The sequence below is a fragment of the Maylandia zebra genome, linkage group LG11 (genome assembly GCF_041146795.1).
Source record: "Maylandia zebra isolate NMK-2024a linkage group LG11, Mzebra_GT3a, whole genome shotgun sequence".
Taxonomy (NCBI): Eukaryota; Metazoa; Chordata; class Actinopteri; order Cichliformes; family Cichlidae; genus Maylandia; species Maylandia zebra.
Genome location: NC_135177.1, coordinates 32,568,921 through 32,713,099, shown reverse-complemented (window position 1 = coordinate 32,713,099; position 144,179 = coordinate 32,568,921). Strand labels below are relative to the sequence as shown.

The 144,179-nt window shown below is 38.9% G+C and overlaps 2 protein-coding genes across 6 annotated transcripts; both read right to left on the bottom strand.

Annotated features, from left to right (window-relative positions):
- Window positions 1–15,178: 15,178 nt before the first annotated feature.
- etv1 (ETS variant transcription factor 1) lies at window positions 15,179–37,764 on the bottom strand. 5 transcript variants are annotated; one of them, XM_076890216.1, is made up of 14 exons: window positions 37,284–37,764; window positions 36,915–37,024; window positions 36,650–36,697; window positions 36,307–36,394; window positions 35,950–35,997; window positions 31,550–31,603; window positions 25,967–26,096; window positions 24,984–25,172; window positions 23,827–24,074; window positions 21,078–21,149; window positions 20,909–20,977; window positions 20,646–20,815; window positions 19,073–19,174; window positions 15,179–16,952 (listed from the first exon to the last, which is right to left on the bottom strand). In XM_076890216.1, exons 2-14 carry the CDS (start codon window positions 36,957–36,959, stop codon window positions 16,731–16,733), a joined length of 1,485 nt encoding a protein of 494 aa, XP_076746331.1. In that variant the 5' UTR covers window positions 36,960–37,024; window positions 37,284–37,764; the 3' UTR covers window positions 15,179–16,730. The 5 variants fall into 5 exon arrangements, with proteins under 5 accessions (XP_076746331.1, XP_076746332.1, XP_004560244.3 ...); XM_076890217.1 differs by having other exon boundaries at window positions 21,078–21,146; XM_004560187.5 differs by lacking the exon at window positions 36,650–36,697 and having other exon boundaries at window positions 37,284–37,762.
- Window positions 37,765–42,233: 4,469 nt separating this feature from the next.
- On the bottom strand, window positions 42,234–122,860 carry dgkb (diacylglycerol kinase, beta). The gene is made up of 25 exons (XM_004560186.4): window positions 122,483–122,860; window positions 119,959–120,098; window positions 111,394–111,470; window positions 110,981–111,001; window positions 110,338–110,485; window positions 105,767–105,904; window positions 96,771–96,820; window positions 94,726–94,800; window positions 94,475–94,594; window positions 92,766–92,883; window positions 92,241–92,329; window positions 91,752–91,868; window positions 91,372–91,470; window positions 89,463–89,564; window positions 86,842–86,915; window positions 86,148–86,222; window positions 83,855–83,940; window positions 83,079–83,168; window positions 79,872–80,032; window positions 72,640–72,704; window positions 57,121–57,211; window positions 55,635–55,830; window positions 49,336–49,456; window positions 49,059–49,119; window positions 42,234–45,267 (listed from the first exon to the last, which is right to left on the bottom strand). Exons 2-25 carry the CDS (start codon window positions 120,026–120,028, stop codon window positions 45,160–45,162), a joined length of 2,352 nt encoding a protein of 783 aa, XP_004560243.1. The 5' UTR covers window positions 120,029–120,098; window positions 122,483–122,860; the 3' UTR covers window positions 42,234–45,159.
- Window positions 122,861–144,179: the final 21,319 nt, after the last annotated feature.

Below are 144,179 nucleotides of genomic sequence, written 5' to 3'. Positions count from 1 at the left end.
TGTGTCTGAGCCAATCTGATATTCAAGAAATTAATTTCTAATCCCTGATTGATGTCTTGATGCTTAACAGGAAAGAAGCAGGGCGAATGTTTTCTAGCATTGGCATCCTCGGAGTAAATGTTCTTGTTAAATTATGAGATTATTTCCATATATTTTTCATAGGCAATTTTTATTCTCAACAACAGCATCTGACTCACCTAAAGGCACACTTAGCTGCTGCTTTTGATCATATAACGACTGGAGGTTAATCTGGGAATTGACAGGAGGAGGCTTCACTTGCATAGAAATAAGTTACACAAATCAGTTTTCTTTCTTTGGAACCGGCTATTATCAGCTGACCTGTGCTGCTACTGTATGATTTGTTGTTCTTCGTGGTCCTGGCCAAGTGAATTATCTGAGATTCATGTTGTTATAGCTGATTTTCTACCACTACAAAGCTAGTTTTTAAGGTGGAACTTGGCAAGTCTTACATACATTAAAATATATGACTCCAAAGTCCTCCTGTAAGCAAGTCAAGATACTCTAAAACCACATCTGGCACTTGTTTGGACTGTTATTCTGAAGCCACATCTACAGGGTATTGTAGATAGGACAATATATAGGATAAACGTTTTTCTATGTACACAAAAGCAAAAATGACTCCTGTGCTGCTGTCATTGCTCTCACGTTTTTCTCTCATATTATACTTCTGCTGCTAGACAGGACCTAAAGTAGCAGTAAGCATGGATATTACAGTCTACCCTACCACTAATGTAACATAACTGTATACTTATATCATGTTAACTCAGCTTAGTCTCCAATTAATGTCAGTATGACCTTTGAATAACATGAAATTAGTTTTCAGTTTAATTTGTTGTTTCTCTATATGAAATATACGGATAACCTCAGAAACACATCATGTACAGGTCCACTGTCTGATTTAAAAAATACAACACAAATTATTATTAAATGTAACTTTTAAATGTTCTCTTTATCAAATGTCACTTGCTGGACAGCCCTTGCCTTAAAATATAGCAACTGCTTTGCTGGCAAAAAAAACTTGCATGGAAATGATTTGTTGACCTGCCTTTGAAATTACCTGCCATTTTTAAAAAAACAAACACCAAGTTACACCATCTATGGTTGCACTTCATCAGCAGAAGTAGGTAGCTTCTGGAAGGCAAAAAACAAAGAACGTCTAGAGCAGCGGTCCCCAACCTTTTTTGCGCCACTGACCGGTTTATGTCGAACAATACTTTCTCGGACCGGGCTTTACGGTGTCACAGATAAATACAATTAAAAAAAAAACTAATACCAGTACCAAAAAAAGATTATTTATAACACACAGGAAAAGACCCAGGGAAAAATAACGATAAAAAGCTATAAAAACACAGAAAACCATCGATTTCACACCCGAGGCCCTGGTACCAAACGACTCATGGACCAGTACCCGGGGGTTGGGGATCACTGGTCTAGAGTGTGTAGGTGGGAACTGGGGCACCAGCTGCCTTCACAAAAAAAAATCAATCAATCAATAGTTTTTTGACAATATTATATTGATGATAAGATTTTGTATTTATCTAGTCTATTAGGATTTGACTGAATGTGCTGGAATGCCAAAAAGAGGAAAACTACATAGATGATTCATAGATTTAGTGAAGGAGGACATGCAGAGGGTTTATATTTTGGATTCTTTAAGATAGCCACTGTTTGCTTTGATTACTTTGCTTTGCGCACTCTTGGTATTCTCATGAGGCAGTCACTTGAAATAGTTTTCCAACAGTCTTGAAGGAGTTCCCAGACATCACGAGCACTTGTTGGCCTGCAGGGATTTTTGGGGTCATTGCCCTGTTGAAAAATAAATGAAGGTCCAAGTAAATGAAAACTAGATGGGATGGCATATTGCTGCAGGATGCTGTGGTACCCATGCTGGTTCAGTATGCCTTCAATTTTGAATAAATCCCCACCAGTGTCACCAGCAAAGCACCCCCACACCATCACATCACCATGTCCAAGTTTCATGGTGGGAACCATGAATGTAGAGACCATCCGTTCAAGTTTTCTGCGTCACACAAAGACAAGGCGAGTAGAACCAAAGATCTCAAATTTGGACTCGTCAGACCAAAGCACCAAGTTCACTGGTCTAATGTCCATAACATGGGTTTCTTGGCCCAAACAAATCTCTTCTCCTTGTTGCTTTTCCTTAGTAGCAGTTTCTTAGCAGCTATTTGACCAAAAAGGCCTGATTCACTCAGTCTCCTTTGAACAGTTGATGAAGAGATGTGTCTGGTTCTGGAACTCTGTCTTGCATTTATATGGGCTCTAAGCTGAGGTGCTGTTAACTTGTGATTTCTGAGGCTGGTGACTCGGATGAATTTATCCTCAGCAGCAGAGGTGAGTCTTCGTCTTCCTTTCCTGGGGCGGTCCACACGTGAACCAGTTTCGCCGTAGTGCTTGATGATTTTTGTGACTGCACTTGCAGACAAATTCAAATTTTTAGCAATTTTCCGGACTAACTGACCTCCAGCTCTTAAAGTAATGATAGACTGTTGTTTCTCTTTACTTAGCTGATTGGTTCTTGCCGTAAAATGGATTCTAATAGTTCTCAAATAGGGCTGTCAGCTGTGTACCAACCTGACTTCTGCACAACACAACGAATTGCCCCTAACCCCATTAAGAAGGCAAGAAATTCCACAAATGAACCCTGAAAAGGCACACCTGTGACCTGAAAACATTTCAGGTGACTACATCATGAAGCTCACTGAGAGAAGGCCAGGGGTTTGCAACCCTGTCCACAAAGCCAAGGGCGGCTATTTTGAGGGATCTAAAATATAAAACATATTGAGATTTACGTACCCATTTTTTCTTTGCTACATAATTCCATATATCTTCCTTCCTATATTTGATGTCTTCTGTATCTACAATGTAGAAAGTAGTAAAAAAAGTGAGTGGTAGTGTATATCCGATTTTCAGGGGAACAGTTACAGTTCTAATTTAATTATTTTACTATAGTAGAGTAGCTTTGCATGATTCACAGTTCATAATAATAATGCCTATATGAGGCCCTTGGTGCAGACCCTCAGTTCATCTACTGATAGCAACAAGCTGGTCCTTTTGGGTCCCTGTCCCTTTTAGCCTTCTGATTGGTTGCACCTCACAAACAGAAGGTTTAAAGAGCAAGTGGATGGGATTGCTGTGCTCACAACCAGAGCTATGTGTCTGATATTATAAAGGGCACAGAGGGGAAAAACAGTGTTGAAAGCAGTCTGAAATCTCAGATTTTGGCTCACATGGATTACTCCGACATATGTTGACTTCATTATTTGAAACTTTGGCCATGTTTAATATGGGAATCCATATATCCATATATATATGACAAACAACGTATGACAGAAAATAAAGAAAACATAGTAAGTGTACTCTAAGAACTTCTCATATACATATTGTTTTTCTAGTAACATGTTTTACTTTTGGGATGAGTTCAAAAACGATATGTTAAATGTTTTGATTAAAAATCCTGTGTCTGAAGAAAATCTCTTGTTAAGTGAAGACTCAAACGATGGAAGCTTGATGCTGAAGATCATTTCTTGGAAGACTCTTTGGATCCTCTGTTGGAATCTCAATTACAGCACATTAAACTTTGAAAGGCCTCCAAGGACCGGGAGTGAAGGCACTTTTTGGATGGACTTCTAGAGTCTCTAAAAAAAGGGATAAAATTCACTGCTTTGAGGTACAAACCTGTATTCAAATCACTCTTCCCTCAAGGTTTTTTGTTTTTGAGGTGGAGACAGTCACTGCATACAGCTCCCAGCTAAGAATAGCTGCAGGAGAGGAGGGGAAAGCAGCAAAGTGAGAAAGTGAGGCAACACGAAAGGTAGAGAGAAAGAGAGGGAAAATGAAGGGGAAGAAAAAAAGGAAGTGGGTGACAGTGGGGGAAAAAAAAATAACCCAGGAGGGAGTGTGAATGAGACAATGGCTCTGTCAAGGAGTCAAACGATGTAAACATTATCAGTGTAACCCGGCAGTGACTTGGACTGGCTCAGGACTAAACACGACACTGGGACAATCAGTCTAAATCAGTCAAGAGTCTAAGGGCGTGGTGTGTGTGTGTGTGTGTGAGAGAGTGCATGCGTGCGTGTGCGTGCGTGTATGTGTGTGAATAGTGCTGGATGGTATCAGTGTGGTGATGGCAGTACCCTGCTCCGAGGTCACTGCTCTGGTCACACATGTATATACTGTATTTACCCGTGCAAGTGTGTGAATAAGTCAATTGAAGCATAGCATGCTGCAAAGTTAATAAAAGATCATTGTGTGTGTGTAGGTGTGTGTGCGTGTAGGAGGGGGATAAAACAGTCAATGAATCTATTGAGATACTGCAGTCTGTATACAGTTAATAGGAGCGTCTGGATGGAAGAAACTGAGTAAAGGAAGCCAACATGTTAAGTTCACTGCTTCATTGTTGGAGATGCCACGTAGTGTACTCTATGTGCATCCATGTTGGTAAGAGTTACATGATGCACAACTCGGTTGTTGTCCAACATCAGTGTTTAGTTTACCTCTTTTCCTTTCTTACATTTCCTTTTGCAGAAGTTAAAATAAAAATATGAACAGCTGTCATGACACTATCAGTTTTTCACCGTGAACTTCACTACAGTCAGCACAGTCAGCTTTAAATTTCTTGCTACTTGATCTTCTCTCTCTCTTACCTTTTTCTCCATATCTTTGTTAAGTCCTCTCTCTTCCTGGGAAATATGTCAGCTGTACCTTTAGCTAACAGACACACTGGGTGACAAACTGAAACAGTTTGTATGTTTGCTGATATTTGTTGAGCTGTTAGACACACTGCACATGAAATTACCTGCCATTTACAAATATAAGTTCCTTTATGCTCGCTACTCTTCTGTAATGCTGGCTAGGTGCAGAAGTACCGTGACTACAACTTCTAGACACCTGCACCAAAAAAACCCCATTTTTCCAGATCATTTCAGCTCACTCTAACCACTGAGTATAGCACTATTAATGATAAATAAACTATATATTTAGCTTATTTCACATGAACAATAAGGAGCGGTGAGTATTTGTACTTTGTTATTTCTCAAATCTTGCAGTGGCCTTGGAGAGGAGATAAGATGGCTTTGTCTGCCAAGCTGACAGCTAAGGATCTTTTCATTCAGTAGTGATTTGGGTATTTGTCAAGTATAGAAGAAAGTTGTCATAACAAGTATAAAGTTGTGTGCTCTGAAGAAGGGCGTGTAAAATCTTTGTTTATTTTTATTCTAAAAGTAACCCTTAATAACCCTTACAAAGAATTTTGTGGAATTATAACTCATATGCCTTTAGGAGATGGTTTATGCTTCCACCACACCTGCAACCTACCAATGTGGATTATTTCTTTCTTTAAGCATAACAGAATTATGGGGTCAAAGGCTTACTGTGCATCCTGTCGTTCACTGATTACAAATACAGATAAAGTCAAGGAATGTGCTAATACAAACATAAACTGTTTTCAGTATTGAGCTGATGGTTTTTCCATTTTATAATTCTTTATGGTCCTCGTAGGATCTGATCTGGAATCAATATGATTAATCCCAATCTCCTAAAATGGGCTAGATTTTATAAATCCTGGAAGTAAAGCTCAGCAGAGCTGCAGGGCTCCCTCTCAGATTACTGAAATTACAATATACCAAATGGTTATTGTAAAATATTCATCCATGACAAATACATGTTGCCTACCCTGGTTTTAAGTATTTTAAAGGAGGCATCTCATCAAGCCTCACTGTGACTTCTCTGGAGGTTGATGGTAAGTCAAGTGTCTCTAAATGTTAATTAAACTTACAAATTGATAATTGGCTCACTGGTTAAAATCTTCTATTCATACATCTTTATTTACAAAAAAGCACCAAACTGTTATGTAATTTGCCTATTAAAGTAATTATTCTCATGGTTATTTTTTTCCTGTATTTTTGTGTTTATTTTTTCTCATTTCAAACTAAATCTTATTCTAGCTTTGACTTACTTATCATAACTCTAACAACAGGTATTATTCCAAAATATGGAAAACTGCACATCAAGAAAGGGTGATGGCCTCTTTTCATCACAGTCAGGTATATTAAATGCGTTGTACCTCATGCATATATGCACTTCCAGAGCAGTTCTGCTATCTGCCTACCTGTCTTTTTTTTTAATCCCTTTCTTTGTATCAGCACATAAGCTCAACCCTGCTGTTCAAGAGGACGCCTAAAATAGAGCACTGGCAAAAATAACAATGTCGTTTCTCATGCTCTAATGCCAGTTGATCAATAGTAATTACCTACCTGTGGACCTGGCTAGTGGAGCTCCTTAGGCCCCTGGGGGTTTCACTATAGACAGCTCACAATCCAGTCCTAGGTAACTCTATAGGACAGACCTTTTAATTGCTTTGTTCACTGTGAGTAATTGAGGGTTGCAGCGTGTATGCCACGAGGAGTGTGACTTCACTTGGCCTCCGTCTAATTAATCCCATCACACAAGCCTTCTGCCTTTAATTTTCACTTTGCGCGTGGCATCGTGAGGTGCGAATACAACTGGAAGTATAGGTTGGTAACTGTATATGGCATGCTGAGCCAGATGCACTACAAATGCAACCATATGGGTAGACACACAAGTGTTTCCATGTGTGTATTTTGCTCTGGAGCATATTGTCAGATATTGGAGCCATCATTTCAGCACAACAACTGTCCCACTGCTCTGATTTGATCTCATTCCATGCTAGGCCCCAAATCAGATACATGGAACTGTATCAATATTGTTTCATTAGCATACTGATTAATCAACTAGTTAATTAGACACATTTCCTATAGACTGATTACACCTCCTGGACCTCTTAGTGTGAAGACATATAGAGTAATTTAATTATTGTAACTCTCAGATGATGCATCATAAGTTTTTTGTTTTTTGTATTGTTGACACAAAATATTTTAGAGTTCTTGAGATAATGCATAAATGCAACATGTAGCAGAGACCAGAGGAGCATTACAACATATTCTGAGGTTAGTGTGCTTATATGCCCGCATAATAGTGAAAGTCAGTTGGAAAAACATGCATACAAATGCCATGTTGTTTGTGGCTGAATAAGATATTTTTGAAGCCTTGAATTCAGATTTTGAGCCTTTTACTTTCATCTGGAATGACCACATTTGGATCACAGGGTAGAACTGAGGAGCTTTCATCTGGCATTTTCGTAATTCACTCTAATACTAAGTAATGCAATAACTTTTAAGTAGTTAAAAGCAGGCTGTGAAGAAACTTAACTAACTCCATCAAGTGTCTTTTATTACAACAGTCAACATGAAAAATTACCAAGTTATTACTCAAATAAGCCACACTCCTAAAAAGAAAAAATACAGTTTTAAAAAACATATCCATTCAGTTTTCATAAAGCTGTAAATGAGCTGAAGAAACCAAAACCGTCTGTATTGCTAGGCTGTGAATGTCTGTATGTCTGCCATAAAATCAGGTATTTTAACATGGAAGTCTATGAGCATCGACTCAGTTGTGAAGAAAGCCTCAAGTGGACATTGGAGGAATTGCACTTTTCTGCACTTAAATGTTGGTGCCTGCAGCTCAGTCCTCACCTAAAGCACCGCCATTAAAAAGATATTTTCTGTAATATGCAAATTCCAAAGGCCACTGCACAGCTGTTGTTGTTTTTAACCTTTTAAATTGTTTTAACAGTTAAAGTTAAGACAAAAGTTAAATTAGCAAGTTAAAATGGTTAATATTGCATTTAGTCTTTTTATTCTAGGAGTATATTTTCAGTATTTTCTACAAATATTTTCCAAGGTGAGCACAAAGAAACCTTTTTCATGTATAAATCATACGCATGACAGGGAAAGTCAAACATCCAACTTTTCAACGTCAAATGGCAACATTAATCCTACAGTTTGGGAAATATCAAGAAAATGCTTAATAAAAAGGACCAAATGTGATGTAATGCATGCCCATCATCCACCCCAACCTCCACCACCCTTTCTTTCTTCCTTGATAAGTCTCACCATTTCTTGCACTGTACAGAGTGGTGTCGATTAATCCAGTAACCATTGAATTTCTGTGAATACTTTGGGGATTTGATCTTACTTCTTTCTCCAAGAAGCAATGATAGAAGTAGTACGATGCTCTCATGACACTGTAAAAGCTTTTTTGAGAGACATTTGAGATGACGCTATTGATGACATTGAAACGTAATATTCCTGTATAGCAAAACAGTTTAAAAAAACACTACCACTAAACATGCTAAAAAGGAATTGTCTGGAGCTGACAGTCAACACAGGAAATTATTAATGCACCTATATTGTCCTGATCCCTACATGATTTGCTTGAGATGCAAATATTGCGGGTTATTTGAAACACAAGTGGAGATGGGCTGGACAGAAACGAATACTAAATGAATTCCATACAAACAAACTCTCCTCCTTTACAACTTGAACTCTTTCCCTGAGCTTTTGGCCTCGTTTTGTCCTGTAACCCACACTTGCAGCAGTGAGATGGAGAGGGTGCCGCATAGAGGTGTGATGGGTGCCTCCGCTGGCACTGCCAGGCTTGGGTGGCCGTGCAACAGTATCTGCAGGCTGCCATCCTTCTGTTCGCAGAGCATCTGAAGAAAGCAAACTGCACTGTTGCTCACACTCCCCGATCCCGTTGTTGTCATTGGCCGGCAGCCACCAATAGTGAGCCAACTGAGTTAACAGACACTTCCGCTCAGCACATAAGGAACCATCTGTTTTAAAAGCCAGAAAGAAATAAATAAAGTCCCCCCTCTCTCCCTCTCTTTTCCTCCTCTCTCCCCCATTTACTCTTTCTAACACAAGTCTACAATATGCAGGGCTATGTTATTATCCTGCACCTCACTGTTCATCATTTGCAATCTACAGCTAGTTACCAAAATTACTGCTGCGACTAGACTGAATCTCGACTGCCCTTTATTGGCTTTTTAAAATTGTTTCTGAATGAAGGAGTAGCCTGTCAGAAAACTATTTTATTCCATCTGTTTTCCTGGTAAATAACAAAATTGTCTATTTGTTTTTTTTGCCTTCACTGCCATCCCATAATTCAGCACCAAATGTGGCATTGCAGCAGTTATCACACATGACTCATTTGTAATTTATTGGACATTAGCAAGGTCAGAATCATACTGAAGCCTGATGTTTGTAACATCTTGAAAATCACGGTTGCACGCCCGTCTTGGCTGCCACGGGCTCCTCAGACATGCCAGCTTGTAGCTAAATAAATATTGGCTGAGGGGCATTTGAAAAAACATATTGTCCTGGCTCAGCACTTGGTCCCCCTGCCCTCTGTTGCCAAAACAGGACAACGGGGGTCCAGAGCAGAATCTCTTTTCACATGAGCGGTTTGGTCAGCTTGCTGCCTCGGCCTGCTCCTGCAGCCTTTGTGTCTGTGCCTACAGGTCCTCGAGTGTAATGTATTTACTCTGCTCTTCATCGTGTGGCTTGCGGAGGGGATCCTGGAAGCGTGCCATTTGTACTATCACACTATGCCTATGTTTCTCATGTGGCTTATGAGGACAATGGTGCGCTTGTCCCATGTGTGTTTTGCAGTTTTTATGATAGCCAGAGATATCTTTGTCACTCCTATTTATGACATGTGTTTTGAGACTGAGCCTCAAATATGAGTTAACCACAGCGGGGTTTATTTTCCTGTTATTTTTAGAGTCTGCTGTGTGCTTATAATTGTTCGCTTATTTTCACTTGGAATACATTTTACTATGTTTTCATTTAACACCAAGGCCGTGGTGCTTTTTTAGTCTTATCTGATATTTAATGACAAGTGCAAAAAGAGTTAACATAGTGTATTTATAATCATGTTTAACACCTTTGCTTGTCTGCTTGATGACTCCCAAAATCTACTCCCAAACCTCCCTTTTTGCTGCACTTGCTATTTACTGTCCAACATTTCTCAAAGCACACAGTTTTCCTCAGCTTTCCTCGCATTAGTCTCCACACTTAACCCTGAGCAGGAATCCAGAATAATATTAAGAAAAAATATTACTCTCTGTATTCAATTTAACTGGCGAATACCTCATGAATTCCTCTCTATCCAAGAAATTAAGGTGTATCGTAACAAGTGCATTATTTAGTAGATTTGACATGGCTGCCACATATTCGCCAAGAAAGAATTAACACGCCCGTGGAAAGGAAAGCAAGAAGAAGAAGAAGGAATCTAGTGAAAATAATTAATTAACACAGCCTATTTCTAGTCCTCCTCTTAAGCCTATTTAAAGGGCATTAGGTATTATGAATGTGAGGTGGTCTAAATTTACCCCGTATTATCTATCTTCATCTGACTACATTAGTATACTTTTCCAGGCTCCTTGCTTGCTATTTAAATCTCATTGCATGACTCTGAAATCCAACCTCTCTTTTGCTTGTGTATTTCACACTCAGATTATTTTTCCCACCAAGATTAATCTCTCTTTATAGCAGCTGTGATCAGATTTACGCACCTGAAAACTGTTAAACTAAAAAAGATAAACCCGACATGAGTATTTGCTAAATGGGTGAAAGACGCCCGTAAGTGACTTCAAGAAATGAATTATGTATATGCTAAAGAGAACTCATTTGGGAATTAAGGAGGATGAGTAGCAGTCCATTTTGTGCCTGTTAGGGCCTACACTGGCTGCATTAGGGAGAGCTAATGGGCCCTGGGAGGGGGTGTGGGGTGCATGGGAGGGGGTTGGACCCTTTGCAGCCCAAGGTCTCCAGGCCCCTGTGACAGATGGCTGGCCACCTCGCTGGGTGGCTGTGGCTACAAGGTCTGTCGTGAGGTTGATCTGTGGCGTTGACAGCGTCGCGGAGATCAAACGACATTGTGGAAGGTGAAGAGACGGGTGGCGTGCCAGGCCAGAGAGGCAGAGACGGTGTTAGGGCTCAATTCGAGGGTTTTGGAGGAAGCTGCTAGTGCTGATATTTTTAGAACTAACTCACAGATAGCTGATATTTTACATGTTTGCATACTACCTGAAAAAAAAAGTCTTGAGGGATGTCTTTCTGTGAGGCTTAAAACCACAATACCCTAATGAGATAGTACTAGCCTCTCTAACAGGCTGTCATGAAATACACTAAATATGCTTAACTTTTTAATGACAAAATAAGTTTCCAGGAATAAAACTCGAGTTTTTCTCAGTTACAAAGCATTTGATACACCACATGTGCACATGTCATGTGCATTGAATATATGTATATATATGTGTATATATATATATATATATATATATATATGTATGTATTCTTGCACAGAGTACTGTGAAAGGTGCATGCACATATGCTATCCTGAAAGTGATAGAAACAAATATGATTTGAAGATATGAACAAATATGAACATTTTGTCAGGTTAGTCAGAAAAACAACTCTTTATTACATCGACAGTGAAAAACAGGAGTGTCCAATATCCAGTTTTTCATTGAGATGAAGTAGCCACACGCTGTGTTCTCATGTTTATTAAGACACCAACATTACAGCAAACAGCTTTCATTAGGTTTCATCAGACTCTGATCAAAGCTGTTTGCGCAAACGCTGGTGTCTTCATAGAGTCTCCGAAATGAGAACATAACATGTGGCTACTTCACTTGGATGGAATGATTTTTTTTTGCACAAACACATTGACTGTAGAGCAGTATGTTCTATTCAATGGGTACTGATAATGGTCTACTGTGAGTTTTTGCTAACTTTTACAACTGACAGAATGGTATTTAGTTTAGGTTTAAGGATCTGTTTCGTTATACCAAAGTAGTTTCACTTATTTTGTTTACAGCATTATCATTTCTTGAATGGAATTTATGAGGAGCTTTTTAAATGGAAGAAAAGCTTTTCATGGACTCAAGAAAATGACTAAGTAAAAAAAAAAAATCCTTTTTTGGAGTGTTTTCGCTACTGTAAAACATGAACAGAATGTACTCCGTTGCACAGTAACAGTTAATTACTCCTGAAATATGCCAACATTCTGGCAAACAAAAGATTTAAAAGTGTTTCTATGATTCTCAGTGAAACTAAAGAGTTGATAAATCCCATTTTAAAAAGAGAAAGGCATCAATTCCCCACCACCAATGCCCCGTGGGCACAAGAGGCCCGGCCTGTTAGGCGATTAGCCCGTCTTACATTCCGGGTGATCGGATTAGACGATTCCCACAGTCTAGTCTGAAACTACTCCCGAACCGCAGCTCCGGAGAGCATCTCAATATCCAATTTCACAGCTTTCTAAACCTGGATCACACAGGCTATTTATTACTGTCACAGTCTTTGTGTTGGGGGGTGGAAGGGGTGGGGAGTTAGCTTTTGTGTTTCATCTGTTTCGAAGCAGGAAGACGATCAACAAGAGAGAAAAAAGCGTAATGAGTGAGGGACCTGTGGTGTTGCCTGAAACCTCCCAAAAACACAGGATCCTTGTTAAATTAGACAACAACCACGCTTGTTTCAGCAGTCAGCAGCTTCTCCAAGACCTTTGATCCGCACGCCGGCCCCGGTGACTGAAAGAAATTATGACCCAGGTTTGTGTGTGTGTGTGTGTTTGTGTCCTGCAGCACACTGCAGAGTGCTCTCTAATTGATTTAAAAAAAAGAAATGCAAGAGTAAAGAGTTGACTGTACTTTGAATTTAGGAATCACGACCTCTGAAGAAAATGAAGGTGTTTCAAAAACTTTTTGATTACTGCTCAGAATTATACTCAGAAATGGTGATTCTGAACAGATGTAGCCAAAATAGAGCCTCCTAGATAATAAAATCATTTATAAGGCCGTCTTAAACTGGACCAGCAGCTGTAATAGGGGCCTCCATTATAGAGGCTTTATAATTTCCCTGCTTTTTCCTCTTAGAGCCTCTGTTGTTCCTCTGAATTACCTCTGAATGATTTATGCTCACTGGTCTGGCCACTGATAGACCCTGGCAACACAGATAGAAACACACTTAGGGCTTTTTGGTGTGTAAACACGCTGTATTAAAAGCCAACTTGTTTCAAACAGCCAAACACATTTGCTGCGACGGGGGCCACTCGGTGTCATTTCACTTGTCAAACACTGCAGTGTCACAGCCAATCAGGAGACTCCAGGGGCAGCACAAGCCATTTAACCTGAGCAAACACAGTGCGCTGTGAAGCCTGAGGATGACTTAAGAGCCTGAGCAAACACTGGCGAGAGCCATCGGGCACGAATCAAGGCAGCCTGGCTGAGGACAAGTCACTCTGGTAATGGGTTTGTGATGACTCAAGATCGAGCGGCCATCTGTTTGTTACAGTGGGGGAGGACCACAATTCACAGTTCAGATACACAGAATATTAGCCGGTAGTGCAGCAGAGGAGGGGAGGATTTGGCTGGTGGCACAGGATGTAAAGCATATGTCCATAAATGGTAAATATGTTGATAGCTGAGGCCCTGATTCCCTGAGTTGGGGCCAGATAACAGGATTTGCATGGCGATTTTCAGCCTCGGCGACAGAATGCCTTTAAAAGGTGTAAGACAACTAATCCTGCAAGTGACCTTCACACTATTCACGACATACAGGTGGAAAATGCTGCAGTGCTGTTGTCCCACCAGCAGCTCACCGCTCACATGGAAAATTCACCACATATTTAAAGCACCAAAGTGTTTGCATTGGATTTCAATGATGGGACTTTGAATAAACCACAGTCATTTGTGTTCGGTCTGTAACCGTGAAGTTCATTTGAACAGTCAAACCACATACAGCCTCTGACGCAAAAACTGGTTCTCCTTGCACAGAGCTGCTCAGGGATAGTCCGCCTATGTAGTCCGGCACTTTACAGAAGGAATCTTACCTCTTGGAAATCCTTTAAGTGAAAGAATGTCAAGATACTTTAAACCCATCTTTGAATTAGTGAAATGCACTCAGTTAAAGTCCTGCTGTTAAAGTAGCAGGCCTGCACATAAACTGCTGGGTTTTATATGTTACTGTAAACCACTGTATAGCATATAGTGTTTTACATCTATAAGGCATAAACAACTTGGAATCTGTTATCTTTAAATATAGATAGGACTGTAAATACATGTAGAAGGTAAAGAGCTAAAAAAAAAAGTACAAATACAAAGTACAAAGAATTATACTTGAATAAATGCACTTAATTTCTTTCCTCCACCACCAATGATAATGTCTACATGTTCCAATAATCTGCTTAAATTAAATGTTGGATTATATTTTCTTATGTGCATTTTCTTCTTAAGAACAGAAGTGTGGTGCTGAAATATTTTTGATAAAAATATTTACATTTGATTATAGTGCTCAGACAGTAAATACACAGGATATAACTAATTATCTAAAAAGGTAGCCCCGTCTTCACCTCATTGACCTACTTTTTCAATACTGAACAAGCACTCTTTACTCCAGTTTAGTGCCATTTTAAGAGGAAAACCCAAAATAGAAGCGTCATTCATCATATTAAAAGCTGCACTGCTGTTTTTACTTTTGTATATGTCGGATTAGATGTTGTTAAATATCCTCGGGGAAGCAATCAGGTGTTTAAAGTTAAGGGCAATTCCCTTCCCTACAGACAATCAATAAAAAAGAAAAACCTAAGCGTGGGGACTGTAATAGGCTCGGCTTGTAACCTGCTCTGACAAATTAAGGCAAGTGGTGTTTTTTCATTACTTACACATCCGTTTTCATTTTTCAAATCAGTGGAACCAATTAAACAATGCTTCCTTAAATTAGTCATTGATTTTTAGCAATAGTGACACCTTACAAAAGGAAATGATAACTTTAAGGGAGTGTTGCTGCTTTTTTTGTTGCTGTTTTTTTTTTTCCATTACTGCCAGCACCAGACACAAAAGGACAGAAACAATTCACCTACATGAAAAAGCGAGGTCTTAAATTAGCCATTGATTTTTCCTCAGGTGTCACTTTGGTTAAATGCTTTGTGATTGGGAGTTTTCTTTCCAACTTGGAAATTGACAAGAGTCTATAATCTGCTAGTCTACACACACATACACACACACACCTGCTATGGTGTTTTCTTTTCCCACTTCCACTTTGTAAATTTATGACCTTGTCGGGACAGACATGATAAATATTCAGCTTGATTGAAAAAAAAAAGATTTATCATATGTAAGGAATACATAAAACTGCCAAGAGAAGAAACACTGAAGCTCTTAAACTTTTCTTTATATTATGATCAATTAAAACATTTGAGAAGTGCTCATCACTTTGTTTTTCAGAACTATTTTATTACAGAATTTTTCCTATTGCCAATCCCATCCCACACACGTGAATCTTGAGAACAAAATTCAGAGTAATTTTTTTAATGCTGAAATTGACGGAAAAAAAAGAGACAAAAAATAAAGAGAAATCCAGAATAGCAGGCCATAGCTGCTGCACTGTTTTTTTTTTCTTTTTTCCCCCCTGTTGTCATTTTCTCGAGACTAGAAAATACACTTACAATTTGAAGCAGCAACAAAATGTGCATTTACCTGATTATACAATGGAACAATTTAATATACCATGATTTTTATTCATCACATTATAAAACTCTAAATATTTCTTTTACGTTGTTTTTTTTTTTTTTAACCAAAAAGCAACCTATTAATGGCAAAGCAACAGTTTTTAAGCAAAATATACACCTCTCGTTCACCTGGAACAAAACCGAAAACAATTCAAGGGAGAAATTCGATTTTATATCTTTTTTTTTCCTTTTTATTGTCTGTGCCAATGAAATCAGATGTTTTTTGTTTTTTAGCTGGGGATGCAAACATTATCCTGAATATGAACTGACTGGCTGCTGTAACCACTTCGACTGTACATACACTTTTCACCTGTTATCCATTGAAAAACTGAACACCTGAAGGACGAATGAGTGACTCCTGCTCTGACGCATTACACTGCTGTTTACAGTGAATGACTTATTTTACAGCAGCCTGTAGCTTTGTCTTCGATCCTAAACACAGGCCATTCACGTGTGACGCAGAGAAAGTATTTTTTTTGTCATCCAGACATTTTTTTTTCCCGGAGTGCGTCCTTGTAAGTGAAAGTCTCATCTTTACTGACCCACAAGGTTGTTGAGCTGCTGAGGATCCAGTGGAGTTTATGTCATTACAACACCTACATGATGAAATCTACAGTCTGATTGGACGACGGGCCTTGACGGACAGAGGTGCGGTGTTCAGACCGGTGGCGAGGCAGTTCTCACTGATAGCTAAATGTCTCTTTTATAATCACATTACTTTTTCAAGTCTATAATCATGTCACTTCACCATAAAAGTATCGTTAACACGTTTCCAGTACAGGATGAAGACAAAAAGAAAGACAGTCAAACAAATGGCCATCTTTTGTGAGTGTAGATGAGACGGTTTCTTTAGCAGGAGATCAAAGTGACCGTAAATTAGTCCAGTCTCGTTAGGGCGGCACATGCTCAAAATCATAAGGACTTCAAAAAACAACCAAACAAACGGAATGATTCCCACATTAATGTACAAACATAAATGAGTAAAAAGCCAATCACATAGCTAGCCCCCGGCAGGCTAACATCGTGCCATTCCGGTCCATAAAGTGCACTCTCCATCTTGCTGTGCGGTCAGAAAGACAAGAGCAAAAGGACGTGTACGTGTTTGAGACAGAGGGGAAGGGAAGCGCCGCTGCATGTGTGTGTTCAGTCTAATTCCCCGAGCGGCTGCGAGTTAGAGGACACGACAGTCTCATGTGTACGGATGGAGGCAGCTGGGAGGAGGGTAGGGTGGAGGTGTGGGTTTTGTGGGGCTGACGTTAATAAACGTAGCCCTCGCTGTAGGGGTGCGGCTGGCAGTAGGGTCCCTCCTGTACGTATGCCATGTTTTCGTCAAAGTGCGACAGCGGCACCGTGTCCTCCTCGTTGATCTGCCGCTCCATGTCAGTTTTCAGCACCGGCCGCTGATTGTCAGGAAACGCCATGGAGAACAAGGCCTCGGGGTCACACACGAACTTGTAGACATATCTCTCGCCGGCCACCTGAAGAAAGACGGAGAGGTCTTGTTTTTAAACCATTTTTCCACAGCATATTCTACAGTGACTGAGTGTAATCTTTCACTTTAATCCACCAGATGGAAAAAAAAGATTAAATATCTTTAAAAAAAACAAAACAAAACATTTTTTAAACTTTTAAAGCTGATCTCCAAATGTCATCAACAATTCTGCTTTGGCCTCCACACTGCACTAAAGAAGAGGTGCTTTGAGCTTTAAGTGTTTTCAAACAAGATACAGGATTAGTTAATAGCATTTGTATCCATATCATTTGATGTTTGTTTACAAAAAGCTTCATTAAAATCTGCAGTATTTGCATCTCTGCTCTCTCATTATACTCTCTGACTCATGGAGCCCCGCCCCCACTCACAATAAAAATAAAAAATGGCCGTTCTAATGCCGTGTGACTTTTGCGTTTTCACACATCGAATCTGATCTAAATTAAGCCATTAAAACACTAGCATCACACATTAACACATACCAACCAACCAAACGAGACAACAATAGTCCAGTAACTCGTAAATAGTATCTGCTGGCTTTGATGTGGATACAATGACTTGACAATTCTCCAATCGTTAAATAGTCAAATATTTTAAAAAGTGCACAAAAACTACTTTTAGGTGACTAAAATGCTTCGTGCTCCTGATCTAGAGCACAGCAGCACGTGGCTTTAGCTTCTGTGCTGGTACCCTTTGTTGCTTTGGGGCATCCTAACCACCATGTATTGTTTTTTTTTGTTTGTTTTTTTTGTGGATCAGTGTTTTATACAAACCCACTTCAAACAAATGAACTATCCCCAACCTAAGCGAAAACAGCTTATCCATTAAAAGAGTTATTTTAAAACACCAGAATAAATTATATAGAGTGGTTTTACTAAGTTTTCTAAAATTATCTTTGAGACACTGATTGCTTTTTTAAACGTCTTATGTCACACGTGGATTTGGTAGAAAATAAAGGAGCTATAAACTGTTCATCGCTTCTCAGAGGTAAAAGTGATCTCAGGAGCAGATTTATGTTTTCTTTGCTGTTTCTTCCTTATTTTATTTAAACTTGGCCAGCAGTTCTTGACCTCCAACCAGCAAAGTATAATTCCACCTAAAAGTGCTCAACCTCTTCTGACCGGCCTATTAATGAATGCTTTCTGGAGATGCTTCTAACTGTCAAACTAATACCTCAGGAAACAAAAAACCTGACAGAAAAGTGTGTTTATCCAGTATTCTGTTAAAAAAAAAAATCATTACTCTTGATCTGAAGTATTTTTGCATAAATAATCTTATGACAATGATCACAGCATATGCAGTGTAGGTCCTAACTCTAAACGCACTAATTGATCTGAAAGAAACTTAGTCCAGTACCAAGTTAATCAACATCTATACAGCTTATGGAAATTATTTGTATAACACTCAAATCCTTACAAATTATACATGCGTGGTAGCTGATCTCAAAAAGAATGGTCATTATTTGCACATCTATTGTTTTTGTAAATATTTTGCTGAACAATTGTTTTACTGCAGGGACACTTTGACGTAGCTGGTTCATCAAACAGTGATGTTTGATGGTGATGATGTAACTGATTACTTTCCCTTATATAATGAATATGTAGCTTGCAAAGAAGAAGAAATATATGTATTTATTACTCATTTGTTTGCTGTTTATAAACATCTGTTTTTGGCATTACTACATATACTACATAAATACTACATGCACTATAATGAAGATTAATTCAAAGAATAACTTGATAAATTAACATACATATCTGGGTTTCACTTTAGTAAAGCGGACACGAGCCGCAAGCCTGGCAAAAACTGATTTTTGCACACAATACAGAAAAAAGCTTTACAATTACAATTTCTCAGCTATAAAGTGTAAATGAACTTTTTTAGCTGTTTCACCATTTTTGAGACACTCTTTTCCTTATATAAGGCACCTGGGGGAATGGGAGCACCTTTAACACAGGCCAGGTATAGCAGCCAAATGAGTAGTTTTCATACTATGTTTACATCAAAAAAATCTTTTAGAAAAAAGGTGAACAGTTTTGGATCCCTTTCAGTGTAACAGATGAACTATAATTGGTTGATACAATTTTTGTATTTTTTTTTTTTTTTTACCTTCTGCATGATTCCCTTCTCGTAGTAGTAGCGCAATGATCTGCTGAGTTTGTCGTAATTCATCGCTGGCCGGTTCTTCTGTATCCCCCACCGACGTGCCACCTTTATCACACACACGAACATGAAGACAATAAAGACAGTCAGTAAACAGAGCATTATCAGAAAGCAAACTTATCTAACACAAACGAGCACGGTTGCCCTGATTTCCAGACAGGAACGCTGCAGCAGCTAAAATGTTAAACAAACTTAGCGATCCATATTTTCCTAATAACAGTAATTAGAGCGCGTCCAGCTTGTGCAGACCTGACCAGGGATGTGTTCATTAGGAGCTTGTCACACACCCAGCGGAGGAGGCAGCAGATGTTACAGCACCTGTCTACCAGACCACCCGCCACCCGGCCTCACGGTCCAAACCCACAGCCCCACGGCATTCTCTTAGCTGCTTGCTTTTTTTAAACTCTGCTTTTTACTTTCATTTTTGTTTGTTTCTCACAGTTTATCTCCTATAATACCTTCCCCGATCAATGCAACTGTGTTTTTTCTGCTTTTTCTTTTTCACATTTTTTCTTGTCCCCACAACCGCTGACATGCTGCAAATGCAGAAACCGCTACCTAACGTTTGTCTGCGGCGCCTCAAAGCAAATGCGTTTGGTCACCTGATGGCATGAATGGGGCCCCCTGTTAGGTGCAGCTGGCTCGTGCTTCTAGACACCATCGGGCTGCGTGGACCACTGCCCGGTACTCATCTATCTCCTCCATTCTACACTTTCACCCCCTGCCTGCACCCTGCATCCTCCTTCATCCTCCAGCAGTGACTGAGCCCCACTGTGTGTGATGTGGCCATACACAAACCCTGCCTCTGTTTCCATTTCAAAAGGCCCAACCGCCAACATGGGTTATATTTTTAGGAATATGTCCTGTGAAATATTTAACAGGAGCAGGTCATCAGGGTCACTTGGTTGGCTTTAGTGTGGACTGTAGAATATATAACCCTCTGAGGTCCAAGTCATCGTCTGTGATGATCCCAATCCTAACTCCAAACCCTTACCCCAACCTGTGTGTTAAAGAAAAGCAATAATATATATATTTTTAAATGTAAGACGTTTTTGCTCCCTGTCAGTTAGAATGATTCCTCTCTTTGTCTTCTGATCGGTAAGAACTATTTTTTAAAGAAGTCTACTGCATTTTGAGAGCAGAAAATATTACTGATTCACACGTTGACCTCTGACCTCATTTGGTTTTGCAGTGATTTACCTTACCTTCTTACCTTCTTTCACTGCTTAATCACTTCATTTTTTTAACCAAAAGTCTACGAACCAAATATATTTAAGTTGTAATTACATAAAACGGTCCAAAGCAGCAAATATTTACTTCTGAGTAGCTGAAAGTAGGTAAACCTCTTAAAGATTTTATTGAACAATATATGTAGTGAAATACAATGCAACATTTACCTAAGACTGTCCAAAAAGCTTAAGTATAAAAGCCATGAAAAATAAAAACTGATTTTTTAAAGGAGGATTACAATATAGAAAAATACGATTTTTTGTGACAGTGCCTTTTGTTTGTCTCTTACCTCTTCTGGCTCAATGAGTTTAAACTCCATGCCACGGCCGGTCCAGGCAATGAAGTGGGAGTTGGACGGGTCATCCAGTAAAGCCACCAGGAACTGCCAGAGCTGCAGCGAGCCTCTGCGCTGGTACGACGGGCCCTCACGGTACAAGCCCGACTCCTGTTTGATGTCGCCTACAGAAAACGGGGCAAAATGGTTATTGTATGATGGGCAGAATCGTTGGTACGTGGCATACTTTTCATTTTAAGAGTCACTGCAGGACTCACCTTCCACCTTTTCAGGCACCACGCAGGTATCGTCGTAGAAGTGCCTCGCCACTTTGTCAAACATACAACCTGGAAAACAAGATCGGAAAAAAAAAGATAGTTTGATATCACATGAAGCAAAAACCTATACGTGCACCACCACAACATCCACACGTAACATCGTTGGTACCTTCAGTCCTGTTAGTGTGAGCCAGATAGCCGTCTTGCCGTAAGTAGACAGAATGGCAGCTAGGCACTTCTGCTGAAACCCAGGCAAGAATGAGAGTGGGTGTTAAAGGGCCCGAAGGCAGCATTAAGAACACTATCTCAGTTATCTGAGAGCAGTCAAAGCCTGTTCACTCAATGCACCACTGGCTCTGATTAAAGAAAATGCCCTTCAGCATCAGCGCTGCGATGGCTTCCAGCCACGGGCGAGCTCACTATATCACACTGCCGATACGAGCCCCGAGCATCTCCACTCAGAGGAAGATTTACAACTGAATAAAACACAGCGCTCGTGTGAAAACAGGAGCTGACACGATGTAAGTTTTTTCATAATACGAGGGCTCATGATGATTATTTTACACACGTTCTGAGATCAAAACTAAACGGACCTGCAGGTGTTAGTTTCTTTGACGTTTTCGCTGTGCAGCTGCAGCACGTTTAGCTAAAACGGTTGACGTGTATCTTCTCAATCAGCTTCTTATTATGACTGACTGCATCCAGTGTGAGTATACAGTTTTCTGCCAAAGCTGTTTGCTTTGTTTCACATTTTATTTTTCTTCACGAGTTCTTCACTTGTTTGAAATGAACACATGCTTTTGTAAAACAGTCAAGATATACTACCAATACATTCAAAACGTGAACAAACACTTTTTGATGTTGTTTATGATGCTTTTCGCTGTTCATCAGGCCACGCCCACACTGGCCTGAGGAGACAGATCAGCTCAGTTCTTCAGTGGTGATAAATACTCGCTGATTCTATACTTTATACATATTTAACATTGAGTCCTGATGTTTGAGCAACATTTCAGCTGGTGTTAAAATAAACTGCGCAAAATGCAGACGGTCACTTTTCTGGGGTCAAAAAGGAACAATTCACCCCCCCAACACACTTCCTCTGGTTCTGTTTTTTTCCAAGTTTAGATCGTTTTAATGCAAATTTGCCAGGTTTAAAGATATCAGCTCTAGAAATATCTGCCTTTTCCTAAATCGCACCCACCTTGTTGATTTCAAAGCACCTCTTTTCCTTATAAGATCTACCAACCAACTAAAATAGATTTTTGAGTGAACTGCACCTTTAAAAGTTCTCACTCGTGGTTTATCAATATCATGGCTATAACAAGAGATCAAATAAAGACTTGTGGTTTGAATAATTCTTAAACCAAAAATGTAATTTTATATAGACATAAGCAGTTTTTTAAACCGTAGGTTTAAATGGTTAAGATAGAAATGCCCCACTACATAATTCTCTTCCTTCATTTACCGGTTGGATTTACTACATTGTCCAATCGACTCTTCCATTTACTGTATATGTCCAAACCTCCCACAACACAGATGAGATGCTGCGATCAAAAAAACAGCCAAATGGGCTGCAAAGTGAATGTTCAATAAACAGACTGAAGCCCTTCATTTAGACCCATAAACATTTCTCTGAGCTTCATCAAAGTAATGGACTTGTAGAGGAAATTGCTGCTAATGAAATTACCAGATCCCCTCCCATCCTTCTCAACAGTCCAGCTCCAGTCAACATGCCCCACTGTGGCTGCTAATAAATTCACTCTGATGCTCCTTCTTGGACATCTTGGTCCAAGTAGTGGACACAACACAAGGAAGACCTTTTGGTATTTTAACAGTTGATTGAATATATTTCACCACTTTTGCTTTGTGAGTGCACACAGTTCTTTGTAGACAGTTTACTTGTATCAATAACAATTCTTCTAATTGTTAAAGCCATTTCATTTATCTATGAAAAAACACTGAAATGTGAAATGTAAGAATTGACTGTTATTACTAAAGAGAAAATCAAGCTGCCAGTGTCATTTTGGGCTCTGTAATTTTTGCCTGTATTTGGCCAAATTTGCGAACAAAAAACCGGAATAAAACAAGAGAATAATGGTTGATGCAAATAACATTGCTGCAAATAGGCCAGAAGAAACCCAAGAAACTGTGAAAAAACAGGGTTATTTTGGACCGAACCTTGTTTTTCTTTTCTTTTCTATTTTTTTTTTCTCTTTTTGATACATTTTTCAGTTGTGCTAATTGGCATTTAGAAGCCACATAGTTGTGAAACTCGGTAAACACATCTATTGCAAAGTAACGTTGCCACTGGAAAAGCGAGAAAACACCAAAAATCACAGCTGCCTGACTCCTCAATGACAAAAACTGCAGAGCTGCTGTTAGGAAAACCAGGTGTAACTTAAAGAGATGTGAATGAGGCACCACATGTTTTGGTGTTTGGAGGTTGCTTTTTCCCCCTGACTGGTCACACACACTCTCCTCCAGCTCTTCCTCTCCTGGGTCCACTCTGTCGCCTTCTGAATGAACCCGGCAGTCCGGCGAATGTTCATTCATGTCCTGAGGTAGCCTCAGGCTCCACAGAGGCTCCACAGAGCCTCTGGCTGATGATTAGGTCCCTTTACTCTCTAACCGAAGGGAGCGGACAAGCGTGGGAGGGCAGATTCTGGATTGTGACCAGGCTCAGCCCCCTCCTTTTTTTCTATTAGAGCACCACAGGAAATGGCGAACAGCACAGACACCCAGCCCAACCAGATCCCCTGCCCTAATAATGGGCAAACTCAATAAAACCGCCCCCTCCCGCCATGTCTTCTCTCATTCCTGAAATGATAATGCTCTGGCAGCTATCACTTCTCTGCTCTTTCACTTACCAGAGGAGTTTGAAGGAGCACAAACAACAGAAATCTTTTCAAATCGCTCACCTGAGTCATAGGTGAAGTCCCTCGGCTCCTGCTTGATCATCATGCCGGCTGGGTATGTGTGGGGAATAGGGGCCCCCATCATGGCCGGGTGTTCGAAGAGGGGGTCGGGGTACTCCTGTTTGAAGCCTTGAGGAGGGAAAGGGATGTTGGGCTCCGACATCTGCCTGTGGTAGATGGGCCGGCCGTCCCGAGCCATTGTCGGCGGGGAGGGAAACGAGTGGCAAGGCTCTGAGAGCTGACGTCGAAATCTGAGACAGACGACAAATTCAGTGGATTCATGACACTGACTCCTGATTGTGAACGACTTGATGAGACAAAAAGGAGATAAATCAAGAACATGTACATTTTGTTTTACTAATCAATGAATCAATAATAGAAGTGAAAATTCTGAAATCCGTAATGATGTTTTCAAGTGCTTGCCTTTTTGTTTCCCCTATGTTTATGCCTACAGGTGACCAAAAAAAGCAAAAAATAAAGGAAAGGTTTGGAATATTTGTCTGAAAATTGAATTAAAGAATCTCAAACCAAAATCAAATATACATGTTTATCCTATGGCACTTGGCTTGTGGTGCTCATGGGAGTAACTCAGAAGTAAAATGCCTCTTGTGTCCTGATTACTCTAAAAATCCACAAAACTTGTTTTGAAAAGTTTCATGTATAAAGTATTTTCTATATACAGTGCACATCCGCCAACTGTGTTACTGTGCAGAGGGATGTTAATGTTAGCTAACTCTATTCTCCTTTAAGAATTTGAGAATCACAAGGGAAGTGTCATTTAAATCCATTATATTACATTATAAGAGAAATCTGACATTTTTACTCCTAAACTGGAAAATTCACACCTAAAAAGATCTTTTGCTTGAAATAATTAACTTAGTAGGTCTGTTTGTTGTTTTGTTTTTTCCATTCTGCTATTGATTTATTGAATGAGCTCTATTTCAAAGCACTAAAGTCAAGTGATGACCACATGGCATTCGATGGTTGGGAAAGTTGTCGTTTGCAGGCCCCGCCCACTGAGGATTCACTCAATGAAAAACAGAAACTCAGATGTGCATCTGCTGCTGTGACCTTATTGTAATCTATCCTTGGTACAACTGCCAGCTAAGATCACCAGATGTAAATGTGATGTAAATGTAAGAGGCTGCAGGCTGCAGTACCTGTGGTCCATAGTGTAGGCGTTATCAGGGAGAGGCTGCGAGGGCGGTATGTGGGTGTAGGTCCTGTCTGGTTTGGGCGTTGGGGCCGTCGTGGGTGAGCCATGATGAAGTGGGGACACAGGGGTGCTACAGGGGGGTGTCACTGGGCTGGAGGGCTTCATTCCTGTGGGCTGCTTCTGCTCATAGGCACTGGGGTAATAGCAAGAGTCAAAGATGCCTGTGTTACTGCCAGTGTACGTTACACGATTTAAACTCTTTTTAATTAAGGATTATTTAACTGATAGCTTCGTCTTAAGATGTCTGTATTTAGGGTAGTTTGGAACAAATGCCCTACCCACTCAACTATCCTTTCACTGTTTTCTAAACCGATTTGATTTACTGTATAAATTATGAAGCCTTGTGAGCAGATGTCACAAAGTGAAGAAATGCATCACAAACTACCTCAGGGCATTTATGTCAGACTGCAGTTAGAATCAATGGCATTTTAAACCACTCCATAATCAGCGGTTCCAGAAACCCTCTGATTCAGTTCAGTTATAACAGACAATTAAAACTAACATGACTGCCATAATCTCACATAAATACCTCTGATTGGAAATATCTCGTTAATGTCTTCAGAGTCACCACCCAAAGCTGTACATATCTCGATGTCCTTTGATTTGCAGTTTGGAATGATTAGCAAGTCATTTCCAGTTAAATAAAAATTACAATGCAGAATGAAAAAGCCAAAAAAGTGTCAAATGTATAGAAAGCATAAAGATTCTTCACCAAGAGTAAACTGACGATAAGCTAAAGTGAGTATTTAGTCATCACTGTCCTACAATAAACCTTCACACCTGCATTTATTCCTCTGTTAAAGTGAGGAATGTGGAACCAAATGTTATTTTCTGTGTTTTCTTTACAAATCTGAAAAAGGTATCATGTACAAAAGCATTTAAATAATTTGTAAAAGATGTTTTAAGTGTCAGTGGGGGGGAGCCCACCTGATGCTGTACGGGCACTTCTCTCCATACTGGAGTTTGAAGGGCCGCTCCTGGCTACAGTTGGAGCTCAGCTCTGAACACGGGCTGTGCAGCTCCCTCTTGATCTTCAGCTGCAGTCCGTGGAACGCCACTACGATGGGAAGGAGGAAGAACAATTAACATTTACACTCTGTCAAACTGTAACATTTTTTAACATTGTGACTATTTTTTTGTTCATTTAGCAGCAGACTGTTTCTGGATTGGCTTGTAAGTACCTGAGACAGAATTCGTACAATCACAGGACGGAAAAAATAAATGAATGAAAACTAAAACCGCTGTCTTCATTTACATCTGACAGATCATTCACAAAAATTAAATGAGATGATCACAGTCTGGAAAAAAAATACTGCTTGTTTTATTTAAGTACAGCAGATTCAATTTCAAAACTTAAAATACAATTAAATTTCAGAACTGCACACAGCAGCTTTACCCACAATGGAAAAAGTCATGTTACAGTGCAGATACAAGCAGGCATGAATGTGCCAAGCCATCACTAATTAAGAGAACTCGTGATGGATATATTAAAAACACTTGCTTTTCTAAGCATCCATCTGCCAAAGGATATGACATCTGAGGCCATCACTTACACAAACAACTCACTTCAAATCCCATTTATTCAGCCTTTCCTGACGGGGACTCTGGTAGTGAAATATGACAATCATGAAACAGGGTGTGCGGTGAGCTCCGATAAATGCTTTATCTGCTTTCAGCTGGCTGTCAATAAGTTCCAGACGACAACAACAAGTCTCATTGATCTGAATGGGGGCCTGCGATCTCTACCTATGGCCCCACAGTGAGCCCGGTGCATCTGAGAGGCTGTTAAGTGCCTGATCAGTCCTGATTAACATCCCATCATCTAGAGTCATGATCAACGCTAATCCAATTGACTGTGCTTCTGAAGAAAAAGCCAGTCAGTCAGAATGAAGTCAGGCTCAGGTTGCCTCGCCAATCGCGTCTCACCGCGACGGCTCACAGAGCAACAGCGAAGCCATCCCACAGCGCTCTATCAAACACAACAGAGGACCAGCCGCGGTTGAAGACGATTATTTTTGATTGATGTTTTAGACTGAGAGATGGCCCTCTCCTTTTATAACCAGGAATTATGAATGGAGAAAGTCCATCAACTCTTGGTCCAACTCAAGTGCAAACATTTAGATATTTGAGTACTAGAGAAACTTAAATATGTGGCTAAGGACTGTTTTTCTTTTAAATACAAGAAGGTCTCTGAGGCTACAAGGAGTTGAGAGAGAAGGATGTTTTGAGGAGTTTTCTCACGGCTGACAGACAGCTGCTGTATGAGCAGGGGTCGATCTGCCAACACCCCATCTGACGCACAGTCGAGCCCCCTGGGTGATGGGCCACACGGGCCCGGCATGACAAAGCTCAGGGGTTGTTTGCAGCCCTCGCTGGGGGCCTGACCTTTTCTGGGTCATCGATCGGAGGTCAAAGAGACATTTCCTGAGGGGAGACCTTTGTTGACGCTGGCATCGCAAAGCCTTGTTAAGAGATTATGGACTCAAAACAATACCTCAGCTTTGGCTGTCAAGATCACAATAAGTGTCAGGCTAATTACAGTTTACATTAAACACACATGAATTTGTTTAGTTTAAGAGCCGACTCCACCGGCTTCTTGTTTACAGCTCACCTGAAGCTGAACCATAATTTCTTTCTTTATTTAACAATAAATGACATTAAAACAACGTCTATAAAAATGCTGCCGTTAAACGTAAGCGCCACATCAGCTCTAAACAATGGCTTCATGTGTGCTGCAGCACAGGGCATTAAATTAGAAATGGAAATGTCACAATAGATTTTGTCAGCGGGGTGCCAAGGTACACAAATCAATAGCGAGGGCATTGCCTCTGACTAAAACAGAGACTTCCCTTTTAGTCCAGAATGTCATGCCCATCACTGCTTGATTGCTCTCATTATCTACATATTGATTAACTAAGATGGTAGGCAGTTTTAAAGAAGAGGCAGTTAGAACAATTACTGGGTCTATTTTGAATGCAAATGTTCTTTTCTTCGTTGTACCACTGACTTAAACATTGGGCAATTTGCTTTAGCCTTTGCAGTACAGATTAAACAGAAATCTTTCCTTTAAACATCGTGGCACATGCAAATAAAAAAAACCTTTTTTTGCATTTTCCAACAACACTTAATTCGAATATTTTTATTTTAGCAGCCGTTTGTTTGCCAGTCCTTTCAGTACACTATCAGATAACTGTTGGCTCCGGCTGTTGTCAACTTTGAAGGTACAAATTGTGCGTTTTGGCAGAACGGGAGCCTACGTTTGGCAGATATTTCTCTAGTCCATTCATAAAAAAATACAGGTCTTTTGGCAACAGCGAAAAACCTTCCATTCCATTTTCACCTACTGTAGGTGCTCGCCTTTGCTGTTAAATGATGGAGGCTCAGATCTGCTGGTAACGTGTGGCCTCATTTTACACCTCCTCTACTCCTCCATTCCCTGCTAAGTTATGCTAATGGTAAGCATCTGTGTTGGAGTTTGAGACAAAGAAATTTCTCCTCTCCTCCTTCAGCCTGAGGACACTTTCGCTTCGAGGCCGCTCACATGCTGGTTCTGTGTCGCATAGACGCAGAGTGCAAAGTTGACATTGAGAGAAGCTGCAACAGCTTCTCATGAGGAAAGATGAGTCTGGCCATGAAAATACAGAACACACCAGCTTATGTGCTGCAATATTTAAGCCTTCAAAATAAATGTCTTTCCTATTCTTTTCAGATTTTTTATTATTATTCTGTTAGGAATATAAAATCACAGCTATTTCACTATTGTTGCCAATTTTATTTCAGTAGTACAGGAACAAAAATTTAGGGGTAACATTTATTTTCTTTGAAAACATTCATCTCAATAAAATAAGATGTTTCTTGTTAATTGTAGCAGTTAGCTTACATCGATAGCAAACTAAATAGGACATCTTGGCTAATGCTAACTGTGCTAACTGTTAGCTTGTTTTACGTTTGATTTAAATCAAATTTGATAAGTTCATTAATAATTCACAACTGTCATATTAATATCTGTTGTGAATTATTTTAATGTAAAATTCAATTTTTAGTTTTTTAAATCTGAGTAAATAATGTATTGTTTTTCTATTTTCACCACGCTATTGAGGATAGGATGAAAATTATTTAAAGGGCTAAGCACTGTAACCTTTACAAATTTGGCTCAAACACTTTTTCAGACTCAGTCTTTTTCAGATTAATACACATATACAACACATACATGGGCAGTACTGAGTATTTTTGGAGCAAGGAGGTAGTATGTGGGATTTACACAAAACAGAGAGTGCCCACGTTGATCGTAACAAAGGGAGATGTTACCCAGTGCAACAGTGTGAGTCACTTCAGTGTTTTTGGAGCAACAATGGAGCTCACAGACGAAAAAGCTGCTGTAACTGATTTGTGTGGAATCAGTTGTCTGTTAGCTTTGGATTTCTCACTAGATTTGGTGACATTAAAAGTATTTAATATTGCCATTTTCATAACGGCCCCTATCTTCTCACTGCCTTTTCTTTAGGGTTAACTTCCAGCTTTATCTCTCCTCACCTTCACCTTTCTTTCTCCCTGTCTCACCGTTTGCCTCTCCATCTCTCGGCTTGGTGAAAACCCATACGGGAGAGCTGCCGGCTGGGATGCCTGCTCATGCGCCCAACCACGGTGCCCTCACCCTCCTGCCATCTGTTAGTGCCTCTCCAGCCTGCTGCAGGTTTGCCAACAGGACAATTCAGATGGTCAGCAGTCTCCTGCCACTATGGCCACCCACCCTGGCTACCTCTGAAGGGCATCAGGACAGTCTTGGTGACCTCTGGTTATCTACTGTACACCACACTAGTCCATGTTGGGTTTTAGGCAAGGCTAAGTCACACCCATAGTTTAAATGTTTTGCCTTTAACACAGCAGTTGTCTTTAGTGTTGTAGCGTTCTGAACAATTATAAAAAGTAAAATTAATGAAACGAATCAAATAAAGTGCAGACATTTAATGGATTTTTTAGACTATTATAACTAGTTTAATGCAGTTTTATGTGTTTAGATTTAAGGCGCATTTATTCACTTTTGGAGCAACTTAAATCATAAGTTAAATTAAAAGCCAAATCAGATTAGGACATCTAAAGTCAAGTGCCTGTAGCCAGGCAAATCCCCTCAGATTTGTCATTTCCAGAGAGCAGGAGTACTCGTGGCAAAATAAAGTGAGAAGAAAGAAAAACCATTCTCGGGTTTCTAATCTAGCCCACCAACGGGAACCTTCTCGATAATCTCAGGCTGTGATCTGAGTCACATGGAGTTAAAAGGCCTGTGATCTCGCTTGATGCCAAATCTCTTACAGCTTCATTTTACCAAACTGTTATCTGTGACCACTAAATCTTGAAATGCAATTAAAGTTGCCAAACTAAATGTCAGATGTGACCTTCTCTCTTTGTTCTTGTTCAAAACTCTAACTTCTGCCTTTTGTTCAACTTTCATTTGCAGGTTAAAGGGTGTTGAGGACACCGGGAGGTTTTGTATTTTTTCTCACAGTTTAATGTGCATTTTGGCTCAAATGAAAGACATGTGCTCTATCTGGGTCCCACTGAGTTCCACTCACTCAATTTCTGTCCCCACCTTGGCACTACTTCCTCCAGAAATGGGCCGTGCCAAGTAACCAGTCACCGTGTGCAACCACCGTATACAGCCAGGTGAAGTACGACCAACTAGCTTATCCTCATCACTGTGAGTGAAAAATGAACTCTTGTCAGACATTGGAAAATGTTTTAAAACTTTTAGGAAGTATTCTTAGAAACAGAATTTGTCCTTTTGTTGGATAAAATATGTAGAGCAAGGAGGAAAAAAGCACAAAAAAACAGATCATACTTGCTTTCATGCTTTAAAATCTCCAGTGAAGGATAGGGAGTGTAAAAGAAGGCCAGCCAACCTCCAAGTAAATGCAGGAGTACTTAATATTACACCGCCTGATTTAGAAAATATAACCACACTCCATGGTTTGCACAAAAAAGGAGTTTGGGGAAAGGTCAAGGAGGAGCATATTTTTAAGATTTTATTAAAAAAGAAAATTCAAAACAGACATCAACTGACAGCAGTTTGGACTACCTGGAGTTAAAAATACCACTTCAACTACCTAAAAAAAAGTTAGCCACAATATTTTGATGTTTTCTTATGCAAATAAGTCACAGTGCAATAATATCTTAGTAGCGGTCCCAAGAACAACAAGGGAAAACAGAGACACACACACACACACACACACACACACACACACACACACAGATAACCCCCCAACCCAAACCATGCACCTGTAGACCTGCACGATTGCTGCAGCTCTCCTGAGAGCACTTGTGCAAGCAAAGGTGAGGGCACTGAGAGACATGGAAAAACACACACAGTCACTTGCTTTTTACGCCAGTACAAACACACCAGTGAAGATGAGTGAAAAAAAAAGAAAAACGCCACAGATGTTCACACACACACATAAACATAACACATGCACAGACAAAGAGACACAGAGAAAAGCGACATGGTTTCTTACTCACAGTTTTCAGTCTGGAAATCTGGAACGAACTGCTCATCATTGTCGGGAACTTGAGCTAAAGACACGAGCAGAGAAGAAGAAAGGGATTGATTGTTTCTGATGTTGATGGACACCGCAGCACTGATCACAGCTTTGTCCTCTGGCAAACAGTCCTCTGGGATGTTAGTTTGGCCAATCCCAGCACTGCCTGCTTCTGTTGTCAGTTAAAAAAAAAAAGAAAAGAAGCCTAAAAAAGTGTTTTTAATGTGTTTATCATTTTAAATGTGCAGAAGATTTCAATATGCTGTAAATCTTCAGAGTCATAGAAATAATCATGCAAATTAAAATCAATTAATGAATTTAAAAAAACACATCTTAATAAAGATTTTTTTATCCATTCTTAAACTTTCAGTCGTTTTACGCATTTGTTATCCAAATATAGCCCAGTTGTTCAAATGTCCATTTTCTATGCACTTCTTTTCAATTTTATATCTATATCATTCCCTTAAAAAAGAGAGAGAGAAAACAAAACAGCAAAAACACTTTTGATTTGTTGTAGAAAAAGAGCTTAATTTAATTTTTTTTTCTTTCTGAAAATAAAATCTGACTTTCACGGCTTGAAAAGGGACAAAAAGTCCCCAAGACGACAATTCTGATGCAATCAAAAGACTAAATAACCTTGAACTGCTGTGACTAACACATTCCCTGATATTTACTAAAGCAGTTGAGTCATATTTTCCAACAAACTCATACCTGACAGATAATATTTTGACCGTCTACTTTCACTTCCTGAGGTCGACTTGTCCATTGACTGCTCTGCAGCCTCGGCTCTCGCTCCTTGCCAGCAGCCAAACACCCATTGTTAACAGTATCTAATTGGCTTCTTCCCTACTGGTGAATCCACCTGTACCTACCGAGTTAGGTCTGTTCCAAACCCTCCAAAGCTTCACCTGCGCTTCAAACACCCCTGCACTCAGGCTAATGCTAAAATAATGAAGCCCTGCTCCACTCGGGCTCCAATTAGGCATGTACATATTTATATAACACATATTTACACTCAGTGACAGTTCTTCATGTCCCTTAAGTTTCAGTCTCTCTGGTGATAGGCAAAAAGAGATTTAAATGTGTCATTAGCACATCTATTTATAAACAAAATGAGCTGGATCCTCATTATCACAGTATGTGCAGCATGCCTTGACATGTCTGGAGATCCTATTTTTTTTTTTAAATGACTGATATTCCTTTTTTGTCACTCTTGATGTGGTCAAGCGTGGGTTTATTTCTCTTCCCAGAAGTGAGAATTGAGGAGGGTAAACAATTAACAGATGAAGAGGAGATATTGCTCCTTATTTTCTAAAAATGTCAAGCGGGTGCAGACGCCAGAAAATAAATATGCACAAGCAACTTCACTCCATATGTTTGTGTAGTAGAGCTACCAGCTCTCTATTTTGGCCTTTTGGAATTAAGTTGGTGGGAAACAATTAAGACATAACAGGAGATTTTACACAGGGCTACTTTTGTAATAAATTAAAGAAAATGTAATAATATGTAACAGATACAGTGTTAGGAAAACACTTACTCAAACCTTATAAAGAAATCAAATTTTTCCTAATAAAAAACCAAGTTCTTAATCAGCTGAAGCACCACAACATCTCTCGAAACTTCAGCGGACACAGAGGAGAAACAATAAAAATAAATTAATAAATTAAACACAAAGAAGGTGGCAGTCTCTCTGTGACCAAAAGGAAGTACAGGATGGATGAGTCACTGGCCTCAGTCTGTGAATGAGCCAGCTGATCTCTGCAACAAACTCCTGGGGAGAACGGCAGAGTTGGAAATCTGCCGCCATTCACAAAACCAAAAAAAGGAGGGAGAGGGACAGAAGGAAAACAGGAGCGAAGGTAAAGAAGAGGAAGGTTGTAAACACGAGGCCTGAGACTATTTGAATGGTTGTCTAAACCTGCAACAGCAGTAAGCAGGGCTGAGTTTTAAACAAATTTATCATTCTGCCTGTGACGATTTCCAAGACAAATGACGCTATCAGCACAAAAATTTTGCAGAGACACCAGTGCGTGAACAAAGGAAAAAGGAAAAACAATCTTAAAGCAAAAAATCTGAGAAGTACAATACATTTTTTGTTGTTGTTTTGACAAAAAAAATAAATAAAATGAGTTTAAAATACTGTATGGAAGAAAGAAGGTAGATGTAGTTTTGGGGGGGAGGTCACAGATTCGCATGTCAACGATCAACCTTCAACATCTTGGGTCTCGGGAGTCGGAAATTCAGTCTGTCGCTCATAATTTCTCCTCTCGTTCCAATTACCTGAACTAATAAATCTCAGAAATGGGAAGGTATTCCTTTTCATCTTAATGGACAGGAAGTCATTCATTAAATCTACAATCTTGAGGCGCACATCATCACATTGATCCATGACAGGCAGAACTGTAATCTTTAACAGTAATACCTCTTATCAGCCGCTGTCTCTTTTCCCACTTTGGATACTGAAATATTAAAATCGTGTCTTATTCTTTTACACACCCTGCGGTGCGAGCCGCGACGCCTCATCTCACCTCGCTGCCGCTCCGAGTCGGCTCAACTCTTCCAATATCTGTTTTAAAGAATACTTCTCATTTTTTAAAAGCTTTGGATTGCACTGCGAGCGTTTTTACATGTGTTAAAGAATAGATGGAGCGAATAAATGATTGAGTCTTCTTTGGCTGCGTAAAGGGAGCAAGCGAAAAATTCATCTCGACACTCTTCCAGTAAATGTTTTACGACTCTATCCTATGGTTAAAAAAAGTATTAAAGTTTATTTAATTATATTGCACACGTTATTCTACGACAACTAGAATTATTGCTTTACGACGTGTGAACTGTTAGAAAAAAAGAAGGCAGCCTTTTATTGCTGCAAACGGGTAACAGAACACAAAAATTCTAAATTCACAAACTGCAGATGACTTGATTGACTTAAATGAAACAAGACAGTACAGTAAAACTAACATCAGCGTCTCATTAGACTAAATGCTTTTTGGTGTTAATGTATTTAAATGAACCAAATTATGAAGCAGAACATTTTAGCATTACAATATAATAACTCCAACTCCAGTTTTATACACTTCTACGAAATTTTCAATTTTAATATTTCATTATCAAACCTTAATTTAAAACTATATGAAAAATGCACATAAATCAGTGAGTTTCTAACACATATAGCACTTTATACATTAGCCAACGAGCTATAGTAAAGCAAAGTCTAGAATTAGTCTAGTATAATAATAGTCTAGTACAATAATAGGGGCAATTGTAATCAAGTGACTTACAAACTTCATTTTAACCCTGTGCTTTGGACATTTTGCAGACAAAACACTAGAATTTGTTTTAATTGTTCTGGTTTATATATATTTGCAAAAATTACTTCAAAATCCAACTTTATAAAACAGTTGTGTTCTCTCACACTGTACAACTTTACACCATCTGTTTGCAAGCAAAGCAAACACTTCACATATATCTCAAATTATACTTCTTACTGTAAAAATATTTTTTTACTTGGATATAAACTTTGAGATTACATGCAATATTAAGGTACGTTACATCTTTCTGAGATGTCGACAAAAAAGTCCAACATGCATGCACAAAGAAATACAGCAAAAGTGAACAATATTCACCACTAACCAAAACTTCGGTGCTGCAGACACGGAGGAAAGAGGACGCTCGCACTTAAATCCTGAAGCATCACGTCTCAGTTAGACCACAATGAGCAAGTCTTGCCATTAGAGAAAAAAAATTTAAAAAGCAAGAAAATTGTAATATTAAAAAAAAAAATAAATCAATTGTCGCTTTGAGAGCTCGCTGCTGTTTTGGAAGTTTGCGGAGAAAAAAAATTTCTCATAGATCCATTCTCTCTTTTTTTGCCACCAAGAAATGAAATTGAAGAAGACAAGGTGAAGGTACAGCTGTACAAGATAGAGAGGTGTGCTGAGAGGAAGCAAAGAGAGAGAGGGAAAGAGAGAGAGAGAGAAAGGGGAGAGAGAGGAGATGACAGAGTGAGTGAGAGTAAGAGAGCTGGTAGGCTACAGCAGAGCTCTGGTGGAGGTGGAGGTAGTGGCGGCTGGCGTGCAGCGCGTTAGCTCCTGCCAAAAGCAGAAGAGACAGTGAGCGTCGGAGAGCCTTCTCCTGGTAATTTGTGATGACACTCTCTGGGTAGAGCCTCCTCGGTCTCCCTCAAGACCCCTCGCTCACAGTCTCTAATGTATGCATGACACACAAGGTGCCTCTTCCACACAGGCTTTTAATTGGACTGCGACACTAGGCATGTAACTCCAGGCAGCAGCCTCCCCCCCCCCCCCCCCCCCCCAACACTCACAACCTATTCATTTTTACCCATCTCTCCTCCTTTTTTTGCTCAAGATTTAAAACACTCACCTTCTGCTAGCCAAGTCTCCTGCAGCTGACTGAGGTCCTGGAAGAGCTCTGAAAGGGAAACCGAGGCAGAGATCAAGGTTTGAAGGCAGTTGAAAAACAGTCAAAGCTCAAGAGAAGTATCAGAAACAAGTGCATTCACTATTACTGGCTGATATGCCATTGGAGCTCACTGGGCATGTGTGCAGCTAATAACAAGTCAATTTGTGTTTCTGACCACTGAAAAGAGGCTTGTGAGAATCATCACAGGCCGCTGTGCTGTAATTGAGATTCTGTAGTTAGCAGCACAGGTGGCCACAAACCAATTGAATTTTGCTAAATGTTTAGAAGCCGTGAAATTAACTTCTCCCTCTGTCCTACCTTCAGTGTCCAGAGCCAGGTCGGACTTAATGAATTTTCTCTTTCTGTCATTTGCTGGCCTCTCGCAGCTCGTTGTCTTTTCTTGCAGCTTTTGGGAAAGAAAGAAAACACACACACACTCATCAATTTTTCTTCTTCTTGCTGGAGCAGTAATTCTGTTGTTGGCTGCATCACATGTGCAACTGAAATAGCAAATGAAAGAGCCTCAATGAGCCTCTGATTAATGCCTCACACACTTCTAAAGCTTGACCCATGCAAAGGGGTCTGTGCTTCACTTATCAGGCATAATTAACAAGTTGTTACATGGTGCATAACCAATAACACAGGGTAAAGTAATGGGCACCTTGTTTGGCTGTTTATCTTTGATGATTAGATGAAACTTAAATGGTCCCTGAGGGAGAAATGAGTGTTGGCAGCAGCAGAGAGAAAGACAGAGGTGAGATCAGAACAAATAGAATGCATTAGAGAGAACAGCCATCCACAGTACAAAAGGCAGAAAAAATCAAGATGAAGTATTTTCCTTAATGGGGTGGGAGCTGGAAGAAGAGAAGGATGAGTGAAACTGATTTCATTTCAACTTTTCTTCTTTTGAGGCAGTGATCACTCACTCTGGAGTTATAGTAAGGCACTTGCTGATCGTGAAATCCATCCATTCTGCACTGTTGTGGCTTTAACGGGCGAGCAATCTGCAAAGTCTCCAGTCTCCTGTCCGGCCACCCTTCAAACAGGCAGATAAATAGGAAGCAGGAATAAGGAGGAGAAGAACTTCGGGTTTAAATCTCTGTTTTATTCAGTGTATGAACCCTCTGATATTATTCTGAGCCCGGAATGACCGACGGCACCTCCGGCGATCATGCGGTACAGTTAAGTTGGTGCGTAAACGAGCAGCGCGCTGAGCTAGAGGGCGCACCAAAATGTTTTTCGCTCTGTAATAAACTTAGAAATGAGAGGAAGTGTGTAAAACTGCAGGTACTTACCTACCAACTTCGCGCCGCTTTCATTTGCTGAGAGCTACAGAGCGGCTGCAGGATCTCCACAGTCCCGGCTGCTGCCTGCGCCTCTCCCCGCTCACTGTGTTGCTTTCTAGCGGCTTGGCATCGCCTCCCGGGGCCTCCCATGGAAACAAGCCGCACTCCGTTTCCTATTGGTTGTCAATGTCTTTCACTGGATCAGATTGCTGGCAGTCAATCACGCACGGCTGCAGGCGGTAAGCGCGGGCGAAGTCAATGACAACATTGTCGTGCGCTCATCTCGCTTTGTTTAAGTTTGGAGTTTTGCGTTTTTAAGCCGAAACTAGCCACCAAACTTCATGACAACTTGGTGTCACTATTTTGTATTTACACTGAAACACATGCAAACTGCACCTGCACACCCCCGCCCTCTCGCGCACGTCTTCACCCCCTCTCCTTCTCGTTTTTTTCGCAATCGCATACAGTGTGAGACACACAAACACACCACTCACTCTTCTCCCGGTCAAGTTTGTGTCCATGGTAACGGTGTTTTGAAGAGCCTCCAGGGGGACTTGCTGAAGCGCCAGCTCTTCCCTCTCCTGTAAAGGGATACTTTGTTGAGACCTGCAGAAGGCACTGACCTGGAAGTAAAGTCCAGGAGCAGCGGGCAGGAAAAAAAATCCTACAAAAAAAAAAAAAAGAAATCCCACTGAACCCCTCAAACCATTTTAAATTAAGAGGGAAGTCCAGATCCAGAACCTGAATGTCATGGAAAGTTTTAATCGTGCAGTTTTACAGCTAAAGCATAACATTTGCTTTACATTTAATATTATGTAATACCAGTACCAAGGTTCGCCAGTACAGTTACTAGCAGTTAACACCGATATTAAAACATTAAAAGTTGCAAATGCACTTTATTCTTTCAATAGAAAAAAATATGGCATGACTTCAAAAAGCCACTGTGATAATGTATACTAATAACAGGTTACGTCTGATCTGTACATTTCTTTTCTTCAGTTTAAACAATACATAGAAAATGTTAGTTATGTGAAATAACCAAACACCAGCATTTCGGAGAATATCGATGTGCTTATGTTTCTCTTTTTAGGCCTTAAACTGATGACACTGGTGTCAATACTCAAAACAAGATTTTGTATTGGACATATGGGTACTTATTTGTTATTCGCATGAACACGCTTTCGCAATTTACCATGAATTCTTCTCAGAGCCCGAATAAACTCTAAAAATATTAAGTATGTGACATCCAGCAAGTGTTATTTATCATAACAAAATCTTAATTTAACTATTATTTTCAATGCCAAAGTAGTTAAGGGCAGGGATGTCAAACATACAGCCCCGAGGACCAAAACTGCCAATAAATACAACAATACAGTGACAGAAAAATCTTTTTGTTTTTTGGAATTATTCTAGCCTGGAGTGAAAGTATTAGGAAAGTTACATGGTTTTATATGTTTTTTAACAGAATCTTTGAATCATAACATTGAGATATAGTTTTGGAATTTCTAATTTTTCCTCATGCATCTCAGGCTGTTTTTCATCTGTTCTATAAATGGATCACTCATTACATGACAACAAAATTTATAAAAAATAATGCCTTCTGTTGTCTGGCACATTTTTAAGGGATTTGGATGGCGAATGTCTTTCTTAGGTTTATGGTTTCAGCTTTTTAAAAATCTTGGCTACAGCTCTGATGAACAATTTCAGAATGTACTTCTTTATTCTTAGAATTTTTTTCTAAGTGTGTATGAAATGATTTTACTGGTCTTAAGATGAAAATTTGTCTGTATGTGGTCTATGAACTAAAGAAGTTTGACACCGTGGCTTTGAGTTAAATAGAACAGCATGTACATCACAACAATAAATAAACTTGAACGTGTTGTACATGTCAAGAAATATTCTGCGAGATTTAAAGAATCAGACTTTTTAGAATAAAATACTACTTTGTTTTGTGAATCTGATAAGTTTCTCCCCTTAGATCTCTTTTTCTGTTTGGTCTGACTGTTGTAGGATGTCTGCAGTTTCCTGGTTGCACACCTATATTTAAAGCTTATAGGCGTTATTTTTGAAAGAAGGTCATGGGCAAAAAAAAAATCATTACCACTGTCAGGAATGCTTTTTTGTCGCTGTTGCAGCTAAGTTGTAATTTGTAAAAATGTGTGTTGGGTGCATAACAATCAACATAGATTTGCTTGCCAGGATACAGAACAGATCTAGGATAAAACCCTGAAAGAGAACTTTACCAGTGCATCAAACACTTGACTGAAAGACGGGCATATCGGAAGTCAGTGGTGGTCACGCTGGTGCCATCTTGGATCCAGGCAGGGTTCCATTACCAGGCAGGTGAAGTGGATGTGAAGTGAAGTACTGTGTCACTCCTGCTGAACACCCTGAGGATGGAGAAACGCAGGTCAAGTGCAGGAGTCTACCCATCTGACACTGAGACAGCCAATACCCTAAACCAAGTGCCACTCCAAAAGAATATAATTGGGGTTTTCCCCATCTGTTTTATTTTCAAAAATAAAACTCATGACACTGAAGTTACTCCAGATTACTACACTGTGTTTCACTTGTACTTATTTAGCCAAAATTGAGGTGACTAAAAATAGGGGACAAGAATAATCATTATAAAGACAGTTAACCACTTCATTTGCTGCTTATCCTCTTTGAGCATTTATTGAAACATTACTTGCATTCTTTTGTACTATTAAAAAAGAAGAAGAAGAAAAATTAGTGGCAAGTGAAAGCTTATTGCCAAACATTTTTACATTCTAGTAATTTCACTATCACTCACATGGGAGTGAGAGAGAGAGAGAGAGAGAGAGAGAGAGAGAGAGAGAGAGAAATAGAGCTATCTCCTCTAGGATGCAAGATGAAAAACAAATGTTGAAGATCAGGAATTCACAGGGTGTTAAACTAACATGAACAGAATATATTTAATGGGAATGAGCATTAATCTTGGCAAGTTATACTAACAAATGAGTAGTTATTCAGTTTAATTCGATTTTATTTATGTAGTATAGCAATAGTGATTGCTATAGTATAGCAGTCTCCAGGTGCTGTAAGCAAAGACTCTACAATAATACAGAGATTAGAGTTATGTAGATTCAAATTCCAAGTCAATATCTCCCTGTTGGTGAAAAGAGATGAAAAACCATGTACTATCTGGGTTTGCTTAGAAACAAATGGCTGCAAACTAGTGGCACAAAAATGAAACTAAAGCCATTGTCTCAGAGAATCAGTTAGGTCCATAGGTTTTTGGCTAGCAGCAAAAGTTTTGTAATTTTGCCTCTGTAAACCACCTCATTTAACTTTGACTTTAAATGATCATAATTAGATTGAAGTATAGACTTGCAGCTTTAATTCAAGGGGTTTGACAAATGTTATTACAGATGTTTTATATCTGTGCCCCATTTTCATAGGCACAGAATCATTGGACAATTGAGAGCTGTTCCCTCATTGTCCCATGACAAATTAAGCAGATTAAAGATCTGGACTTGGGTCAAACTTGCATTTGCTATTTTTTATTGCATAGTATGAAGTCCCATGAGATACTGTTGCAAGTTAAGGACGCCTTAGAATCATTAGATTTGGGGGGGGGGGGGGGGGGGACCAAAATAAAACTATCAGAAAGATTGCAAAAACTTTAGTGGTGTCCAAGTCAAGAATCTGTTACATTCTTATAAAACATGGAGGAATTGGCCAGTTCAGCAAAACCAAACATCCCCAAAGACCACAGAAGACTGGATAGAGAAAGCCCAGTCAAGAACACTCAATGAGGGGGGAGTATCATTGTCAAGGTCTGCAATCATGAAATCCCTTCATGAATGTTAAAAATGCAACAAGGTCAAAACCACAACTTACACCGAAGAACAGGAAGGAAAGATTAGACTTTGGACAGATGATGACCAAGATTAGCTGGTACTGAAATAATGGGAAGGAAAAAGGCATCTAGAAGGAAAGAGGCAGCTCATGACTCAATTAATACGACATCATCTGTCAAACATGGTGGAGACAATGTTATGGCATTGGGCATGTATAGCTGCCAGTGGAACTGGGCTATTAGTGTTGGCAGTGTTATTATATTGTGTAGTGGATAATGAACCAAAGCATATTGCAAAAGAGTTTCTCAAGACAAAGAGATGGGATCCTAACCCTATTCTTCGATGGCCAAGGCAGTTACCTCATTTCAACCCAGTAGAACATGCTTTTTAATTATTAAATACAAAACTGAATGGAGAGAGGGCCACAAACCTTGCGGTGGTGTACAGAGGCACATTGCAAAAAGTGGTGTAACTGCCCCAAAAGTTATAGACCTAACTGTATTGCCCAGAGTTGGACTGCATGTGACAAAGAAACTACCCAACTTAGTCACACTGGCCATCAGTGTTCTATAAAGTGCTACTTTTCTAGTACAAAGACTGCATGATGTCCCATTGTGCCTCTGTGGAAACAGAGCTGGTAATTTAGCTAATTCTACTCTAATCATTAACTTCTACTTAAACATTTCTAGTAGTGTGAAAGCAAGCAGTAGACCGTTGCTGATACACTGCTATGCTAAATTTGATAAACAGCAATGGAGACAATATCCTGACCGATAACAGCCTTGCATTTATGTCGCCCTTTTGTCAATTTTGTTCATACAGAAAACACAATATTATAATTGCAATTAAAGCACCTACCTCATATTTGTGTCATACATATAATTATCAATTAATCTAGCATGCATGTCTCTGGAGGAGGATGGAGCACCTGAGGAAACACAGGACCAGAGAGGACATAAAGACTGCACTGATTCAAATCGTGCTGTTGCCTCAAAGCTTCTTTCTTTGAGGCAACAGTGCTAACTGTGACGCCCGTAGAATTTGAATCTGTTATACCAACAATCTTTTGACTAATATGTGACTACTATGCATCATTAAGGAGTAAAAGGTTAAAAAAAAATTCCTGAACACAATGCCAAACAACAAGCTTTTTTATTGTTTCCATCACTTTTCTCAGTCAACACTGGCAGGCATAATTTCTTTTTAGACAACAACAAAATGGTGTGAGTTCTAGAGTGAAGCAAAAAGCAGAAAAATAAATAATACTGTGTACAAAAATACAACCTCACTGTATAAACGCTACACAATACAAAGCAAAAAGACATGGGAGACTCCTTGGCTATCGTCTCCGCCGGCATATGGCACTTATAAAGACCGAAACAGTCAAGCCTAAAATTCTTCCCAAAACATGCAAATGTGAAGTTCTATAAAAACAAATGCATTTATCAAGTGTGTCTCGCTGGTAGGTCTGTAACATAATGTCCCCAGAATATGAATAAGTGAGTACTTTTAGTCTTTGGTCAGCCTGAATGAAATTAGTGCAGAAAAGCACTGAATAAGACCAATACCATCCAGCCACTTAATGCTCTGTATTAAGGAGGATACTCATAGGAAATTACTATCTATAAATGGCAACTGTGCATATGTTAGTGACTGTTATAAAATGTGACTGATTTTCAGTATTGATTCTTTAAAAGGTTGTTACCAACATGTTGAATTTCTGAACTCTCTTGGGCAGCGTTCTAGATATTTCTTTAGGAATAGTTCTCCAGGCTCCTTGAATGACATTCAAAGCTCTACTTTGGACGTTGGCTTCCTTTTGGTCTCTTCTCTGTGGAGATGATCCCCCAGTGCTGCAATTATCTTAAGGTTCGAGCTCTATGGAGGCCAAGCCATTACTTAGTGTCTTGTTTTGTGCTTTTCTATCCACGTATACTTTTACTGCATTGGCAGTGAGTTTGGGATCATTGTCACGCTGAAGAATTAAGCTTTTGCCAATCCAATGCTTTCCAGATGGTACATCATGGTGGATTAAAATCAGCTGGTAGTTTTGCACGGTCATAATTCCAATTTTGGCAAAATCCCCAACACCACTGGTTGAAATGCAGCCCAGAACCATGACAGAGCCTCCACTGTGTATTACAGATGCCTGTAGACACTCACTGTGGTTGCTCTCTCCTGACCTGCTCCAAACATATTTTAACTCAAAATGTAACATTTGGATCAACTCCACAAGACCTGTTACTGCTGATTTATAGACTTTTTTTGTGATTTCTTTCCCTGTTTCCCTTCTTTAAGAATGGCTTCTTCATAGCCACCTTCATACTGAGAACATTTATGATGGGGCTTTGCCGAAAGGAGATGGATCAATTGAAAGGCCAGATGCATCTTTCCGGTCTCTGGGTCAAGTCTGTATTGACAAAGAGACCTGACTCAGGTGTTTTTGCTGTTTCTGAAGGACACGACTTCCATATGCTGTTTTAAGGACATAGTGCACGACATGCTAAAATAAGCCAGATTTTTGGCTAATAATCCCCTTGTTGGTCCAAAACACTATTTTATGCCAGTAAACTAAGTTATCTTTGGCATTAACTTTTTTGGGGGGATATTCAACTAAAGAAATGGGATCATGCTATTAACAAGGTGCTAAAGTTAAAAATTAAAACTGTCTTTTTGCTAACTTGTCTGTTACGTAGACAACACTGAGTGATTTAAAAATCTGTGTTAAGTAGCTTAAGAAACAAACAAACAAAAAATCCTCTTAAAATTGGACCGGACTGAAAATGAGTGTAAAAACAGCCAATATCCAAAGGAAAACTTTGAAAGCCTGTAAGACAGTCTGGATACTTAGAAGCAAAATATAAAGAAATGAGGAATTTGCACAGCAATGTATATACATGAATGTCAATAGTAAGTTTGTAGATCTTTCACTGTTTAATGGACGCTTACTTGTGCAGCGGACTGTAAACCCTCATCAACAAACATCAGAAAAAAATGAGTTACCATAGAAGGTCAAGCTGCTTCTTGTGAACATAACTATACAAGTGCTTGTACTATACAAGATAAATATTGTTGTTTTCTGTGGCTTTTCAAAGATTTTCATTCTATTATGCCTGAGTACCTGTTAAGAAAGCACAGGATCCCATAAAAATGCAGATAAATGATGATGTGGTTGAAACAGAGCTGTGCTGTAGATGCAGATTCAAAAATGATCAATTTCCATAAGTGTCAAAAGAGATCATGGTCACTCATGCAATAGAAAGTGTGCACAGATCTGGTAAAACTGTCTCGAAATCTCTCGTGCAACGTAAAACAAAGAGTGTCATGCATTTTTTATGAGCAATCAATAATCATTCCTAATCTTTCCACTGACGGAGAAGCAAAACAGCCAATCAAAACATGACAAGGATGACTTGCAGGAAACATGAAACGAAAGCAGATTCTCTGTCTTTGCACTATTTGAAGCCATTCATGACTGAAGCGTAGAAGAGATGTCGGGTAGAGACACTTCACTTTTTACTAAACACTTTGGGAAAAATCAGATGCAAACTCCAGATATGTCATCTCCAACAGCACCAGCCTCTTTCACTGTCCATCATGCATCAGGGGTATGCAAATACAAAAATAAAACATTAGAAAACATCAATAGCAGTTAAATATGAATAAATAAATAAATAAATAAATAAATACATCTCACAAAACACATTCAGCGGTGGGTTTGTTACACATGGCACAGAGCACAACAGCAAAAATAAAAACAGAAGTTTAGAAAATAGAAGAACAGAAGTGAACTTCCATAAATAGCTTCAATATTTTTGGAGCGAAATTACACCACAGACTGTAGAAGAAAGTGTCAGTCCTAAACTCGCCTCGCTTTGGATTCAATGTGGGCTTCTCAGTGACATCTCCATGCTGCAGGCGACACATCCTGATCCTACACTTTGCTACTGTATGCTGGGCTATCAATCAGACAAAGGGCTCCTTTACAAACAGGCCCAGCTAAGATCAACCGGTGACTACTGCCCTGCAGGTGTGTGTGAGCACTCGGAGGTCTTGAAGGTTCAGTCTTTGCTCTCAGTGCGAGTTCGTCTGATCAGTGAAGAGAAGAAGCTTCGACCTTGTGGTGGTCCCATTAGCATGGGAGCTTGGTTCTTGTGAACGATCTCAATCTGGTATAAGAAAAGAGAGAGCTGAGATTTAGCTCAGAAAGGAAATGTGTTTTAAGCTGTCTGTTAACATCTTCACATAGCATTTTTCAGTAGCATTATGAAATCACTCAGTGCTTACTATACAGTAGACTATAAAGGGAGTTTTCCCAATGCTGCCTGGCTTATAGGGAGCATTCACTCTTTAATCCACGATGAAAAAAACTGATGTCTTGTCAATTTGTCTTTCTGCTTTGCCAAGTGTTGTAAGCCATATTCACCCACTCTTATTATTTGTTTACTCCAGCACGCCTGCTATGTACAGTGCTGTGAAAAAGTATTTGTTCCCTTCCTTATTTCTTAGTTTTTTGCATATGTGTCATAATTGCATCGCTCACACTATCAAACTAATTTTAACATTTGACAAAATCAACCCAAGTAAACACAAAACTGTGTTTGTAAAATGATGACTTCATTTATTAACCAAAAAAATACTAACCACACCCAGGCCCTATGATATTCTGAATCAAGAAATGACTTAAATAGAACCTGCGTATAATATAAGTGCAGTTGGCTAAAGATAAAACACAAAACAGATGAAAAAGAAACTCTTTAGGATCAGTCAGTCTGAAAAGGTTTAGACTCCTTTGTAAACCTATGAAAAAACAATTAAAGTACAAAATTTCTGTTCTCCTTGACTTTTTCCAAAGTCATCCAGCGGACCAGACTGAAGTCTTTGATGGGCCGATTCTGGCCCACGTGCCTCATGTTTGACACCCCTGATTTAGATTTTAACCACTGAAATATATATGCCAGACGTGACTGTAAGCTAAAATACTGACACATAACACTTAACACATAATATAGTCTACTTATCTTTTGATTTAAGCACAAATTTGAAATTTGAATTTGAAAAATTTGAATTTGAAAAATTTGAAATTTGAAAATTTGAATTTTCTTTCTGTATTAATTATTTTTGTTATTATTGTATTTAATTGTTTTAGTGCACAATCCATGTCACACATGTTTTTGAAACAGCTCCTGATACTGTGAAACTATGTTTTTTTTGTTTGGTCTGTTTTTTGGGGGTTTTTTTGTACGACATTTCTTGTTTTCAGATAAACATAATTCGATAATTTTACAGCAGCTATACTTCATATATATATTGATGTGATGCCACAATCAACAACAATAAACACAAACACAACAAAAACAATGGTATTTAAACTATTATTTAGTTTTCACAGCTCATTTACAGAAGACTTTTACCTATAAAATGAAAGTGCCTCCATAATCAACAAATGACTTTTTTGAATTATGTTTACCTTTCTTTTAAATCTCAGAAGGTTATCCCCATGAAATAATAAGGTCTCTATCCACTGTTCATTATACCCAGCACTTTATCCCCACAGAAGCAAATTCAGCAATGCATTAACAATTAAAAAAAAAATCCTCCATATGGATGTTGCATCCAAATGGGTTCTTGTCAAGTGGCTTATGAATGCATATTTGAACGTCCTGACTACAACAAACTTTGAGAATCCCTGGGGTTAGTGACTCCGATAACATATTATTGTGGATTACTGTAAAGACTGAATTTTATATTATCTGACAATATCCTGTTTGCCTGCAATGATGCAATTTCTTTTAGGAGTTGCAACTGTAGATCGATGGAACCCCAAATATCAACCATCAAGGGTTGTCATATTAAGCACATCATTATAGAGTTGCACTAAGAGTCTAAACGCAGTAATGGGGAGGGGAAATGCTACCATCTGCATTCAAAGGACCACATTCACTTCAAAGGAAAGATGCCATTTATTGTGCTTGCACTCTGACGCTGGAGCAATTACTTAGCTTTTGTGGGCTTTCTGCCATCATTAAACATGATTGAAGTTAATGTTTATCAAGTACTTTGCCATAAACATGATAGTCTTTACAGACAAGACAGTGGCCAAAAAAGAAAAAAAAGATCTAAAGTGATACCTGAAATAAATTTGGATGGTAATCAAGCTCTGTTTCTTTAAAATGCAGGATTAAGTATTTATGTGGTTCAAGGGCCCATGGAACAATATGGCTTTTAGACAGAAAATAAAATAATTTGCTCAAATGAAGCATGGATGTAATGAGCTATCAGGTCACAATTAATCATCCAAATTAAGAAAACCGAGGGGGGATTTTACTTAGACCCTAATGAAGGTGCATTGTACCAGAATCAAATTTGGAAATATGGTGCCAGTTATTTTAGATCTACTCATCAGAGTGACACATGCTGCATTTAGCTTAAAATCTTAAATGGTTATGGTGTTAAACATGGTATGCATGCAGAGACTGATATGCATTTGCATAGCTGCTGTTGTTAATAATTAGTGGAACAACATCCAATTTGAAGTGTGATGTTTTTGTAGGCATTTAACGCGTTAAGTGATTCAGATGCAGTTCAGACATACAGAATGAAAAACTTTCCTTGGAAATCATTGCAGCACAATTATGTATCGTCAGAGCCCAACTTTGCTCTGTGTAGTTGTGCCAGCAGATACAAGAGCACTTGCAGGCCACTTGTTTTGTCATGGCTGGGCGATCCATATGTAAATCTCGGCAGCACTTCATCTGCAGTGGTGTTCTAATTAAAGCTAAACACAACCGTAATCAACGCAAACTCAGGAGTTTCCTTTTGAAAAACGAGCAACTTGGACAGAGAGAAAACACTTATCGAGGTACACGTTTGCGATCTAGACGATGAGCAAATTAGAAGAAATAAGACTTGAATCATTAAGAATTTGTTATCATAAATTAATGCACTAGAATATAAAGCAGCAACAGCTGAACTGTTATATTAATCTTAATATTAAAGCATATATATTTGATATTTTTTTAAACATGTATCAGCTTTTGGTTTGTTTGTCAGAAAGCTATATATAAGATATATATAAATCTTTTAAAGTTTGTATCTGTCTTGTGTGAAACTTGTATGAAAAGCATACAAGAGTGAAAACAGATATAAGATCCCTTGAAAAATTCTATAATAAAACTTGTATGTGTTGGATACTTACTAAAACAATATATGAAAGTAATGAGAAAGTGGCCACTTTCAGGAGTAAATCATATAAGTTTTTACTATTTCTTTTCCATATGGGAGAAGTCATTGAAAGAAGATTTAATCAGTCACTAAGGTGGGTCGCATTAATGACTCCTGGCCATCTTAACATCTTAGACCATAATGTCTATAAACCAATACCTTCTTATGAATATGCAGATGCATAGACAAGGGATAAGTTTTCTGTTTTGGTTTTATAATGCAGTTGCAATAGAGCAGGCTTTGTTAGCATACAGTTAAATAGCTGATGTGGTTTCAAAACCATTGTCTTTCACCTAACAAGCATTTAACTTTTCACTTTTGTTTTTTATCTTCATGATGCCCGTGTGGGGCATTTTCATAGTAGAACTCAAGATCTCCCACACAACAGTAACTATGTGTTTCCTCAGAGGTTCCTCAAACAGTCTGATGTTACTCTTTAAACTCAGAATAAAAAACAAACAAAGAACTTTTTGAAAACTTGAATTTACAGAATGAGTCATGGATGCTCATTGCCACATGTTGGAAAAATTCTCAAGCATCAATATGACTGTCAGACTGCAGATTCCATATGTAAAACGTATTAATATTTTTTCATTTGCAAATCTTTTTTTTGTAAATGGAGATTACAAAATACTTTGCTCGATTCTTCTTTCACTGCCCTTACAATTTACTTTATATTGGCATATAACTGTCTTTAGTTTGGATGAACCATTTGTGGAAATGCAGTTCAACTTACAGTGCACGGAGTCTGCATCCAAGGTTCACCATCAATCTGCATTGGAAGGGATTTACTGGTTCTGTAAGTGAAGAACGAGAAAACATGCTGTAACAAATCTTCACAATAAAACCAAATAAAAGCATTCTGCACCAGGATGCTTAAAAATCATCACCTTAATTTATACTCGTAGCATTTTTATGCTTTTTCTTATATGCCATAGCATTTGCTACCATAATAAACTAAAAACAATATAATAATTGGAAGAAACAGGCACAAAACATTGTTAAAGACTGACCTGATAGTCACAGAGGAGCACTGTGCCAAGCGTCGTCCAGCGCTCTTCAGGCCAGTGTAGATCTGACCCATCTCCATGGCTCCTTCGAGTCCCACAACCTCCAAGAGCTGGTCAGACAGGTCTGAGACAAAAGCAAACAAAAGCAACAAAGCAAAGAAAAAACACTTTTTTAACCATGCAAAGTCCAGCCAAGTTTTGTCCTCATTATGTTATAGTATCACTGCTGCTTTTGAATGTAGCTACCATTCACATGAGAGGTAAACAATGCAAAAAACTCATACTAGGAGTGAGAAGACACATGAAACAAAGTACAAAAGCGAGGAGGGGAAGAGGAAAGTGAGAAGAAGGTGAGGAAGAATAAAAGAACATGACATGTGATGTTCCTCACTTCAGAGTTTGCCTTCTGTTGCTGAAATATTTAATATTCACTGTTTAAAAAAAAAGATAGAAAAAAGGCAACAAGCTACAAACAAAACAGCTATTAATTAGATTGCACCGGCAATGCAAAGCAATCTTGTGATAATATAATTATTAATTTCTCTTCTGTTTTTCAGTTATGAGCATTGATTTTGCCCCTGCTGGAAGCCCAGTGTCACGCAGGGCCCATCTGTTTCGGAGGCCCGCTCTGCCTCCGACTCTCCATCAACTCATCCCTCCACAAATTAAGAAGCTGCTGCCTCGCTGTTGGTAGTATACAGACACTAATTGAAACTAAGACCCATTTTTAGGCACTCGGTGTGTGTGAGCGTGTTAGCCCCGCAATGCCGTGTGTACGTGAGTCGTGTTGGTTTCCTGAAGGAGTGTCGTGGGCAATGTTGCTGTTGCGGTGAGATGTTGTTGCCGCCGCCGAGCTGTGGTGTCCAGCTGTCACCATGGTGATGGACATGCGTCTGCCCCTATCTCAACGCTGGACTTTGAGTGCAGCACTTTCCAGGGTCGGAGTGGAAGAGTGTGTACACATACAATCCAAAGCAGGTTGACCTCCCTGACACTGAGCTTTAAAGTTGCTCCCCCCGTCACGTGACTTCTCACGTTGATGTGAACGGCTCATGCAGGCCCATGGTGACATATATGATGGACAGCATCACCAAAGCGATAGGGATTCCTGTTTGCCCCGAGCTACAAAGATCTATTATACTTTAGAGCTCTTAGCTTGGGAAAGAATGCAAAGGCTGTAGCTGTGCTGGTTTAAGAAGGGCAGGAGGACCCTGTGCAGCCAACACACACACACACACACACTAAAACACACTCACAGACACAAATTTGCTTTTAGTTACAACTTTTACGATGTCTCAAAGAATTAAAGACCAACCCTGATGAAAAAAACGAGCCTATTATTTTGTGAATTCTTGTAAATCGTGTTGCTGCAGTGACATACAGTCCTGTATATCACTCATTTCTTTATAATTTGTTTTGTTTTTAGAGCTTTCAGGCCTTCTTGTGTGTAAAATAGAGGACGAAAGGAGAAGTAGCACTCCAACTATCTACAGGTGAACAGCATCTGAAAGCCAATAAAGACCTGATATAGGCCTTCAGTTTATCTATCTGCTCTTCACTGACTCCCCATTAGAAATGAGATGAATCCAAATGTATGGAGGAGGTAAGATGAGAGGTACAATAGTGAATGTCTACAGCCATCTGTAAAACACAGCCGAGGGCGTGTCCTAGTAAAATGTAAAGAAATGCGATGTGGCTCAAATCTTTTGCACGGTACTCTAGAAGAGTAGTGTGGTTAGAGCTGAGCTACATTTCTGATGTTGTACAACATCTGTCTCCCATATAAGTACTTTTATTTAAAGGTCCAAATAAGTTTCCAAAATTACATTTTCTAAGTTTATTTACTCTAAAGTCAGCTACACCAGAGTATATCAAGTATATTTAATTTAAAAGTAAAGATGCTGATGCAGTATATTAAGGTTGTGACAAATCATTAATGTTAGTTATGTATCAAGTTGTATATTGTTCACCCGCAATATACAACTTGACATACTGTAACTTAAGTTTATTTTCTTTTCTGAAAATGAGTTTACCGACTTTCTTACACTCCAGTGCCTTGCAGTGTACACTTATTTGCATTGATGCTGATACCTTGCCTGGATCTACAGTCCAAAGAAATTAAAATATGTCCATTGGCACAACTAAACAGAATAATGAAACTGTTTAAAACTCAACACACCCGTACCCTTACAAATTAAATTGTATTGTATTTCCTAATAGGAGCATTCGGTCTCATTTTTACAAAAGCCTGAAATGAACCTTCAGGTAAAAATTGTTCTTTCAAATTAAGAGTTGAAAAAAATAGTTTTCAAAATGATAAAAAAATTACAGAAGCTATCCTCTGTCTCAGAATTGTAAGGAAATTGATTCTGATCAGAATCTTTTCTAATCTGTCCATGTTCCACCTCTCCATGAAATGTCATGAAATATGGCAAAATAGTACAAAAGCACTAGTCTTGGAGGAGAAATGGCCTTCAGGCAAAACTTAAAATTAGACATATTTTCATCTCTTTCTAAGAAATGAGGACACACGACTTCAATAAGGGTCTTAATGGACTGAAATCATATTTTATCTCGAGTGGGGTTTTTTTTTTGTGAATTTCCATTTTTCTTTTCTTGTATCACCATCAATTATTCCATTTACGGGAAGTTCAAATGATTCACCTGGATCTACAATACAAAGCACACTCGCCTAAATATAGTAAAAAACCAACATGTTCTCAGAGATAAACTGGGAGAAAAACTGAATCACCTAACCGATTAGAAAGGCCAATTTATAAAAAGTCATGATAAGCAGTCTATGGCCAAATATAAACCAAATCATCTTATTTATCTAATCTCGAATCAATGTCCCTTACGTAGGTCAAGAAATCAGGATTTCAAATTGATAAACACTACAAGTGATAGTGAATGAAACAATGATATGAACCAGTGTCCGTATGGGACATGAAAAAGCAGCACACTGCGACTTTAATCTTAGCCACATCTTCCCATCAGAGAGAGAGAATAGAAACAACGTCCTTGTCACTGTCACACAACTACCTGTCCAGGCCAGTGGCTGCACTGACACATGTGGAGCGACAGGGTGAGAGCAGAGGAATAAAAGACAGACAGTGACGGAGCAGAGCAGGACCAGCAGCCGATCTGCTGAAAGTAAAACTAAAGAGGAATGGCGGAACAAGGAGGGAGGGCATGTGGAGGCCGATCCTCCAATGAAAGCTTCATGGGGCTTGTCACGGGGGATCAGTCCCAAGCATCAACCCCTCCACCCACACATGAAGCCCCTATTCTAAATAATTCACTCTGCAGCCATTCCCTTCCACCTGAGGGGCTTGTCTCCTGGCGTCACCAGCGGGACGATTTAACAGCTCCCGAAAGGTCAGGGTTTTTTTTTTTTTCATCCCCTAGCCACCCACCAGCCCACCCATCCACACACAGATGCAACTACACATACAACTTGACAAAAAATGATCTCTGCCAACAGTCATGTGCGTCACCCTCTGCCCCTCTGGGCTAATGCACTCCTGTGTGTTTACCTCTAAATACGCTGTTCTCTTGATCTAACAAGTTTGGCTGCTCACCTTGAGGGCACCTTCCACAAGGGCATCTATTCTAAGATATACAGTACAGGTGGACAACACAAACACACCCACCCGCATCAATACACAGGCTCAAATGGGTATGGACACACATAAACAAAGGGAAATACTCCCCACTCACACTAAGTGCCTTTCCAGGTTTAGACTGTGGCCTCTATTTTTTTTTTTAAATACAAACACAGAAGTGATTGATTTTTTTTCAGGGATAAATGGAGTGTTCATCATAGCAAAGCTGGGCTTTGCATTGATCAAATGTGTCCCTCACAGTGCACATGTGCCATATGGTTCCTTTTTATTATGATTTTGCATTGGTTTAACCTGAAGTCTACTGAAATCCTTAAACCTCGATTTTTCTAACTGTCAGCAGGGGGTCGTCCAAAAAAAGAAGTCTGGTTGTATGGAAGTCAGTGAGAAAACTGCCATCGGTGAACATGTCCATGATAATCTTATGGTCCTGGTTGCAAATTAGAAGTCTTATTAAATACAACACTGCATTTCTTTTCTAAATGATGGTCATGTTTGATATCCAAGATGACACAGCAGAGTATGTTACAGGGCAAGCCTACTGACGGAAATGCTCAGCTCGAAGCATCAAAAAGGTGATGTTAATGTACTGGAGAATGACTTTTTTATGGGTTATTTATTGTCGGACTGAGTTGTGTTTCCTTGTCTACTTCCTCACTGTCTCTCACTTGTTTTCTCAGTTTTTTAAACAACATAAAACAGATTCATTTTGCACAATAAATGCTGTGACTGTGAAAAAGAGTCCAATTTAAAATGTGCCACCTTTAACCATCTTTAAAGGCAAAACAGCACCAAAGGAAACAGAAAATTGAATCACAACTAAAAGGAATGAATGCTCCATAGTGTGCTTCACAGAGGGCTTTTTATTTTCCAGAAATTGTGCTATGGCCAGTGAAGTCTCATAAGGGATCACTGGCAGCCATGTCTGGAGATCTTTGCTGGCTCGTCATGTCTCAAAGCCAGACACTGATTGTAACATCCACTTCATCCCCAGGTACAAACACACCATCTCAACAGGGAAACCTAAAAAACATACTGTGCATCACCTGAACAGGCACAGTTAGACATGATAGAAATAAAATACAAAAGCCAAGTAAATCCAGAATTCACGGCTGTGAGTCTACAAAAGAATTTAGAAAGACTCAACAGCAATTATTAGTAATAAAATTATTTCAATAAAGAACAGATTAGCTGTCATTCAAGCTATGTTGTAAACATGGATAAAATTGGGGCATATTGATATGAAAGCTTAACAAAAAGTAAAACTAAATTGTATTCCCTTTCAACAGGACTACAATAACTGAAAACACGTGCAGTGATGATATATTAAGCCACATATATATAGTTCTTACTATGTATTTGAAGGAAAAATTATATTGTCTGTAATTTTTCACTGCAGTACTAGAATATTCTGCTTTCTGGATATTTTCTACCCTTTGCTATTAACTCCCTAAAGCGGCTCACACAATTTCACCAGTTTCCACAGAGCAGCTGACTCATTGTGTTTCGTTCATTCATATATTCCCATTGATGGGCTTCCTTTTGACGTAAATGGATTCAGGGGTATGCCCAACACCCCACTCAGTCAGCTCCTATTAACAGAGCCTGTCCACTGGTGCCCACACAGACCATTAATACACAAGTGACAGTTCCAAACTGTGACATGATTGTACCTCTTCTTTGCAAACAAAACCTGCTGGCTGTGATTCACCTTGTCATCAGTGAAATATTAATGTGCTCAGGAAAAGTTTGGCCCAAAGTTTAGTCTTTGATCTGTCTGATAGGAGCAAGGACACAGACTGTTAGTGTCTGATGTGGGCTTCAGGGAGAAGAACCTCCTACACTGTCAAAGCTGTTTAACTTGCACTATTATTGTTTAACAGAGCAAACCAACCATGGTATGTAGCATGCAGAGGTTTGACTGCTGTTGATGACTCACCAATTACGTTACAACATGCCGACAGATTTAGCCAGAAATGTTCAGCTATTGAAAAAATAGTGGGCGTAACCACTCCCAAATAGTGTGTTATAGTAATCACATTACATTTTTCAGTCAGTTATTTTGTTACTCGTGTTACTTCATACATCTTCTTCATATATCTGGACACAAGGTTGACAACAAAAACCCTCCAAAACTGTCAGCTGATTTAAGTTTGTGTGCAGGAGGAGGAAAATGCTGGAGTGGTCTACAGCTTTGAGGAATAGGGATATGAACCTTACTTTTATTTTGACTGAATGAAAGGACGAATGCAAATACGAAATGCTTCACAGACAGACACAGCCACATTATTCTGTTAACACTACGTTGGCACTCTGGAAGCATGTGCACAGAAAACATGCTAACACAAAGATTATGAAAACCCCCAGAGTGATGCTAAAGCTGAGTGTGTGCAGACCCCAGCCCAGCAGCTAGAGCCTGAACTTTAGAGCCGGAATATATACTACACCAAAGTGGCCACTTACCAAAAAATCAATAGGCTACAACATGCTCCTTCAAGCTATGTTGCTAAATGTGGCTTTGTAGCCACATAGCCAAGTATAACACAGGTTATTGAAGCATTTTATTTAGCAATAACACATTTTCTCTGTGAGTTTAGATTTGTAATGTAATTAAGCTTTCTAACCACAATGATTTCAGCATTGATGTAAACAACCGTAAAACTCGGGTGTCAGAGCTACCTTGAACCGCAAACATGAGTTCTTTGGGGTCGAGCACAGGTGTCCTTTTGTCTTGACCCTTCTTTCCTCCCTTGCGGTAGCCCCTCCTCTTCTTGCTTTCACCCCAAAGGTTGGAGCCACCATGCATGCTGGGAATGTTGAGAATGGCAATGCCTTCCAAGGAAATACTGCTAAGGTCCAGAGTAACACCATCACACTTTTAAAAGAACACAGAAAGAGAAGGACAGATACAATCCGTTTCATCACAAGCTTTGTACTACAGTTTGATACTGAAATAATCTATAAGATGATGAACCCTAAACAGTGTTTTTCCCCAATGTCTAAACCAGAATATATTGCTTTGTCTAAGTAAGACGAACCTTAACCAGTTCTCACCCCAGAGTGTCAATGCTGCTGTTGTGCCATAACGTGACACGGCTCTTAAAAATATTAGTAAGCACAGGGAGGTCATCTTTGAAAGAGAAGGTAAGATATAAATTTTTCGATCCATGAACTGGAAGTCCACTTTGTGTAGTTCTGTTTTCAGTTACTGTTCAGCAAAGTATAAAAACTACTTTATTAGAAAAATAGAGTTGAAATAAGCTCAATTACAACCCAGATGTTCAAATATTACTCTTATAACCTAAAATCAAATCTTTATTTCTAAAGTGTTCTTAAGGTAAGACAAGTTTTAGTTTCTGCTTACTCTCCACTATTTGGTTTGATTTAGGCACATAGCTAATATATGCTTAATCTTATTAAGTAGAGATCTAGGAATCAGAATTTTAGAAAGATGGGAGAGAACCAGAGCAGCTGGTTGTTTTAACTTTAAAACACAAGTACACTTTGTACTAACTGCTTGACCCATCCTGCACTCATTTTAATTATGCTTAAAAGAGCCCAGCATGAAGGGGCAAGTGTCCTTATAGTTATTCTGTGTTAACCCAGAAATATTGTATTATATATTACTCTAAATGGTGCATTTTATGACTCAGGGATGTCTCATCATCTCCCTACCTGTCCTTCTTCAGTAATGTAAGCACTACTCAGCCCTAATTAATGAAGACCTCTGCACTGTGTGGATAGCTCTGAGAAGAGGGAAGATGAATTGTATAGACACCATCTTCATTATCACTCAATATCACACACAGCAGGGTCGTGTAGGGCTAATTACCTGTGTGTTACACTAAGGTTATGTGAGAAGTGGGTGGGGAGGTGCACAGATAGCCTTCACACATCCACACTTTGTCTGGGTGAATCTGAAACTAGTATACATTAGTGCTATTTATGGAGCAGCAGAAGACGAGAATATCTTAAATGACATCAATATTCTTACCTGACTGCTAGTGAAATACCCTTAATAATAAAGAATACATGATTGCTTCGTATCTAAGAGCTGAGATAAAGAAGAATAAGTTACAAAGCAACAAATTTCAAAATATATGCTTTTGCTTTTGTTTCTTTTCTTGGAAAAGTCTCCAAAAACAAAATACATGGTTTGAGTTACCTCAACCTCCAGAAAGTCGTGGAGCTTCTTACATGTGGCCGAAAAGGTCTCCGACGTGCCGAACTCAAAGTACCACAGCTTATTCTTTGTTCTGAAAAAAACAAAACAACAGGAACTGCAAAGGGACCGAGAAAAAAGGAAACATGGAAGTGTTTTCCCCACATCAAAATCTGAAGCTTGTGCTCTCTGTCTTTAGTCTCCTATACTGGATTATATAAAAAAATAGAAGACCACTCCATAAAGGTGGGTTTGTGCTTGAATCGTGTTTGAAAAAGAATCTTTTAATCTACACAGGAAATGTACTTTTACCATTTACAGCTTGCTAAAACCACACAGCCATTAATCCAAAAGAAGTATAATGTGTTTCATTAATCACTGAATTCAAAGCTAGTTAAGGAGGCATCTGAGGGAGCACTTCGGGTGGCTGTGCCCAACATTAAGGAGCAGGGAGGGGCATAAGAGGGTAATCTACCTGCCCTGGCAATTAACAGAGGACTAGGGTGCTGCTCCCCAGGCTTCCTACAGTGTACACTCCAGTCCCTAAGGCTGATGATCAATGACCTTGCAGGGGTGAGTCACCATCTGTCCAAACACTGCTATACTATATTGTATTTTCTCTCAGGTACACAAATAAAATAAAACTGTAATTGTAATTTGATTTTCATTAATAAAGTAACATTAATATGTGCATCTTTGTGTAAAACAGGTGAAAGTAAAACTGCATGTCAAGGATAATTTGAATACTGCATTATTTATTTTATTTCTTTAATAATTTAAACCCCTGAACAAGAAGAATTCATCAACTTTGCTTTAAACAAGACTTGAAAGAACTATTACTGATCACTAGCTCGGTTTCATGCAATTAGAGGAGGCTGGATCTTTGAACTTATTTTCTTTAAGCCAAACTTGTTAGATCAGGTCAGCAGCTTCACAATGACTGTATTTATGGGGCAATGTGGATGGAGTAAAAGAAGCGGTTATTTTAAGACAGTCATGGAAAACTTGTAAAACACTGCACTGCTAATGTGAGTGTGATACTAATAAAAATAACTGCTTAACAGGTTATGACACTGTGAAACAAATACAGTGAATTAGGTCATAGATTTTTTACATTCAGCTCTGTTTACTGCTTTACAATAAGTCAACACTAACTTTTTTCACCATGCTATGAGGTAAATTACTCAACATGTTTCTTCTCAACTTTCTCTTTTTTTTTGGCAAATAACCAAACCTCCTGCTGGCGACTTCAGTGAAAAGTACTTCAGTGCAGTAGATGGTGGAGAAAAAATGGTCATTGCAAGCAATTCAATAAAAACATCAAACCTCTCATTAATCACAGTGATTTGTGCCGAGCAAATACCAGAGTAATGTTTCATATTAACAATTCAAGAGAAAATATTTTTTACATTTCTTCACTCTTTCCTCATCAAAAAGAAGTTTATTGGATATTGAAGAACATGTGAGACAGCTTTTGATGTTTCTAACGGGACATCGTTTATCTCAAAGATTCAAGGAAAGAAAAAAAACTACAACAATGCTGACAAGCAGAACTGAATACAGTAACAAATGTTACTCTCCTAGCTGGGATCAAAGCACTACAAGAGGAACGTATTAGTATAAGCACAGCAACAATCACTGAATTATTGATTTCCTCATTAGGACTTTTGTCAGGACCATTTAGCCACTTTATAAATGAGCTTTCATTAGAGTACTAGCAAGGTACACTTGATTTATAATGTGCAACATGGTCAATAGCAGAGGGAAGAAAGCAGAGGAAGGTGGTAAGAGGTATAAGGACGACCAGGGCCATGCTGGGAGAATTTACATAACACATTCCTACGTCTCCTCCACCACCACCACACCACCATTGTCATCATGAGTCTGTAAACTGGCCAGACGAGAGGGAAAGCCCAGGAGAACACATAAACAAAATCTGTGCAAATTTGCAAATAAACAAATGAAGGTGGCTACTCTGAAAAGCGTAATCAAATCTTGTGGTTAATGCAGAGAATGGACCCAGATACACTACATGCAATGTTTTGGACCTTCCATTCTTACTGCTGTTGTACTGAAACTGGTTTTGCTGTGTATATATATATATATATATATATATATATATATATATATATACATATATACATTAGGGGTGCAACGATATTCGTATCGATATTGAACCGTTCGATACAGTGCTTTCGGTTCGGTACGCATATGTATCGAACAATACAACATTTGTAATTTATTTTATCAACTTTCCTTCTGACGATGCTGTCTGTGTTGAGCGCTCAGTGAATCTGCGTTCGACTACTCCGCCTAGGCTGCACTGTCGAGCGCAGATCCACTGAGCGCTCAACACAGACAGCATAGTCAGAAGGAAGAGCGCAGGGCAAGCTAGCAAGACAGAAGTTAAGCTCTCCTTGCAAGATGGACCTCCCCCACTCTCATTCAGATCTGGTGTTTGGAATTATTTTGGTTTTCATGTGACGTATGACCCTGAAGGTAAGCGAGTCATGGACTAAAGTAAAACAGTATGTTGGATGTGCCACGCAATGCTTAATTACATGGGTGGGAACTAGTGTGTTAGCGCAGTTAGCTCGTTAACGTGTTGGCCGTCTAGCCCCATGCACGGGGCGATCGGCGGTAGCTCGTTAACGGAGATTTGCCGTGTTGTGGCGTTAAGGTCATTTCAACGAGATTAACCTGAAAGCACTAGTGGGAACACAACGAATATGACTGCACATTTACGCCGACATCATCCTAGTGCAAAGACAAAAACAACAAGCATGCTACTAACTTTAGCCGAGTCATTTAGACAGCTGTTAGCACATGATTCTCCTTATGCTGCTGAGAATATAGCCCAGAAGAAGCGGATAGTATAGCTTTTATTTTGGAAAGAGCCATTTCTCTGTAATAAACTCTCTTTTCCAAAGATGAGTGATTCCTCAATCAGATACAGGGCTTGCAAAATCGCTAGCCCGACGTCCTGGGGCTAGCGATTTTTTTCAGACGGGCTACCCTGCCCGTCGGGCTATTGTAGGAAGGAAAAATATATGTCAATGCTTTTGCATTCTTTCAGAAATGTAGCTGGGTAATTATGTCATTGGCATCGGTGAGCCACTGTCAATATGTGACATATTGAAATCGCGTTTGAATTTGCGCTTGTTTTTTTTGCAGAGCGACAGCACTGATCTGTGAGTGATGATAATTTGTGCACCAATTCCTCTGACATCGTCTTATTAATCGTTAACTTACTATGCAAACATGACAAGTGAAATCTCCCGCAGCAAGCTTAAACATGTGAGAGGTTGATCGCGCAGAGAATCGCTGAGCTTATGTGAGTCCGTGTGTAAAAGCAGCAGTATATATATTTTAGTTCTGCTGAGCCAAATAAGACAGGTCGGGGTGAAGAAGTGACAGCCAAAGAAAAGCTTACCACAAAACGGAGAAGTTATGACAAATGAGACTATAAGGCAAAAAGAAAGTGCAGCTTTATGGTTTCATGGACAAAAGAATTTCTGTGGCTGCAATATGACGAGCTAAATAACCAGGGCTGCACATAAGTGGTCCGCAGGTGCGCATTCGCTGTCAAAATAAAAAACGCGCACAAGGGTTAGGGTTAAATTTAAAAACTGTACTTTTGAGTTAAAATATATATTTATAATTTTAATAAATGACAAATTAAAAAGGCATGAACATTTTTTTTGTATCGAAAAAATATCGAACCGTGACACCAAAGTATCGAACCGAACCGAACCGTGAATTTTGTGTATCGTTGCACCCCTAATATATATCTATATATATATATATATATATATATATATATATATATATATATATATATATATATATATATATATATAACACAGCAAAACCAGAGCGAGAGACAGATGTAGCTGAAGGCATATTTAGGCATATTTAGAAGTAATGCAAATTAAGAGTTTTGAAGACAACAACTGCATTCACTGACAAAATGAGAGTTAACAGACACAGATTGTGTCAAAGTGCCATAAACTTAGCTGGAGATTTTCTATAAATGTATATTTTTAACTGGAGATATAACCTTGCACTTATTCCAAAATGTGCAAATGTAGAACATATGGAGGCATGACGAAAACGGTGAGAAAACAAAGTGGAATAACAAATACAACTGTTACATTTTGCAATCAGCATCTTAGCTGTCAAACACAGGATTGTTCCTCACATCACTCCTCATTTAAATTCACCAGCTTGGTTGTGATATAGTAACACAGGGAAGTGTTGCATATGAATATTGTGACATAAAGGAATAAAACCCAAAGTTTAAAACTAACCAAATAAATAAACTTTGTTTAATATTCAATGTGAACACATCGTAATGAGAAGATGCACCAAGAAACCAAAATCTGCTTTCTGGGGACAATTACTAAGTAATGAAACAGAAGTTGTAACAAGTTTCTAACTCCAGAGGGATCAGCGTAAAATCTGATGAATCACTGTGATTGTGTTAATTGTTTCAGGGTTAAGAAAGTGCTTTCAGAGTGCTTTGTATCCTACTCCTTATCATAACTATTAGTTACTTGTAGCTAACTTGTACCCCACACAGTAAGACAGGCAGAAACAAACAAACATGATATCTTTGGTTCATTTTTGACAGATAAAAAAATGGATAATTTTTTTTTAGGGGGAGGGGCAAAATTAGTAGTAGTATAAAAGCACAGAAACTGAAATATGCATTGGGGGGGGGGGGGGCGATCGTGGCTCAAAGAGTTGGCAGTTCGTCTTGTAACTGGAAGGTTGCCGGTTTGAGCCCCGGCTCAGACAGTCTCGGTCGTTGTGTCCTTGGGCAAGACACTTCAGCCTACCGCCTACTGGTGATGGCCAGAGGGGCCGATGGCGCGATATGGCAGCCTCGCCTCTGTCAGTCTGCCCCTGGGCAGCTGTGGCTACAACTGTAGCTGCCTCCACCAGTGTGTGAATGTAAGAGTGAATGAATAGTGGAATAATGCAATCCATTATTATTGTACAGTTTCGTCGTGAGCAAAATGTTGAGGAAACAGTATCTCATGTTCCTTCTGGTATTATGGCCTATGACGAAATATGGATATGGACTTCTATGGCAGTTTAAAAAAGTAAATAAGGTGAGTAGGAGATGGAAAAAAACAAATGATAACATTAGCATAACAAAAGGTACTGCTGCATAACCTAAAGTAACTGAAAGTTGATTAACTTATATAAGATAATATAGCTGGAAAGCAGACCACGTGAGTCCTATTCGGGGGTAATTTTTAATCTTCAGTTACACAAATACTGGGATTTTCCATAGATGATCATTCTGGAACATATCGTGTGTATAACGGATCACATCCCAAGAGTATTTTATCATGAGTATGATGAAAGGGAAAATATTTCTTGGTTTTCATAGCAAGTGACCCTGAAAAACTACAGTCAAATGCAGTTAAGCAAAACACACTAATAAGAGATACAGCAAGAGACAACATCTGACCGCCCTGTCGATGCCCACCACTTAACCTAACAAGCTCATTGGGGCAACAAATCACCTCATGTCCCTGGTCATTAGATAATTAGGAGAATCTCATTGGCTACATCGTCCTGTCATTTGTTATCTGCTACCCGATGCCAAACGCTGGATTCATCTGACAGACTGACTATGAGGAGTATCTTCAATAGAGAGACCAGAGTAGGGAGACCATTTGAATAAGACGATGCTTGTAAGGAGGATTATGTTAAGTGTAATAAAAGCAAACATAAAGTACCCATTTACTTAAATGTTGGCTGATGTTATGCTGTCGAACCCTTGCAGTCATCTTTGAAGTAAATTATATTGCTGGTGAGAGCAATTTGCATTTTAAGGATGAAAAAAAACCCCAAACATCAGCAATAATAACATCTGCAGCAGGTTTGCAGTTCTCCGAGTAGCTGCAGCACCTCTGTTGTGATTGTAGCTGCAGTGTATCAATGCAAAGTGCACTGCAGTAATAACTTTAGCGGTGTACATGTCAGATCAGCTGTAGTACGTACAGCTGGCAGGCCAAAAGAAAACAGTGGCTCAGGTTTCCAGAGTGACTGAAGTGTGGTTTATTTGCACAGACAAATCACAAAACCAAACTGAAAGAGGGAGGGAAAACACAAACTGTGTGACTAAGAGGAAAAAAGAAAAGAGCTTTAGTAAAACATTACAAGCTAAAAGGGAAAAAAAAGGGGAAAAAAAGGAGAAAGCAACAAAACAGCCTGAATCTAAACAATGTTTATAAAACTGCCGCTGCTTGGTTACAAATAAAGGATGTCATAGGTGATGAGCTTCAGTGTAGCATTGCTGTCCTGAGGCCACAGCACCTTTAGATGCACTTTTGACTGGCCACACTGAACATGAAGCTCATGGTCATTGATTTTTTTTTTGCCCCCCCTCTGACACTTAATCTAACCCACAATGATCTACGACCTTATTTTCACACTAATTTCTTCTTGATCAGAGGTGATAAATATCACATTGACATAACCAACTCTTTGTGCATTGCATCAATGCACTGTTTTGTTTAACATGACACTGCCTGGAGTGCTCCAACTCCGAATGGCAGTTTGAGAAATGACCCATGGTGCAGCTTCTTGCCTTCAGAGATGTAGCAAGCAGCTTGAAAAAGGTATTCTGCTGCACTGCAATGGATTCAAGGGTGTGTGTGTGTTTTTCTTAACAAAAAACAAGTGATAAAACTGATGTATAAAATCTTGCATTGCTGTGAGTGAAATGATAAGCCAGACATCCTAAATCTCTTTGGTTAACACAGAAAATAGTTACGCAAGCAGAGCTGCGCGCTTCACCATTTCAGTGGCCACATGAATATGAAACAATAAAGCTATGTTGTTGCAGCTGTACACATGATGTGGTTCTACTCCTGTACTTAACTTATCAATGAATGCTGACAATTGTAAACTGACATAAACTTATTTTAAATGAAATTGTTGAAGCAGAAGCAATAGGTGTCCTTTTGCTAACATACGCTTCTGAGTCTATGTAGATATAGAAATATCTCTAATAGATAGATAGATAGATGTAAATTTTCACTTGGAATCCAAAAAACCAAATAAGTTAATAAACAAAAGCAAATTAATTGTGTGCCAAAGACAGGCCTCGCTAACACAATGTCTTTAAAATTCTCATTGTTAAATTAAACTCATGTGCACACACAGGAAGTGATGCAGGAAGTGATGCAGGAAGTGATTGCTCATCATGCATCACTTTGTCACTACCGGCTGCTGGAGTGGACTTTACGAGCACTGGTTGCTTTTGAAAGCCTCAAATATATACTATACAGCCAAAGTATTTGGCCACCTATACATTACACATACAGGAGCTGTTGGGCCATGGAAACCCAAGCCAAAAAGCTGCTGGTGTACAGCTGTGCTGATTGTAAAGCCAGCAGAGTCAGCAGAGCGTTCGAGGTCTGTATGCCATGGTGGTTTCAAATGCTTCCACTTACAGTTGATTAAAGAATATCAAGAAGCAATTTGTCAGATTTGCTTCATGCAGTAATATAGCACACTCAACTTCAGTGAACTCACAAATGTTTGTAAAGACAGTCTGCATGGCTAGGTCATGCTATACACCTGGGCTAATGGTATTAAAAAAACCTGAATTCAAAGATTCAGAGGTGTGGCCCAGTACTTTTGTCCAGGTGTTTGTGGTTATTGGCAGTCATTTCAGTCACTTGCCTCAATGTTGAGAAAAGTTTAACTCGGAACCTGCCCATTTGGTACTACTAGCATTTTTCCCGCCGGTTGAGGATGCTGAATCTTTTTGACTTTCTATCATCTCCAGTTGCTTCATCACTGTGACTCGCTTCCTTAAAATGTATCTGTCCAGACGTCTACATGCTCCAACCCGTAAAACCCTAATTGAATCGAGATAACGTTACTTAGATGAGCAAAGTTAACAGCGGTAGTGCTTTGGGTTATGTTGTGTTCGTAGGTTGAGTTAAATATTTTATTTTGTGCATTAATAAAAAAAAAATCGTTGAGTAAATAAATGTCTATTTAACAGATGAAATAAAAGAGATTCTAGGGTTTTTATACACCTTAAATAAACTTAACACAGCAATACTGTTATTAATGATTTTATATTATTTATACGACTTCAGGCACTTTAGTAACACATTTATCTACGGTCTACACATCAGCAGCACATCAGCAGGGAGCTGTTTGTTTCAGTTAGGTGGGCATGTGATTTAGCTTAATGTATAAGTATCAATTTGAACAGGTTAAAGTTTCATCACTTAATTGTTTATTTATTTTTTTACGTTCCTAAAGGTTGCTACCTATGTGCACATTTTTGCCTGCGCGTTTAGTTCAGTTTATACCTTTTTTGCTGCGTATGGGTCTGTTTGTGCTCCCACTGAGCTGAGGACAGGGCCACAGGTGAGATCCCTCTAAATTACACACAAATGGTCATTAATTATAGATGACACTTTGGTCGCAGAAATGATTTCATCCTCAAATGAGGGCAGCCTCCGCTGAGGTCCACCATGCTTGTGTGTGTGTGTAATTGAGTGTGTGTAATAGTGCCATCACCTGTGGCACTGCTTCCAGCTCAGCAGGAAACGCATACACACCTACATGCATACACACACATTAATATGGGCTGTCTGGTGTGTGTGCGTTGGTGAATCCAGCAGCCCCATCCAGCACAACGAAGTGCTTTGATGAACATACTCATTATGCTAAAGAGTGCTTCATGCCTGGGCTTCCCTGTGCCTTCAGGAAAGGTTAACTCAGGATGGTTACACAGCACAGCAAGAACCTGTGGGCACACAGGGGCAGAGAGGCTCTGGAGGAGTGTGCTGACGGTGTTAGATGTCTCAGGACCGAAAATAGATCTGGGTAAGCAGAGCAAATATCATCGGAACATCAAGGTGCCACGACGGATGCCACAGAACAAACAAACATTGCAGCCAGAGCAGTTTTCACACCGAAAGGTCCCAAATCAGATGTTTTCCCTCACTGATCTAAAATCATCTGATTAACGTGGAAAATGCTGCACAGAGACTTCATTGTTTTTATCATGTTATCATTGTTCTAGTGAAAAGCGATGCCAATGGGAAAAAACGGAATGTAAAGCATATTTAACAAACAGTTATATGAATAAGAACGTTTTCACAGCAATCTTGGTTTCACCCCATGATTCAGCAATGTGAAGAACTACCTTTAGCAGCAACAACATGAAGTAATTGCTTTCTGTATTTTTTCCCATTCTTCTTTCCAACATTGCTTCAGTTCATCGAGGTTTGCAGCATTTATTTATTTCCAGCTCCCTTAAAGTCCCTCCATGGCATTTCAATTGGGTTGAGATCTGGACGTGACTGGACCATTGCAACACCTTGTTCCTTTTCTTTTTCAACCATTCTGTCACAGATTTGCTGACTCAATTTCCATCAGGCTTTAGTTTTTAGAACAGATTATCTCAAAATATGACTCTAGGATACTTTGGTATATTAAAGAGTTCATGGTCAACTCAGTGACTGCCAAGTGCACTGTGGTTGCAAAACAAGCCCAAATAACTGACAACGAGCAGGAAGTGCTTGTGCCGATATGCTGTGATAAATCTTCTGCAAACGTGGGACTGTGCATGATCACCAGAAAGCTCTACTTTGGTCTCATTCGTCGCGGAAATGTTGTGGTTTGTTCAGATGCAACTTTGCAAACCTAAGCTGCACTGCAATGTTTTTTTTTGTTAGTTTTATTCATAGAGAAGAGGCTTTCTCCCTGGCCATATTAGCCTTTCTCTAATAGTACTGTCATGAACCTTAACATTTAACACGCTGCCTGAGGGCCTGAGATGTAGCTGTCTTTTTTTCAGCATTACATGGTCTAACCCTGGGCTGAATTTTGATGAAATACCTACTCCTGGGAAGACTGCAGCATTGAGTTAACACACACCTGAAAGCTAGAGAACAACAAACTGCCATTTATCCATCCAACCATTCTCTTTTTATCCAAGTTCCTGAAAAAGAGCTTACTGAGAATTCAGAACACTTCTATTTGACAAGCCTCATCCAAACATCCACACGCACATTAATATAGAAGTTTATTTGATAACTGACATTCTGATTCCCGTTTAGTATCTTATACAGGGACACTTTAACATGCCCATTGTTAACATCCAGTTTATATGGCCATCTTTTCTTAGATGTAACCATGCTATAGCCACAATGTGTGGATTCTATATAAAATGAGGCTTGAAACAAGACTACAATAAATACATTGTTCTGTTTAGTACTGTGCATTGTTATATAGTTGTGGTAGAACAATGGTTCAAGACTATCACACCGCATGTGATTACACTGGGTTCTATTGTGCACTGTTTTTTCTGGTGTTACACATTGCAATTAAGTCTTAGAGCAGCTTATATCAATTTGGTAGGTAATTTCTACAAGAATTTGTAAGCTGTAGGGAAATTCAAATAAGTATTGTTATAAGTAAAATGCGCTAAACACTGGAAAAATAATTACAAACTGATAACAAAGAAAACAAAAAAGCTGAGATGATTGTTTAGGAAATGTACAACTATCAAGCCAGAACATTTTTACCAATCATTTTTAAGGAAAGACAGAAAAATATTTCTTGTGACTGTTATTTTGCCTCAATTTGCTGTCACTTTATTTCATATGAGTTACATTGTGTAAAAAAATGACATTAGTGTAAACTGTACCAGGGTTGTGCCAAATCTGAGCACTGGTTAGAACATGAAAAAAGTTAACAGTATAAAAGAATGAAACTGTACACAAAAATCAAAGTTAATTTCTCAACTCTCTGCTTCTCCACCTCTCTTTCCTTGTTTCTCTCACCATCCATCTCTCCCCTCAGAGTTAGAGATTAGTGTATAATTACATGGGAGATCAGCAAAAAATGGGGGGAAAGGGACCAGTATATTTTAACAAGGCGGTCGAGGAGGAGTGTCATGAGGGGGAGGAGGTGGCGCGGCCCTCGTCACGGGCCGACTGATTGTCTGCTTTTAATCCTCGACCTCATTATCACCTCCAGGTCCGGCAGTGGCAGTAAATGAATCTATCTGCCGAGTGTCAAATCTTCACACCTTCACCCTGGTAATCACCCCAAGGTGCAAATACAAGAGATAGAAAGAATGAGAAAAATGGAAGGAGAGAGAGAATATGACCCCAGCATTTCATGAACAAAATCCCCTCATTTCATAATTAGTGCTGTTCATTAATTATGTTATTTCTCTGGCAATTAAAGCTGGTTAAACACGTAGTTTCTGTAAGGTCACAGCGGTGACATAAATATATAGATTTTTGTTCATAAAACACCTATTACTGCTGTCATATAAAAACAGTCACGCTTTGACATTTCTCTCTTCACACATTGTACTGATGTCTCATACGTTACTTTTTATTATATATCGTGACCTGGAAACTAAATCTAGAGCAAAGGCAAAGCATCAAAAAGGATGACAGATAAACAATGGCTACATTTTAAATATCAGTATTAAGACGACATTCTTAGGTTTGCATTGAAGTTTATTAACTGGGGATTTATAAAACTGCAGACTTTGCTTGTATTCTTAAAGTGATATCAAAAGAGAAGTACATTCATCTGTTTATCAACAGAAGTATCTAATTAACCAATAGCATGGTATAAATTCAGAGGATTTAGGGATGTAGACATGGTCAAAACAACCTGCTAAAGTTTAAACAAAGCATTAGAACAGCAAAGAAAAAAGATTCAAATGTCAATGTCAGATGGGCTAGTCTGACTATTTCAGAAACTGCTGATCAACTGGGAATTTCCCACACAACCATGTTTAGGGTTTACAGAGAATGGTCCAGAAAGAAGAAACTATGAAGTGAATGATAGTTCTCTGGGTAAAAATAACACTTTCTGATATCAGAGGTCAGAGCAAAGCTCAAATAATTTTAAACTGGTTTAAACTCAAATGCCCTCTACAGTCACCAGATATTAGTCCAATTAGGACCTTTATGATGTGACGGAATGGGAGATTCCCATCACAGGGTGTGTAGCTGACAAATTTACAGCTTCTATGTGATACTATCATGTCAATATGGACCTAAATCTCTAAGAAGGTTTCTAGCACCTTGTCGAATCTTTGCTGTGAAGAATTAAAGCAAAACAAGGACAATAAATAATTTTTTAGGATAAGATAACCTTTATTAGTCCCACACATGGTAAATTTGTTAATTTGTTGTCTTATTTTAGTGACAATTAGGAACTCCTTTAATTTAAGAATCACGAAAATTATAATTATACTATAAAAAATGTAGCATGCATATTAATCACCGAAAAAGGAATATTTCAATTTTATTTAAACATCATCTGTTAAGAGTTAATCAGTTATAACAGAAATAAAAACCATATGTTGCATCGTCTCAGCTCTAAAGATCGTGTGCACCTTGTGTGTATATTTTATATGAGACCCAACAAAAAAAAAAAAAGAAGAAAATTGGATCTTTCTGAACTTATTTCGTAGTAACAATGCTTCCATTTTCTTTTTATTGAAATATTGCTTACAAGGTATATTCACTTTACTTTTTTATTTTAAAGCAAACTGTAAGTATCATTACATAGCTCTGTATAGTGACAAATGTTTGAGTGAAACCTTAAAGTGAATTAATATATTAAATCAGTTTCATGATTTTTGAATACTGTTAAAAACATTGTACTTGCTCAGTCTTCTTTAATTCGCTTTGCACCAACGCCTACTTAATAACAGTGGAATGAAATCTTCCCCTCAAGACATGCAACCCTTTGCTTCAGTTGTCATAGAAGTTCCTGAAAAAGAGCTTCCAGCTGCAGGAAAATGACTCAGTGATAAGTTGCAATATACTTCCAATGGACATAAGCCCTTTGGACAAATCTAACAAAATCTATGCTACCTTGAAAAACTATAATCATGCATTATTGAATTGGCAAGGATAGTGTGTAATAGAGAGATCCTAAACTCATTCCCCTGTGTGAATTATTAATTGAATTCAAATAACAGACAGAATAATTTTCTTAAAATATCTCAATCATTTTTCACTAGGACTTAAGATGGGGTAAAACAACAGTGATGCAGTCTGTATGCCTAAAATGTAGACGCACAATGTGATGGAGTGTGATAAACAGGAAAATAATTTACCAGCATCTGCAAAGGATGTGGCACCATGTTGGAGTGGATGATGTCCACATAACACCCTCTTTGTTTAATGAGGAAATTCAGAGTTGATATAGTCCTTTCTTGCTTGCTGGCTCTTTTCCAACATGTTGCCACATCTGTCGTAATCATTGTCAGCATTGACTAACAGGCCCGTGTTTATTTGAAACCCCCTTCACTTCCGCTTGGACCATTTCACTGGCTTATCTGCATGTTCGTGCAGCAGAAGAATAGCTGGCTAAATGTTGTACTAAGGCCAGAGTAAAATATGATAATGAGTACAAATGGGATTATTAGGAGGCTGTGTGTCATCAGTCTGACTGATCCATGATGTCAAACTAGCCAAGCAAATTCAATTAGGCCTGCAATTACTCCCTGGCGCTAGTGGAGATGTATTGGAGATGTTAAATATTGATGGAAACATAGATGCCACATTTTTTCATCTCCAAAGGTGAACGCATCTCCTCAAGGTAATCACAAATGCTAAACATGTAGCCTGTCCATTCATCCTGCTGAGAAGAAACATGTTGTGCTGTCATAAAAAGGGTCAAACAGAGGTTCTGCAAATGCACTGCAGGTTTATTTAGACTGTGAAAAATGCATGATTTGATTTCTCTGAGATTTTCTTTTTATGTTTTATGAACTTGAGATTTATTTACGTTGAGCTTGTTGGTAGAAATGATCTATCATAATGTCCTTCTTTTTTGTACCAACATATATAAGAAATATAAGAATAAAGGTGGAGGAGTTTGTAGTTAGACATGGGTGGTAGATGAAAAAAATTTGAACCTTGCAATGTCACATAATAGCTTTTATTCCAAGAAAGAAATAAACAAGATACTAGATAATCACAAACCCTGTACTTTTGCAATCACTGCCACACTCATTAAATGATGGTGTACCATCCAAAAATAGGCAGGGGGTCCAATACAAGTTATAAGTGAGACAGATTTTTCCTTGATTCCCTTCACTAGCAAATTACAATGCTACAGATCAACAATACTGTGCAAACGTCTTAAGTCACCTTTCCTTTCTTGATATTTAAAAGGAAAGTGTGAAATGGGTGTAGCAATTTGGTATGAAAACCTTGATTCTTCACTGTCTGAACTCTCTAACACAAATTTTCTTGTAATTTCTTAAAGCAGCCTTCAGGAACAATTTTCCAGGCTTCTTGAAGGACATTCAAATGTCTTCTTTGGATGTCAGCTGCTTTTTATTCCATTTTGTCAAGATGACCCCACATGGCGTGCGCTCTGGGGAGGCCAGTCCATGACCGATGATGCTTTTTTGTGTGATTTGGGGATTACTGTCATGCAACAATAGGTGGATCAATTGAAAGGATAGATGTATATCTCAGGTCTTGTGGTCCTGACTTTCAGATACTGTTCCTGCACTGTGGATAGTTTTTACCCTTGAAATTTGCCATTTCCATTTCCTTCTAGTTGAGGACACTACTGGGGGACACCACATGCCAAGATATATATCTCAGCATGTCCATGCTTTAGTTTTCAGGTAGTAACTCTCTCGGAATCACCCCATTGGTGCAATAATTATGCCTAATATTATGTCAAACTGTTTTATCTTAGCTTAAGAAATGGGAACAAGGACCGCAAAGTGTGTAAAGATACAATTTAAAGAGTTGCTTCTTTGTTAAGCTGTCTTTCAGAGGGTGCTAGTTTTCATTTTGCAGAAAAAAGGTGTCAGACACAATCAGCCAATGTCCAAAAAACAAACAAACAAAAAACAAAACAAATGAACAAACAAACAAACAAACAAAAAACCCTTTCCTAAAAACAAAAACCCTAAAAACCTTTTAAAGACCTTTAGAAAGACTAGAGAACTATTGCTATTTAATAAATTACAAGACAATCTAGCACATAGTGACACAGGAGGAGCACAGTGAGGCCATGAAACTTCCGTAGTGCTAGGATTGTATGGACAAGTTAGTGAAGAGAGTGCTAGGTAAACCCAAACCAGAAAATAGATCTCTACCATTAGTAACGTCCAAAACAAACTGTATGTATTAACTGCAGTCAATATTTTCAAAAAAACAATGCAACAAAAGGATGTTTCAAACAATGCCTGTTTGGGTACATCTACAAAATAGTGGTCCAGCTGAAAAACTGGGGAACCACTCATCAATATGTTTGTTAAGAGATATTGATTTTAAGCAGGGCCCCTCTTTGAGGATTTTGCATGTTAAGTTGATTGGTGATTTGAATTTAACCATAGATGTGGATGTGACGGGGAATGGTTGTCTGTCTCTTCGGGTGAGCCCTGCCATTTACTGGTCCAGGATGTGCAATGCCTCTCGCCCAATGGCAATAGCTCCAATGGCCCAAAAGAACAAAACAGAAACATACCTGCTGTTAAACTTCTCAGGGTGCTTCTCTCTCATAACATGGAAACGATGTGCGATTGAGGCATCCTGAAAGAGACAATAAAATTGTATGTTTTATTGAAGCAAGTTGGTGTAATAGTTTAACAACAGATCATAAGTGAATTACAGTCTTGCAACCTCTAGTTTTGGACACTTTAGTGTATGGAACTCTAGGTAAAAAAATTAATTAATTAATAAATAAGCTCTTCTCTACAACAAAGTATTAGGACCTCATTAAGAAAAAAATGTATTTATCATTTTTAGGTTAAAGTCAAAATTCTGAGAATAAAATCAAAAATCTATTTTGAGAAAAAAGTCGAAAGGTGGAGCTTACAGTTGTTCTTTCAAGACAAACTGCCAGTTTTAGTAAGAAGGAAGGAAATGATTTCCCTTTTAGCACATAAACACAGTGCGGTGATAAAGTGTAAGGACTTTGAAAAGATGGTGCAGAAAGCTGCAAATGGTCAGATGGAAAAAAACCACACAAAGTTGGAAGAGTGGATTTGTACGAAATGAAATGACTGGTAATGGACAGATGCGAGGTTATTGATGGTTACACCCTCGTGCAATAAAGAGGATGTATGTTGTATCACAAAACGGCAGATCAATTTGTTTGACTAAATCATCCACACAAGGCATTTTGTAGAGGGTACAGTCTTGAAAAAACAACTGTAATCACCACATTTCAAGTTTTTTCTCTTTAATATATTTTTTTAATGTGGCCCTAATAATCCTTTGTACTCATGTCATTACAACAATTAATAGCATGCAAAATTTTATTACGTTAAAGTTTAAATTTATGTCAGCTGATATTTACTCCACACTTCTCAAACATTGCAGGCACATCTTGGATGTCCATGGTGTTTATCGCTATAAGATTACAGGAGCTGTAGTACGCAGAAGGTTGCTAAGCTTTGGATGAAGTTGACAGAGACCCTGATGAAAACATGCTGCTTCCATACGGGCTAATTAATTAAACACATACTGCTCCTAACCACCCTACAGGAAGCTGCTGAAACCTCAGCAACCAAGTTGTTTTCTTTCTCTGTATGTACCTCACCACTCGTCTCTCTGCAGTTCAGATTTTCTCCAATCTACTTCTAAACCTAAATACCCATAATCACTCATCATTCTCTCACATGACAAAGGTTTTTGTTGATTAATAACAATAACATTTTGAATATTGCACAGTTTTTCATAAAACCACAATGCAGTCAAAGGTACTTTTAAATAAACGATTTAAATGTATATGAAGTGTTTCATTTTAGTTTACCTGTAATCTCATTTTTGAAATGGAAAAAAAAGACTACTGCCTACTAATAAATTTCCCTTCACAGTGGTATACTTTCTTTGTATTAACCTGGGCATTAACTGTTTAAATGTACTGGAGCACAGCACCGCAGTTTGAGTTTAAATATATTGGATATTTTAATATCAAAGAGCATTTGTGCAAAAATGCTAAACAGGGTATTTAATCGGAACACCAGTAAGCAGGTGAACATGACATATGAACTCAAATATGCCGTAAAGTATGCACAAAACCTCTCAGGGCGTGAGGCCTGACTCTAATGAAGGAAAAACATAAATTTCCTTTAATTTACACTTCCAAGTCCGTGTCAGCAGAAAAACGTGTACTGGCCTTTGTGAAAAACTCTGATGAAAACTTATCTTGCTCTGAAGACATCTCAAGAAAGAGTGAGGGAAAAGTTGCTGTAAACTTTCTGGGCTTGTTCCTCGCCCCCCCTCCGCTGAAGCAATCTGTTTTGACCCACTCCATTTTGAGTGGCACTATTGAAACAGCACCTACAGGGAGGACTCCCTGCTAGCTCTCTGTACAGAAATTTAGAAGAAGCCAAAAGAGAAAAATCAATGGAGTTTCTCTTGATGTCTCTTCAAGACGCTGTAAGCAGAAGACCAAAAGATTTCTTCAAGATCCCCGCAGACTCGCCTCACGCTTCCATCGTGAGCAAGAAAGGTGAGGTGATGGATATATCTGAGAGATTGTAACTTGATTTTCTTACAAACAGGACAATAGCTGCAAACAAGAGAGCAAAAGCCAGGAGAGGTTGTCTCCCCTTTGGTTTGGGGTCTATTATCTGAGATCTGTACAAGTGGAGCTGTGGCTTTGCAACAGTAAACAGCGATTTCAAGCAACCCAGAGTGGATAAAGCACTTTGTCGTTCTACATTGCTGTACTGTTTGTTTGCTTTAAATTAAAAAACTTAAAAAAGAAACACTCTAATGCTCCTATAACCAAAATACAGAACATTTACAGTATTCACATATAGTATATATAACAAAATATAATTTTATCTGTACAAATGTTTGATAAAAACATGAAAACTGTTCAAAGTCATATACAAATTTACACAGAAAAGCAAAACCTCTATCAAAACAAAAACAAAAATATTATTATATTAGCTTTATTTAATTTTTTTTTATTCAGAAACACAAACAAAAATAGAAACAACCCCACCTGGAAAGCTTCTGAAACAAAATCACTTTGTGCTTTTGATGTTTTCTTTTACCTCCTAAATTATTTTGTGAAAATCAATTTGGACCAATCTAAAATATAAAATTGAAATTTGCGAATTACAATACTGTAATATTCTGAATATAAAATTATTTTCTTTCCATTCTTGTAATAAATTACAAGTGAGCAGCAGGTGAATAGCTATTTTTTTCTTCCTTGCTCATTGTTTTCTTTTTTAAATTATTCACTATGCACCATGCTAATACACCAGCGTGCACTGCACATCTTGGTCAAGGGTACACTCAAAATGTGTGTAGTATAAAATGACAAAATTGTTTCAGGGTTCTTTTTTGCGCCAAACACGACTTATCAAGAAATATCTTTTCATTTCAATGGGTTTCAAATGTTTGTTTAATATCTAATTATGTTTATCTAAGCAGAATTTGATAAATAACTTAAAAAAAAATGTTGTAAGTTACAAAGAGCTTTTTTCATGGTTGAGTGTAATTTTAGCTGTTCTGCAAAATTGAGTTGAAAAAAAAAGTTAGTTAGTTAAGATGTTGTGTTTGTCCAACTGGATACATTTTACTAGTTTTCTGACTTTATGTGTAAAAACAACACAATAAAACACCAATATGACAGGAGTAGTGGGCCAAACCTTGAATACATGTATGACACATTCTTATGCACTGACCCCCTCACAGGTCTGATGCGCCGTCAGCTCACTCCCCCCCCTCACCCCCAGCTGCCCTCAAATAATTACCAATGTAAAAATCTGGCACCCAAATTAATACAGGACATGTGTAATGTCCTCTCATAGCTCAAAGTTTAGTCCAATTATGAGTGGGCTTCAGCGGTTTGATGTGCCTTTCACTACAGTGGAGAGTAATGGCTTTGACAGGAGTGCCAGGGTCATTAGGGCGACTGACTGCATTATGGTAGCGGAGTGCGCTCAGTGATTAGTTCTGTCTCTCACCCCTGGCCCTGATTGAGATCATTACACTTCACGTCACTTCCACATCCTCCCAAAGGGATGGCGTCATTAATTCTCAACCCAACTGGGCCATGGCAGAAGGTTAGGCTGGAAAAATTCAAGAAAAAGAAAGAAGAAGAAATACCTGTGCTGTGGGACAAGAATGAGATCAGAGAAAGTATTGTTCTTTTGTTCTTCGGTTACTATAACGCATTATTGGTGACTGACCAGTATCAGAGCAGTCAGTCAAGTTTAAACACCTCTGGCCTTTATTACAAGGGGACATAAGAAAGAAAGACAGGAAATGCACAAAGAGATGATGGCCAAAATCTGTCTGGTATGTGCCATAACCACTCTGCTTTTAGGATCCTCCAAATGGATCCTAAAATGAATACAAATTTAAAAGGACTCATGGAAATGACTTTCAAGCATATGTTGCCAGTGACAGTCATCGTCCGAGTTGGCTGCTATTGCTGATCTTTTGATTTCAACAGTGTCATTACAGAAACAATCTACTCTTCATCTGCATAATCTCTGAAGTAATTATTAGCTTGACTTGTCGCATAATCTTTAATGTAATTCTCTCATTCAACGGAAAGCAAAAAATTTGATGCAAACAAAATATTGTATCACACTCAAATCCATAGAGACCTCAAAGTCTTCTTAATCCCCCACAAACAACTTCATTTGTCATCATCGCGCCCACTAATCCCACCAACAGAGCAAAGACAATAGGGGTTATAATGAGTTTATGAACCAAAGATGTCAGGCCAAAGACGTTTTCTCTCAATGTTTGCTTCAACAAGAAGCAATCATTAAAGCATTAAAACTTCACGTTTTTTTTAGAGTACTGCATGTTTGGTTGACTGCACATACTAACATTAAAATCCACCACATTTTGAGCAAAATTATGCATCTTTATGTTTCAGTCACACAAGCGTAAAAACAGGATGGCAGCCTCCTTGCAACTAGGAAAAATCAATGGTAACCTGGTGACTACACTGAAGATTTCACTTAAGTTAAATGTTCAGTGAAAAAGAATGAAACCCAACTCTACGACTGCTCAAAGCTGCATGTTGTACCTTTAAAACAATCACAGTCTTGCCAGTGCAGAAGTATCAAAAATTTCTTGAATGACCACTTTTAGGTACCAAAAAGAGAGTTAACATCAGTTTCGAAGTTCGAAGCAAGAAATAAAAATGTCTGCCTGGCAGTTTGGGAAAAAAGAAGAAAAAAAGCTTTTTATCTTAACTCTTTGGGGGTGAATTTTTGTGCAGTATAACTCACTTTTTAAAATGCATTAAGAGTTAATGTTATGCATTGTTAGGTAACAAGTCAGTGTTGACACACCTGGCTACATGAATTCTGCTACTAAATTGTGTTACTGATACATTAGCAGCTACTTATGTCTGCATGATGCATGCATATAGGGTATTGATACACTTTGCTAATAAAGATAGCAAGTGTTAACTTTAGTTGACTTAGTACTCTACCCTCGCATTCAAACATAGTCACTTCTGACTTTGAAGAAAAAAGATCATGGTGCACAGTTGCAGCTACTATGAGAGGACACAAAACAAAAGATGGCTTCACAGTAGTAACAACAATCTTTTGTACATTCTGTGTTTTTTAAAAAGGCCCATTTGCATTTGGCTGAATGTTGTTTTTACCATCAACAATCTCCATTACAATCAAGTAGACAAAAATGTACCATTTTAACATAATGATGAAAAATGCTAATATATAAATGATATTATATAATTTGATAGCGATACATTTATTTTCTTGTTTGTGATCGCCTTTTTCAGAAGTCGATCTTTGAATGTTCACTTACTTGTTGTTTCTGAAAATGCTACACCAATAAATCTGACTTGAAAGTTCTCCAAATGAAGCAGCAGATGAAGTAACTTGTGTGTCTGACATTTATGCTAGGCTATTAATGCATTTGAACATTTGGATGAATGCTCTGGGATGTATTTCAAACTGTTACCACTTCCCCCTGAACACATCACCATATGTTCATCACTGTAGACAGATTACAGCTATTGTTCTCCTTTATCACAATGTTAACAAGACCCGTCCTCTAATATCCTCAAACATCGTCATTAAGAGCCCAGGGCTGGAGGTGTTATTCAACTAACATTTCTAGGGCCATGCATCACTTATGTCCCTGCCATGGTCTCTACAAATCTGACAAACCCGAGCGACTCCCTCCTCTACCACCTGTAAATGTCAATTACCATATTTCCCCCTGACATTTATCAGTAATGGCTAACACGAGCTACGTGAAATCAGTGTCATTATGGTGCTGATGGACAGGGGAGGTGCTAATGGATGCGTAACTTCATGCAAATACACAACAGGCCCTGTTTATCGATCAGAGACGGTAGAGGTTTGAGCACATCTCAATAAAGGTCTAACCACAATGTGATCACAACAAATAAATTGACTGATTAGGCTGTTACTGCATGTACTCCACTCGCTGTTCTACCTTCTGTATTCAACCTTCCAAAACAGTCAGAAAGAAGAATTATTGAGAGAGGAATTTTAATTTTAAGCACAGGAGTCCACACGTTAGCAGCTATTTCTATTTTTTTTTCTAGGTTAAATTGTCTACTGGTATCATTCTTTGTCTGAGACTCTTTCTTACAAAGACTGAACCTTCCTTTGGTGTGTAAGGCGTAAAAAGGTGCCATATTCACATTCTCTCAGCAGTGCACAAGTGATAAATTGTCTCCACTTACAGAGAGCCTTTACAGTATTTCAGCACAGCACTTTCAATGCTTCCCATTCACCTGTTTACACATGCTCACACAGCAATGGCCCTGGCCTCCCAGCAGAAACAGCTTGAGGTTCAGTATCTTGCTAAAGGTGAGGATCAAACTATCAACCCTGTGATTAGTGGACAGCACGCGAGCCCCACAAGGAAATTTTTATTGCAACTGGTTCATCGTTGAGAGTCTTTATTGTGGTTGTTTTTATTGTTTATTATTATGTCTTGCATTGTGATATAAGTGTGTTGAAGCCTTTACACCCAACCTGGGAATGCAGCATCTATATAAGTTAAAATTGTAATCGTATTATTAGTAGTATTTATATTTCAACACATCACTTTACACATTGAGCCTAAGGTTGAATTTTTGGTTTTCATTGTAGTTTTTTTTCCAGCTAAAGCTAAAGTACTTTTTAAACCCATAAAATCTTTAATTTTATCTTAATTTGCACATTGCCTTTTTCTTTTACACATCGTTCTTTGTTTTTATAGTCTTAGCAAGTTTACTTATTCATAGATTTTTTTTTTGTTTCAATCAAAAACAGTCAAAATATTTACGTTGCTGATTTTGATTATTAAAAATGTGTGAAGAAATAACACCAAAATCCCTGAGAATATGCAGATGCTAAACAGTTTACTGCTTTTTCTTTTGTTTGTTTCAACACGAGCGTCACATCTGACACCTAGAACGTGAGACTTACCCCAATCCCCTTCACAAGCAGGTGTTTTTGTAGTGAGAGGCATCATGCAATTGCTAAGCAACATGCAATTAGCTGCCATTTGTGTGTGTGCAGAAACAATTATACATAAAATCAAATACAAAGACTATTTACATCTAAATGTATTTAATGTGGACATCATGTTTTTTTCTTCAGCACTAAACACTATTAAATACTGTTCAAAGTGAGAAGATCTGACAAAGGGTATTACATCAAAATCATATAAAATACCAACAAAAGGTATCTTTGCACCTTATTGTCTCAGTGTTCAACTTACCACTCCAATGGAAAAGTAGTTGTTTATAATGCTGTAAGGCACTGGGTCCCCTCGCTCTTCCTTGTCTGTGGGTGTGACATCAATCTTCCAGCGATCCAGCATCACCTCTGTACTGTTCTCAATGTCCCGCAGGATCTTAAGGAGGCTTTCGCCCTCATAGCCTCAGGAAGAATAAGATGAGACAAGTGAGATGTTAAAATGGGTCTAGAATATCTCGTGCCACATGACTGACACTTTGCAAACACGAAAATACAAGTGAGTTTCCAAATAAGTTTTTATACATGTATATGGACAATTTACTTCCAGTATTACTCAATTTTGTTACTTATACTTAATGATTTTGTTATTATAAAATCCTTGGGTTATATTGTGTTGGACATTTTTGTTTGGTCTTTATTTGGTATTTTGACCTATGGTGAAAAAATTACGTCAGTTCACAAGTGCCAAAAACGGCATTTCCTTTTGAGGCTGGATCCAAAGTAAGTTAAAAATAGCCTCACTTACAGCAGAAATAAAATGTCTACAGCCTAGTTGGGAAAAAAACCCCAGTTCTGGTCTCAAAGTTTAATTTCTATATTCATTTCAAATGTGAACTCCCCATATATCCCCATACCGCAGACCACGGCCTCTCTGTGTGAGGATCTAAACGTATTCTACGCTAGATTCGACACAGCGAACACCATGAGACCGGACAGTGTGCGCACCGCGGATGACGTCAGTGCGCACACTGTGTCTGCTTCAGGAAGGTGAACGCACGCAAAGCTACTGGTCCGGACGGGATTCCCGGCCGCGTCCTCAGGTCATGCGCGGCTCAGCTGGCTGGAGTGTTCACGCACATCTTCAACCTTTCCCTCTCTCTGTCTGTAGTCCCAGCCTGCTTCAAAATGGCCACCATCGTCCCTGTACCCAAATCCTCCACCATCTCCTCATTGAACGACTGGCGACCTGTAGCCCTGACCCCCATCGTAAGCAAATGCTTCGAGAAGCTGGTCAGGGACTTCATCTGCTCTGCACTACCCGACTCACTGGACCCTCTACAGTTTGCATACCGCCACAACAGGTCCACTGATGATGCCATAGCCCTGACACTACACACTGCCCTGTCACACCTGGAGAAGAGAGACACGTATGTGAGGATGCTGTTTGTAGATTACAGCTCAGCATTCAATACCATCGTTCCCTCGAAGCTGGACAGGAAACTGCAGGATCTAGGACTGAGCAGCTCCCTCTGCAGCTGGATCCTTAGCTTCCTGTCTGACAGACGCCAGGTGGTCAGACTGGGCAGCATCACCTCATCCCCCATCACACTGAACACTGGTGCTCCACAGGGGTGTGTACTGAGCCCTCTCCTGTACTCACTCTACACCTACGACTGCACAGCCACTAACAGCTCCAACATCATTGTGAAGTTTGCGGACGACACTACAGTGGTGGGTCTTATCACCAACGGTGATGAGACGGCTTACAGGGAGGAGGTCAGCGCCCTGACCCACTGGTGTCAAGACAACCATCTCACCCTCAACGTCGCAAAGACAAAGGAGTTGATAGTGGACTTCCGGAGGTGCAGAGAAGTACACACCCCCATCACCATCAACGGCGCTGCTGTGGAGAGAGTGAGCAGCTTCCGGTTCCTTGGAGTACATCTGGCTGAGGATCTTACGTGGTCAGTACACACAAACAAAACAGTGAAGAAGGCGCAGCAGCGCCTCTTCTTTCTCAGGAGACTGAAAAGATTCGGCATGAGCCCCCGCATCCTCAGGACCTTCTATCACTGTGCCATTGAGAGCATCCTCACTGGATGCATCACCACCTGGTACGGCAACAGCACCGCCTACAACTGCAAAGCTCTCCAGCGAGTAGTGCGGTGCTCTGAACGGATAATTGGAGGTGAGCTTCCCTCCCTCCAAGACATCTACAGGAAGCGCTGCCTGAGGAAAGCGGGGAGGATCATCAAGGACTCCAGTCACCCCAGCCATAAACTGTTCAGACTGCTTCCATCAGGAAGGAGGTTCTGCAGCATCCGGTCCCGTACCAGCAGACTGAGAGACAGCTTTTTCCATCAGGCCATCAGACTGCTGAACACGTCATAGACACCTCAGCTTCACTACTGGAACTTCAACATTATGCACTCCACACTGTATATAAATGCCACTTGTTTTGCACATATTCAACTCTGTATATTTTATATATTTTATTATTATTATTATTATTATTATTATTATTTTTATTTTTTATTTTTTATTTTTTATTTTTTATTTTTTATTTTTTTACTATTTAATTTGTAAAAATGTGTATACACACACACACACACGTAGGAAAATATTTAGTATACACATCCAGAAATGCATACACTATTATATATTGTACATATATTTATTAGTTTCAGGTTGGCCATTCTTGTATTTTGCTCGTTTGTGTTGTTGTGTTTGCACATCTCTGTTGCTTGTGGGGCTCGCACACAAGAATTTCACTCGCATGTGCTGTGCCAGTGTGCCTGCACATGTGATGTGACAATAAAAGTGATTTGATTTGATTTGATTTATAAATAAGTATTTCTAGAGATGTAGCAGCTTTGAATAAAAACGGCCAAGACAGCATTTTTTTAATGCTTGTGAAATATAGAATACAAATCTATAAATTCCTGAGCAGTAAAACAGACTAACACACTGTGTGGGCAGCTTTGGCTACGGTTATTTATTTATTGTTGAATGTGCTTTATTTAGGTGATATTGGTCTCTGTACAATTCTCCAATACATCCACCTCAGCTGGTCATGACAGATGGCTGAGCCTGGTTCTGCTTGAGGTTTTTTCCTGTTAAAAGGGAGTTTTTCCTTCCGCATGTCTCTAAGTGCTTGCCCATGAACTCAAAGCAGTCTCTTAAAATAAATAAATAAATAACATTTTTTTCTTTGTTTTATACAATTGAATATTTATGTATTTGCCTGGAAAGTACAAAACATGTAGACATCACTCTGGGCATTCCACTGTTTGCTCTATTTAATCAGTTAATTTGCATATTATTTTTAGAGCACCAAATAAAGTAATTATTAGTTTTAGCCACATTGATGTTCCAGAATAATTAGAGCGTTACAAACAATATTAACACTGGATTTCTAATGCAGGACATTTATACCTCTACCTTTCACTACAGCAAAGGGATGTGAGGCCATGTTGTTGACTGTTATGTATCTGTTTTCTGTCAGTACCTCCTCCCCATCGCAGACATCTTGCCAGGTCGTTGCCCGTGCCAAGAGGAAGTATACACACAGGGGGGTTCTTGTCCAGGTTGGCCTTATCTAGAGCAGCAGGACAAATATCACAACAAGATGTGAAACAAGGCCAAACCAAGAAAACAAACTCACTGCAAGAACTTGCAAAGAAACCATCAAATCCCTTTTTCAGCCCAACTAGTAATACTAGAAGTCAACATGAATGTCCAGTTGTACAGTCTATTTCAAGAGGCACATTTTGCCTGACAGTTATTACCTCTCTTTGTTTTGATTGATAAAAAATTGAGGCAATTTTTGAGAGCCCAAACAAGTAACACATCTTCAAGACCAAACAGAGAAGGCCGGGTGTTTTTTTTCCCTTCAAATGATGACTAATATGTTGTTTTCCAACTCACGTAATCATCCCATTTTACCACCTCTGAATACACAGGCTTGGATGTAATGAAAGTGTTCATATACAACCCATTTATTATGCTTTACCATTTCAGGCTGGACAACAAGAGTGCTGCAGCCTTTGAAAAATAATAAAAACAAAGGCAATTTTGCCAAAAAAGGAAATGGGGTGTTTAAGTGCTACAGTACTATGTTTATTACTTTACAGGTAACTGAATGCAGTATGTGCACATGTACTGTAGCACCTCAGAAGGCTTGCAGTTTTTTTTTTGGTTTTTTTTTGGAATGAACATGAGGACCAAATTCTTGGCAAAGTTGTGACAAAATAAAAAAAAATTGAAAAGTAGCATATTCTGTACCAATGAAGTCCAGGATCCAGCCCACAGTGCCATCACCTCCACAGGCCAACACTCTGAAATCAGGAACATCTCTGAAGAAATTCAACCTGTAACAAACGTCTTACTTTTAGATGTCTTGCACTGGTTACAGAAGATATCTTTTATCTTCAGTTTTCCCTGAAAATAATTGAAAATGATTTTAAAAGTGAAGGTGCATTAAAATGTCTCTTTTTTCAGTCTTTCTTGCGTTTAAAATTCACATGACACAGACACAGTGTGCATATTATGAGCATATTTTTGAGCCTACTGCAACAGCACACTGCTTCACTGCAAACCCCCATCTAATCCCACAAAATAACACATGTCGCATTGATAATTATTCATTCAGTGAGCTAGCCTGCCTGTTCGAGGCCTAATTGGATCATGACAGGCAGTGTTCAGTCCAACTTCTTCCGTTCCTTCACAATAACAAAGCCCTAACTGAATGAGCCAGCCTCCAAGCCTCGTATGGCGGGTAAATGATTCGCTCAATTACTCTCCAACTGGGACCACAAACCATATTAGACGCAAAACAGACGGCCGCAAACATGAAAGGCAACTTTGGGGATATTTAAATACCAAGAAACAAACACTTAATTTGCTGTAATTGCATTATTGAGGCAGCTAATTGACAGCAGTGCGTGCGGCTGCCTCGGCCTGCAGTGTCCGACGGTGACCGTTCACCCTGCTAATGTGTGCTGCAGTGAGTACACTTGACAAAATATTAACAAGGTTAGAGTAGGAGAAGGTCATCTGGAATGTTCTCAACTCTAGGAAGAAGCCACGGATTCGACCCCAGACTGCAGAGGAGAGGCAGGTGACGCTTCAGCCACATCAACAGAGAAACAAACAGTGGCCACAAGGTCAGTCCCTAAAACTTGGGAGTTGCGTTGGCGCAGTGAAAGCTGTGCCAGTCTAAACCTCGTGGAGGGTTTTTTTTTACCCTGTGAGTGCTGCTGTGTATTTATTTTTTATAAGACACAAAGATTCTGTTTTCACATCTAATCAAAGCCAAACAACGTGGCAGCACGATGCTGAGGCATTCCTGTGTGTTTAAACGCTGCTGGACGCAAACAGCAAAGTGGAGGAGCGTTGTGCATGTAAATCATCCATTCATTTTCTTAATCACAAATGTGAACCATAGGAAACCTGGAGCTGCCCACACCACCAGCCTGCAGTGAGCTGCTTGTCTGTATGCGCGATCACATGTGGTATGGCGAGCGTTTCACCTCTCTCTATCCGTCAGTCACTTGTGTCACCAGCTCTGCGTTCAGCCTTATGCATATGGAGTCGCTGCTCGTCAGCATGATGCTATCGTCTCCAGGATTTGTTATGTGTGAACTCACCTCATTTGTGTCTGTTCTGTCTGAGGGAACCGAGTGAGAGGTTTAATGCTACAGGCCTCTCTTGCATGTGATGGTGGTTATTATATGTGGGCAACAACCGAAAACACTACTGGGTGTGTAAACAGAAGGTCATTAGCTGATCTGATTAGTGAGGTAACAAACAAAGGGATGCTTTTAGATTTTGTGTTTTCCCTATATTTTCTTCTCCTTTTATAAACAGTTCTTTCAATTTTTCCACAATAATTTATATAAAAAGACAATTTTCTTAATGCAAAGTAACTTACTACAGATACTGCTGCCAGTTATAAAGCTAATAAAGAAAAATTAACACATAAAACAAAAAATATAAAACTAATGTGAATCTTTATTTTTCCTTTTTTCTTGCTTTGTTTATACTATAGTCGTTATTATTACTATTTATTATTTTTTCCAGTTCTTTAGATGTATCATGGCAGTTGTTTTGGGATTTAATAATCTAAGAGCAGTCATGTTCACTTTTTTAATTCCATTAGAAAACAATACTCTGATTTTCATGAGTACACTGAAACAGCCTTTTCATTTCTGTTAAGGCTGCTAATGTGCTTTCTGTGTTTATCTGTGGTTATAAGCTACAGTGTTTTTAAATATAATCTTTTTTTTTAAACACAAATCATTTTGGAAAATATCTACCTGCTTTTAGGGTTTAGATCTTAGATTGATAAAAGGGCTGCAGATTTTTCCTCTCGTGTCTGAAACACTTTAAAAAAGCAAACCTCAATCGTCATATGAGTGTGAAATTTGGATGCTTTAAACATTAAAAAAAGTAACCTGTGAAAAAATATATTATATTGACATTTAGCTTCTTTCATGGAAATAATACATTTTTAAAACGGTATCTCACACTACAGATGTGTGAGATATCACTAAAGATGATCTGGTCAACAACGTACCCTGGCATGGGTCCATTTTTAGCCAGGTTGTAGACTTGTCTTGGGTTCAGAAGATACTGGAACTTTCTGTAAATCCTACAGAAGAAATAAATAAAAAAAATAACATCGGAAAAAACTAAGAAGCAATGCAAATGTCGCTCTCTCAAACATCACACATTCGTTTCCACTTCAGGGAATTTAGCCTGTTAAGTGCAAATGCAGTCCAGGGTCCAATCACAATGTAACGAGGCAGTGGACTGGGCAGTGGGGTGGGACATACCCAAAGTCCCCTTGAGGAGAAACCATTAGAAAGACTAATTCATTTTAATTTCAATTTCATTATATCAACTGGCTGAAGTCATATTTTGATCTCATAATTTAAACAAATGAGGGCCGGAGTAATAAGGAGTGAATGAATATGTTTCAGTAATAACCCAATTAGCCCTGGGTTAAAGAAGGGGAACTAGCCAGTGACATGACAGTGAGAAGGCTGTCTGAAGCAAGAGTGTGTGTGTATGTGTGTGTGAGAAAGAAAGAAAAGAGAGCTGACGGCAGAGGCGTCCAGTGCTTTAGGTAAATGTTATTTTGTTTTTATTTGACTGAGCAAGCCTAAAGCACTTGGTGGCCAGAGGCCACGCTGTTGCCTTCCCTCTGCGGCTGAGGAGCGGGGCTTTAGAGGCTTCATGTAGCATGTTGAGACAGATTGTGTACTTACCTCTCTCCCTGCTTCCCCCCGCTCTTCGGATTGACAAACACCAGCAGAGGATGAGTGCCCTCTATTGTTGTGATCTGAATGGGAGATGTCAAAACAAACTGTTGGTGCTTGGAGACTGCAGGATGCTTCACAGGAATTCACTTTCAAGCCATATCCCTCAGAAATTTTGCCAAGTATATACAGCACTTTCAAGGCATGCCAGTCATCTGATTCGTTACATACTGCAGTTTTCCTGTTACCTGGCTGGGATAATGTCTGTGTGTGCTTCATGTTTCTTCGCCTGAGTAAAAACTTAATCTTGGGTTAATTATAATGTCTAATTATAAAGGAAGAGCTGTGATGGAGATTTTAGCCAGTATCTCTGAAACTACATTATACACTATCACAGGTCCCTTGATTTTTGAGGAACTGATACCTTTATTTTTCAAAGAAACGTTGTTTTGCTTTTTTATTGTCAAAAAAAATCATGTATTCATTCTTACTCAAATAATTCAAGTAAATATAGTTTTTCACCGCAGGCAAGTCATTCTCAAATTTACGCCGACCCACTCATTGGATATTCAACCAGCAGATGAGCATATGACAAAGGATGTCCTTCATTATTTTTCCCCCTGGTTCATTTATATCTTTTCCTCATTTTGCTTCATGAGACAATATCTCTGTTAATACTTTTACTACGACCTCATAACAACCGCTCCATTTGAACTTTTTCCCCACTAATGATGATGATCAAGAATAGGTCAGAAAATGATGAATAACATCTCATTTTGAAATCCAGTAGGTTTGTTTCATAGGTTCTAGTTTTCTGTTTTACATGTTTTTTAAAGTAAAAATTGGAATGAAAATGTAAAATTCCACTGCAAAATTTTTAATTACAATTTCTTGCAGTATCTTCACTGTCCACCGGTGGGCAATTGCACCACCATTGTAGGTAATTAATACATGTGAACTACAGTGGTTAGAAGCTCCAGGTCCAGGACAATTAATCAGGATTGCCTCAAAATGAACTACAGCATCTGTGTTTTTGGCAGCAATAAATAGAATAGCATAGAAAGCATTTATTGTCGTTACACTACGCAAAACACAAGTGTGGCAGTGCCACTCCTGATTGGTGAATTAAAGTCACAAACACATCACTCACGGAAACAACTCACCTTACGTTACAGAAGCTAATTCATGTTCTCTTTAAACATTCTGACAATAACAGACCTCTACATCAAAGACAAATAAGCCATATCCTGCTTGATGTTTGAGCATCACTTTTTGATATTTTTTGTCTTGTTTTGTTTTATTTTGGGGGTTTTGTTGACACCAATAAAATGTCAAGCTGACAACAACATTATCCTTAAATACTTTTAAATATTATTTTTAAAGTTTGGGACTATTAAACTCAACTTTTGAATGCTCTGACATAAAAAACAAGAAGTCCTCTATCTTACAGTCAGTCAATACTCAACCTGATACCAAGTACTTATTTGCGACTGCTTTCTAATCAGCCAGACAGTTTGCCTTGAGTGACATGAGAACGGATTTTCCAGTGTCTCTGAGTGGTAGTGAATCTGTGGACAGGCAGAGCCTGCGATGTCAGAGGCCGATCTCACAAAGCGCCACATAAACAAGCTCTGACTCAGCGGCCCCCGTTTGAATTACCCTTCCTGCAGTTAGTCTGCAACAACTCGCCCAGTGCTCTCCCTGACACAGATGAAGCACTTAACTCCCCCTGCCTGCTATCCCAGCAGGCCAAGGGTGAATTAATGAGCTCCCTGTCCAGTTCAGAGTGATCCATTACTTCCTGTAATTATAAATAATAATCTTGATTATTACGCTGGTTAGCCAGCGAGGAGCATAGATGGATGTGCCTGGGATATGATTCATCATATTTCTCTCTCATCCACGCGTAGACGTGCAGTCGCCACAGACAGCGGCAGGCTTCCATCGCCAACATGCTGGCTGACAGATATTAGAGAGCATCAGGCTGGACAAGGCTCTGCCATGGGATACTGATTACCAGCAGGGCCTGCAGAGTCCCATCATACAGAGCTTCATTTTAAAAACTCAGTATTCATGAAAAACGGTTTGATTTCTGGATGGGACCTTAAAATAATCCGACTGTATCCAATTTATGGCTGTGCAGAATTTAGCAAGCAAGCTTTTTAACATGTATTTCAGTTACTCTTTGTTTTTATTTATTTCAAAATGAGCCTATTTCTTGGCATCCACAAAACGTTTCAGGTCATATAACCACTTATTCTGCACCTGCACCCCAAATAATCGGACTGTCGTATGTTCGCTTGTTTGTGAAGTGAAGACTTGTGCTTTCACTGGATTAAAACAGATTTTTCCAACTACTAACAGATTTTTCAACTTTTGTAATTTTAAAATAAATTAATGAATCTGAAAATTAAGGGTTTCTCAAACCCCCTCTCCTCATTGTGGGCCTTTTCAAACTGTGAAGCATAACCTTATTATCAATGAAATATCTAAAAACAAATAAAATACAAAAAAACAAACAAACAACAAAGCACGAATTCTGCATTCACTGTAGTATGGGATTGTGATTAGTAAATAAAAACTATAAAAAAATATTAAGGCACAAAACTGTCAAATGTCTCGAGTACAACCTGCAGTCCTTGGCCATCGACTGTGACAGAATTGGCTCTCTGCATCTTTCCTCTGCCTGACTGACTTGACCGAGAGTCCTTCCTCAGTGTAGACTGTCTTTCCTGTGGTCAAAGGTCACACAATTACAAGAGCTTTGTTTTTTTTCCCTGCAATTAAATATATATATATATATATATATATATATATATATATATATATATATATATATATATATATATATATATATATATATTTAATTGCAGGGAAAAAAACAATGCTCTATATACACATGCATATGTATATATATATGTATGTGTATATATATATACATTAGGGGTGCAACAATACTCATATCGATACAGTGCTTTCGGTTCAGTACGCATATGTATCGAACAATACAAAATTTCAAAATTTGTAATTTATTTTATCAACTTTTCTTCTGATGATGCTGTCTGTGTTGAGAGCTCAGTGGATCTGCATTCAACTACTCCGCCTAGGCTGCACTGTCGAGCGCAGATCCACTGAGCACAGCACAAGCTAGCGAGACAGAAGTTAAGGTCGTTGCAAATGGCAACTGCCTAAATGGTAGCCGAAATTAAACCTCCCCACCATAAAACAGTATGTCAGATGTGCCACGCAATGCTCAATTACATGGGTGGGAACTAGTGCGTTGGCGCAGTTAGCTCGTTAACGTGTTGACGTCCAGCCCCATGCACGGGGCGATCCGCGGTAACTCGTTAACGGAGATTTGCCGCGTTATGGCGTTAACGTCATTTTAACAAGATTAACGCAGACAGCACTAGTGGGAACGCAACGAATATGACTGCACATTTACGCCGACATCACCCTAGTGCAAAGACAAGTGGATGCAGACAAAAACAACAAGCACGCATGCTACAAACTTTACCCGAGTCATTTAGACAGCCGTTAGCACGTGATTCTCCTTATGGGGACCTGATATGTTTAATATGCTGCTGAGAACATAGCCCAGAAGAAGCATATAGTATAGCTTTTATTTTGGAAAGAGCCATTTCTCTGTAATAAACTCTCTTTTCCAAAGATGAGTGATTTCTCGATCAAATTATTTTTTTTAAATTATTTTGTTGTTTCAGCAACATTACATTTAAAAACCGTACTTTTGAGTTAAAATATATATTTATAATTTTAATAAATGACAAATTAAAACGGCATGAACATTTTTTTGTATCGAAAAAATATCGAACCGTGATATTATTATTATTATTATTATTATTATTGGATAGAATAGTGCATAGGTAAATACATGGTTTACTGCCAGAATTGGAGTGAACTGTGTGTCTCGTATCTGTTGCTGTAAAGTCGTCTCTAGAGACCTGCTATCGTTTTATGACTACAATGACGTGAACAGCTTAGTGTAGGCTACAGATTTAGTAATCTCTAACATTTTTTTTTTACTTTTAGCAGAAAGAAGGAGTCAGAATATAAACTGTCAATCTTAATATTATATATCTGTAATTTCCCAGTAGTTTTCCTATAAGTTCACATTTAATCTGTTGCTAGTTGAAGAATTTCACTGAAAGAAAAGCTTATTTTACATATTGCAACTTACAAATCTGCCATAACCAAATAAAAAGTTACAAACATAAATACAAAACAACGAGGTTATTAATAAAAAATTAATGTTGTAACTTTTTATGTTGGCTTTTGACCTTTTCTGGCAAACTTTCCCCACATAAGTTTAAATGGAGTTTTTATTGAGTAAGTAAGAGTCCTTCCTCGTGAAGCGCACTCATACAATTTTGGAAATAAACTTCTACAAAATAATTTGGTGCCATTTCAGAGCTCAGTGGGAGAACACAGGCTGATGATTGGATCCTCGGGTAACAGTTCCAAACGAGGTCAGGTTCACCGAGCCTCGGGACTGCTGACCCATCAGAAGTGAAGTCTTACCAGGACGATGGGGCAGATTGAGTTGGGGGGCAGGATGTGATCCTTCAGGGGTCCACAGTCACACTCAGGTTTCACATGTGAGGCACACTTGTTATGGAGCTGGAGGAGGTGGCAACCGTTATTAACAACCAACTCGTGTCAATAAGAGCTCATGTTTAAGTGTACAATTTCAGGTATATGCTCCAGACTAATTTACATTACATGTGTCATTGTCTCCATTTTATTTTCTATTAATGTGCAACTGCAAACAAGTGTTTTGGGAGTGTAAATTGGTGGGATGACTTGTGAGGTAGGAGAGGTGCAAAAATGAAACCCTAAACAACAAGAAGCAGTGGGAATATAATAAGGAGGTGGCTGGCTCTCCTCGGGTGTCGGCTCACCGTGATTTGACACCAAACACAGTGGAGCCCAGTCAGACCCTGGTAACACTTAATGGTTTTGTGACACTTGTCACACTTGGTGGGGCAGTTCCCTTCCACCCAGAAATGATGCATTACCTGCAGAGAAAAGGAGAGATAGCACACAGTGAGGGAAAAAAGTGAGAAAAGAAACATGGTGCAGAAAAACAAGATATATACAAAAGCACAAGTGACACAACAATTAAAGAAAGCAAGGAGGAAGGGAAAAACAAGCAAGAAGGAACAAGAAGGAAACAAGAAGGAAAAACAGAGAGTGAGGAGGAGAAAGCAAAGCAAACAGTGCTGTCTGCATCCCCGTCTCTAAACTAGGTTTATCCTGGTAATTAGAAATGCTTAGTAGCAGATTGAGTTGTTGCAATTCCATGAGAGGAAGAGAAGCCCTTATCCTAAGCTCCACGGAGCACTGCTGATCCAAGCGTGCCGACTGGTAAACACTCCAATTGGACGTACCTCTGTGTTTTTCTTGGACTTGACATAGGTTTTGATGCAAGACAGCGGAGCGCGAGCCACACAGCGCTCGTGGACTGTGTACTTGCAGACTGGAGCAAAAAACAAAACACAAAAACATTGTTTTGAATGAGCAAAAGAACAAAGAAGAACTTCTCTTTTGTTGTAAAGTATGTACACTAGGGTTTGAGTTATGTGTTTGTTCATCTTTTTCTAACTCAGTAAAGGGTGCACTGTAGGAGGCTGAAACACGTGCAGGTCTTATCCTTTTAAAATAAAAAGTCTCTGTTAAACTGTTTACTTCTCCTTTATCTCCACCTGTCCTGTGTTTTAGACAATCATGTGGCACTAAATCAAAATTATTAGACATTTACTTTTTGATGTCAGTTGTTTTATGTAAATATCCTTATCACTACCTTTCATGCATGAAAGGCCACGCAGATCTTACAGATCTTGCAATGTTACATTTCATCTTTTTAAACAGATAAGTGCATCTGTCAAACCTGTAACACTGACTGAATTACTCACATGAGCAGCAGAGACCCTGCTTCCCCAGTCCAATTAACATGTTGAGACACAGGTTACAGTAGGCTGGCTTATTGAAGTGCTTCAGTCTCCACACGTGCTGCCCGTCATCTTTTACGTTCTGCAGCAACAGAAACAGGTGCAACCATTAACTGATGGAACAGTCAACGAGTCACTAATCCACCGCTGTATCACATGGCTTCATATTCAGGCTGGACAATCACCAGTTAATCATCTGATTGACTAAATTTGTTCCTTTTATCGCAAGTTGAATTCTGTACAAAAGCACTTTGTAGTTGATTTTGTTCTTCTGGATGCAGCGTTTTCAGTGGGAGAAACATTTCATCACTTACCCAAGTGACTTCTTCAGTCTCAGCTGATTTGTGAAACAGCTGCAATCAAGAGATGAGATAAGAGTCCATCTTTCACCATCTCAGGCCCCCTCCTCGGTTCAGCCACCGTTGTTTCCTTTTCACATAAATGGCCTCCTTGACTCTATGCTCAAACCAGCCTTCCTCCCTGTGCACATCTTCATCACTGAATGAGTGGCCTGACAGGGTAGCTCCTCCATGTTGCGCTGTGTTTGGTTTCCTCTTGAACTTCATCGTGTACACCATATCGCTCTGTTTCAGGTAGGAAACTGGGTCTTTGCGGTGGATGAATCTTTGGAGTTTTTTGGTCTTTAAAAGTCATTGAGACTGTTTTGAAAAAATGTGTCTCGGCTGTTCCGAAACTCCTGATGCATAACGGATCGCCAATGGTTCTTGCTTAGGCAGCATTTTTCCGTCTTCTCTCCTGGATTGCCTGGAGTGTTCTCCAAGCCTCTTCCCAGCTTCCCATGCCCAGCTGGGATAACCACATTTACTCAGGGCTTCTTTGATATGATGTTCTTCTGCTTCCCAGTCCGCTGGGATGCTGTTCACTCGCTTACAGCTTTGATTGCAGCCATTCTCCAACTCTCTGTGAACAGTTCTCATGGCCACAAATCAATGGCGATGACAATTTGCATATTAATGATCATGAAACTACCCTCATGGCTCATTCTTAGGAAATGGTGCTAGATTCCGTCATTATGTATTTGTAGTGCTTATAAAATTTGGGAAACATGCAGTTAGCTGAGACTGAAGAAGTCACTTGATGAGTGATGAAACGTTTCTCCCACTGAAAACACTGAATTCAGATTAACAGAATCAACTTTTGGGGGGATTTCATCAAGACAAAGCATTTTGATTTTCTTTGTATATTATTCTAGGTCAAGCAGTCTAAATTCAGTAAGGTCAGAAGGCATGATTTTCTGTTACGCTTTTGTAGTAATATTCATTCATAAAAAAGGATACGTGGTAAGTTTTTATTAAAAGGTAGTCAAATGCTTCCACCTAGTGGAAAATGAGTGAACTGAAAAGTCCAGCTAATGCTGTAGCTCTTTGGGAATTAAACTATGCTATGTTTTTACATTTACAACTTAAATAGTCAACTTTAAATTGGTTCTGTGCCTAGCTTCATCCCTCGAGTTATGTGCCTTACTGTACAGCTTGCTGTATCAAACAAAAAGTGTTCGTCTGGGCTAGAAATGAGTGAAAAAGCAGCCAATTTCTAAAGACTTGGAGAATTTTAGTTTTAGCATAGTACTGTACTAGCATAGCACTGTGCATCTAAGAAAGCTTTGGGCTTCTCAGTATTAGCACCAAATGTGACTCTCTCTGTGGACTCACTGTCTCCAGGCCCAGCAAGACTAGCAGGGGGATGGTGGTCATCCCTCCCTGGATCCACTCTTCCAGTGATACAGTACCATCGTGATCGTAGTCAATCTCCTGCATCATTTCCTGAAGGATCTACAGTAAAAACAACAACAACAAAAAAAACCATATTGAGTTGAGTACACATGATTGTCTCAGGCTAGTAAGCAATATTTTCATGCATACTCTATTTCTCAAGCAACATAGGGTATGAATATACTCCTTACTGGTTTCAGCTCAGTCACATCCCATTCCAGGTACTCTGCGACATGCATCATCTGGGAGACAATGTGCTCTAACTCCTGCGGCGACACCACAGACGGTCATTATAGGCACAAAAACACTGTGTTTACCTTTCTGTATGTCGCAGCCTTAAGTTAATGTCACTAAATTTCTTTGGCATGAATAGACTGATGAACAGCTCGTAATAGCAGGTTGGAAATGTCATTCTTCTGCAGAGAAGAGTTGCACACAGCAAAAACAAAGGCAGTGTGGGAAGCACTCTGAAGCTGAAGGTTTAATTACAATGGTTGGTTTTTGGGGGCAGAGGCGGGTGATGTTATTATCTAGTACCACACTGAATCACTATGATGCACTTAGGATATCTTTAAAAACTAGAGTGTATGAGTGTAAATGAAGAGTTCATACTGTTTTTTCATTTTCTCTTAAATTCTGAGTATGAGTTGGGTCCCACTGAATGGCTATCTCTGCCTACATTTGTATTCTCTCTGCCCTCTCATTAGTCCTCTGTTTTCTATTATGCTTTCTATCTGCCGTCCAATAATGGGTGAGAGATGACTAATAATTGAATACGTTACCAAACCCACTCCACCTTCTCTATCTCCCTTTTAACCCTTTAATTTAAACCCCCACCCCCTGCTACACACTCTGGACAGATAATGAGCAGTGCTCTTTCATTCATAACTATGTCCAATCCACAGATTTTACTCATCCCTGTTTTTCTCCATTACTCTTCCCATTTCATCCATTAATTTACTTAATTTATTTAAATGATTTTGTTGATGGAGAAACAGACATACAGAGAAATAGAATCTGATGGACAGAAATGATTAAAAAAATGGAGATTAACTGATAACATTTAGAAAAAAAGATCAAGGGAGAAGAACTGAAGAAGAAAATACAGAGATATTAGAAAGATAATCAGCAAAAAACGTTATCTTACGTTTACAAAAGACAGCTTGCAAATCATATAGTCTATTATTATGAATCCACCCTTGAAACCATCGACTATCATCTGATGATAGTTTAGCTGTTAAATATTATAATTTTTTATTTAAAAAGTTATCTAAGTGGTGAACAGAGCTGGATATCTGTTACCTGACAGAAAAAAAGTCTCAGAAACCCTGAAAAACTGAAAATCTATGTCATCGGACAAGCCACTGGATTGCTTAAATGCTCACTGACCACTTTATGACAGTAGATATTCCTTGTTAGTACTAGTTTGGACCACTTTTTGTTTCCAGAATTAACTTTATTCTTCATGTCATAAATCCAACAAAGGGGCTGGAAACATCCCTCAGAGACTTTGCTGCATATTGACACGATAGTATCATACAGTTGCTGCAAATCCATGATAGGAATTTCCCATTCCACCACATTCCAAGGGTGTTCTATAGGATCTGGTGACTGTGGAGGCAATTTAAGTACAGTGAACTCATTGTCATGTTCAAGAAGCCAGGTAACATTTTCCCAGTGTTTGGTTTGATGGATGGATGGATGAATGGATGGATGGAGACTTTTATTTGTCACATGCAAAGTTTACACCTGCAGTGAAATAGGACCCCTCCAACCATGCATCCAAAGCACAGACATCACATGGGAAGATAGGTCTAATTTTGTTGAGCCCGTGTGAATTTCAGCCTCAGATTCCTGTTCTTAGCCAAGTTAGTGTTGCCTTCCTATTACAACAAACTAATCCGGCCATTCTCCACTGACCTCTGGCATCAACAAGCCATTTCTCCCCATATAATTGCTGGATTTTTTTCTGTTTCTCTCATATGGGTTTTCTCTATAAACTCATCTGCTTATGTGGGTAAATCACAGTAGCCAGTCAGCCATTTGTCAGTCAAGAATACTAATTGGCAAGTGGAACTTGAGCTTATATAATGTTGCATATATAATATTATCAATGCCATAAAAGCTCATAAAAAAACAATAACAAAACCATTTTGCTCATTAAAAACTAAAGTATTCTGAGGTAGGATCCTGATTTTGTAAATCAAAACAAACACTCCAAAAGGGAAATATTTACCGAGCTGTCCAAGGAGCCATTTCCATCTGTGTCGTAGAGTCGAAACATGACTATGGAGACAAAAAGAAAATGTCAGCTTATTGTAGTAACATCCTGGATTCTCCAAAGTTTCTCCGCCTTTCAGGTCAGTATTTAGTGCCACTCTAGCTTTGGCTACACTCTTCAGTGCCAATATCACGTCAGTGTACGCAGAGGAAAACCAAAGTCTTTATCTCAGCAGCTGTCTCATCAGCCTCTGAAGCTGCAACTTTAAGTGTCCCCCAATTACCATTTAAAAGTGTCACCATGGAAACGGACAGCTCCTAAATCACAGATGTGATTGATCATCTCTTAACGTCAGTAATTTTATGGCGCTGTGACAAAATCTTGAATCATTCCTCACTTCTTTATATTTTTGTGTCAAAAAGCAAGTCTTTTTTTTGTGATTTAAACCAATAATATTTCTGACCTTTATTTTTTTGGTTAGTCTTGCTCTTATTTTCAGTCTGGTTCTTTGCACCTTACAGGGGAATGTATTGGACTAGTTGAACCATGATCTGTGGATCATTCAAGCATAAAAAGACCCCTTACCACCCCCCCAGGGGAGCACATAGCAGAAAATTTAGCAACTTTGTTACTAGTAGTCTGTCTACTGTTACAATTTGTTTAGTTGACTATTTAAAAAGTTTAAAAGATAGCACAGTCTGATAGGCAAAATAGTGTTTTTGTTTTTTTGAATCCCCGAAGAGTTGAACGCGTATTTCGAGACGATGTGCAGTGTGTCCTTAAAAACCGTAGGGAAACTGAGCAAGTAGTGGACAGAAAAGTAGCAGGCCTAAAATCCTATTTACAGCAGATGAGCATATAAACAGTATCTGAAAACCTGACACAGGACCCGGGAGAAGGAAAGGAAATGGTGAGAAAAGCCTGGGGTATGTCAAATTACATAAGAACTGGACTGAAAATCAGTGGCAGCAGGCCTAATGGAGTGACGAATTTAAATTTGAATATCTACAGTCATGTGTAAAACATGGTGGAGGCTGTGTCATGGTTTGGGGCCTGCATTTCAATCAGTGGTGTTGGGGATATTGTCGGAATTAATGAAATTATGAACACAGAAAGGTATCAGCAGATTATGATTCACATTGGAATTAGGCCTGCTGCATATCATATTGCCTGTTAGAAATTTTTACCTGATGCAAAACTGTCATATTGCAATGTTGTTGCAATAGCAACAGAGTCAGAACTGCATGTAAACCTTCAATGATGATTTAGTACCTAAAATGCTTCATCAAACTGCAACAAAGTGAAGTATTTTGCTAAATATGCAAGAAAACTTCCAGCTAAAGGTGGGAACCGCAAACTTGTTTCACAACTTGAGGCAAAAACACCTTACACATAGCATATGTGCATATGTGCATCTCTTGCAGAGTTATATAAAGTTTTAAGCACTTCTCTACTTTTAATTTTCCAGGAAAAATACTAGCTAGACGTCTTTGGTGTTTGCACCTGAAAGGAGCCCAGACCTTATTTGCTTATTGAAGCAGTGGGGGGACATCTTGACAGGGAACAGCACAAAAGCCAGCATCACCCAAAGACTTTTGTAATATCCTCCAAGAAGTTTGAAGAACTACTTAAAAGCTTGTCCAACATCAAAGCCAAGGGTGGCTATTTTCAAGCTAGTTATAATTGCACAAACTCTGTTTTTTTGCCTTACTATGGTATTTCCATGTATTTCTGTGTGTTTGCAGTTTTTTCGCCGCTAAAACTATTTCTAATGTTCCTTGCAAAATATAATGATATGAATGGTTTTGCACAGTACTATAAGTCCTGCTGAGCTGTGACAACAACATCAACAGGAAATGGCTGTGCACACTGTTTCAGGCTAATGCCTATAAATAGAAAAAAAACACTGCCCCACCTCCAGCCTGGCTTGGGTGCAGCACATCGTGGCTACTGACATCATCACTAAAGAGTTGATGTCACATGGCAGCTTGTCAGGCCACTAACAAGGAGCTAATTGCCAGTTTCCAGGGAAACAGAGGTGATGGTGGTGGCTGATCCTGGTGTCTGCTGTTGGGTGGAGGTTGAGGGTGTTAGAAGGGGGTGACTGTAGTGATCAAAGAGGACCCAAAAGTAAAGAGAGCGAAAAGGGTGTTGACATGATACCATGTAGTACAAATGGGCTGAAATAAGAAAAGAAATTTCTTTCAAACATACAAATCTTTAAAATAATTGTGACTGCAAATAAGTTCAAATGTATCTTCACTCAAACCCAGCTGTTTCCTGATTACTATTCAGGTCATTGTTATCATCTAAAAGAAAAATGAGAACTACATTTTATGGACTTTGGTGAGGCCAGTTAAAACTATAAACAGGGATCTAACATAAATAACGGCAGTGTGACAGTTGTAAGTGAAACTTGATATGTGTCCCAGGAGGTCTGCATTGAAAATAAATAAATAATTTTTAAAAAGTTAATTAATAAAAAACTTACTCACCTTTAACAAACTGCCAAAATTAATTTTCCCCCACAGAAACAGCTTTAATAAGCCACAACTTGATTAAGTTTGCATCCACATTTAGTAGAAAGTGTGGGTGCATTGCTGTATATGTGTACTACTGCCCCCTGTTTATTAGTGGAATAATGTTACTACAAACCCTTCACTACACATTTTATTTCAGAAATAAATATTAGGTATAAATAATTAAATGATATAAACTACCTTTTATTTAAAAATCAACAATAAAAAGAAAAAACGGTATTGTAAGTTTTTGTTAGTTTTGACCTTTAATCATTTTGTTATCATAAGAAGTGTTTTCTTAAAGTTTTTAATGGCCTGTAGCAAAAATACCTGAAAGTGGGAATTTTTAAATTTATTTTTATTGTCTTTCTCATTTTTATTTGTACATTTACATGCAATTTGTATTTTTTTAAAGCTATTTTAATTTTTAATGAACCTGATGTAAATAAAGCAGCACATATGTGTCTAAGAACCACTTTAAATCTGTGCTGTGCCTTTTCAAACAGTCCAGAAGAGGGAGCCATCCTCTACCGAAATAACATGTTAAAGCCCACAGCGGTTTACAGGGACAGGGTGCAGCAATGACACATCACCCGTAGTTAATTCCATAATGTGTTCCCAGTCACAGGTACCATCTGCTGAATTATTTAATAATCCCCTTTGCTTAATGGGAGCAACATTACTCGATAATTTAGCAGAAGCATGAGCATTATAGCAACACAGAAAAAACGGCTGCTGTCCAATTGAGAAAACTTTGTGAATAATATATGCAATGACTGCAATTAAGAGGTGTGTCAATAGACTGCCAAAATGAGGTATCAAACACCTGTTGGTGAAGCTTTATGGGAGCTCAGAAGATCACTTTAAAAGAAGGTGATCTGCATTAAGACAGAAAGTGGAGATGCAGAAAAAAAGATTGATTTTTACATTTATAATAAAATAGGCATTTAGGCTGTGGCCAGATTAGAACCTCTGAGTTTAGAAAACCCAAAATGTTAATGGCTGATAAGACTGGCTGCAAGAGGAAACATTTTACCTTAATTCGTTTTAAGTAAAGAATAATGCAATAAGAAAAAAAATTCGGTTGAATGCACTTCTTAATTACCAAAAACATCTCAGGAAAGTCTGACTCACTCAGATAAAATGCTGAGAAAAAAAAGCAAACCAAACAAAGAAACCAGCAGGTACAAAGTTATTAAGGAAATATTTTGACTGCAACAAGACAGTTTGAGTTGAGTATTTTACTAACTGTTGAGCATCATTTATAATAAAGGGAACTAACTGCTAATTTCCAATTCCATAATTTTATTCTTGGACTCTAATCAAGGAGTTTTGGATGATTCGATCCATCCAATTTCTTACAGAACCAGTTTTAGCTTCTTTCTTCCTTCTTCCGACCCAACTTTCTTGTCATCGGCCAACCAAACAAAAAGTTTGAACAGCAGGTGGGTTTCTGTTAGTAGATTATATATACATTAGAGTAAAAAGTTTAGAAACAGCTTCTCATTTAATGTTTTTTCTTTATTTTTACTACTTTATACATTGTAGACACATACTGAAGACATCAGATATATGAAGCAATTTATATGGAATTATGTAAAGAAAAATGTCAAGAAATTATGTCAAGAAAAATTTTATAAATAACTCTAAATATGTTTTATATTTTGGATTCCTCAAAGTAGTCTCCCTTTGCTTTGTTGACATCAGTTGTGTTGTACAGAAGTCAGGTTAGTACACAGCTGAGAGCCCTATTTGACAACTGATAGAATTCATATTATGGCAAGAACCAATCAGCTAAGTAAAGAGAAACGACAGTCCATCATTACTTTAAGAACTGAAGGTCAGTCAGTCTGGAAAATTGCTAAAAATTTGAATGTGTCTCCAAGTGGAGTCGTAAAAACCATCAAGCGCTAAGACGAAACTGGCTCACATGAGGACCACCCCCAGAAAGGAAGATCAAGAATCATCTCTGCTGCAGAGGATAAATTCATCCGAGTCACCATCCCCAGAAATTGCAAGTTAACAGCACCTCAGATTAGAGCACAGATACAGTGGCTTGCAAAAGTATTCGGCCCCCTTGAACTTTTCCACATTTTGTCACATTACAGCCACAAACATGAATCAATGTTATTGGAATTCCCCGTGAAAGACCAACACAAAGTGGTGTACACGTGAGAAGTGGAACGAAAATCATACATGATTCCAAACATTTTTTACAAATAAATAACTGAAAAGTGGGGTGTGCGTAATTATTCAGCCCCCTTTGGTCTGAGTGCAGTCAGTTGCCCATAGACATTGCCTGATGAGTGCTAATGACTAGATAGAGTGCACCTGTGTGTAATCTAATGTCAGTACAAATACAGCTGCTCTGTGACGGCCTCAGAGGTTGTCTAAGAGAATATTGGGAGCAACAACACCATGAAGTCCAAAGAACACACCAGACAGGTCAGGGATAAAATTATTGAGAAATTTAAAGCAGGCTTAGGCTACAAAAAGATTTCCCAAGCCTTGAACATCCCACGGAGCACTGTTCAAGCGATCATTCAGAAATGGAAGGAGTATGGCACAACTGTAAACCTACCAAGACAAGGCCGTCCACCTACAGTGGGGCAAAAAAGTATTTAGTCAGCCACCGATTGTGCAAATTCCTCCACCTAAAATGATGACAGAGGTCAGTAATTTGCACCAGAGGTACACTTCAACTGTGAGAGACAGAATGTGAAAAAAAAAAAATCCATGAATCCACATGGTAGGATTTGTAAAGAATTTATTCGTAAATCAGGGTGGAAAATAAGTATTTGGTCAATAACAAAAATACAACTCAATACTTTGTAACATAACCTTTGTTGGCAATAACAGAGGTCAAACATTTACTATAGGTCTTTACCAGGTTTGCACACACAGTAGCTGGTATTTTGGCCCATTCCTCCATGCCTATCTTCTCGAGAGCAGTGATGTTTTGGGGCTGTCGCCGAGCAACACGGACTTTCAACTCCCGCCACAGATTTTCTATGGGGTTGAGGTCTGGAGACTGGCTAGGCCACTCCAGGACTTTCAAATGCTTCTTACGGAGCCACTCCTTTGTTGCCCGGGCGGTGTGTTTTGGATCATTGTCATGTTGGAAGACCCAGCCTCGTTTCATCTTCAAAGTTCTCACTGATGGAAGGAGGTTTTGGCTCAAAATCTCACGATACATGGCCCCATTCATTCTGTCCTTAACACGGATCAGTCGTCCTGTCCCCTTGGCAGAAAAACAGCCCCATAGCATGATGTTTCCACCCCCATGCTTCACAGTAGGTATGGTGTTCTTGGGATGCAACTCAGTATTCGTCTTCCTCCAAACACGACGAGTTGAGTTTATACCAAAAAGTTCTACTTTGGTTCCATCTGACCACATGACATTCTCCCAATCCTCTGCTGTATCATCCATGTGCTCTCTGGCAAACTTCAGACGGGCCTGGACATGCACTGGCTTCAGCAGCGGAACACGTCTGGCACTGCGGGATTTGATTCCCTGCCGTTGTAGTGTGTTACTGATGGTGACCTTTGTTACTTTGGTCCCAGCTCTCTGCAGGTCATTCACCAGGTCCCCCCGTGTGGTTCTGGGATCTTTGCTCACCGTTCTCATGATCATTTTGACCCCACGGGATGAGATCTTGCGTGGAGCCCCAGATCGAGGGAGATTATCAGTGGTCTTGTATGTCTTCCATTTTCTGATGATTGCTCCCACAGTTGATTTTTTCACACCAAGCTGCTTGCCTATTGTAGATTCACTCTTCCCAGTCTGGTGCAGGTCTACAATACCTTTCCTGGTGTCCTTCGAAAGCTCTTTGGTCTTGGCCATGGCGGAGTTTGGAGTCTGACTGTTTGAGGCTGTGGACAGGTGTCTTTTATACAGATGATGAGTTCAAACAAGTGCCATTCATACAGGTAACGAGTAGGGGGCAGAAAAGCTTCTTACAGAAGACGTTACAGGTCTGTGAGAGCCAGAGATTTTCCTTGTTTGAGGTGACCAAATACTTATTTTCCACCCTGATTTACGAATAAATTCTTTACAAATCCTACCATGTGAATTCATGGATTTTTTTTTCACATTCTGTCTCTCACAGTTGAAGTGTACCTCTGGTGCAAATTACTGACCTCTGTCATCATTTTAAGTGGGGGAACTTGCACAATCGGTGGCTGACTAAATACTTTTTTGCCCCACTGTAAACTCACAGGCCGAACAAGGAGAGCGCTGATCAGAAATGCAGCCAAGAGGCCCATGGTGACTCTGGACGAGCTGCAGAGATCTACAGCTCAGGTGGGGGAATCTGTCCATAGGACAACTATTAGTCGTGCACTGCACAAAGTTGGCCTTTATGGAAGAGTGGCAAGAAGAAAGCCATTGTTAACAGAAACCCATAAGAAGTCCCGTTTGCAGTTTGCCACAAGCCATGTGGGGACACAGCAAACATGTGGAAGAAGGTGCTCTGGTCAGATGAGACCAAAATGGAACTTTTTGGCCAAAATGCAAAACGCTGTGTGTGGAGGAAAACTAACAATGCACATCACTCTGAACACACCATCCCCACTGTCAAATATGGTGGTGGCAGCATCATGCTCTGGGGGGGCTTCTCTTCAGCGGGGACAGGGAAGCTGGTCAGAGTTGATGGGAAGATGGATGGAGCCAAATACAGGGCAACCTTGGAAGAAAACCTCTTGCAGTCTGCAAAAGACTTGAGACTGGGGCGGAGGTTCACCTTCCAGCAGGACAACGACCCTAAACATAAAGCCAGGGCAACAATGGAATGGCTTAAAACAAAACATATCCATGTGTTAGAACGGCCCAGTCAAAGTCCAGATCGAAATCCAATCGAGAATCTGTGGCAAGATCTGAAAACTGCTGTTCACAAACGCTGTCCATCTAATCTGACTGAGCTGGAGCTGTTTTGCAAAGAAGAATGGGCAAAGATTTCAGTCTCTAGATGTGCAAAGCTGGTAGAGACGTACCCTAAAAGACTGGCAGCTGTAACTGCAGCAAAAGGTGGTTCTACAAAGTATTGACTCAGGGGGCAGAATAATTGCACACACCCCACTTTTCAGTTATTTATTTGTAAAAAATGTTTGGAATCATGAATGATTTTCGTTCCACTTCTCACGTGTGCACCACTTTGTGTTGGTCCTTCACGGGGAATTCCAATAAAATTGATTCATGTTTGTGGCTGTAAGGTGACAAAATGTGGAAAAATTCAAGGGGGCTGAATACTTTTGCAAGCCATTGTAAATGCAAGACAGAGTTCCCGTAGCAGGCATGTTTCTACATCAATTGTTCAAAGGAGACTGCGTGAATCAGGCCGTTTTTGTCAAATAGCTGCTATTAAACTACTGCTAAGAAAAAGCAACAAACTGAAGAGATTTGTTTGGGCCAAGAAACCCAAGGAATGGACATTCGACCAGTGGAAATCTGTGCTTTGGTCTGATGAGTCCAAATTTGAGATCTTGTTGGAAAACCATTTCAATTGACTACCTCATGAAGCAAAGTTTTTATCACTCAAATTATACTTCAAAGTAGTTTAAAAGAAATTGGACTATATACAGACAAACTCCTACTGGATACAAAAAAATTAAAAAAATAAAGCTGCACTGAATCCTCACCAAAACATGAATGGGTCTATATGAACATTTACTATTGCAACAGGAAATATATTACATTAAAAAAAATCTTCTTTGGGTATTCGTTAAAAAAAGTCTACCACTGAAATATTTTTAGATTTAAGAATTCCACAAATCTTTCATCAAAGCCCAAACAGAAAAAGAAAATGTGAAAAACTGGCTGAGCTAAACATCCATAGGCAAGTCAAGGACCGAGAGCTTTTCAGAGCACAATCACAGCTTGAGAACAAAGGTCAACATTTTTCAAACCTTTACTGAAGGTTCTTTTTAAGGTTGTCCCCACACTTAAAAAAGCACATTCAGAAGGAACCACTTCACACTGTTACGAGTCTTTTTCTAGATCTCATTCAGTTCACAGAGATGTGTTTTAACACTGGTTATTTTTTGACCATGAGTTATTTTTTTGACCAAAGAGTCACAGTTTCTTAACAGAAAGGTTGGTACATATGAGGCATGTGTGGTTTATTATTATTTTGCTAATAAGCACACACTAGAGCATGCATCCACAGACAAAGAGATATCGCTTTGCCAGGAGTCACTGCCTTGCTCCCTCTCACTCTCTTGTCTTTTTCACTGGGCTTCAGTTTGACCTTATTTGGCCTGAAAAACTGCTTTTCACCCACTGAGCTCTAACAACCAGTGACATTTCTTCTGCCTACTGGTACCTCAGTTGTTTGGCATCTGCATTTTATCTTTTTATTTGTATATTCAAGGTTCCCAGTGTTTTTTGCATATTGCATAGTGTTAGGAGAAGTACAATCACTATCTGCACATTACTGCTGATGTTTACTGCATATTAACATAGGCCCCAGACATGTGACATAGGATGATACTCACATTCAAGCTTGTCCTCAGGACGCCCACCCTCTAGCAAGGAGAGGTAACACACAATGTCCTTAAGCTGCACTGTATCTAGGGGCCTGGGCAGAGTAGGGGTCTTCAGAGGGGTGGAGTTGCCTTTGATCAGCTTTAGTCCTGCAGGACCAACACATGAAAGGTTAAAACATCCTTTATGCCACCTCTAATGTTAGCCCAATAAGCTACTGGGTTTGGATGTCTGATATCAGTCATATATAGTCAGAACAATCTGCATGTGTATGGTGTCTAGGGATGACAATACTTCAGCCCTATCACATTGTGTTTAATGGTCCAAATCAATATACTTATTATTTACAGCCTCATAATTTGGCATAAAATGAACAAATTGACACATATTTTCATGCTCTACATTGCTGCAACTCTGCTGTTTACTCTGCTTTAGCTCTTGTCCTTTTAAGGTCCCACTCTCCTTTGAAAGGTCAGCTGGTCCACTGAAGATGAGACTATAGTGGTTATATACATAAAGGTTAATGCCACTGTGACAGCCTCTCATTTGTGAGTATTGGAGAACTAAGCTGCTCAGTGAAAATGCTGTAAACGTCACAATATAGTACATAACACGTACATTACAGTCAAGTACAACATGTAGAAAAACCCAATCAGCTGTTTTGTTTGTTTGTCTTTTGTTTGTTTCTTTCTTGTTGTTTTTAAGCTGTAACACTGGGATTTTAGCTGTGCAGAGAAGCAGGTTATAAATGTTTTGAAAGGGGCAGCTGTTTTACATTAGTCTTAATGGGTTGTGTTTCATTCAATATTCCGTGTTTGTACCACAGTGTGACAACAAAAAGAGAAAAATATGCAAATGAGAACAGATTTACTCGAAATTTGTCAGTGTTAAAATGCAGTGTGAGCAGAGAGGGTAGGGCAGAGGCAAACACTTAGTAGTGTTAGCTACATTATCAATTCACTGTGCTCACATAAAATAAAATAAAGCAAACAGAAAACATAAATAGATAATGTTTCTCTTGTTATGGGAAAACTAAAGCTCAAAATAAAGCCTACAGGAGTGAGTAACATCTGTACTCCTACTCTGTAGGAGTATGTAGAAAAACCAGCTTTACAAAATTAAAACACACAACATCAAATCAAAGATTAAAAAACTAAAAAATTTAAACACTAAGATTAAATCTTAGAAACCATTTTCACATCAATAAAGACATGCAAGACTCAAATGCAAAGTCAAAACAGCACAAAATAATAACCTAATAACCTAAACTAAATGTAATAGTTAAAGAAGTAAAATGACAAAATGTCAGATTGTGCTGAGACATGAATTCTACTGTCTCTCCAATTCTACTGTCTCCCAGGCCATGAAGGGCCTTTAAAGTAATAACAAAATCTTAATGTCACTTTGAAAACAAATTTTTAGGGGTCTTTCTATTGCATTTTTAATTTACTGACTGATTTCTGATTGATACCAGTTTAAATAGTGTTACAATGGCCTAACTGAGAGGGAAAATCAATCATGACAAATGAGTGCCATTAAAAGTTAATACTTAGCAAAATTCCTCAGACGGCAGTAGCAGTAGCGAGATTGGGTAACTTTAACAATAATGATTCCATAACGACCTCACATTCATCCCATGGGTGGATAAATGTCATAGGTCATGACACACAATGAACTGAAGAGAATACTGGGTTTTTTAAGTGACCATAAATAGAGAAGTTCTGTTGTTTAAGAGAAAACGGATACATTAGAAAAATATGTCCTTTATAAGTGCAAGAAAAGGTCCGCTATTAATGACACAAATTAGGGCAACCGTCTACCAAATGAACTGTGAAGACTAAGCTTTAAATTTACTGGACCTGAAAACAGGAATTTGGGTTTGGTTTCTCATTAATGTCTGAGTTTCTTCTTTAAAACATATCACTTGCTTCATTCTGTGTCATTAGATGGACACAAAGGGTGATGGGAGGGCTTATAGCTAGCATGCTGGATCAATAAGGGCGAATCGAAACACTCGCACAGGCTGCACTGATCCAGTTTCACACAGCCTCGTAATTGGGGCAAACAATGTGATCAAATGCTGCATGTGCAAAAGATCATGATATGAATAATCTAAGTTAATGGCCTTAGGTAAACTATATTTCTTGTTATTTTTCTAAGTTTTTTTATTCTGTGGACAGCTTTTGTCCTGATTGAGTTAAACTTACATTTAATACATGAGTAAATACAGTAACCTGTTAAGATTCTTTAAACCTTTGAATCAAACCAATTACCAGGCTGTGTATTCAAACTATATTAGGATATTATGTTCACTCTTTATGATTATTAATTTACTTACTAATGCACTACCAGCTAACCAAGTATTACTTTCAAGAAAAAAATAATGCCTCTATGTAAGGCTACAAATGAATTTATAGAATGGCAGTTATAGAAACCTCATTGTTTTGCTGTAAATGTACTCCAGTACTCCTCAATCTCCACAAGGAAAGTTTTCAATTTCCAGTCACAGAATAAGACTAGTAACTGGAGAACATTTTTTTATATAACCTTTCTATAATAAACTCATTTTTTCCTGTGGTTCAATGGCAGAAACATGTCTAAATCTGGGAGGCAATTCCATTATTTTAACTGTGCTTCAAATCAAATGTAACAACTAAAGCCCACACACATCATCACACATCATTTTTAGTTATTGTTATTTAAGTTCACAGTAATTAGGAACAATACAATGTTTTTGGAGGAAACCTAGTTATGAAAATTTTACATTTAATCAAGCCTACACAAACATTTGCTACACATTATTTACATAGTTTTAACAGAAATTTGTGAATAGCTCTACTACAAGGTTATCTTTCCCAAAGCTGGGAGTCATGACAATTCTGAGTTTGTTTTGTAATTATTGTTAGGACACTTAGAATGAGGTCCGGTTGTACTTTATCTGAAGCTGACATTTCACACAGATGGTGCAGCTGTCTTGTTTCATGAAACAAAGCTGATGTTTTTGTTAGACAACCCATTATTCCAAAAAGTTCTCCACTTAAATAACAATATACACTTACAACTAATGTCTTAGATATGATTTTCCATCTATGCATTATGCCAGAAAAGGTATCCTCCAAAAACAGAGTGCTTATGACAGATTTGTTCACTGCATGTAAAAAGAAAAGAAGCTATATCTTAAAAATGGTTGAATGTATTCAAAAAAATTCAGAATATTTGGTACCAGAAATGTTATGTTTTAACTGAATCTCTTGGTTTGGGCTTTATCTATTTTATTGTATTTATTTTTATTTATTTATCTACTCATTCTCTCTCTCACACACACACACACACACACACACACACACACACACACACACACACACACACACACACACACACACACACACACACACACGAAAGTTCATTATTAATATTGTTGTTAACATTGCTATTAAGTGTATATATGTTTCATGTATTTGTTCTTATAAGGCAGACAAACAGATGTTTAAACACCTTTTTTATTTATTATGGGAAGAGAAAATATTTTTCCCTCATTTTCTTTTATTTATTTTTAAACCTTGAGTGATCTGCTTAAGTTTTCCTTTTGGACCTATTATACATGAAGTAAAGCTGAACCAGGAGATTAGCCAACTCAAGCTCTGGCAGTATAGTCAATAGCTAGTTCACATACACACTGTTCTCACTGCTTAGTCACCTTGTGTGTCATGATATCACACTGGAGAAATATACCACAATAAACTGAACATTATGGTTATACAAGTTTATTGTTCAGTTTATGAAAACCATAAATTAAGATTACATTTTGTATTTTGACATTTTTATTGAGGATTTATTAAAGGCCGCCAATATTAGAAGTGTAATAAAAACAATACCAAGACAGTTTTGCCCAACTTACTCTGAGTTTATTGTCTCAAAAATTCAAATCATCCACCCCAACCTCCTTCCTCTGTGGACAATGAAACTTCATAAAAACCTTATCTAATGAGAGCTAGAGAGCCTGGTCACTTGAAGATAAAACACATGTTGCTTTTTAGCACTCAGTGACACGAGACAGACTTTATTATTAATTATCTGAGCTGGTAGGCAGTCAAGGAGGTGTCAAAGCCAAGTGGCAGTGCAGGAGATGCTGTCTGAAGGAGGACTGATCTGAAGTGTTAAGTATTATTTTAATATCAGTTAGTCATTACCACACACAAATGAGACATTAGTATATTGCTATAAACAAACAAAACTATTGCCAAGTCAATTGGCAGCTTCTACACTACAATTTACACTGAGTGCCATCGGGCTGGACTTGGCATTAAATTGAATAAATTGTCCAATGGCACAAAACAGAAACAGTGACGGCGCCATTTTTTTTCACACAGCAAAGGAAGAGTAAAGTGATTCATTCTCTACGATGACAATAACAATCCCCAAAAGAAGCGCAGTGAAGGACGAGAATAACTGACATATTGGCTGAACCTTAGCAACACAAGTGGGGATGTTTTCTTATACACATCACTGACTATAAAACACCAACATGCTGTGTTTATGAACTGAGGGCATGTTAGGGAAAGAATTTCTTTTCTACACTTACCAGAGACTCGAGGTTTGTCAGAAGATGAGGGACTGGGTTTGGGTCCTTTGTTGCTAAACGACATGTAAAGGTGTTGACAGAACTCTTCAGGGAGTTCACTCTCCAGGAATGTTTGCATAAAGACCTTAAAGCCCTGGAAGTCAATCTCCTAAAACAAAATAAAAATAAGAGGGCTAGTTGTTGAATTCAGGTTTGAGTGAAATGCCGAGGATTTTCAGTATCATGTTTTCAATATTTTGCAAAATGTTGCACATTTTTGTACTTGGCTATGTCTGAATTGTTTTGGGTTTTAGCTTCTTTTATTTACTGCACTATGTGTGGCCTACATACAGATGCCTTTTTATGCAGCTTTGATGACAACTGTTTTTATTTTGTTGTGTTTTGCTAGCTGTATCAATTTGCAAGTTGTGTTCAGACAGATACAACAGTGAGCCTATTTTTTTAATGTCATTTTGCTCACGCACATGGTTATTGCCAGATTGTGGTAAACACTTTAAGGGTTTAATATTTTCCTGCAATAGGTTGCATTGCCTCTAGAAGTTTCTACAATCCTTAAGAGAGTTCAATTATTTAGTGATTAGAGAAACTAGAAAAACACAGACAGTAAATGAAAAATAAATCAAGAGGAAGAGACAGCAGATACCTGGCTGAGAATTTCCTGCTTCTACACTCCGCAGCATTGAAGAAAGAAAGAATCGCGACATATTCATGGAAGTATCACATGGTTATGTCATTTAAAATGCACAAAATAAGCACATCACATATTTACACACATTTTGAAAATGCAGTTATGTAGTTGTGATTATCTGTTATTGAATTAGAGATTTGTGAACTGTTATGATGCAGCAATTAGTAGTTGAGTATTTTTTTTTTTTTAGTTGCGTTCTTGATTATTGTTTTATCTTTAAAATGTATGCATGTTTAAAATCTCTCTAAATCACTTACTCATGTTTTCGGAAAGAAATGCTGAAGTGTGATATATGCTTGCTGTTGGCATTTCCTGAGTCAATAGACTATAAACTATGTGTTATATAATCCAGTATAAACTGAACATACCTCTTCTGGATTGTATTTAGCCAACACACCATCTCCATGGAACTCCTGCAGCACATCCTTCAGCTTCTTGGTTGAGTCTATGAGAAAACATTCAGACATGCTTTATTTGTGTTATGTTTTATATATGATTGATATCTACATAATTCAGTTATATTATATAGTTCAAAGTACTTTGCATTTTCTGGTTTTTAATTTATAAAAACAAATGTGGGTTCATGGAGTTACCCTATCTGCAGTAGGTGTCATTTTTTTCTGTACCCATGCAGGTGTGGATGCACCTGTAAGTGCTATAGAGGCATGCACGTCATGCACTCAGTATTGCTGATTTAACTTGGATGCAGCATTTTGATGCCTACAGGGAGACACACCTCCATATGTGAGTCAGACCTGTGAAGATGTATTCTGCTCTACCAACTGTAAAGGTCAGACCATGAATGAAACCTGACTTAATATCTTTTAGATCATTTTTTATATTAACCATTATTCAGGGCTTCATTAAATATATCATCCACATTTAGTACAACTACAAACCAGCCATGGCCTTTAACAGGACACGTAAACAGGCATGGCAGACATTTGTAAAAGTACCTCAAGTTCAAATACAGGGCAGGAGTTGAAAACACCAACCGGGGATAACAACTAGATAAAACAGAATTGTGAACACATGTAAAGGTCACAATAACATACTAAAACAAATACAATACCAAATAACTATTTTCAGCAGGGAAGAGATGGACCATTAATGAAATATGCAGGCTGCTTGCAAAGTGAATTAGTACTTAGATAAAGGAAAATGCATCAGGTTAATTCCCCTAAGATGTAAAAAATGTGGTAAATTACAAGTTCTGGGAAAAAGTATTCACTTGAAATAAAATAATACACAAACATAATACACTTAACTTGTATAAGGTACTACTTCTAAGGCAGACAGAAGAATAAAATAGCCCTGAATAATTTTCATTTTTATTTTTTATTTTTGGTAGATACATCTTTAGCATTTTTAAAAAATACTTCTCATTTATGATGTAAGCGCTATATTTTGTCGTGACATGGAAAAATAAATCCTGAACACTCAGTTTATAGTTGTAGCAAATTAACAGCTAGAAAACTACAAGTGTGAATATTTTATATACAGTATGATCTAATTTTATTGTTAGAGGTAGAGTGTACAGGATTTAAATATACCAAAACCTTTGTATTCCTTCTAGTCCATATGAACAGCTGGTGTATTTGTATAGCCAAATTACTGTATCTTTCAAGTTAAGGGAAAACTAAGCAAATATTTACTGCTCATTACTTATTAATAACCAATCTCTATACACCCACTGGCTGAGATGCAGATGTTTGTCTAGCATTGATGATTGAGGCGGTGCCTCGGTGTGGTTGTTGCTCGGACCTCAGCTGCAGCTGTGATTTCATCCTTCTGCTGCTCTTTTTCTGCTGGATAATTTTAATTCCACTACCAATTCAACCTGCAGCATTTCTGTGACAGATGTGCCACTGCTACTGCATGCAGGTATTGTTACATCCAGTGCAGACTAATGTGTGACAGTCAGACTCAGCATAGGCAGTTGGGGGACAAGGTGGGTGAATGTAGTAAATGTGAATATGAATACAGTATATCTGCTCTATTTATCTCTCTAAAAGCAGTCGTACACACACAGCTGAAGGTGTGCCCACTTTAACTGTGGTCACAGTCGCGTGTAGCATATATTACATGATAATACAACTCGATATGGGTAAATATTAAATGTAAACATTATGTAAAGTTAAAAATCTGAATTGAACCACACAAAAATGATATAACTATTGTCATTTCCCTGAAAGAGACAAAATGCCAAAGACTGCTGTGACTAAAAAACAGACTGAAATCACCACAGTGGCTCATTATTTTCACTCTCTGTTTAAGCACTCAGCACTGGACAAAAATAACTTCATCAGGCAGAGATTTGCTGTGATAATTACTGCATGCTACAGAGAGTTTATGAGCCCTACTGCTGAATCAATTTGCTGCACCACAGATACCAGGTTCTAATGTTAGTGAAGTTAATTTTCTCACATTTCTCTCTAAGCACAAGTTGGTGTGTGCACATTACAAATTACATTAAGAAGCTTGTTTAAGTTTGTGCTTCACGTATGGTATCTTTCTGCTCTCTTTATACAAATGAAAAAGGCCTGTGAGGGATATTTTTTATGTTGATAAGTAATTACTGTTTAATTACTGTTTTTCATCGTCACCAACAGATAAATATGCACTGGCCATTGGTCAAGATGGCCTACTGAAATTCAAACTGAGTATCAGAATGGTGACTAGAGATGATTTAAGGGACTTTGTGCACAGCATGATTGTTGGCATCAGGTGGTGGATCTGAGTGTTTTAGAAACTGCTGATCTGCCGGGAGTTTTCAACACAACCATCCCTACGGTTTACAATAAAGAGCCCAAAAAGAAGAAATTATCCAGTAAATAGCAGCCCTCTGTGCAAAAATGGTTTGTTGATGTCAGAAGTCAGAGGAGAATCAGCAGACATGCTTCGAGCAAGGCAATCCTTACTCAAAAAACCACTTGTTACAACCAAGGAATGCAGAAGACCATCTCTAGATGCACAACATATCAAAAAAACTGAAGCAGGTCACAGCAGCAGAGGACCACACTGAGTGCCACTTCTGTTAGCTTAAAAACATGAAGCTGCGGTTATAATTCACATAATTCACTTTTTGTCTTGATTTCTGTTGCAGCACTGGAATGGTAGGGTTACAATTGGGTGCAAACAATAAGACAGCATGAATGGTACCAGTGGTTACTGGTGGTAGTGATGTAATAATGTGGTTGTGTAATAATAATGTAAAAACACGTTGTGCCCCTTAGTACTAGTGGAGCATCAACAAACACCACAGGCCACCTGAGTATTGGCGCTGACCATTTCTATGTTGCAAAGTGAAAATCTGGTTTCTGGAACCTGACGGTGAGTTCACTACATTGTCAGCAGATCTTAATCTACTAGAGCAGCTCAGGGTGTGCTGAAACAGGAGATTTACATCAAGGATTTGCAGCAATAGTGTGGTGTTATCATGCCGATATGCACCAATGTCTGAGGAATGTTTCCAGCACCTTGTTGAATCTGTACCATGAATAATTAGAACAGTTCTCAAGGTAAAATGGGCTCCAATCCAGTTCCAACAGGGCATAACTGAAGTGTCCAGTGAACATATGTTTGTCTGCTTGTGTGTTTGAGCTGAATAAATGTTTCTAGAACTAAAATCCCAACCTGCTATGAGGTAAATCCAGCAGCCCGGGAAGCTGAGGTTATGCTGCTGTTTATGAAACCGAACAGCATGCCCCAGATTTATAATCATCTGATCTGTTGAGAGGTTAGCCTTGCAGTTAAGGAAGGGAAATAAAGCAAATAAGAATAAACCTGTATAAAAAGAATTTGATAGAAAAAAAACGTATTTCAGAGAATCAGACCTTAAATAGATGTAGTCTGCTATAGAGCCACCAGTTACTATACAAGAGCTTGGACCTTATTTACCACACTGCAGATTCTGAAGAAAAGACATGTCCAAAAATCTATGTGTTATTGCTAATAATAGCAGGTATTCTGTCTCTATTTGCATTTGCATTTGAGCTCTCTTCCCCTCTCGACAGCAATTTGTCACCTCCTGCACTAATAGCTTTGGATCTTTGATTTTCTCAGGACGCATTTTACCAATACAGACTAGAAATAAACAACCCACACTGAACTGACTGTGTGTCATCATTATTGACCATCTTTATGAGCACACCAACTACGCAAAACCATTACCGAGCAGAGTGATTATGTATCCACTGCCTGTTACATTCAGCAGGCACAGCTGAATTACAGTGTGTTTTCTCTATCAGGATAATGATTTAACCATTCTGTGCCACACAATAATGAGGAACAACAGAACAGAAATGTAATGTTTTTGAGGCTCATAAACACTCTGAGGATTTTTTTTTACCTTCTTTGGTAAATAATTGCCCTTCTGTTAAACAGCTCACTGCCACATAACTTGCATTAGTAAATCTATTATATGGATAGAAGCTCTTAATTGTTGTGAGCCAGATCTTAGGTGCCTGCCTCAGCACACGGCCATTAAATCGTTATGAAAGTGTGAACTCCTCACTTTAATGAGAATGAAGGGTGAGATGCAGTACAAGGGAGATAAAAGTAGAGATTAAAAAGGAAGGCGAGGGGATGTGATGTCCATTGTTATAGCTCAGATAAAGGGATATTTTAATAACCTGTAGCTGCAGAGGGCACAAAGAATCGCCCCAAGCTCATTGAAACATAATTATCCAGAAATTGTCTTCCACACACACACATCCACGTGCATGTGCCTCCACACATGTGTAGATAATTGCCCATTATGACCACTATGTGTCTCTTTTTTTATTATACTTCTTCCCTTCTCCCCTTTCTTCTATTTTGAATGATTCAAACCCAAAATATTTGCAAAACACGTAAAAACCCCACCATAATGCACTATGTGCCAAAAAGAAGAGGAGCGTTTCACAGAATGAAGAACAATGTTGTTTTAAACCAAGTGAGAAGCTGGTACAAGAGCTAAAGAGATGGAAAGCATTAATTATTAAGATTCAAACTAAGAGCAAATGAAATAAAAAATTGTTTCAAATGACTAAAAGATGTCTTGTTTGGGACTGAAAATAACTGACATATGAAACATCTACTGTGACGTTACACAAGGACACTACAAAAACACCACTTAGGTTGTAGAAACACTGAATACGTAACAACTATTCTTCTCCACAGCTAGTTCCATAATTTGTCTCACTTTAAACGATTTACTGTGACTGGTGTTCGTATCTCCAGCGTCTGTCCAAAACTATGCGTGGGTGGTGCACGTCGTCCTGCAGCATGCCAGGTATCATCATATTTTCCATTCCTGGTACCATTTCAAATGATGAAATGTGTCAACATGTTGGAGCGTAACATAAACTCCAGGAATCCAGAGCGCAGCCTGGTGAGCAGGGAAGCCAACTGTTGGGCTGCAAATGAATCAATCATAGCTCGCCACAAAGATTAAACGCTTCAGCAGCTTCAGTTTTCTACATCAGCAAGACAAGTTAGAGCAGGCAATTACAACGTCAAGATTATATAATTAGAACAACTGATGTTAACCACAGCGACTCTAACTGCACTGCAGTTTACATTAACAGACACACTGTTGTTGTTACCGTGGTGGTTTGATGCTACTGGAGAGAATATGTGTTTGTGCGTAGTGCACGGGAACGTCTGGGTTTTGCTTCCATTTATGAGGAGGATTACGGAAGGCATGATGCTGAAATCCTGCCAGCTTTCCAAGAACTTCCAGTGACGAAGTGAAAACTTGCCTCAACTCAAAACTCACGTGTGAATTGGAGAAAATTAAATAAACAAAGCAGTGACACGAGTTAATGAGGAGATACTTAAACATATTTGTTTTGCTTTTGTAGCAGAGAGTTCGAGCAGAATACGTCATCTATTTCCTTTTTTGTGGAGGGATCAGTCTAGGATATGTTTATCCTAACAGCTTTAATGTTTCAGCCTGTTAGCAAACAGGATAGCCATTTTTTTGTTGTTGCAGAGGTTAAATTCTCGTCTTTTTTATATAAGGAAAACTATGTCGACCTGTTGCCAATTAGAACCTAACTAAGAGTGACTTAAATTCATTACAAAACACATTTACTTGAATATGAAAGGCACGTAGAGTAAATTACTATTAGAACCTTATTTCTAAACAACAAAAGTGATATTCCTCAAGAGCAGGTTTCCTTCTCTTTTTTTTTTTTAAATCTTTATAGGCCTCAACCACTCAGGGAACAAAACATTCATTGCCTTAGTTATTGCAGACTAAGCTTTGCTTTCAATTCCAGCCTGCCATGTCATAAATAATAGGAGGGCAACACAAAGACCTGATGTTATAACAGCTGACATGTAACCTGTAGATGCTGATTTGAGTCCTTGTTCAATTGGTGGGTTCTCCTCTCTCAGGATTGTTTTATTTATTTATTTTATTTATTTTTTTATTTTCTTGTTGTTATGATGCTCATTCACTGCCAGGGTAGTACACAAGTAAAAATATCCTTTTATAAAAAGAATAAAATGCGCAACACACATCTACTGGAAAAGTAAATGCAGTCACACAGTCGTAGGCTCTGTCTCAGTGCCATGCAGCCTGTGAGAAAAGAAGCACTAATGGAAAAGTCTCCTATGGACTTAGCAGAAGCAAAATACTCATTTTCCAAACTGCAGAAAAAAAAACATGATGTGATGATCTACCCTTATGTTAAAGTGCGTGGGTTAACTAAGGGAGAAGAGCACCTCTGTGTGTTAACTGATTGCATTTAAAGGCTGTGCAATAGGAGACTTTGGAGGTGGGCTGTAATCTGTCTTTCCAGTCAGAAGTGTTTTCTGTGCTTTTTTTCAATTGGCTGTGCAGGAAGATGGTTTGGGTGGGATTAGCTCAACTCTGTCCATAACTAAAACTGGCCTAGTGAGTGATCGGGCTTTTCTCAGTTTCAGTGCTCTCCCTGTGATACACCCTGAGGTAAACGAAATGTGGCAGTAACAGCATGCTGATTCCAAATATAGAGTGCAGGCTTTTCAATTTAAAACGATTCTGGTTCACTAAGACAAACATGGTGGTAAAAACAAAACTGGGAGGTGCATGCATTTCATGAAACTGTAATTTTGCATGCATATCCATTTTGTCTGTAAGGAAAAACATTTCTAAGCATAAAGTGCAGAATGAGGCCCAGTCTTATTGTATAGATCCCAGTAAGAGAACAATATTCTCCAGAATGCTGGGATGAGAAATTACAGGAAATGTCCGTGTATACTTACCGGCTCAGTTATCTAATCCCAAGTATCTCTTTTATTTAAAAAAATCTGCTGATGAAAAGTCAATTGCAGTTTTCTGCTTCTTCACAATAAATGTTTTCACTCATCTGCTCAAAGACCAAGGTCAGCATTAAGCTTCAATCAAAGCAATGAAACATTTTCATATTCCTATCCTCCTCTGATTATACATGACGTATCTACAGAGAAGCATGTTTCATGCTGACCTGAACAGAGAAGTGTTTTAATGGCAACTCTAGATCTCAGTATCACACAGAGGAGTCACCGTGCATGACTTCAACATTTCAACTATTTATCGTTTGGATCAGAACATCAAGAAACTTGTTGATTTAACTTCTGTCCGAATGTAGGCTGAAAACACAGTTTACACAAACTAGTTTAAAAGATGGATCTGTGTATATAACTTAAACCTGTAGGTGATCTACAGTTTATTAAGATGTCACCAAATAGATTTTCACCTTAAATCCTGCACTCAGAATGTAGACAAAACTTTATACTTTCAGGACAAAAAATTAATAAGGAGTAGTATGATGTAAACAAATCTGCTTGCTAAAGAAAAACAGAAGAAAAGGTGAGAGGGAATAATAATGACTGTTTGGTGACACGGTGTTTGTGAGACTGCACATAAGTCCATCTCCTTTGCCTATCCCTTAGTTTAATTCTCATAACCCTCTCTGGTTAGACAAAGAACTAAATAAACCAGACACAAACCAGACAATGAATCTGGCTTTAAGCATTCCCAAGAAAGCATATTGGTGTATTTCTACTACAAAACATGGAAAAAGTACACAGTAGATATCAAGTTACCAACATTTGATCAAGAGACTGAAGTTCCAGTCTCCTACTGTTAGGTTAAATCATCACAAATACTTTGTAATAATTGACTCTCAAGCTACCTGACTGTGATTATGAAAAGAAAAAAAAATAATGAAACAAAATTCATCCTTTCAGAAGAATCTAAGCAAATTTTCTGAGGTTACCATGGTTCTGAAGTCTGGTCATAGACTGTCATGTCGTGACACATTAAGGCTGAGCATTTTTGCTGTTGAAATTGGATGTGATGAGTAAAAGGTTGATCTGACTGACAAACAGAGGGGCTCTGCATGTTTTTCTTCCTTTTTGGCTCTAACTGGGATTTACAAAATTCATGTTGTATTTATTAACACATGCAACTAATGACTGAGCTCAGAATTACTGAGGCATCGAGGATGACAAACAGTCATTGTCCTATAGACTTCCATATGACCAAGCTTCTTTTTTGGAACTAGAGGAGTCATCTTCCTGCTGGCCATTAGAAAGATTCCAGGTTTAAGGCACTGGTTTGTCTTTTCAGACCTTGAAGCTGTATTCCTGTGCTGTGGTCAATCCTGTGTGCAGTTTTGACTTCTCCCTGTTCCTGGTATTCTAAATACATGCATGTTAGATTGATTGGTGACTCTAAATTGGACACTTATGTAAGGCAGATAAAGTGGTTTGCGCTGTGAAAGTACTTTGAATGGTCAGTAAGACTAGAAGACACCAGTTGCAAGTCCAACTTTTGTATACAATATACATTTTAGGCTGCAGTTTAAGGACACAGATATCAACCAGACTGTGTAATGTCACCTCTTATTGTCCCTGAAGAAAAAGCACAGCTTCCTTAACACAGTCAGATGCAAACTGAGAGTACCTCCTCTACTCACACTGAGTGTATTCCTGTAGCAAGGCGAATTCAGCTGGGGTCAGTGTGACCCATTTGTCCTGGCTGCTCATTGTGTTCAGGCCACGTCTCTATATCCACCGTGCATTCCCCGTGCAGCAACACACAGCAGGGAGTCTCACACTGGAACACAACAAGACATCAAAATCAGCCCGATTCACCCCCACAGACATCTTTTCTTTACATAATGTCAGTACAAAAAGCAAAGCTGGTAAGACGCAACAGCTTTGTTGCTGAATAAGACACAACAGGATTACATATATTCTCCAATTAGCTGGAGAAAGCAAACATTTGCTGGCACATTTTAAAGCAATAAAGAAATAGATACATTATTTTTCCTCTGATAATCAGAGCACATTTTTTCTTCCTGCCTGTTCCTCCTTCTGCAGCTGCCATCTCAACTAAAATATCCCTCTTCCTCTGCTAGATCTTGGTGTTTCAAGCATTGAGATTCGTGTTTGTTAGCCAGAGCAGGATGAATAATTTAAAGTTTAAGACATGTTGGTACAAAATACACTATCATTAAAAAATTTGATCTTTTTATACATAGAAACAAGTCCCAACACTAAAAAACAAACAAGTGATATCTAGTCCCATGTATTCACAATTCAATTTATGAAAATTAAAAACTATCAACCCAGGAAGTGTAATATTTGTGTTATACATAATGTCACAACTCAAATATTGCAGTATATTCCTGCCTATCGTTGCTTTGGTGGTTTTGGTCCTTGTACTTGGAATATGCATTTCAATAAAGAGATTACAAAAAATAAAGCCAGTTATAAAAATACATAATTCGACCATGGGTGTGATGTATGTGCAGCGCTGCAGGAAAGAAAATAAGCCCTGAATCTAAAGTCAGCTCATCTGTTTTGCTTAAATGGTTACATCACGAAATGTCTGCAACAAGTGGAGGGATCCTTGTATTTAAAAAAAAAATCCTAATTTGGACATTAAAAGATTAGAGATCCGCCTTGGTGCTGCTTCAAAACATCATCCTGAGTGGTTGCTATGAAGACAACGTGATCAAGTTCAGGCTAAATGGGTTTTTGTAGGCAGGTACTTCCATTTTTGAGCAGAGTCCAACATCCAGGGTTTCACTGGAGGTAAATTAAGTAGCGTCAATGTTTGTGCTTCACCAGTACTTTTGTCTGCATTATAACAGCTTTTAAAGCATGATGTCAAACAAAACGTGTCAGACTCTGTGGCTGATGTAAAGCATTGTGCTCCACTTAGCAAAGGCAAAACACAGAACATCAATCACATGTAAAACAAAGGTGTTCAAACATTAATTTCAGGTTTGACAGGAGAGTATTAAGGATTAGATATCGTATCAGAGAATGGATAACATGCCTCGCTGATTTTTGCCCTTTAATTAAAGTAAATACTGAATTGCCACGCAATGCAAACACATCTCTGAAGTAGTACCAATTCAGCCAAAATCACAGCTCTGCTGTTCAGATCCACATGACCTTGCTTTCCCTTTTATTTTTGTGGAACGAATGTGGATGCAGTTGGATGTTTCTGTAGGTGTCACTCAGGCATCTGTGTGGGTGTGTGTATGTGCGCGTGTGTTTCACATTGCCTGTGAAGCATTTGACCCAATAACTGGGAACTGAAAATCTGGATCAACAAGTGTTCATTCATGTGGAGAATAACTGTGTGTGTGTGTTTGTACGCTTGTGTATATTTAATATACAATAATGTGCTTGGTATGAGGTATGAATTTGTGTACTTTAGTTTGAAATCATATCTAAGATCGTGTGTGTGTGTGTGTGTGTGTGTGTGTGTGTGTGTGTGTGTGTGTGTGTGTAAATACGCATGTGAATGAATGTTCAGAAAGCTTGTGCCACAGTTACTCTGAAGAGGTGATAGGCTAAATCAAGCCTATATACTTAATTGAGTGTCTTTATTATTATATGCACTATATAGCCAAGATAAAGCAACACAATATGAAGCCACCGGTGCTGCTGCCTTAACACACTGCGTGCGTGGGAATCAGCCTCCCTCACATAAACTTTGATCTGCCTCTGGAGCTTAAACTAGAAACGCTCTGCACTGTCTTTCTTAATGTTTTGCACAGGCAGCAAAAAAAAGAAAAGGAGCTGATGGGAAATCTTGTTGTTTATATCAGATCTCCACTGAGTCTAATTCCAGCACAGAGATACAATCTCAAATATAGTACTGGTGTGTGCAGTACGTTCCTGCTTCGCACTGCACTGTAATCATCCTCCTTTTCGGCGTTGCCTGACTGCAGTGCATCCCCACAAAAACACTCAGCTGGCATCCTCTGAACAAAACCCAGCTCTGCAAATGTTATCAGATAAGCTTCATTATCAGTTAGTAGTGCAGTGAGGAGATAACATGTAGAACCATGTGTTACACACGACTTGGAGAAGATCTTAGCTCAGACACCACTAATGCTTTGACACAGAGAATCAGTAGGTAGTGGCCACTGCGACATGCAACACAGGGAATCAGATGAGAATTCAACATGCCTCGCTCACCTGCTGCAGATCTGGAGTTAATCACCAAGACAGATGAGGGAGGAGTCCTTTTGGGCAGGCGTTTTCAGATGCAGCTCCTCACTCACATTCCTGCCGTGCCCTCCTCTTGATCTTCTCTTAGCTGCAAGGCAAGGTGGGTGTTGTGCAATTAGATGGAGTGGAAGAGTGTGTATCTGTGTAAGAAAAAGAGGAAGGAAGGAGCAGCAGCAGCCCTCTCTGCTTCCTGTCAGTGTATGAGTATGTGGATGGGTTAGTGTTTGTTTTTCTCTGAGGCAGAGTCTGGTCAGAGCAGCATCACAGGGGATGTGGGGTGGTGAGAGAGAGAGAGCGAGAGAGAGAGAGGATGAGGGAGAGTAAAATCATCCAGCGCTGCTCTGCCTGCAATGATCAGTTTCCATACTCCCGCTCGCTCACGTCACATCCCTCCATCCCTCCCCTCTACTGCTCTGTTATTCACCTTCCCCTCCCTCCCCTGAAAACCCGGAGGTCCTATGCTCTCTCGCTTTCACTCTGGCTTTCTCATTTCCCTCCCTACTACTCCCCAATTCTCTCCTCCTTTCAAGCTATCTTCACTCTGGTCACTGTGTCACACATCAGCCGACCACATTAGCATTCCAAACGGCAGGCAGTAAGTGCAGCAACCTGTAGGATGTTCTCTCCAGAGGGCTGAAAAAAGGTGGGAAAACTAGAAAGATGAAGACAGAGATGTGAGAGAGGGTGAAGGGTGAAGCACAAGTTGAGAATGAAAGACGAAAAAGGGTGACAAATAGAGTGGAAATAGAAAATGACAGAGATGATGCACAGGAGGTGGAGGAGGTGGTGGAGGAGGAGGGCACGCTTTTTGTGAGCAATTTTTTCCATTCTCTTCTCCCATTTTTGCACAGAGGACACACAAACATAACATCAAACAGATATGAAAGCTCGTTTTCAGTACCCATCAAAAGAGTATAGTCAATAATGAGAATATTTGTGATTTTTAGAATAGCTTGTTAAATGTAGCTGATCTATAAATATATGGACCTAACACTGGTGGTTATAAATCCATTTGTAGTTATTAATTTGAAGCTATAGACACACAAAACAGTTACGAGATGCTTCAACCACAGTGTAATTTTAATATATGTATAGAAAAAAACAGTATAGGTTATGTTGATATGCAACAATAAGCACAGCAACAATATTAACAACAATACCAAAAACAACATGAGATGAGGTATATTATGAGCATCAGATGTCTAACTGACTAGTGGCTCAGAAACCCATCATGTCAAAGTGCTTGGCATTAAAGAACATATCCACCCTTCCTCTACCCCTGTGTAGCGTAAGCCTACAAAGCTTATAGATCCAGAGAGAATGCCATCACCATGGCTCTCCATGTCACACTGACCTATCTTAAACAGAAGAGGGCATAGTATGTGAGGATGCTTTGTATTGACTAAAGCTCTGCATTAGCTGATAGGTTTCAATAACTTCCTATTTGTGTGAATCAAGGATTTCCTGTCTTACCACCACCACAGTCAGATTTACTGGAACATCTACGTACAAATGCAGCCCACTTCTCCCCACACAGCCTGAACACAAAACAATCATTAAAACTGAATATGTCACAATAGCACTGGGACTAACTTTAAACATGAATTAGAAAGCCTACAGAGATTAAACCAGGATGGTGTAAAAGCTCAATTTGTTACTGAGCATCGATGAAACAAAGAAATCACAGACTGCAAGAACCTCTCCCTGCTAAACATTAAAAGAAGGTAGATAGGTGGGTTACCAGTATAAGCTGCATATATGTATAAAAGTCGTAACCACCATGACATCGGCTTCTGGTTTCTGGCTATAAACAGTAAACAACGTCTGTGTCTGAAAATGTATTCAGAAAAAGCAATCTATCTGAAGACTTAACTGGTGGTGAAAGCACTTACAAAAAGACTGATGGTCCTATAAAAGTTTCTCATGTGATGTCATAAACAAATAACCCAAGAGTTGTCTGCCAAACAGGATGTGATATAATCACTAGTTGCTAGGGAAAAATCTGTAATCCCTGACCGATTGCCAAGTATTTCCTGCGGGTTGCTGAAATTGTCTGCAAAGACGTTGCTGTATCAAAAACCTCCTTGTATTTGCTTTGGTCACGAGCAGACTGTCACAGTTGCCTGTAGTTTGCATTGAAAAAAACTGACATGTCTGCAAACACTCACTTACTACTTGCCAAGCGGTAATAAAGCTTAAAAAAGTGCAATGCAAATTTTTACCTTAAATTCACGAATTCTCGATTTCTGGATTACATCACCTTTTTTTTTTTTTAAAGTGATGCAATCCAGAAACAGTTATATAAGAAATTCTCCAAAAGTCACCAACACGCCACCACACAGTTAGAAGGTCCAGTTCAGTAACTCAAGCCTTGACAGCCAATGGCTATTGGCTCCACATACTTTTGTTTCTAGTTGTACAAAAATTTTAACTTCATTTTTACTCAAGCTAGATGCTTTAACATGGGAGTCTGACTTGCTTTTGGAGTGTCAAGTGGCCATTTGAGGAGCTGTAGATGTTTTAAGATAAGATAAGATAACCTTTATTAGTCCCACACGTGGGAAATTTGTTTTGTCACAGCAGGAAGTGGACAGTGCAAAAGTTATGAAGCAAAAATTAGAATACAATAAGAATAAATACAGTACACAACTGTACAGAATAGAATAAAATAAAATACTATATACAGTAGAATAAAATAGAATAAAATATACAATAAGATAAAAATAGAATACAAATGCTATATACAACTGAGTAAAAATACATTGATGCCAGAAAAGATTATTGCACTTAGTGTTATTGCACATGTGTGGATGTGCCATTAGCACTGGTGCAGTTTCTATCTTGAAGATTCACAGAAATCTTGCATGGTTAATCAGTCCTGCCTGCCTGGCCACTTAGGAACTATTTGGTGAGCTATTTTTTACCACTTTTCTACATAGTGTACTGGATGCATCACAGGATGGCATACCAACTTATAACAGCACACAGGAGAATTTTCCTGAGAGCGATAAACTATCCTGAGAAAAATAAAGGTTTCGCCTCACTGGGAATAAACTGCTTTGGCTTTCAAACAGTCATATTTCTAAGATTAAAATAATGCTTCCTTTTGTGGCTGTATTTAAAAAAGAGGGACAGCTTCCTTAGGTGATGGGTGTTCATCCTTCATTAATATTCAAAACACAGTCATTGACATTTTAGACATTTGAGCTGATACTCCTATTCAAAGAGATGCATGCTGAGTGCTCACATACAAATTAGCTCAATTTGGCCTCAGTTGAAGCAATCAATAGTAATGAAGTCAGAGGGTTAAAGCCACACCACTAACATATGAAATGTAAGAAATCTCCCCAGTGGCACAGAATGACACAAATTGGCACAAATTTAACCGAAATCAAGTTTCAGTGTTGGTTTGATGCAGGAAATGTCTATCGTAAGAATGAGTCACATTTAACCCTTTCAGCCACACTAAGTGCTTTTGTAGTCTGAGCTCAACTGACAGCTGGCTTTTCACTATAGCTTAAATTGTGGTAGTTATAAAGATTTGACGTTGCTCCTTTTTATGATATTTCAGATGATGAAGGGTGTCTTCCAACTTTGATTTTGGGGCCTGGATTAAAAGATAAGTGCCAAACGCATAAACACAGGTGTTTAAGTGTGCAGCAGAATTGTTTTGTGCTATGTTCACAACAAAACACTTCTGCAGTAGACATGAAGGTGACTCAGCAACAGTTCTTGCCCTGCAGTTCTGCTTTTCACTCAGTGTTGTGCAGAGAAAAAGACTTGAGAGTAATAAGCATTTCACTTCTTGGAACAAACCTAATATATCCTATTCAGTTACCAGCCCACCTTTAGATAACCTGTACATTGAAACCTTTTATGTAACCTCCCACCTACTGGAAGCAGCATTTAATCCAACCCACAAGCCTCAGCATGAATTGAGTTTCATAAAAGGTTGCTGAACAATGACCCAGATATTGGCAGTGTGGCAGTGGCGCCTCCAGGCTATCTGGGTAGGTCATGTGGGCGTTTACATTTGTGTCAGAGTGGCAGAGCCAGTTGAAATATTGACATGTCCTTCACATGTGACTAGCAATGACTAACTACAAGACATCTGCTTCTCAGAGTGATGTGCAGCCAGGATCTGGCCGATTTTACTGTATAATTTGAGTATAATTAAGTTCATTCTAAAACAAAGAAATCTATTATAGGAAAAACATAATTACATAAGTGTCACTATTAAAGTTTATTTACACAAAGCAAACTTTAAGCAGCGAGCTGTAAGGAGACACTGCTCTTATCAGCTTGTAAAGCTGTAATGATGAACATGTTGGCCAAATTGCTGCGTCTGCTTCCTCTTTGCATATCAGGCAAACACAAGCTTTTAAATGTCAGTACTTACTGCCTCCGGCTTGGTATCCAACAACTCCTCAGTGAAATGTCTGGCCATTTAGATGCTAAACGTTCCGCTGTCTTTACCAGCTAGCTGATTACTAAGTTTGCTGCGGTGCTTGGCAGGTTCATCAAAGAATTTTTAGTGTAGTTTCAAATTAGACTATAGGGAGTGGGACGTGTCAGACCGAACCAAAACAGAACATTAAAAAGAAAAAAAATCTATGAACAAAGGCCTGTTCTCAAACCAGTCATACTGATTCTGCAAAATATTAATGAATCCAAACACAAATACACACAAATACAAGTGAGGCCTGCTCTACAAAGGTGGTTTCGTTTACCCTAACATTACCAGTTGGGCTAACCAAGTAAAATATTTTACAAAGTAGTTCAAACTAAAATATATTTTTTTAAATAAATAAATATGTAACACAGACTGAAGGTCTTGTGTGTGAGAGAGAAAAAATATTGTATTTAATACACTGTATGAATGTATATGTGCTTTAAATAAGACCTACTGGATTAATAATGTTTAGATTATATAGACCAGGCAGGGAAGTAGGCAGGTTTGTTGAATGTGTGCAGACTTGTCAGAATTATATTTGTATCATCAAGAAAGTGGAGGGACGTGACAGACTGCAACTGTTATTCCAGTAAATGTTTAGATGTGCATAATATTGTTTTAGCAACAGTAAAAAAATAAATATTTATAATATAAATAATTCAAGTAGAGCTGTAGCCTACTGGCATTATGCCAAATATAGATTTTTCAGCACAGCCACTTTATTTTTAGAGCCTAAATATTTTAAAGAGTGGCACCAATTTAGCTCGAGTCAAATTCAGTTCTTTATAAAAAATGAATTATTTGTGAATTTTTTTTAGAACATTCTGGATCCTGATGACACAAAAGATAGCCCTCAGATGTCACTAAGCTCCAGGAGCAACAGACCTGCATCATTATGAGATCATTATATACATGTGGGGCAGACACAATGGAGGCAGGTTGAATTAGCCTCTCTGCCTCAATGACACCCTTCTGTCTCCAAAAATAGAGTGAAACACAGACAAAAACACACACAGTACACTCAGCTTTCTGTTAGTTTCGTCTTGTCCTGAGTGACAGGATCGGAGCTGGTCTGGGGTGGAAAAAAATCTCTTTGGTTACGTTTAATTCATTTAGTCATTAATTTTTTTTGTTTTTATAAAGCCAAATTTAACTGAATGATGAAGAAAGTAGTACTATAAACACCCTTTGTTCTACACAATACTGCAATGAAAGCAATTTTAGGTTCTATGACTCAAACCTCTTTCTCAAACAAATGTCCAAAGCCCATATCAGTTCTACTTCACTCTTCCTTTGTGCTATAAATAACAGCCTGGATGTGGAAGATAGACAGAATCATAAAGGGACCATTATATAAGTCGTGAGCATCTACACAGGCTGACCCTTGGTCTTTCTTCCCAGAGGAGTTGGTCAGATTGATGCTGGCTAGGTCACAGACAGCTGGGGCTTATTTGCCATGTATCCATCCCCAGGCAGAAGCCAAAGAGCTTTACGAGGTAGAGCAACATTCATGTGTAAACACTAGGCAGCAGTCATTTTGAGGAAGTGTGTCCGTGTGTACAGGAAGTTATGGAAGGGAGACTAAAATGCACAACTAATTTCAGTTTTGAACATGTTGGAGAAGATGTAACTCCTCTGTTATAACAATTAGACTTCCCAATACTTAGAAGCATAACGAAATTAAAGATGTCCAAATAGATCCATTAAGTTTTCAATCTAAAAAATCTCTACCTTGTAGTGCAATATTTCTTCAGATTTAATGTTCAGCAAATGACTCCAGCTGAAGATCTTCCAACCATTTATATGAGATAAAATCTTAATACAATCTGATATTTACATATGATACTTTTCATCAAACCAATGTGGCAAATTTAAATGTAAACATGCCACAATTTTGTCTTCCTCGCTGGTTATTTTATCTTTCTTAACAAATGCTTGATCAGTTCTTTGAAGATGGATGGATTTTATTTTTAGAACAGGAGAAAGTGCTTGTGTGAATGGGTGAATAAGGCACGCTGTATAAAAAGTGATTTGAGTACTCAGAGAGTAGAACAGCACTATGTAAGAATCAGTCTATTTACCATATTTATATATGTGAGCAATGATCTTTTGATGATCTTTGGTGAATGGGAATTAAAATATATCCAGAAGATTTAAGCATAATGTAGAAAACATATAAAAATAAGTTAGGAATATCAAGCTTCAAATACTAGCCATTTTAAAATGTCTTATGCAAATGTATTTTTAAAATACTGATAATATTAGTGATAGTGATAATAATATAGTAGGACACAGACTGTATAACCACTGACACATTGTTTCATGGTTGTATCTTTGTCTCTGTTGTCATGGTATTTGCACCAGTGTTTGCTAAAAGCATCTTTCAGATGTTCAGCTGTGACAAACTATGCTTGTGTAATTTGCAAATCTTTTCAGTGGAAAAATATTTGTGGGTGAACAAAGTTTATAGGTTTAAAGCACCAGTAAAACAAACAAAAAGATTCTTCATGTATCAGATGACACAAATCTAAGAAATTTGTGGTTTTTGTGCCCATCATCCACATCTTCCTGTGGCTCAGACAGTAGTGACTGCAGGGCACGGCAATCCACTACACGCCGCGAAAATACAGAAATACAGCATAGCCATGAAATGTTGGAGCCTCTGTACATGTATGAATTTAAGGGGTGTTTACATGTGCCCACAATTACAAATTCATGCCAGTGTTTGTGTAGTAGGATCTCTATCTGTCCCCATGGAGAGCACTGAACTATAGAGTATTAACTTAGGATGAGTCACTGGAACATTCTTGGCTCAGAGGGAGCAAATCACATTTGTTCACTCTTCCCATCTGCCATGTAATGAGGGAAAAGGAGAAAAAACAGGGAACCACACAGACAAATAACATTGTAACTGATGAATGACATCGATTTATTTATACAGCATTTATATAAAACAAACAACATGTGTGCAATACTAAATAAACGTTTTTCGTTAAAGAGAATTGAATTTTCTTTAAAACGTCTATTTAATGTCATAAAATTAATAGGGACTAATACTGCAGTGTTTTTCATTGCTCTACAATTCATAGATCATAGATCAAAGGGTTTGGGTATGCTTATTGTACATGGCTGGGGAAATATACATTCTGCAGGTTAAAAGTTGTGAAATAAAAGTGAGAATACTGACATCAGCCTGTAGGCCTCATTAATTATAAATATATGTTCCTATAATAATAATGGACTGCATTTATATAGCGCTGGTGGAAGCAACAGCTGCCCTGGGGCAGACTGACAGAAGCGCCATCGGCCCCTGTACTGTCTCTGCTATGGTTGGGCAGTCAGCTAAACTCCTTCCCCACATCAAGACTCTGACGACACGATTCCCGGTTCACAGGTTTATTGACACAGGGAAAGGTGAAACTGTAACAAACAGTACAAGGCATAATCACTGTACTTATTCACCATGTACATATATAACGATGAAAATATATTAACCCAGTTTTTTAATATGTCAACATGCAATGTTCATATGAATTACTTCCCTTTTTAAGTCAAATACAAACATCAAATTATGATTTTAACAAGTCTTGCTATAATGAATGCATCCAATACGTTTGTCATTCCCCTTTAACTAGCTCCATAAGCGATTGCTAGCTTAAACTGCATAAGATTGGTTTTATCATTAAACTTACAGAAAAATGAACTTACTTGAAAGAAAGTGGTCTATACATGCACATAAAATATAAAACAAGTCTATACATACCCACAATGCTACCAAAGGCATAGGATGTATGTGGATGCCACTGGATTTATCTGGCTAAGGCCACCATGCTGCACATGCCTTCTCCTTAATTCACAGACTTACTTCCTGTTTACCAATGACATCATGTCCTATTACAGACTACAGGTTTTAAGGTGGCACCAGAGAGTTACAATTGCATATTTAAACATTTACCAAATCCAAGAAAACAGTCTACCTTAAAAACTTTTGATATCAGAACACTCCCCGCCTGGCGTGATTAACGCCACCACACTTTGTCAATGACAGTTCAACACCTAGACATCTGAAGCCAGAAGAAGTACTATTTCTGTAATGGGTCTCACAAACAATGTTTTTCCTCCTGGCTTGATGACCTTGACCTCGACCTGGCGAACTTTACCATCTTTGCTTTGGAAGGTCTGTGTTACCAGACCAAGTGGCCACTTATTTCTTTGTACCTGACTGTCCTTGAGGAGAACAACATCCCCTGGCTTAATGTTTGGGTTAGATGACTGCCACTTCCTACGTGATTGCAATGTTGGAAGGAACTGCTTGCGCCACCTGTCCCAGAAGGTGTTGGACAGGTGCTGGACTTGTCTCCACTGATGCTTGTAGAGGTCAGCGGCTCCAAACTCTCCTGGAGGAGCAGGAACACAGTTTACCTTCTGTGTTAGAAGAGCAGCTGGCGTAAGAATGAATGAGTTGTCGGGGTCAGTTGTTACAGGAACAAGAGGCCGGGCATTAATGATGCCTGCTACTTCTGCCATGAAAGTTACCAACACTTCATGGGTCAGCTTCCCCTTGAGCTGGAGGAACATGGAGTCAAGAATCCTTCTAGCCAGACCAATCATCCTTTCCCACGTTCCACCAAAGTGGGAGGCATGTGGAGGGTTGAATGTCCAAGAGCATCCTTGGGCTGACAGATAAGACTTGACACCACTGTGGTCGATGTTAGAAGGTATCTTCAAGGACTAACAAGCACCCACAAAGTTAGTGCCTCTGTCTGATCGAATACTTTTGACCGGCCCTCTAACTGCTAGAAACCGCCTTAATGCGTTGATAAAGCTGGATGTGTCGAGGGATTCTATGACTTCAATATGTACGGCTCTTACGCTCATACATGTAAAAATCACGGCCCACCTTTTGCTGTGTGAGAGGCCTCCTCTAGTCCGGCGTGCAGAAACACTCCAAGGACCAAACACATCAAGGCCAACATTTGTGAAGGGAGGGTCTGTTGAGAGACGATCTGCCGGAAGGCTGGCCATTTTTTGGCAGCTTACTGGAGCTCTAAGTCTTCTGCATGTCACACATCGGTAGATGATGCTGCTCACTTTTCTCTTTCCACCAACTATCCAAAATCCAGCTGCACGGACGGCCCCTTCCGTAAAGAGACGCCCTTGATGGTGAACTTGTTCGTGGTACTGTCTAATGAGCAGGGTTGCAATATGATGATTCCCTGGAATAATCACAGGAGTCTTCTCACTCTGAGCAAGACTCAAATAGTGAAGACGACCTCCGACTCTTAGTAGGCCATGTGCATCAATAAAGGGATCGAGACTTTTCAGAGGACTACTTCTTGGAACCTCTTTGTGTATTATGATACATTTGATCTCCTCGCCATAAACCTCTTCTTGGACTGTTCGAATGATGATGTCTGAGGCTTGGGTGGATTCCTCAACACTAAATCCTGTCTTACAAAGATGCCAGCCCTTACAAGGTTTGTTTGTTGTGATCATGTTGTAACAACTGGTAATATGTTTCAGATGGGCGATTGCACGAGTCAGTGACTGCCACGAAGAAAACTTGGTGAATCGTTGGGACCCAAGTTGCTTGGATGCTGTGGCAGTGCTTAATGTGGACACAAGCGGTCGGATGTCTGGATCTGAACCTGGGTCCACAAGATCAAAGGTGATGTCAGGGATGTCTTGCTCTGGTTTGGACAGAAACCTGGGTCCACTAAGCCAGTTGGTGTCTTTTAAAGTGCCTGCAGCAACAGAACGCGTTGCATGGTCTGCAGGGTTCTGGTTTGTGGCCACGTAGTGCCACTGGCGTGGACTGGAGGATCTTCGAATGCGCAGGACCCGATTACTTACATACACATAAAAACGCCTGGTCTCACTACAAATGTAGCCCAGAACCACCTTACTATCTGTGTAATAAGTCACAGCATTAAGCTGAAGATCAAGTTCTGCTGAGATCAGGTCTGACAACTCAACAGCCAGTACTGCTGCACAGAGCTCTAATCTCGGGATTGTGTGCTCTGGACGAGGAGCCAGCTTGGCCTTTCCCATGACAAACCCCACATGCTGGTTTCCAGCAGTGTCTGTGACTCTAAGATATGCTACTGCAGCAATAGCTTTTGTTGAAGCGTCAGAGAAAACACACAATTCTCTGTTGACAGCTGTCGATGGTGAAGTTTCAGTGTAGGGTCTGGGTATCGTCAGACTTGACAACTCTGTCAGTGAAGCTCTCCACGAGGCCCAAGCTTCCTCCTTGTCTCGAGGTAATGGCGCATCCCAGTCACCATTCTCAGCAGTGAGCTCTCGCAGAATGGCCTTGCCTTGTATGACAACTGGTGCTACAAACCCAAGAGGGTCGTAGAGACTGTTAATGATAGATAAGACTCCCCGGCGAGTATAAGGTTTCGTCTCCTGGGAGACACTGAAGACAAAGCAATCTGTTTGAAGGTTCCAGTTGAGCCCGAGACTGCGCTGCATCGGTACTGTGTCTGCATCAAGGTCAAGATCTTTAGAATCAGAATCAGAATCAGAAAGGGGTTTATTGCCAAATGTTGAGCAGGTTTACAACATTAGGAAATTGCTGCGGTGCTTCAGTGCACTTGCTTAAGGTCACTTGCATAGTCTCTTGAAGGAAAGGCTCTCATGACCTCCTTCTTGTTTGCTGCGATCTTATGCAGCCTCAGGTTAGACCTGGAGAGGACATCCTGTGTCTTCTTTAACAAGTTGATAGCTGCTTCGACTGTAGGCAGAGACTTCAGTCCATCATCCACATAAAAGTCTCGCATCACAAAATGCTTTACATCAGGGTCAGCATGGAACTCACTGACTTGAACGGATTGATGCAGGCCGTAAATAGCCACTGCAGGCGAGGGGCTATTCCCGAACACGTGGACTGTCATGCGGTAGTCCACGATATCTTTGGAGAGGTCATTATCACGGAACCATAGAAACCTCAAGAAGTTTCTGTCCTCTTCTCTGACCAAGAAAGAGTAGAACATTTGTTCTATGTCTGCTGAGAATGCAACAGCTTCCTTTCTAAAGCGAATCAATACACCCAGCAGTGTGTTGTTCAGATCAGGCCCTGTCAACAGCACATCGTTGAGTGACACACCATTGAATCGAGCACTGGAGTCAAAAACTATTCTGATCTTCTTTGGTTTCTTGGGATGGTACACACCGAATGTTGGTAAATACCATCGCTCTTCCTCCTCACCCAACGGAGGAGCCAACTCTGCATGACCATTTTTGAACATCTGTTCCATGAAGCTAAGGAAGTGTTCCCTCATTTCAGGCTTCCTCTCAAAGTTGTGAATGAGAGACTTGAGACGCTTCAGTGCCTGAGGCCTGTTGTTAGGAAGCTGCTGACGTGGACTCTTGAAGGGTAAAGGGGCTACCCAGCTGTTATTTGTGTCTTTCTGTAGTCCAGCTTTCATTATTTTCATGAATGAAGCGTCCTGAATTGAAGGAGCAACTTGGTTATCCTCTTTGGTCCTCTTGAACACATTGCATCCAAGATGGTCAACATCGCAGATGGACTCTTGTTCAGGACATGTTGGAAGATGGTCTGCAACCTGGATGGCGCTGTACCTTTCTTTAACACAAAACACATTAGGGCATGGGTTAAAGATAGATGGCCTTCGCAGCTCTGTGGTATTTGTATAGAAGGAGCTGATTGCTGATGGCCTATGGACACTGCCGAGACACACGTTGCCCACAACAACCCACCCCAGATCTAACTTCTGAGCATAGGGCTGGTTGTGTGAACCATTCACTTGTTTGCGGACTTTATGTAGTCTGATAACGTCCCGCCCTAGGAGAAGCATGATCTGGGCATTTGGGTCCAGATCTGGGATGAGGTGTGCCAGTGACTTTAAATGTGCATGATGAATAGCGACATCAGGGGTTGGAATCTCATCCCTGTTGTTGGGAATTTCATTGCATTCTGTGAGACTGGGTAATGGAATGCGGACAGTCCCATCAAGAGATTCCACCTCATAGCCACTTGCCCTCCTACCTGCTGATTCTTTTACTCCTGCACATGTTCTCAGTATGTATGGCGCACATGGGCTTTTGTCACCAAACACTTCAAAAAACTGTGAGCGAACTAACGACCTGTTGCTTTGCTCATCCAAAATTGCATACAGCTTCACTGCTTTTTCTGTGTTCCCAGCTGGATATACCTTCACGAGGCATATTTTGGAACAGGATCGGTCCATCAGATCTCCCCCACAAACCTTTGTGCATTTGGCTGTGATGTCCGATTGAGGCAAAGTTTCAACTTCCTCCCCGCCATGGTCTGGAGCAGGGTCCTTCACTTCTATCCAAGGTGCAGGCCCTGGATGTAGAGCTGTGTTGTGCCTTTCACTTTTGCACTCAGAACACTGCACTTTGACCTTGCAATCCCTAGCAAGGTGCGATGATGCTGAACAGCATTTGAAACACAAATTGTGCTCCTTCAAGAACATCTTGCGCTCATCAATCGGTTTTTCTCTGAATGCACGACATTTGCGTAATGGGTGTGGTTTCCCATGAATGGGGCATACTTTATCACAATCATCAAGCTTTGATGAGAACTTACTAGAATCAGAACTAGCTCTGGAGGATACGTCCGTTTTACAGACTGAGATTCTTCTATGCTTGTTTGGCTGCCACGCTAACTTTTCAGTCCTGGGGCTGATGTCTGTCTGAGTGATGAAGTTGAAGCTTGGATCGTTGGCAATGCTAGCCTCCTGGCTAACAAACTCTACAAAAAAGGTAAAGGGCGGATACGGCACATGCTCTCGCCGCTTGTACGATGCGCCAGCTGAAGCCCACTTTTCTTGCAGACGAAAGGGGAGCTTCTGCATGATTGGGTTGACACCTCTTGCTGTGTCGAGGAATGAAAGTCCAGGTAGGTCTCCTTCATCCTTAGCCGAAAGAAGTTCCATCAGAAGATCACTCAACTTTGTTAACTTAGTATAGTCTCGATTTTCTACCTTTGGAAATGTGTTAATGCGCTTGAAGAGAGAATCCTCTATTGCCTCTGTTGAGCCGTAGGTTCTATCAAGTCTTTCCCATATCATATCCAGCCCAGCTCCTGGATGATTAACATGAATTGCTCTGATCTGCTCTGCGTGTTCTTTTGACTCCTTGCCAAGCCACTTTAAAAGAAGATCCATCTCTTCACTCGCAGTCAAATCTAAGCCACTGGTTGCAGATAGAAATGAGCGTTTCCAGGCTCTGTAGTTCTGTGGCTTGTCATTAAATTGAAGTAAGCCTGTAGACACAAGTTCACGGCGTGCAAGATATCTCACAAAATCATTTGGGTTGGGGCTGCCATAGTTGGCGTTAGGAGATGTGGGATAGGCTGAGGGAAATGCACCACTATAGTCATTTTGAGATCTGAGATTCTGGGTTGGAGTAGCAGAACTGTGTTCAAATCTTACTTGTCGTGGCTCGTGAACATCTTCTTCCTTACAGATCTGAACTCCATGTGAGCTGGGGAACGGCTGTGATTTTGTTGGCGTAACACTTTCATGCCGCTGATGCTCTGTCTCTGATACTTTGCCTTGGTCCGCAACATACTGTTGTGTTCGTTGAATAGTTTCTAGAGGGTCAGAATCTAGTACAAGGTCACAACTACGTCTTTCACTATTGATATCAGCTGCAGCTTCTAGCACTTCTGCCTCCGCAATGGCTGCAGCAGTTTCTTTCTTATATTCTAGCATTTGCATTGAGGCTTCCAATTTAGCCTTTTCTAGTTTTAGGTTTATTTCCTCCTCAGCATAAGAAAGACGAGCCTTTGCTGCTTCTGCACGTGCTCGTGCCTTGGCTGCAGCAGACCCAGTTGATGATGCATAGGAGTGCACAGAAGGAGCGTGCGAATGCGTTTTTGACATGGTTGTTTCTTCTGACTTGGACTGAACAATTTCTCAGCGAATCTCTGCTTAGATGTGCTAATTGTCCATTAGTTGATTGTGATGATGGTCTCCCTACCATCTGTCGGCGTTTCCACGTTATCTTGCCCGCTAGGAAGTGTGGTTTCACTGTACTGCCTCTGCTATGGTTGGGCAGTCAGCTAAACTCCTTCCCCACATCAAGACTCTGACAACACGATTCCCGGTTCACAGGTTTATTGACACAGGGAAAGGTGAAACTGTAACAAACAGTACAAGGCATAATCACTGTACTTATTCACCATGTACATATATAACGATGAAAATATATTAACCCAGTTTTTTAATATGTCAACATGCAATGTTCATATGAATTACTTCCCTTTTTAAGTCAAATACAAACATCAAATTATGATTTTAACAAGTCTTGCTATAATGAATGCATCCAATACGTTTGTCATTCCCATTTAACCCTTTAGAGCCGATCGGAGCGGGAACGCTCTGTTATGCGTAACTATTTTTAAATCCCAGTAGCACTGCAACCACGTAAGCTAGCGCAAAAATTTTTTTTTGCATATGAAACCGGAGGAGTTGTACTTACATCTGATGCCATCAGCTTGTCCTAGGTCACGGTTTCCTTCCACATAAAGCTTTGCAAAAACTGCATAAAAAGCGCTTGCAGGAACAAAAACATAATATTCCAGAAACACGCTTTACCGATCTGATCAGCTGTTCAAAACACTTCCTACGTTGGAATAGACGTCAGCGCGAACTTTTGCATTTCCGCCATTACCTGCCCGAAACCGGAAGTGACGTCATTTTCGCGGAAATGTAGTCTTTTTTGCGATCAGGGCCTCAGGGCCTATACTGCTCTTTTTAAAAGTTATCTTTGACTTTATGACTTTCTGTGTCGTTTCTGGGATGCTTAGGACTCATATTGCACTGCTGGAAATAGTTTATTTTGATGCATATGCTGCTTTTTTGCAAATTTGCAGTATAATATTTATTTTCGTTTTTCCTGCAGTGTATAAAAATTCAAAAATAAAACTATGAAGACACTCAAAATAAATTTCCTGTGGTGGGAAACTATTTTGTGCAACTTTTTTGTATTTACAGTTTTGAGGGATAAGACTCTTAAATTTCTCTAACTACAAATATATGTTAAAAAATCAAAAACGATTTTCAATTTTTTTGTAGTTTATTGCACTTTTTTGCAATTTATGTAATTACTATGCACTTAATGAATACATATTATTAAAATCTGGGCTATAATGGTTGTATTGATGTATAGCAACTTGAAATGCTCCCAAAAATGGCTCCACAGCATGTAAAAATATAATATAAGCTCTGGCGGACTTGGTTCTATGGTAGGTCTTAAAGGGTTAACTAGCTCCATAAGCGATTGCTAGCTTAAACTGCATAAGATTGGTTTTATCATTAAACTTACAGAAAAATGAACTTACTTGAAAGAAAGTGGTCTATACATGCACATAAAATATAAAACAAGTCTATACATACCCACAATGCTACCAAAGGCATAGGATGTATGTGGATGCCACTGGATTTATCTGGCTAAGGCCACCATGCTGCACATGCCTTCTCCTTAATTCACAGACTTACTTCCTGTTTACCAATGACATCATGTCCTATTACAGACTACAGGTTTTAAGGTGGCACCAGAGAGTTACAATTGCATATTTAAACATTTACCAAATCCAAGAAAACAGTCTACCTTAAAAACTTTTGATATCAGAGAAGCCCCTCTGGCCAACACCAGTAGGCGGTAGGGTAAAGTGTCAGATGCGCTTCCCAAACCCCTGAGCCACGGTCGCCCTATACTCAGTCCTGTATCAAATATCTTGATCTTAATTCATACAGTTCAACTGTTCTGTGTGTATGGAACTTTGCCTTTGTTTTATGGTGTCTCTTCATAAAATGGCAGCAAAAATGAGGGTTTAAGTTACTGGGTATCATTTCTATTTTATTTTATCGTTTTTAAATAGTGTGAATTCATAACAACAGTGATCCCTGCTTTTAGTGTACTGTAAGAACAGCCATGGTTACTTCTTGCTAACTCGACACACTTTAGTTCAAAACACCTCACATGTGGGAATAAATTCCTCTCACCGTCAGCTGATCATTTGTGATATTATTCATAAAAAATCATGTAAAGTTCATCACATCCTTGAATACAAAATTCCAATACTTAACCAGCAAAAATCAATTCTTGACTTTATTTGTAGATATAATCATTTCCACTGCAAACTTAAGCTTTCTAAATAACCTATATTCAGTTTTCTGTTGCCTGTACATATACCTAATGAGGTTACTATAGAATCTGTGGCAAGATCTGAAAACTGCTGTTCACAAACGCTGTCCATCTAATCTGACTGGGCTGGAGCTGTTTTGCAAAGAAGAATGGGCAAAAATTTCAGTCTCTAGATGTGCAAAGCTGGTAGAGACAGACCCTAAAAGACTGGCAGCTGGAATTGCAGCAAAAGGTGGTTCTACAAAGTATTGACTCAGGGGGCTGAATAATTACGCACACCCCACTTTTCAGTTATTTATTTGTAAAAAATGTTTGGAATCATGTATGATTTTCGTTCCACTTCTCACGTGTACACCACTTTGTTTTGGTCTTTCATGTGGAATTCCAATAAAATTGATTCATGTTTGTGGCTGTAATGTGACAAAATGTAGAAAAGTTCAAGGGGGCTGAATACTTTTGCAAGCCACTGTAATTATGTCATTTTTATCAGCTATGGAGTCCATTTTAAATATATTAACATTCATAAAATTATTATTTGTTAAACAAGGTACAGAAGTAATAAATTATTTTATGTATCAGTTATTAACGTAATCAGTTAACTAAAAGTTCCATTAGTTTAATTTAAGATTATTAATTAATTTATAATGGTTATAATAAAGGTTGACTGAATACTATTAATCAGTACCATAGCAGTCATGATGGATTGCTTCCAAATGTTTGTTTTACCAGGATCAAAATATTTAATGGCTGCTGACTTTCTGAGTAGTAAATAAAAACTATGCAAGGCAACGATTCAGAAGTGCGCTCCTAAATCTTATGCTTCATTTGAATAAAAGTGGATTTAAAAAACAAAAACAAAAAGCAACAAAAGGTTTTAGATACAGCACTGTGCACCGATATTAACAATGATCAGGTGTGTGTTTGTTCCAGGTACTGTAGCTGTGATCGGCCTCGACCCAGTGAGCAGAACACATCCTTACACTAACAAGTGCTGCGATGTTATCAAACTGGCATGACACTACCTTCATTCAGAGCAGAATAAGAGCTGCATTCTTCGCCGTCTCTCCAACCTCATATTTTCATTCCATTTACCATTTTCTATTTTTTTGCAGTTCAAATGACAAGATCAGTAATACATTTAGGATCCATCAATTTACGTGCTTGATTTAATTAAACTGTCTGAGTGCAAAGCAGGAGGAATCAACTCTGCAAAAAACTGTAAGAAGCGAGAGCACGTGTTGTTGGAGATTCTCGAAACTGATGTTTAGTCAGCAAATTCATCTATAGGGTGATAGATGGTTTCTGTCTCTTCAATCAGATAAGGTCTTGGCTAATTTTCAAGCTTTAAAAACAAATACTGCAAACTAGGCCTAGTGTCTGACTTGAAGTGTGGAGAGCTCGCTCAGAGCAGAAATTTATGAGCAGAGAGGAGTTCTGGATGGAGCCAAGTGTCCATGACCTCTGAATAAAAACCCTGAAATGGTCTACATAGCCAGAAGGCGTGAAAGAAGTCATCATCTTAAATGTCAACAGTGTGGACATCTGCTGCAGTAGGGGAGACCGGGGATAGTTGTAACGTGGGTTAGTTGTAACACTTCCAATTTCTCCAATCAGGGCTACGTTTCAAATGATGTGACTCATCCTGTGCATGCCCAATTCAGTTCTGCTATCACATGTGAAAAATCAGCACATTTTGTCAAACACAGACAATTTAACATGAAAAAAAGTAATTTGTATGCCAAAAAGTAAGTTTTTCTACTTTATTTCAATGTGTAATAGCATTATCTGCTTTGCAGTTAAACTCATCAAATTTAAATTATGTTATTTGAATGTCTATGGGGATATATTCTGTGTAAGTCTTTAGTGCTAATGTTTTAGCCGTTGGCTGTAATGTTAGCTAGTTCATGGCTATAGGAGTCTGGGTCAGTTGTAACAGCAACAGTCTGGGTTAGTTGTAACAATAATGCAGATGTTACAACTTACCACACTATTACTTTAACTTATATTAAACTAGAAAAATTTGCATTTCCTGCGAAAATGCAGTGTGGATGCTTAAAGCTGAAGCTGTATGCAAAAAGTAGCTGAAAAAGCTGAAAAGTTGCAGAAATTGTAAAAACTTTGCAGAAGCAAAAGAAGTTTGCTAAAATGGAATAACTTAGCAGAACTGCAATATCTTAGAGGAAACATAATACTTGGCAGAAATACAATAGCATAGCAGAATTTAGCAGAAATATTGTAACTTACCAGAAACATGATAACTTCTCAAAAATACAAGAATTTAGGAGAAATAGTATAAGATAACAGAAAGAATATATTTAGCCAAAAATACTTAAACATTACAGAAACACTATGATTTAGAAAAATAGTACAACAGAGCAGAAATATTGTGATTTACCAGAGACACTGTGATGAACTATGAATATTGTAATTTTAAATTAAGACTATGTTTTAGCACAAATATTATAATTTGGCAGAAATACTATAATTTAGCAGAAATACTATATTAAGCACAAATCCTATAAAAAGCAGAAATGGTATGATTAAGCATAAATACTACATTTAGTAGAAATACTTTGTTTTAGCACAAATCCTATGAAAAGCAGAAATACTATATTAAGCACAAATCCTATAAAAGCAGAAATAGTATATTAAGCACAAATCTTATAAAATAGCAGAAATAGTGTGATTTAGCACAATAGTAATAAGTTAAAAAGAAAAATTGGAAAATCAAAATGGACAGCTGAAAAAATGCTGAACATGCTGAGGTTCCCTCAAATATACTTGTTAAATGACAAAAATCAGCAAAAAAATTTATGACTGCCACACAATTACAAATATGTACACATGAGGAAACACACATGCACAGAGAGACACACACACAAGATCCAATTCAGTCAACCAGTCTAAATATATTGAATTTGAATCTTACAATGGGATCATCCCATTAAAAGGCTTTCTCTCTCTCTCTGTCTCACACACACACACACACACACACACACACACACACACACACACACACACACACAGGGAGAGAGAAGTAAGTTTCTAGGTCAGCCTGGGAGCTGGTGAATTTGAATCCACCAATCAGAGAGGCTGTGCACTTTTCCCCACCAAAACAGGTGCATCTGTTTACACACGCAGCAGCACAGAGAGACACTGGATTTTTGCAGTCTATTTCTCATAGTGAGGACTCCCCTCAAACAAATGACCGTAATTTCCTAACTGTAGGGGCTAGAACGGTCATTCTTACACCGTTTTGTTCAGAAGAGATGGGAGAATCTTCAAGTGTTGACAATTTAATATTAAAATATGAATTTTTAGAGATATACGACATGGATGACTTGTTGACTTAGAAGCCACGAATTCCCCAATATGCAAATTTGAATGCCTGAGACCACATATGTGATTGGCTGGCTGGGAAGCCGTGCAGGCCCTGATTTGTGGATTTGAATTCCTCAGCCCTCAGATATGATTGGCTGGCTTAGAAGCCACGAAGGCCCCAATATGCAAATTTGAATGCCTCAGGACACTTATTTGATTGGCTGGGAAACTGTGCAGGCCCTGATTTGAAAATTTGAATGTCTCAGTCCTCACAGAGGATTGGCTGCCTGGGGACCTGGCAGAAATATATAGAAATACTATTATTAAGCATAAATACTACATTTAGTAGAAATACTATGTTTTAGCACAAATATTATAAAAAGAAGAAAAACTATAATTTAGCAGAAATACTATATTAAGCACAAATCCTATGAAAAGCAGAAATAGTATAATTTAGCAGAAATACTGTATTTAGCACAAGTACCGAAAAGTACCAGAAATACTATGATTTAGCAGAATAGTAATAACTTATTGAAACACAAATGCACAGAGGGAGACACAAACACAGGCTCTAATCCAGTCAACCAGTCTAACTATGTTCAATTTAAATCCTACAATGACATGCTGTCAAATAAGGGCAGGGTCCTCTCTCTCCCACTACACACACACACACACACACACACACACACACACACACACACACACACACACACACACAGGGAGAGAGGACTAAGTTTCTAGGTCAGCCTGGGAGCTGCTGAATTTGAATCCACCAATCAGAGAGGCTGTTTACGTTTTCCCGCCAAAACAGGTGCATCTTTTTACACACGCAGCACAGAGACATAGACCTGCTTCTTTCAGTTTATTTCACATAGTGAGGATTCCCCTCAAACAAATGACCATAATTTCCTAACCATAGGGGCTAGAGCGGTCATTCTTACACCGTTTTGTTCAGAAGAGATGGGGGAATCTTCAAGTGTTGACAATTTATCATTAAAATATGAATTTTTAGAGATATATGACATGGATGACTTGTTGACTTAGAAGCCACGAATTCCCCAATATGCAAATTTGAATACCTGGAGCCCACATACATGATTGGCTGGCTGGGAAGCTGTGCAGGCCCTGATTTGTGGATTTGAATTCCTCAGCCCTCAGATATGATTGGCTGGCTTAGAAGCCATGAAGGCCCCAATATGCAAATTTGAATGCCTCAGGACACATATATGATTGGCTGGGAAGCCGTGCAGGCCCTGATTTGAAAATTTGAATTTCTCAGTCCTCACAGAGGATTGGCTGCCTGGGGACCTGGCAGAAATATATAGAAATACTATGATTAAGCATAAATACTACATTTAGTAGAAATACTATGTTTTAGCACAAATACTATAAAAAGCAGAAATACTATAATTTAGCAGAAATACTATATTAAGCACAAATCCTATAAAAAGCAGAAATAGGATGATTAAGCATAAACACTACATTTAGTAGAAATACTATGTTTGAGCAAAAATCCTATAAAAAGCAGAAATACTATATTAGGCACAAATCCCATAAAAAGCAGAAATAGTATGATTAAGCATAAATACTACATTTAGTAGAAATACTATGTTGTAGCACAAATAGTATAAAAAGCAGAAATATTGTAATTTAGCAGAAATACTATATTAGGCACAAATCTTATAAAATAGCAGAAATAGTATTATTTAGCACAATAGTAATAAGTTAAACAGAAAAATTGGAAAA

Excerpts from the sequence above, each read along its gene's own strand:
- dgkb (XM_004560186.4), bottom strand. The coding sequence starts at position 120,028 with ATGAGCAGCCAGGACAAATGGGTCACACTGACCCCAGCTGAATTCGCC. Across the intron at positions 111,471-119,958 it reads GCTACAGGAATACACTCAGT|ACTCAACCAAGAAGCTGAAG; the intron begins GTGAGTAGAGGA and ends GTTTTCTCATAG. Across the intron at positions 92,884-94,474 it reads TCTTGCTGGGCCTGGAGACA|AACGTAAAAGATGACGGGCA; the intron begins GTGAGTCCACAG and ends CTGTTGCTGCAG.
- etv1 (XM_076890216.1), bottom strand. The coding sequence starts at position 36,959 with ATGGATGGATTTCACGATCAGCAAGTGCCTTACTATAACTCCAGA. Across the intron at positions 36,395-36,649 it reads AAGATAAACAGCCAAACAAG|CTGCAAGAAAAGACAACGAG; the intron begins GTGCCCATTACT and ends CTTTCCCAAAAG. Across the intron at positions 24,075-24,983 it reads GCCTACACTATGGACCACAG|ATTTCGACGTCAGCTCTCAG; the intron begins GTACTGCAGCCT and ends CGTCTGTCTCAG.